Below are 111291 nucleotides of genomic sequence, written 5' to 3'. Positions count from 1 at the left end.
TACAAGGTAGCCTCCCCTTACTTGTCAAATGCGATTATTAATTTTTTAATATACGGGCCTGTTTTAAAGATTTACCCCTTGGCTTAAAGAGCAAAAAAATAAAATAAAAAATACTAGGCATTTTAAATATGCAGCTTCTTGAATACTTGAAGGCCCATTGGGGATATTTTAGTTAATAAATATAGTCTCATGTAGCATGCTAATGTAATAGCAGCATAGTAGTTAACAATTTTATTAAAATAAAATTGGATACTCAAAAAAAATAAAATAAAATAAAATAAATAATAATAATAATAAAAAGCAAATGATAAAGATCTTTTAAAATCGTTTCATTGTTTTTACATACAATTTACAATAATAAACAATAATAAACAAAGTTTATGATAAAAAGTAAAGGAAACGACTTTCAGATATATAAAAAATGTTTTAAAAATATTATTTACGAGCCGACCCGCGGCATATCATACACCGCTATTTAGTTGTTTTATTTTCTACTTTTCAGTAATTCATAATTTGTGAATTCCACAGTACCAATGCTGCCACTGAAAATATTTGCTTTAAAACACTATCAGTAGGTCGTTAAGGACGATACTACCCCCACCCAACCCCCACCCTTCACCCCCCCCCCCCCGACAGCAGCCTCCTCTTAGTTACCTCCCCAAAGTTTAAAATAGTTTCAAACTATATTATCTGCCCCTAATAGCCGTCACTAAACCCGGCTCTATCATTGTAAACATTTAGCGTGAACCAAAGCTCACCAGACCATGTAGGGGTGGGGTGGTAGGGAGCGCGCTTACAGCTTGTTTTCTAGCGTCTCCAAGAGGAGAATTATATATATAGATTCTGGAACAAGAATACAAGATCTTCTTCAACCCATCAATAAAAGACCTTCTTTAATTCACCCAGCTGGTACAAGACCTTCTGCTTTCCCTCGAAAAAAAAAAACAAATGAAAAAGACCTTCAATTATCAAAGCAAAATAAAAAAATACAAATCCAGATCTGCCTAAAATCTTCAAGCAAAAGAAAAAAAAAACAAGAAATCGATTCTACTGCTTTATGATACCATCCTCATACATGGTATAAGACGTATAACTATACTAGACCAAGTTGATATCTAGATTAACTAGACAACTAGACCAACTAGTCAGTTAAACAACTACAACAACCAAACTACTAGAGTCTAGACAATTAGACCAACTAGAAAATTAGACCAACTAGAAAACTAGACCAAATAGAAAATTAGACCAACTAGAAAACTAGACCAACTAGAAAACAAGACCAATTAGACAACTAGATCAATTAAGCAAAGAAGATCAGCTATACTTTGTGGCTAAGTAGACTAATTAGCCCAAGAAAACTACTTGGCCAAAAACCAAGTATACCAACTAAAAACTAGAGAACTAGACCGACAAGAACAACTACACAACTAGACCAACTAGACAAAAGACCAACTTAAAATGTTTGCTTTTGATAATCCCCCACCGGCTCCACACATACACACATACATACACACACATACACACACACAAACAAAATTCCCCATTCAGCTATTAGGCTACGTAAACATACATAATGAATTTATCCCCCCCCCCCCCCCAACATCAACTCCCCGTGTAGTTTGAAGCCCTTTTATCCAATACGCTAACAAGCAGCAAACTGTTACCTACAAATTGCCTACAGCTATTCAGGCAACCACCCTACTCTAAGGTCAAGTACCATTCATTCATCAACTACAACATAGTCAGGACTTCAACTCTTTAGACATATTCCCGTCATTTAACCCCGTATGTAAACACCCCCTCCCCACCCCCACCTATGAACTCAATACGGTGATTAGCTCCAGCCCACCCGTCACCGTATCGATACAGTCAGCTGATCTCTCCTCAAGCGTGACCAATGTTATCAGTCTCAAGACGAGGCATTGATCTGCTACACGCGGCGATTGATTTGCTATTCATAAGGTCTTTAGTCGCTGAGATGAAGAAATATCGAACACTCTGAAGTTAAGTGTGCGCGTATGTACGTGTGTGTATTTGTCTAGGAGCGCCTGTGTGTGTGTGAGATTAACACAGGGGTGGGGGGGATCAATTATCTACACTAGAGAGTAATGCCACTCGTTTGGTTTTGTGTCAAGTCAAACATGACAGAGGGGATTTACATAAGTTTTACAGACCTGGTACAACACAGGAATGTCTCGTTATTGCATGTGCAGATCAACTTGATAACGGATTAAGAAATCAGCTTTATTGGAAGTCTGCTTTATTGGAAGTCTGCTTTAGGTAACGGCGCTGTTCAAGTGGTTAGACAGACATGAGGCAGACATTAAAGCAGATTTTTTTGTCTTGTGAATTAGGTCAGCCAGGTGATTCAAAGGAGGGTTGACGGTCGTTGGGAGAAATGACAGAGGTAAGTCAGTGTGTTGGTGGTTAAATAGTCAGTTTGTTGGTGGTTAAATAGTCAGTGTGTTGGTGGCTAATTAGTCAGTGTGTTGGTGGCTAATTAGTCAGTGTGTTTGTGGTTGATTGGACATTGTCTGTCTGGCTTATGAGTAATTGTTTGTCTGGCCAGCTGGTCATTGTATGTCTAGTTGGTCATTGTCTGGCTAGTTGGTCGTTGCATGTCTGGCTAGTTGGTCATTGTATGGCTAGTTGGTCATTGTATGGCTAGTTGGTCATTGTATGTCTGGCTAGTTGGTCATTGTATGTCTGGCTAGTTGGTCATTGTCTGGCTAGTTGGTTATTGTCTGGCTAGTTGGTCATTGTCTGGCTAGTTGGTCATTGTGTGTCTGGCTAGTTGGTCATTGTCTGGCTAGTTGGTCATTGTCTGGCTAGTTGGTCATTGTATGGCTAGTTGGTCGATGTATGGCTAGTTGGTCATTGTATGGCTAGTTGGTCATTATCTGGCTAGTTGGTCATTGTCTGGCTAGTTGGTCATTGTATGTCTGGCTAGTTGGTCATTGTCTGGCTAGTTGGTCATTGTCTGGCTAGTTGGTCATTGTATGTCTGGCTAGTTGGTCATTGTCTGGCTAGTTGGTCATTGTCTGGCTAGTTGGTCATTGTATGTCTGGCTAGTTGGTCATTGTCTGGCTAGTTGGTCATTGTCTGGCTAGTTGGTCATTGTCTGGCTAGTTGGTCGTTGTCTGGCTAGTTGGTCATTATCTGGTTAGTTGGTCATTGTATGTCTGGCTAGTTGGTCATTATCTGGCTAGTTGGTCATTGTATGTCTAGTTGATCATTGTATGTCTGGCTGGTTGGTCATTGTCTGGCTAGTTGGTCATTGTCTGGCTAGTTGGTCATTGTCTGGCTAGTTGGTCATTGCCTGGCTAGTTGGTCATTGCCTGGCTAGTTGGTAATTGTATGTATGGCTAGTTGGTCATTGTCTGGCTAGTTGGTCATTGTATGTCTGGCTAGTTGGTCATTGTCTGGCTAGTTGGTCATTGTCTGGCTAGTTGGTCATTGTCTGGCTAGTTGGTCAATGTATGTCTGGCTAGTTGGTCATTGTCTGCCTAGTTGGTCATTGTCTGGCTAGTTGGTCATTGTCTGGCTAGTTGGTCAGTGTATGTCTGGCTAGTTGGTCATTGTCTGGCTAGTTGGTCATTGTCTGGCTAGTTGGTCATTGTCTGGCTAGTTGGTGATTGTCTGGATAGTTGGTCATTGCATGTCTGACTAGCTGGCCATCGTATGTCTGGCTAGTTGGTCATTGTCTGGCTAGTTGGTCATCGCATGTCTGACTAGCTGGCCATCGTATGTCTGGCCAGTTGGTCATTGTCTGGCTAGTTGGTCATTGTCTGGATAGTTGGTCATTGTCTGGCTAGTTGGTCATTGTCTGGCTAGTTGGTCATTGTATAACTAGTTGGTCATTGCATGTCTGGCTAGTTGGTCATTGTCTGGCTAGTTGGTCATTGTCTGGCTAGTTGGTCATTGTCTGGCTAGTTGGTCATTGTATAACTAGTTGGTCATTGTATAACTAGTTGGTCACTGCATGTCTGGCTAGTTGGTCATTGTATAACTAGTTGGTCATTGTATAACTAGTTGGTCATTGCATGTCTGGCTAGTTGGTCATTGTCTGGCTAGTTGGTCATTGTGCAGCTAGTTGGTCATTGTGCAGCTTGTTGGTCATTGTGCAGCTAGTTGGTCATTGTGCAGCTAGTTGGTCATTGTCTGACTAGTAGATCTTTGTGTGTCTGGCTAGTTGGTCGTGAAAAAATGAAATACCTTGCTATAAGCAAATAAAACAAATAAAAAAAAACTTTTCTTAATAAAAACAAATGCTGCATTAGAAATGGGTAAAAATTCGCAACAAACCCATAAACAAGCAAGCAAACAAACAAATAAATAAACATGCATTGTAAAGTAAATAAAAGCTTATAAAAGTGGAAATCGTGCAAGGGTAAGATGTTTTTAACGAAATATAAATGAAATATGCTTGAGACAAAACTTCTGAAATAAATCTTTTTGCCCAGGACCAAACTGGCCATGACGTCATCAGCTGGGGTGGTGGGGAATTCGGTCAACACGGCCACCAGGTACAGACTGACGTCAGCTTCCATGATGGGTGTCTACCATTACCTGGGCAAGTCAAGATGGTTGCATGTGGCTCAGGTCATACTGTAGCAGTCACAGGTCAGTTGATGACTTAAGTAGTCACAGGTCAGTTGATGACTTTAGGTGTAGCAGTCACAGGTCAGTTGATGACTTTAGGTGTAGCAGTCACAGGTCAGTTGATGACTTTAGCAGTCACAGGTCAGTTGATGACTTTAGGTGTAGCAGTCACAGGTCAGTTGATGACTTTAGCAGTCACAGGTCAGTTGATGACTTTAGCAGTCACAGGTCAGTTTATGACTTAAGCAGTCACAGGTCAGTTGATGACTTTAGGTGTAGCAGTCACAGGTCAGTTGATGACTTAAGCAGTCACAGGTCAGTTGATGACTTAAGTAGTCACAGGTCAGTTGATGACTTAAGTAGTCACAGGTCAGTTGATGACTTTAGGTGTAGCAGTCACAGGTCAGTTGATGACTTAAGCAGTCACAGGTCAGTTGATGACTTAAGTAGTCACAGGTCAGTTGATGACTTAAGTAGTCACAGGTCAGTTGATGACTTTAGGTGTAGCAGTCACAGGTCAGTTGATGACTTTAGGTGTAGCAGTAAAAAGTCAATTGATGAATAGAGTAATCGGAAAATTTTGACGACGTCATCCTGTTACTCTCTTTAAAATTGTCTTAACTTAAGTGCTGTCCAAAATAACGTTTTTTTTTATTTTCTCCCGATTACAGACCCATTGAATACAATCACCACCCCCCTCCCCCCTTCCCCACCACCACCACCACCTCTCCAACCTACAACAAATATTAACCCTCTTGTCTCCGTTATTATTTTTTATACAAAATATATGCTGTGTCACATTCCTAGACCCTCCCCTCCCCCCACATCCCCGCGGACGTAGCACATGCAGCACATAGTCAAATTTTTCCTAGCTCCCAATTAGTTTATTAATAGACGACACTAAAAGGGTTTTAGATATGTAGGGAAAATCTAAGGGAAACAACTCTGTTCATTTATTTGAATTTCAATTATTACATGTTTCTTTCTCTTGGTATAGTCCTTAAAAAAACCTAATCAAAATAAACTAGACGAAAAAAACAAACAAACAAACAAACAACAACCTTCTTTTGTTTAGTTTTTGTCTAGTCTTTGTCAACACTATTGTGTACTGACGAAGACCTTGAGTCGAAACGTCCATCGTACCTATAAATGTCTTTAATATGTAAACCTTTTTAATTACAAAATTTCCCATCGAAATAACATTTATTTAACAATAAAACATTCTAGCTATCACGTGTAAATCAAATGAACCTAGTCACCTTCTTAATTAATTAATCAAAACATTATCTTAGATTTACTCTTAACCACAGATGTATCTGTTGTATCTGTTGTTGTAGCTGAATGATTCTCACATCGACCCGTGTAGTTACTACCGGACAAATCGTGTGCTTGGTTAATTAGATCGTTTGCAAGTTAAATAATAACATTTTAGCGAATCCAATGAACCACTTGATAGCTTTATTGTTACTGAAAAGTTTTTACATTTCAGTAAATTTCGTAATTATTATTTGGAAGGGAGGGCACCTAGTTTTGTTCTAGTGTTCTTAAATTTCACAGTAGCTTCCCTTTTAACGTCAGTGATGTATTTTTAAATGTAAGGCGATTTTAACAAGAAATCATATATAAAAATAAACTTCACTATAAGTTTATAAACGAACAAAAAAAAAACGATATAAGGAATACAAACATCCTACTGACATTATAACAGAAAACAGTTAAAAGCAGAGTCAATGCTTTAGGTGTCTATTTGTAAAGGTAAAGTGCACAAAAACTCATTGGAAATAAAAAGAAAACCCTCCCTCTGTCAATAGCCATCCACTTTTGACACCCCAAGTTAAGATAAATGCAACAAAACCACATGACATATGTTCACATTAAATGACACAAAACCCATGTTTACGTTATATGACACAAAATCACATGTTTACATTAAATGACACAAAATCACATGTTCACATTAAATGACACAAAACCCATGTTTACATTAAATGACACAAAATCACATGTTTACATTACATGACACAAAACCCATGTTTACATTAAATGACACAAAACCCATGTTTACATTAAATGACACAAAACCCATGTTTACATTAAATGACACAAAATCACATGTTTATATTAAATGACACAAAACCCATGTTTACATTAAATGACACAAAACCCATGTTTACATTAAATGACACAAAATCACATGTTTACATTAAATGACACAAAACCCATGTTTACATTAAATGACACAAAACCCATGTTTACATTAAATGACACAAAACCCATGTTGACATAAATGACACAAAATCACATGTTTACATCAAATGACACAAAACCTATGTTTACATTAAATGACACAAAATCACATGTTTACATTAAATGACACAAAACCCATGTTTACATTAAATGACACAAAACACATGTTTACATTAAATTACACAAAACCCATGTTGATATAAATGACACAAAACCCATATTTACATTAAATGACACAAAACCCATGTTTACATTAAATGACACAAAACCCATGTTTACATTAAATGACACAAAACCCATGTTTACATTAAATGACACATAATCACATGTTTACATTAAATGACACAAAACCCATGTTTACATTTAATCACACAAAACCCATGTTTACATTAAATGACACAAAACCCATGTTTACATTAAATGACACAAAACCCATGTTTACATTAAATGACACAAAACCCATGTTTACATTAAATGACACAAAACCCATGTTTACATTAAATGACACAAAACCCATGTTTACATTAAATGACACAAAATCACATGTTTATATTACATGACACAAACAACAATTTTCTATCCAACACCACGGATAATTTCTAATTTTTAAAGATTTTTTTTTCATTTTGCAAAGTTTCAAAAAGTCATAGCTTTTGGACATCAGAAGGACCCACACTAGAACAAAAATATCCCCCCCCCTAAATTTAACAATAGAGTTTGTCAATACTCTACTGTCAAGTCTTACTTTGTATGTTTTTATAAAATCAAAACAGATGATCATATTTCTCTGTTTACAAAACAAATCGAGGTAATAAGTTAACAGGTGCTTACACAAATGTAATCATCATGTGCTATAAACATGATGTAATCAATACACAGAATGTGCTACGAACATGATGATCTTAGAGATAATAATGTTAGCACCATATGTGCCACAAAGATATAATTATTTTAGCATCTAATGCACTATGAACATGATGTAATTTTAGCACAAAGTGTTCCATCATCCAATAATTTGGGAACCAACTGTGCTATAAGCTAAAGTAATTTTAGCACCAAATGTGCCACAAATACGCACATTGTCAACACGAAATATGCCACAAATACGCACATTGTTAACAACAAATGTGCTATAATTATCCACAAAAAGATTTCCCATTCACAATCCAATACAATAAATTTCCACCGATACTAGTCAGTGTGTGTATCGGAGATAAATGTCTATGTGTATGTGTGTACGTATGTGCTTTAAAAAAAACCCCTCACATTCCATTCATGTTTTCGTCAAATTTTAATCAAACCCCAGTCCGGTCCGTGCAGCACTAATTGCAAGCGTCACAGTCTACCAGAGCACCGTGTGACCCCCCCCCCCCCCCCACCCTCCAGCCCCACCCCCTACCTGTCTGATGCCCGTGTCAGCCCGGCCATTATTTTCGTCCCTCACTTTTTTAAAAATCAGCGACCACGTGATACGTACAGCACTCATGCACGTGCAGAGGTGGAACTGGTTTAACACGTGGGATCAACATGCGGAAATATGAGGGAGGGGGTGGATGGTGGGGGTCACAAGAGGGGGGGGGGGAACTGAGAAGTCTGACAGGTTATGCAATTTTATATGGGTCGTTAGGTTTACTGATATAGTCTTAAAAGATATATAAGCATATAGGCCCCTATATATATATATATATATATATATATATATATATATATATATATATATATATATATATATATATATATGTGTGTGTGTGTGTGTATATATGTATATATGTAAACAAATATGTATATATACATATATATGTATAGATAAACTATATATATATATATATATATATATATATATATATATATATATATATATATATATATATATATATATATATATTGTAGGCCTATATTTATGCGCCTATATAGAGAGATGGGTGTATTAACATCAAGTTTTATTAAGTAATAGAGCGTAGGATATAACCCCTCCCCCCTCCCCCTCCCCACTGCATTTGTTAAAATGAGCGCAGACGACCGTACAATTGCTCGTGCCTACAACCCTGCACCTGTTAGTGGCAGACACCTGGCCAGATGCAGGGGGTGGGGGGGGGGGGGCTGGTAGTCCAGGCAGTGAGGTGAAAGATGGACGGTGCTGGTAACCTTGAACTATGTCACCGTGACCCACGAGAGTGTACATTGCACCATAGCAACAACATACTTCCGGTGGGAGGTTAATGTTAGGGGTGACCTACGACCGATAAACTCTCAAGTTTCTTGCGCGGGGGTGTGTTTGTTTGTTTGTTTATGTGTGCTAGTGGGTTCAAGTGACTTGTTCTAGGTTTGAGTCCGGGGTTTGTATGCATTCAATGCTTGTATTTTTGTGTAAGTATATATGCATTCGTGTATAGTTCTGTGTGCGATTATGTGTATGTTTACAGGACTTTGTATTTGGAAACATATGTGCAAACATGTGTCTGTATTTCTGTGTATGTTTCTGTGTCTCTGTGATTTTACATGTCTTTGACTGCGTTTGTCTGTGTGTGTCTGTGTGTGTCTGTGTGCGTCTGTGTGTGTCTGTGTGTGTCTGTGTGTGTCTGTGTGTGTCTGTGTGTCTGTGTGTGTCTGTGTGTGTCTGTGTGTGTCTGTGTGTGTCTGTGTGTCTGTATGTGTCTGTGTGTCTGTGTGTGTCTGTGTGTGTCTGTGTATGTGTGTCTCTTTATGTATCTGTGTGTATGTATGTGTCTGTGTGTCTGTGTGTGTATGTGTGTCTCTGTATGTATCTGTGTGTCTCTGTATGTATCTGTATGGCTCTGTGTGACGGGTGTCTGTCTCTCAATACTAAAACTTTCTCCAGACTTCTATAAAAACGTGGTCTGCCGAAAAACTCATGACGTAAATCTAATTAACAAGCACGTGCTTATGCTAATTTTGCCGGGTAAGCAATCAGCACAAGAAGAAATGTTTTTAATTAACCCTCAAGTGTCTGGAATTTTTTCCGTGTATCCCACGGCTGATTGGCCATCAATCACAGGGGTGTCGTGGTCCTGGACAAGTTGCAGAACTTATCCGTCTTAGGACAAGTTGCAGAACTTATCTAATTCTCTCAGGACAAGTTGCAGAACTTATCTAATTCTCTCAGGACAAATTGTAGAACTTATCTAATTCTCCCAGGACAAATCGCAGAACTTATCTAATTCTCTCAGGACAAGTTGCAGAACTTATCCAGTTGTCTCAGGACAAGTTGCAGAACTTATCTAGTTGTCTCAGGACAAGTTGCAGAACTTATCCAATAGTTTCAGGACAAATCGCAGAACTTATTTAGTTTTATAAGAACTAATTGCAGAACTTATTTAGTTTTATAAGGACAAATTGCCGAACTTATTCAGTTGTATCAAGACAAACTAATTCAACCGCTCTTCAACTCATCCATAGAACGAGGCGCCCAGGGTGTGTAAAAAAATATCATTTTCACCTCACGCAATTTAGTTTGATATTGATTATCAATTTTAATTTATTATTATAAATTGGCATGTCCAAACGTACTTTAGAGAAATTCTTTGAAACTTTTCACACCATACCCGACTCTCATAATTACGTTAAAAGAATTAGGGTATTCTTACACCGTCACTGAATTATTTTTAGAATGTTTTTTTCCTCGAAAAAAAAAGTTTTGAAAATATTTCGTAGTACAGAACAGAAAAAATTTTTTTTTGGCTAATTAACATATTCGTAGTATGGACCAGGAAATAATTTGGGCTAATTAAAATGCATACCGTAACACCAAGTCGACCTGACCTGTCTTAACGTGGCTGACTTTATTATCGGGTCAAAGGTTCCTTTTTCCTTCAGATTTCATTGTCATCTGTTTTATTACCCCCCCCCCCCTTTCCTCCCACTCAAATACATTTACAAAGTCCCCCCCCTTTTTTTTATCCCCCCCCCCCCCCTTCCTCCCATACATTCACTACGCCCAAGTCAACAATCTTGAAAAATAACTCCCATAAATTTGTTTTGTTACTCCCCCCATACCCCCTTCCCCCCCCCCCCCACCCCAACACGCCATCCACCCATCCCCCCGGTCCCACACATGAGCGGAAGTGTTTTCGTAATGTTTCGCTGGGGAATAAACCTGGCCAGTGCCTCAGTCCCTTGTGGCTACAGACTTGCCGCATTGACTTGATGGGGAACTTGACAATTTGTATCAGTGGGTGGCTACAGACTTGCCGCATTGACTTGATAGGGAACTTGACAATTTGTAGCAGTGGGTGGCTGCAGACTTGCCACATTGACTTGATAGGGAACTTGACAATTTGTATCAGTGGGTGGCTACAGACTTGCCACATTGACTTGATAGGGAACTTGACAATTTGTTGTGCCACATTGACTTGATAGGGAACTTGACAATTTGTAACAGTGGGTATAAAATACTCCATCAGAGTATTTTGAGAGAGAATTATACTATCCCACTGCCCAATTCAAAGTATAACTTTTGAATCCACTGAGAGAATTATGCCATTTAAAAAACAACAACAATCCCTACATTCCTTGAGATAAATAAACACCCCCACTACACAAATCAAAGTATAATTTTTAAATTCATTGGGATAAATATACCACCCGACCACCCAAATCAAAGTATAATTTGTACATTCACTCACTTTTATTCAAGGGACGATACTCCGTAGGTGCATTAACGTCAATGCGCCCTTAAAGATAGCCAGATTTTTCTTCTTATCCTTTCCGTACCCCAGTTGCCAGGGTGCAGTGTGTTGCATAAATGTTAGCACTAGCAGCAGAGAACCATGGGAAAAAGTTTGATGTCCGTCTCTTCTTGAGCACACAATTTGCTCGCGTCATTCATAGCGAGGGTGACGCCACACATCATATAATGGAATGATGATCTCTCTTTTAGCCCTTTCACGTCAGGCCAGATTTTTTAACATCCTCAATTCATTTTCCTTTGGTCCCCGACGTTAATCGAGAAGCTCAAAATTTGGTCAGATTTTTCTACCAGGCAATGAGGGTGGGGGGGGGGGACGAACTGTTCGCCTTCATGTTATTCGTGTATGTAGATTAGCTTCTGCGGCTTGATTGAACTCGGGGGGTAAGGATCCCTCGCAGTGATCCCTGGGATTTTCTAATCCTGAGGGGGTCGGGGGTGGATGACGAGGGGGTCGGGGGTGGATGACGTGTCTGTCAGTATGTCCAATCATGACACGAGGAATATTCCCTCCCATCTACCACGGCACGCGCCTTTAGCCTTGACCTTGATTGGCTAGACCAACAGCACCAGATGTAGATACAAAACTACAACAACAGTTGACGCGGGGAGGTGGTGGTATGACTAGGGACACGTTGTTCATTTCCTCACAAAATATCGTCTTATTGGGGAATGGGGGGCAAAAGAATATCTTTTTCAAATAAAACTAGTGACTAATAAACACTCACACTCTGTCACACACATTCACACACACACACACATACTCACACACACACACTCTCACACTCGCTCACGCACACACACGCATACTCACACACACACTCACACACACACACTCACACATACACGCACACGCACACACACACGCACACTCACACATACTCACACTCACATACATTCGCATTCACACACACACACATACAAAGATATATATGCCTACATATGTGTATTTTCTGATATTCTATAATCTGATTAATCCAGCTGATGAAGCAAATATATTGTCGTTACAGTAACAAATATAGTTGAAAAACAATTAATGGTACTGATTCTTCACGTGAATTATAGTAAACATTTTAACTAACTTGAAATGTTTACAGTAATCTGTCACCACACGCCGGTTATAGCTGTAAAATTGCAGCTACAGCAGCTGTAAGCCATACAGCTATAGTGAGCAGGTCACAGCTAGCTTTCTGATAACAATTCCCTTATACAACTTGAACGAAATGGATAAACTGACAACACCCGCTATAAACAGTACGAACTAGAGTACGAAATATAACTATATCAAAGACGAGTTATAACACTAAGCCTACATAATGTATCTAGTACGAAATATCAAACACGAACTGTATGAACAGTATTGAGCAGGCCTTTTAAATGTACGAAAAATTATAAGAACGACTTTAACAAGTACACACTATAACTAGTATAGAAATTTATAACAAGTACAAAATATAACTAATAAAAACTAAAACGAATTCTATCTAGAACAAAGTACCAAATATTGGAAGTACAAATGCAACATGAACAAATATAACATGGTCAAATATAACATGTACAAATATAACATGAACAAGTATAACATGTAGAAATACAAAATGTACAAAATTAAATATACTATGTACAAATATAACAAGTACAACTATAATAAATACAACAAGTACAAAATATAACAAGTACTAACTATAATTTTTTTTAACTATAACAAGTACCAAACATTACAAGTACAAATGACACTAAGAACACCACTAAAAACGAAAAAAAAAGAACAAAGCCCAACCGAAAAAGAACAAGACCGCATGTGAACACGACTGTTCCCCCTCCCCCACCCCCACACCACCCCCCACCCCCCGGGTTATTAATATTCCCTATTGATTAGTGAGGCAGCCCTTGATGCCATCGAGATTTTGCTCCGATGGCCGCAGCGCTGAGTTCCACTACAGCGAGCCACATTTAATCATCCTCGGCTTGACATTCATCTTGACCGCCTACAGTTATGGCCCTTGGTATCTAGTAGAGTTCTCGTTCCTGTTAGCAGTTGTTTCGTTAATGGCGAACGGTGGTCGCATCAATTGGTGGCGGTGGTCGAGTTAAACTGGTGGCGGTGGTTAAGTTAAACTGGTGGCGGTGGTTAAGTTAAACTGGTGGTGGTTAAGTTAAACTGGTGGCGGTGGTTAAGTTAAACTGGTGGCGGTGTTTAAGTTAAACTGGTGGTGGTTAAGTTAAACTGGTGGCGGTGGTTAAGTTAAACTGGTGGCGGTGTTTAAGTTAAACTGGTGGTGGTTAAGTTAAACTGGTGGCGGTGGTTAAGTTAAACTGGTGGCGGTGGTTAAGTTAAACTGGTGGCGGTGGTTAAGTTAAACTGGTGGCGGTGGTTAAGTTAAACTGGTGGCGGTGGTTAAGTTAAATTGGTGGTGCTGGTTGCATCAATGGTAACTTAACATCGTTTGTAGACGCTATTCATCTCTTTCATAGTTCATACTTGTAACTTGCTTAAACTGCTTGCTAGAATTTGTAACATCTGTAGGTAGCAGTAGCTAGGCTAAGTTGGTATGTGTGGCTACATTAATTAGTAGCAATAGCAATATTTTAGTTCGACGTAATCCAAGCTGCCGCATAGAAAAATGTTTGAAAATTAAAAAAATGACCTTTGGTTTCAAACAAATTTAAGAAAAAAAAAAGAAATCAAATAGGCCTAATTATTTAAAAAAAAATTAAAACGGACAGATAATTGCTAAAGTGAGTGCAAGCCGTATTTCTACTTTTGTTAAGATAAAAAAAATCGGTGTAAACAAATTAAAAAAAAATTAATGTCCAGAATTACATTTTCAGTTAGAGAAACTATTTTATGAGAAAAAATATCTAGATAAGAAGTGAGACAATGCCATTTATTGCTTGAGACTGCACTTCAAACGTTTTTTAGTGTGGTATTTCATAGTTGTATTTCATTGTGGTATTTCATTGTGGTATTTCATTGTGGTAGCGTCATGGCTGGGTCCGTTGTGCTACTATTTGTTTGTGATGGTGCTACAAAAAGGTGCTGATCAATTTTTCCGAATGTTTTATTGTACGGCATAGTTGTTCCCCTTATCAGCTGCTAGTCCCAGCACCCGCGGTATTCAGAGAAAAATGAACATGTCAATTAATTGGATGGTATTCTCATTAACCACGTTAGCATTCGCGATGCCATCTACACGGTTTTTGTGCCGGCCGTGGTTCGCATAACCCACCCTTGCCGGTCTCGACGTTTTATGTATGAACAAATGCCAGTCTTTGCATTTTGACGCAACGGTTAGATCGCCACAAAGATGGCCCGTCGTTGGCAAATGGTTGCAGGAGATGGAGGCCACGATAGCGGGCCAAAGAGCCGGGCCAATTTCAGATAGTGTTCCCCGTACATTAAAGCTTTGTGGGGCTTAATCCCCGGCCCAGAGCAGCCCTTTGCCGCGAGAGGAGACCGTCGTAATTGCTCACAGTCAAGACGAACCGGCACGTTTATTGGTGAGCAAATCAGATCTTGACTGACGTAGGGGATTAACTAGCAAAACAACACCTCTTTTCTTTTCTCGATAATCCCCACACCCCCACCCCGTTTCCTACACTGGACTAGATTTAAAGACGGTTAATTCCTGAGCCGAGATCCGATCCGATAGAGTTCTGTCCCCCTCGTACGGTCATAATTACCGCTTTGGTCTTGGGCCAACGACTTGAGACGGCCATTACCCCCGTCTGGCCGCTCTGGGTTTTGTTATGAGATTAAGCGCTCAATGGCCGCGGCCTTTCGACTTGTAAACTTGTACACACCCACCCGGGGTAGACGCTCACGACGATGGAATTATCTGAGCCGACCCTGTGATTCAGACGGACAGCTTGCTCTAGTGTCTTCCCTCCTTTTCTCCGCTTAATTTCCTTTCTTTTGATTTATTTTACAGTCCAGGTTCGCGAGAAAACTGAAGGTTTTTTTTTTCGCGACGAAGATCGGGATTGGCTAGCGGGGTCAGGCCCTGACATCTGTGTCGTGACGCCAGATACATAATAATTCTTGCGGGGTTACCCGCAGTTAGTTAAGATGTAACCTCGATCTTGACCTCTGACACCGCCATCTTATGAAAAGCTCACTTCCGGTCTTCCATCGTGACCTTATAAAAAAGTTTTTTTCAGAAATTGAATGAAACAAAACAGGCTAAGACAGAACGTCAAAGTCGTGGGCTATTGTATTGCCTGACCTCACCACTAAAGGACTGAATACATTAAAACTCAACAGCCAGACCAGCGCGTGTGACAGGTTCAGCTGGTGAAAGAAAATATCAACGTCATAATTTCCGTGATGACAATTTCTTCGATTCGGACCAGGGAGGGTGATGTGCATCTGAATGGGAGATAACCCCGTCCGTCCCGGGTCTTAACTCTAACGATAACTGGCTTTTGGGAAACCGGATACGGTTTGTTTCGTTACGACGCTTCATTGCACAGAAAATTAACGACTGTGTTTCACAAAGGGCGAGTTCACCGACACTCCCCCCCTCCCCAGCCCCTTTTCTTTAGACTCCTTGTGGTAACTTCCCATATGTTGGACTACTTCGACCTTGGTTTTTGTACGATGTTGTCTTTGTAAATATATTTGATACAAGTTATCTTAAATTTGGAATTAGTATAAGAGATATATTTGTTAGAACATTTTCTCTGTATAATTATGTTAGCTGTCATTGCTAGATCTGATTCTTAACTCCAATTTATATGTAAAAAAAAGTTAAAATGACAAAATATTTGGTGGTCATAACGTTATTTATAAAAGGACCACAGAACGGAAGTCTGTGTAACAAAAAAACATGGCCTCCAGTAAATGGAAGTTATGGTTCCTTGTTACTTACTGCCACATATTTTTTTCTGTCACAACTTACTTAACGAATATTTCACAAAATTACTGACATTTTTATGTCGTCAGCCTACTAACATACAATTTTGTCACAGATTTAACGACGAAATGATATTGTCAGCTTAACACTGACAAATCTTTTTTGTAACATGCTTTCTGACAGTTTGTGTCATAACTAACTGACATGTAGTCACACAAAAATTGAAGATTTCGAATTTTAGCTTATTTATTTGCATCCCTTCTCTACATTTCACATTTGCTTACTTCCCTTCTCTACATCTCACATTTGCTTACTTCCCTTCTCTACATCTCACATTAACTTACTTCCCTTCTCTACATCTCACATTAACTTACTCCCCTTCTCTACATCTCACATTAACTTACTTCCCTTCTCTACATCTCACATTAACTTACTTCCCTTCTCTACATCTCACATTAACCTACTCCCCTTCTCTACATCTCACATTAACTTACTTCCCTTCTCTACATCTCACATTTGCTTACTTCCCTTCTCTACATCTCACATTTGCTTACTTCCCTTCTCTACATCTCACATTTGCTTACTTCCCTTCTCTACATCTCACATTTGCTTACTTCCCTTCTCTAAATCTCACATTTGCTTACTTCCCTTCTCTACATCTCACACTTGCTTACTTCCCTTCTCTACATCTCACATTTGCTTACTTCCCTTCTCTACATCTCACATTTGCTTACTTCCCTTCTCTACATCTCATATTAACTTACTTCCCTTCTCTAAATCTCAAACTTGCTTACTTCCCTTCTCTACATCTCACATTTGCTTACTTCCCTTCTCTACATCTCATATTAACTTACTTCCCTTCTCTAAATCTCACATTTGCTTACTTCCCTTCTCTACATCTCACACTTGCTTACTTCCCTTCTCTACATCTCACATTTGCTTACTTCCCTTCTCTACATCTCACATTTGCTTACTTCCCTTCTCTACATCTCATATTAACTTACTTCCCTTCTCTAAATCTCACACTTGCTTACTTCCCTTCTCTACATCTCACATTTGCTTACTTCCCTTCTCTACATCTCATATTAACTTACTTCCCTTCTCTACATCTCACATTTGCTTACTTCCCTTCTCTACATCTCACATTTGCTTACTTCCCTTCTCTACATCTCATATTAACTTACTTCCCTTCTCTAAATCTCACACTTGCTTACTTCCCTTCTCTACATCTCACATTTGCTTACTTCCCTTCTCTACATCTCACGCTTACTTCCCTTCTCTACATCTCACGCTTACTTCCCTTCTCTACATCTCACGCTTACTTCCCTTCTCTACATCTCACATTAGCTTACTTCCCTTCTCTACATCTCACATTCACTTACTTCCCTTCTCTACATTTCACATTTGCTTACTTCCCTTCTCTACATCTCACATTAACTTACTTCCCTTCTCTACATCTCACATTAGCTTACTTCCCTTCTCTACATCTCACATTTGCTTACTTCCCTTCTCTACATCTCACATTAGCTTACTTCCCTTCTCTACATCTCACATTTGCTTACTTCCCTTCTCTATATCTCACATTAGCTTACTTCCCTTCTCTACATCTCACATTAGCTTACTTCCCTTCTCTACATCTGACATTAGCTTACTTCCCTTCTCTACATCTCACATTAGCTTACTTCCCTTCTCTACATCTCACATTAGCTTACTTCCCTTCTCTACATCTCACATTTGCTTACTTCCCTTCTCTACATCTCACATTAGCTTACTTCCCTTCTCTACATCTCACATTATCTTACTTCCCTTCTCTACATCTGACATTAGCTTACTTCCCTTCTCTACATCTCACATTAGCTTACTTCCCTTCTCTACATCTCACATTAGCTTACTTCCCTTCTCTACATCTCACATTTGCTTACTTCCCTTCTCTACATCTCACATTAGCTTACTTCCCTTCTCTACATCTCACATTAGCTTACTTCCCTTCTCTACATCTCACATTAGCTTACTTCCCTTCTCTACATCTCACACTAGCTTACTTCCCTTCTCTACATCTCACATTAACTTACTCCCCTTGTCTCAAGCCGTGCCCGCCCGTGTGAATGCAGTCGTTAACCATTTTGTTCCACCACAAGTTGACGCCCATACACGTCCCTGTGGTGCCATTAGACGCTGACTCCACACATAAATATCCCCCCCCCTCTCCCAATCGACTCGTCATTTTCACGTCTGAAGATTTTTCCCCTGCTGTCCCCATCTTCCATCCCATCGTTCATCCCATCTTTCATCCCATTAATAAGTTCGACAAGCATCCTTTATTTTGAATAAATTGGACTGTCAATCAGCCCCAGATTTAAAAAAAAATTCTCTGTTTTAATGATAAAAAAAAAACAAAAAACTTGAATATTGACTGAAAATGTAGCTGGAAAATAAAGTAACTGCTGTTGCAAGTTATCTACAAGAGTTTGGTGCACACAAAATAAAAATAAGCAATGACTGTTGGTTAATGTATTTCAAAGGTTAATTTGATACCAAAAAGGGAAATAATCGAGATGAAAGAGTTACAGAAAGGGGATTAGATAGAAAGACATGGTGCTTTTAAAGGGGGGATGGAAGATTGCAACAACATAGATTATTATTATAAATAAACTTGTGGTGTGTATACGTATATTCTAGTCATGCATCATGACTATAATGGTGAGTGACTAGGCCTATATGTTTCTTAATAGGGCTGGTAGGTAGATCACCGACCAGTTCTACGGCTCAATAAAACCTGCATGAGCCATAGAACTGGTTGGTGACCTACTTACCAGCCCTATTGGGTTAATACAAGAACATATTTTTTTCTGTATGGAGCATGATATGGGACCTTAGTTGAATGTTGGACGGCTTACAAGTACACATGTTTTATGTCAGATGGCAAGACAGTGCCTATGTGTGAGACTTATGCCGCATGACATGCCTGCTGCAATGTCTGCCCCACGGCATGCTGTATGCCGCATGACATGCTGTATGCCGCATGATATAAGCAGAGCGAGCTCCAATCAGTTCAGTAACAAATCAAATTTTTTCTCCGTGTGTTGCCCAGACCAGATGAGTAATTTAATCCCTATTCATGTATCCCCCTCCCCCATTCATTAGCCGTGACACTCCAGGGGGCAGAACTCGCCCCTGCACGGGCTAAGACCGGGGCAAGGGGCCCCCACCTTTCCGACATTCACGTTAACACCGGCTAAGACAGGGCAAAGGGGGGCCCCACCTTTCCGTCCCGAGTTCGACCCCAGCCGCGACCTTAGATATTGTAATGAACTGCTTCTTCGTGCTAGCGTCTCCCCCCACCCTGGCGATCTGACGTCCCCACCCCGGCGATCTGACGTCCACACTGGGATAATCAATGGCTCGCTCTATGTCTGGAATTAGCCCCGTCCCCGGGGTCTTGCCCGGCCCATACATCCAGCGTCTGCTGTAGCCACTAGAATACATAATACACAAGGGGAAGAGGAAGGTCAAGGTCAGATGTGGCTAGTTCTCAGTTGAGATGGGAAAAAAGATCTCGGAAATTCGGGTATTCATGAGATAGAGGCTGGGTAATAATGTTACTAGTGCAGCACTTCCGGTTGTTGTCGTGTCGGTTTATGGCAATATCGGTTTATAGGTGTGTGCATGTGGAGTGTGTTGTATGTACACCACTACTTTATAGCGCAGATGGAAATGGTGTGTTGTACACCACTACATTATAATACAGATGGGAATGGTGTTTTGTACACCACTACATTATATTGCAGATGGGAATGGTGTTTTGAACACCACTACCTTATGGTACAGATGGGAATAGTGTCTTATACACCACTACTGTACGTAGACCATTTAGGTAGTCGTAAAGAGCAACACAAGAAGATGTGTTCAATGTTTTCAAAGTTTGTTTTCAAAATACAACAAAGAAGAAACAGACGAACAAACAAACAAACGAACACGATATTTCTGATGCCATTTGTACAAGGTTCAAACATCCAAGTTAAATCTGCTCCAAAAATTCGAACAGAAAATGTTCCAGAGAATCCGTACCGAACAGCACCGAAGACATTTACTATAAGAGCACGATTCACAAAAAACTCACCATGAAAATACCAGATTAACTCTGCTGAGAAAATTCAGTACTACAACGATAGAACTGTACCAGATTTACAAGGTTTAAAGAATTTTAATACTGAAAAAAAAATTTATAACTCTACCAAAGCGCCTTTACATTTATTCGCAAATAGTACAATCAACCACACTAATTTAAAAAAAGTCCTCAACCCACAATAACGAATGAACGGTTCCTAGACCTATGTATTGAAACCTCAACTCATTCATTTCGTTAGTCCACGGTCAAGGCAAAGTGACAATAAAATACCAGTTTTTACAAAATAAAGATGATGGAGGTGGTAATTACCGCAAACGTATTGTACTAGTGGTAATGACCACAAAGGTATAATTAAAACACTTTGTACGGTCGTTACTGTATGACGTATCACTGCCTCGCGTGCCTGCGTGAGTACAGTGTTGACACGTGCGTTAAAGTGAGCAGTCACGGGCTAGGTTAACCCCGTCATTAGTGACCGGATGGGGCAGGCTAATGCCAGACTAGCCGCGCCTGTCATGCCGGCACTGGTCACCACTTGACGCCAACCTGGTCGGTTATTAAACACTTCGGGTTGTCAACAGTCACTAGAAACATTGGGGTTGTCAACATCACCAGAAACATTGGGGTTGTCAACAGTCACCAACAACTGTTGGTCACCAGTAACCGCCAACATTGTCACTATTTCAAATCTCGAAAGGTCACGAGTCTACACTAACCATTGTTGATCACCACTCACCACCAACGGTGTGTCATTGTTGGTCACCAGTCACCGCCAACATTTTCACCATTTCAAATCTCGATAGGTCACTACTCAACAACAACTTTGCAATTGTAGTTTGCCAGTTATCCACCAATCTTGTCACCATTTCAAATTTCACTAGGTCACCACTCACTACCAACCTTGTCATTGTTAACCACTCACCACCAACCTTGTCATTGTTAACCACTCACCACCAACCTTGTCATTGTTAACCACTCACCACCAACCTTGTCATTGTTAACCACTCACCACCAACCATTGTTTGATCACCAGTCACCACCAACCATTGTTTGATCACCAGTCACCACCAACCATTGTTTGATCACCAGTCACCACCAACCATTGTTTGATCACCAGTCACCACCAACCATTGTTTGATCACCAGTCACCACCAACCTTGTGTCACCACCAACCATGTCATTCATTACAAACCTCTCACTCCGGGATTAGCTCGTCTAATCCCCGCCATTATCCTGTTTCCATGGGTTACCAGAACAGCCTCGATCTGGCAGCCGTTCCATCCGGGTATTTATTACATTATACATCGGCAACCAGCGGCAAATCAGAGATTATCTGCCTACAAACCCCGACCCAGCATGGATGCTAGGGTGAGGGACACGGCCCCACGGGGTGTGTGGTTGTATTAGCGGAGTGTGTGTGGTTGTATTAACGGCGTGTGTGTGGTTGTATTAGCGGAGTGTGTGTGGTTGTATTAACGGCGTGTGTGTGGTTGTATTAACAAAGTGTGTGTGGCTGTATTAACGAAGTGTGATCTAAATTAATCCTAACCCTAACGTTTAGTCTCCCTGCCAATATTTTAAAACTTTAATCCCGTCTCAAAAATTGAATCCCATTTTCTTTGTCAACATCTTTGTTTTTGTTTTTTTTCAGTCGACGACGAGATTTTTGTGTGGGGTAGTGGGGCTAGCGCACAGTAAGTTTTGTTTAAATCTTTTAGTTAGTTTAATTAGTTTAAAATTTATATAAACAGGCCTAATTAGTTTAATTAACGAGTGAACGAATTCTAATTACAACAGGTAACAGTCAATGTGGTATAAAATTATACAGGTCAAAAGTATACTGGTCAAAATTATACAGGTCAAAATTATACAGGTCAAAATTATACAGGTCGAAATGGTACAAGTAAAAATGGTACAAGTAAAAATGGTACAAGTAAAAATGGTACAAATAAAAATGGTACAAGTAAAAATGGTACAAGTAAAAATGGTACAAGTAAAAATGGTACAAGTAAAAATGGTACACATAAAAATGGTGCAAGTAAAAATGGTACAAGTAGAAATGGTACAGTTTAATAAAATATAGTAGGAAAATGTCAGGGGTTAGATTCGAACCCACTATTCAAGTAGTGCTCAGTTTAATTTGTTGGGAATCATACAAATAGTTCGGGTCAATCGTTAATAGAAACAACATCAGACGTGTTAAAAAAATGACCACACTCCTTGTCCCATAGAAACATGGCTTCCAAAAATGAGCGAATTATGAAACCTTTGGACACCGGATTTAACATCTCTGCCTGTCAGTAAAACAGATAATCTGGTCCTTCTGCAGTTACCCCACTCTCCGCACTGATCCATTGACCCCCCCCCCGTCCTGATGCACCACCTTCGCCTGATCCATTGACCCCCCCCCCCCCCCCCCCCGATGCACCACCCTCGCCTGATGCAGTGACCCAGAACGTAGAGCTTACACAGAACCTAGCATGAAGACTTGACCTGGGACATAACACGCCCCAGACAAGCCCATGTCGGCTGCTGTAATTACAAGGTTACAGCGTTGGACAATTATCAATTTCCCTGTCAGCTGTTGGAGAGAAACCCCAAGTCATAACCCCCCATAACCCCCCATAACCCCCCATAACCCCCCCCCCCTTGTTTTCTAATAAAACATTTGGGCCCGGGGGTGGCTTCCAGTGAGGCTGTTGTCTTTCATAGCGCCCTCATTTGTTCTCACCCTCCCCCCTTAGCGCCCTCATTTGTTCCCCCCCCCCCAAGTATTGTTTTTAGCGTCAACGGTTCTGGCTTGGCGAGAGTGGGTTTTTGGAAGAGTTAGCCTCGATTGTATTTTTCCCTCCATTTTCCCCCGAAACAAAGGGATTGTCCTCTTCTTGTGGTTTGGTGAGCAGACGATCGATTTACACTTCGACAGGGCAGGACAATTTTCCGGGGTTTAATTTAAACTTGCCCAACTGCCCCCCTCTCTCTCTCCCACCCCTCCCACTAACGCCCTTCAATAGGCCGTTATTATAACATACAAGTAGGGAGATTTACGCAGACAATTTTTCATGAAATTTTTATTCCAAATTTTTTTTTTAACTGGGAAACTGGAAAGATTTCTTTTTGTAAAAAAGAAAGGCTAACATAATATCTTCTTGGTTTAAAAGTGAATTGGTAGTTAAGATATAAAACGTTGTATTAAGTATAACTAAAGCGATTTTAGTCTCATTTTTATTATACAAGTTTCGAATTTTTCCTACAATAAATAATCTTAACACAATCCATTTGTATCTTTACGAGGCGGACAAATGGGCAGACGAGGGCGCCATTTTTAATCTTGGGAAAACCGTTTGATTCTTTCTAGGGCTGTTACTCATTTCCTCACCTTTAACAAGGGCAGCCGTCTCCATACGCCCGTCAAAATCATAGCTTTAAATCCCCGCCATAATTGCCAAATCGAGGCTAGTCATCGTTACCTCCCTTGTCACGCCGCTATGATACCAAAATGTAAGAGGGCCTGTCATTTGCGAGCCGGGGCGAAACCGGCAGTAAAGAAGTTTGGATGGTGGGGTGGGGTGGAGAAATTGCTTCCGAAAAAAAAAATTATGAATCTATAAGAGCGCACGAGAAATGTTTTACGATGACAGAACACACAATCGGAGGGTGAGCGGAATTGTGATGAGATGCGCGCGGGTGTTGGGGAAACGCGAAAATTTGAGAGCGTTCCACTGTCTGTGTAGTCTGGGTTTCTTGGCCGCGTTGTCCACTTGATGCCGGCCCGGCGACCGGCCCGACATATTTATTGGTTAGGTGAAGATTAAACGCTGTTTGTTTCCCCGGTCAAAGCTCGCGACTCTTCGATTGGCTCCCATCAACCCGGGGCCGGGGAGGGCAGGGATTATTGCGTAGGATATTGTTGCCCCAGGACCTCTAGGAGGACCTCCAGGAGGACCTCTCTAAGGTCCTGTGTGCTGATCAGTTTGGAGTTTGTCAGCGGTTCAGCCCCCTTGCCCCGTGTTTGTCTAATCATCCAAGCGGTAGATGGTATATTGATGGCCGTGGCCGAGTATTGATGGCCTTGGCCAACTATGTGAGCAATTCTCTGTTTAACTCAAGTCCAATCGATGAGGGAAGGAACTGGAACCTCTTTTACACGCAGGGGCTGGGAGAAATTGTTGTCACATAGTTGTCATATGGGAGTCATGATATGGCATGGAGTCATAACAGCTGTGGGCGTAGAGTCATGTCAAATATGTGGACATGGGTTCATGTTATATATGTGGGCATAGAGTCATGTCATATATGTGGACATGGAGCCATGACATATTTGTGGCTATGGGGGTAATGTCATATATATGAAGGCATGAAGTCGTGTCATATAAGTGGGCATGGAGTCATGACAATTATGTGAACATGGAGTCATGTTATATATGTGGGCATGGAGTCTTGTCATATATTTTGGTATGGGGGTCATATCATACATGTGGCATGAAGTCATAACATGGTTACGGACATGGAGTCAGGAGTCATGTCATTACATGGCTGTCTTAGCCGGAGAAAGATCCCTCCGGTCAGTGTGTGGACAGCGTCCGGTCACCGGATCATGATGGAGGATTCATTACCGGCATGTAAACAAGCATTAGGCCTTGCCGGACCGCCGCGCCGTCTGGAAGCGATCGATAGCCCAGGAAATATTCATCGCGATCTCTATGGCACTTCTATACAGATAGATGGGAGGGAGGGGGAGGGGGTGACAGATAAAAGCTTCAAGAGAAATGTGTTGGGAGCGAAGGGAGGGAACCGTATAAGGAGTCAAAACGAAATAAATTTCTCTCCCTTGTATTGACGAAGGCTTGAAAAGACGAGGAAGATGTTGCTGGTGTGTTGGACGATGTAGGGGGGGGGGGGGTTGTCAGGCAAGGGCGGTAATCCTAGAGAGAAGGGTCAAACCCAGTGGCGACCTCAATCACAGTAGCGAGGCTGGGTCTGAAAGAGGCTGGGTTAACACAGTAATATGGATGTGTCAGAACCTCGCAACCGGCCCTGTCAGAACTTGAATTAAAAGGCCATGCGCAATCTAAAAACGGCATTCTGGGGTGTCTGACATTGGGGCTTCCAAGTTTAGAGAGGGGGGAAAAAACGTAAATAATCTGCAAGAATAAACACAGAAAAAAATAGAACTAAAATGAAGGCGAAATATTGCCAATTTGAAAGGTGCTTCCCTCTTGCCCATGCATAGTGACTTCCGTTGAATAATTTGCTTATTTTGAAAAGAAAAATAAATCAGAGTTGTCTCCGGAATAAACAGGAAAGGTTACCAAGGAAACCAAATAAACTAGGAAGAATTAAAGTATCCAATAAACATTCCTTTGTGTTCCCTGTTCTAGCTCAATTTTTTATTTTACCTGAATGAATTGTATTCAACAATCGTGTAATGGAATCAAAGAAGACAAACGTTGTAGCATAAAGTCACGTTATTTGTTTGGGAACTATTTGTAAACATTGGTGTAAATGGTGCAAAAAGATGTCTAGAACTACCTTATGGACATTCAATGGTAAAACATGTTAGAAATAGTTAACACAAAAGGCTATTTGAACATGTAGAATCTGGAAATAATTTAGTGCTGAAAAATTAAACGGCACGTCTTTCCCAGTAGTTTGCATGGTCCATCACAGATGCACACATTAAAGTTGACGTGGTTGTTGGGGTGGGCTATGAACGAATTTGTCGTATTTTATTACCGGGATTTGATGATAAGGGGGGTGGGGGTGTGTAGGGGAGGGAGGTATGACTGACGCTTTTAAATAACTATGGCTAGTAAAACAAACTTTCAACGTTTTGGTGAGTTGGTGCTCTGGGATATAAATCACGTGATGGACCTAACGGTCACATCCAAACTAGTACGTCATAGGGGTCCTTAGGGTCATAGGGGTACTTAGGGTTTTAGGGATTTCGTCTTTTGCACTGCAGTTGCTACTTACTTAAGTTTAATAAAAACTTAATTGTAGCTGGGTACTTGAATAATGCTGGTTTGGGCTCTGACTGAGGACGCGTAGAATGTCCATAGTGTCCAGTTGTGAATGTAGACAAGTCGTCACCCACATAAACTTAGACACGTTCCAAATTTTGACAAGCATACAATATTGACACATTGCGACGTTGATAAAATTGAGAACAAGACCCGATTGTTAATTTCAATTTTTTTAAACACCAACACTCACGTAATTATTTTATTTGAGTAATGCACATTGTTAATTAACCTGATTAGCCCGCCTTCATGTGCACTAGTGCTATTAAAACATCTCCCACTTGCCAGACTGGGTACCGGATTATCAACCGACCAGCCGGCACCCACAAGGATAAGCCTGGGTCAGGAGCTGGATACCCAGATCGCCAGTGTGGCGTGTGGTAGTCGCCACACCGTGGTGACCACATCACGTGGGCAGGTCTTCGCCTTTGGGAACAACTTCCACGCTCAGCTGGGCTACGACTTCAAGAACGAGAGGTACAAGGAAAGTCAGGTGAGTGATGACGTCAGGTAAAGTCAGGTGAGTGATGACGTCAGGTACAAGGAAAGTCAGGTGAGTGATGACGTCAGGTAAAGTCAGGTGAGTGATGACGTCAGGTAAAGTCAGGTGAGTGATGACGTCAGGTAAAGTCAGGTGAGTGATGACGTCAGGTAAAGTCAGGTGAGTGATGACGTCAGGTACAAGGAAAGTCAGGTGAGTGATGACGTCAGGTACAAGGAAAGTCAGGTGAGTGATGACGTCAGGTAAAGTCAGGTGAGTGATGACGTCAGGTACAAGGAAAGTCAGGTGAGTGATGACGTCAGGTACAAGGAAAGTCAGGTGAGTTATCTCCCCTAGTTCATGTGATCAATGCTACTAGCAGAGATTTAATTCACGTTTGAGCTACAGAATGTGGGGGTGAGTGTGGGTCGTGTGGGTGATTGGTCAAACGGTGACTTCTAGCATCTATTACCACAGCAGTGATTAAAGAACGACTAGTTACTGCACTTGCTATTATTACCGTCATTTTACGTAACCTTATAAATAGATAAAAAATATTTCAATGACTTCCAGAAAGTTCCATGCCTGCTGCGCTACCTTCTCCACCGACCCGTGGTCCAAGTATCGTGTGGAGATAAACACTCGGTGTTTCTTTTTCAACACGGCGTTGTGGCTACAGTAGGGTAGGTCACTCTCGCATTCAGTTTTAGTTGTGTCCCCTGACTAAACTTTTATAGTAGGTAGTGTCCACTGACTAAATATTTATAGTAGGTAGTGTCCCCTGACTAAATATTTATAGTAGGTAGAGTCCCCTGACTAAACTTTTATAGTAGGTAGTGTCCCCTGACTAAACTTTTATAGTAGGTAGTGTCCCCTGACTAAACTTTTATAGTAGGTAGTGTCCCCTGACTAAACTTTTATAGTAGGTAGTGTCCCTGACTAAATTTCTAAAGTAGTTTGTGTCCCCTGACAAAACTTTTATAATAGGTAGTGTCCCTTGAAAATTTGATTACATTAGTGTCCCCTGATAAGACTTTTATAATAGGTAGTATCCCCTGACAAAACTTATACAGTAGGTGGTGTCCCTGGACTAAACTTTTATAGTAGGTAGTGTCCCCTAACAAGACTTCTACAGTAGGTAGTGTCCCTTGATAATTTAATCACATTAGTTTAAGTACATGTCTATTAGTGTCATCTCCAAACAATCAAATCAACGGTTTCCAAACTTTTTGACATTACCCACCAGAAAATAAAAATCTTGAACCCCTCTCCACCCATCTCACTTCAAACATAGGCTATATTTTCACCGCCAATTTTATACCCATTGTTAAAACAATAACCATTATTTCAAAGGACCGCCGTCATTGAATAATACCGAAACAAAGAACTCAAATAACCACATTTGACAAGGGGGGTAACCGATAATCGTAAAGATCACTTTGGCTGTCTTTAGAGACATACCTCTATATATGATTGATGTATTTACTTATCTAAAGTTACGTAATGTTTTTTATATTGATTGTAGATTTCTCTTAGGCGCTAGTTAGCACCCACTGGGAAGAAGCAGCTGATATAGATACCAGCGCTATTACAAACACACACCAAACCCTAGCACTAATACTTGGTTCAATTCTAAATGTTAACGTTATGTAATGGGTGATACACATTTGGAAGAATATACATGCACACACACACACACACACACACACACACACACACACATAAGCACCTACAGTGAGACTGTCACACTCTGTCACATTCTGTCACACACTGTCACATTCTGTCACACACTGTCACATTATGTTACTCACTGTCAAACATTGTCACTATCACATACTGTCATATTAAGTCACACTCTTACACTGTCACATTATGTCAATCGCTATCACACATTGTCACTGTCACACCACTGTCACTGTCACACCACTGTCACTGTCACACCACTGTCACACACTGTCACTGTCACACCACTGTCACTGTCACACACTGTCACGGTCACACACTGTCACTGTCACACACTGTCACTGTCACACCACTGTCACTGTCGCACACTGTCACTTGTCCCACACTGTCACTTGTCCCACACTGTCACCTGTTGTCACACACTGTCACTTGTCCCACACTGTCACTTGTCCCACACTGTCACTTGTCCCACACTGTCACTTGTCCCACACTGTCACTTGTCCCACACTGTCACTTGTCCCACACTGTCACTTGTCCCACACTGTCACTTGTCCCACACTGTCACTTGTCCCACACTGTCACTTGTCCCACACTGTCACTTGTCCCACACTGTCACTTGTCCCACACTGTCACTTGTCCCACACTGTCACTTGTCCCACACTGTCACTTGTCCCACACTGTCACTTGTCCCACACTGTCACCTGTTGTCACATTCTGTCACTATCCCACTTATTATCTCCCAGCCATAACGCCCACGGCCAACTGGGAGACTACACACGTCACCAGTGTGCTGTTCCTAAAGACGTGGATCTGCCGTGTCGTGTGACGTCAGTGACGAGTGGCAGGAACCATAACTTGGTCATAACTGGTAAGGTTCGATAACTCACAATATTTATTTTCAAAAAAATATTACTACATAAACTTCAATAGTAATACCAACATTGTAACAATAATTTTTTCCTGTACATCGGGTGATTGCCCACGTGTCGAAAGCGCTATTGATTTTTTAAATAGGCTGGTACAAGAAAATAATTGCGGAGATAATTCAGGGAGAGCTGAGTTGTTTGTGCTTGAGTGAGGGCAGAAGTGACTGGGTGGACTCAAGGGTCGAGTTTGACCAGACACTTGTCCAGTTTTTTTTTTGTTTAAAAAATTGACCAGAGAAAGCAAGCGTTGCTACAAGATGGTTTCCAGTGGTTCTCGTGTGGGCTGGACCATGTGCCCCAGTAGTCAATGGTTCAATTGGGTGTCAAGATTTCTCTGTAGTCTTTTGGCTACGTTTTGTCTAGCTTTCTTTCTGGGACTTTGGTCAGAATTTGTGTGAAAACATTTTCTCCCAGATGTTCTAGACTTATATTTTATGACGTTCCAATAACTTCTGACAAACCACTTATTTACTGACCTGTGACAAGCTCGTATTTTCAAACAACCTCATATTTTCCGATATCGCATTTTCCAAAAACCCATTTTGCAACGCAATATTTACCAGAAACTCCTACTTGTTTCCAATCCCATAATTTTTGTACAATTCCATCTTTTAAGCCATTCCTATATTTGCTATGCTAAACCCGTATTTTCCAACAACCCTAAAATTTCATGACAACCCCTATTTTTTAAAACAACCTCATGTTTTCTAACCCCATATTTTAAGCTTTATTGCAAACGGCACTTCCTGAAACTGGTCAATATTTTTTGAGGGCGCTCGCGGGGGTGTCAAGCTAACACGCATAATATATATATATATATATATATATATATATATATATATATATATATATATATATATATATATATATATATATATGTATATATATATATATATATAGTCTCTAACTGCATGTTCTTTATTCTCATTTATCTTTATTTTTGCAAGGGTACGAAAGGGTCACAGTAATCATTTGCCGTAATCCCATAATACTCAAAACTGTTCCAAAAACTCTGAGCTGATCTGATTAGTCTCTTATATAACGGTTTACTTTCCTCTGTAAGATAAATACAACCCTGCAGGAATTAAATATTGTCATGATGATGATGTGATTATTATATTCACATAAAAAAACCACATTAAAAAAAACTCCTCCAATGTTGAAAAAATTAGTCATCAAAGAACTTTAGAACAAAAGGCTATGAATGCACGCATTATCATTTCAATAGCCAAACACTTTCTACATCTCCCATCCATCAGTACGTCACGCCTTTGACAGACGGATGACAGACGACTTGCGGTACCCGGTCGATAAAACAGTTCTCATTTCTCCGCCATGTTGGATTTCACGAGCCACGTGACAATACTGGCCAGCTGACGTCATCAGCGTGACGACAAAACCACAATGGCCAGATTTAATTCACGTGTAATTTGAATCTAAAAATAACTCCTGGTATGAAATATATGAGATATATAACAGTGGTGATGCGATCGAAGCAGGGATTGTACGGTGGGTATGAGTGCTGATGAATGAACAGTTAAAGGATCAAAGAGTAGCGGCCTCAATAAAATTGTAAAGTGTCCCCACCCCCCAACGTACCAAAAACATAAGTGTTCAATGGAGTAGAGTAACGGGGGAGTGGGTTCTACGGAGTGTGGGTGTGAAGGAAGAATGCGGTCTAGGGTCGAGGTCATGCAAGCGTGACTCGTGCAGACAAAAGCACTCAGGAAGAGCTCGCTCACCAGATGCTGCTGTTCTACACGGAGCGTCTTGACGTCACTCTCCTGGCCAGTTTCTAGGCAGAGATTTGAATCGCGAGGGTTGAAATCTAACTCGAGGAACACTTGCTCGTAATCAACCCGGGAAACTGAAATTTATGGAACGGAATTTTCCGGCAACTATCGGCTCTCTTAGACGATCTTTTCAGAACACCAATGATCAAAACAAGCATGTAAACCAGACCTTAAATGCTTTCATGCGTATCAACCAAAGAATAATTCCACACAATTTATGCGGAATTTCAGAAGCCATGTTCAGACGATGTAGACGAAACTAAAGTTTAATTATTTCAAGGCAACTAATGTTTGCAACGATATTACAGTCGGTAAAAATATGGCATACTTCACAGCAATCTAGCCGGAAAGTTAACCGGAAACCAATTTAATGTTATCAAACTGCATTGTATCCGGCAATACGAAGACCACTTGCTGGCAATTGAACCGGCAACCGGACGGCCACTTTCTGCTCACCAGCCGTGACAATCCCCGCCCGTACACCACAGCGCTGATTTCACACGGAGACAAGGCTCATCCACCAGCTCGGGTATTTGTGTTAGGGTTTGGGTTACAGCTGGTCCCCCCCCCCCCCCCCAGTTATTGTCTCATCCCCCTACACCAAAGGACGTAACCGCAAACTAGATCTAATCAACAATACCATCCTCAACACTCCTTCTCCTAGCATGAACCAGCCGGTTCACCGGCATAAACCAGCCGGTTCACCGGTATTGTACATTACTTTTTCCCCTCGCATACCAAACGGAACAGTTCCATTATTTGTACCCGGGCCCGGTCAAAGAGATATTCCCGGGAGTAATCCCCCCAACTTTCAGCCACCGCGGCTTCAAAAGGCGACCATGGAGTAATAAATCGATCTGTTGACCAGCGTCATAAAAAATTCTTTGTCCCCCCACGTGCGGTAACCCGCCATCTCCTATCCCGGGTGGACTTAAAGACCTCTGGGTCACACTCTAGATTTGTTCTCATTCACGCTCATATCGACTGTTTATTTTGCGCACCTTTTTCCCAACACGACATTTCCATCAGTGATCTCCCCTGTCGACCTGGCTTATGTCCCCTTGCACTGTCCATCACCCCATTACGTACACGTCCACGCTCAAAAGCCCATCAAGTCTCGCTATAGGGCGTGTGTCAGTGCAAGCCTATTTATGATATCTTGCCACCTTTGTTCCTCTCACCTGGAGAATCACAACCCCCCATTTCCCCCCTACTCTCTTGATAATGCACTCACTAACAGGTCGACCCCCCGCCCCGATGCATGGAGTTGTACCGGTGCATTCATCATTCGACACCCGTGGACGAGCATTGATTGGCGAGGGCTTATGAAATATCTGTGTACACTAAATATAGAGAATATTCGGGTCCTGTTAGCTCGGGCTGTAGGTCGTTGGATCTTGTAATCAGTACGAATGTATTGATGAGAGGGCATGTGGGGGCCGCTGGGTGTGGGGGCGGTTGTGTGGGAGGGTGGAACATGATTGGTTTTAAAATAAATCTCCCACCGTATTGTCGATTGAATCGTTATTTGTCAATGATGAAATCTGATTTTAAAAAAAAAGAATAAAAAAACTTCAACAATGACTAAAACTTGTAAAACGTGTTTAAAAAATGGCGGAGCTTTGAGATTGTGTGGACACCAATCACCGGATCCTAGGTTTCCGGGATTTCCCGGCCGGTTCAAAAGCCGGACGAAATGTCCGCTCCGGACCGGTTGGTCCACGATTGAATGGAGAATGCGAGGGTGCCGTGTTGAGGCTCGGGCTAATAAAATTATGAACGAGCTGCTAATCTTTGATTTGCGGAACAAAACAACTTTACTGCGTCCAGCACTTAAATATCAGGTCTAGACTCGAGCAGGGGATTAAGGCGTCTTTGTGGGGCATGCGCAGACAGCACCGGGGACTGAACGGCTGACATTTAATTTGATGATTTGACTTCATCGAATTACATCAAGTTAATATTACAACTGGGTGGAATGGTGATGGGGGTGTGGGGGAGGGGGGATTTTTAATTTTTTTTCCTCTATGGTCGTATGACACAATAGATTTTATTGTCGGATGGGGGGGGGGGGTATTGAATCTATTTGATACTGGTGTTTTATAGGCGGCGTTAGAACAAAGATCATCCAAGTAGAGTAGACAGAAAGGGCGTTGGCCTGCAAGGGTTTAAAGTGTGGTGACAGTTTCAAACACAATTTATGGCGTGCGTTTAGTGTGTTAGCATGTAGGTGGGGGTTGTTGTGGGTGTTGTGTGGGGGGTAGTGTGGGGTTATGTAGGGTTTTTGTGCGGGTTGTTGTGAGGGTTGTGTGGTGGTTGTTGTGGGGTTGTGTGATGTTGTGTGGGTTGTGTGATGTTGTGGGGTCGTGTGGGGATTGTTGTGGGGTTGTGTGGGGTTATATGATGTTGTTCTGGGCGTATGTGGGTTTGTTGTGGGATTTTGAGGGGTTGTCTGTTGTTGGCGACGTTGTGGAATATCGTCTTGTAAAACATCATGTTTATCTGGGAAAGGTTATTGAATATCGTCTTGTAAAACATCATTTTGGTCCTCGGATAGTTGGTTCAATGCTACAATATTTTAAACACTTAACACTGGATAAATCATACGATGTTATGATTAGACAAAAATCTGAACTGTCCTTTTTTTGTTATGTTTGTTTTCCGTGTGTTTTCAATCCCCCTACCCGTGGCTTGTAATGAACAGACTGTTGACTAATTAATTCTTGACCTTGATTGAGATTAGACCAGTTGTCATGTGTCTGGGGCGGGAGGGGTAAGGCCCTGTGAAAACATTGACTTGACCTTCCTGTAGACAGCACTTGTTGTCGTAGAGCTTATCTCTGGTCGGCCGGGAGGGGAGGGGGAGGCGCGTTGTTGTAAGGCCAGGGTTAAATAATGGAAAGATAACACTAGAACCGAGGGGGGGGGGGGGAGGGGGTGGGGGGGGGGGGTGATACATAAAGTGCAACATGCGTCTGTCCTGTCTTAGAGTTCCATTATATCTACACTACATGCGTCTGTCCAGTCTTAGAGTTCCATTATATCTACACTACATGCGTCTGTCCTGTCTTAGAGTTCCATTATATCTACACTACATGCGTCTGCCCTGTCTTAGAGTTCCATTATATCTACACTACATGCGTCTGTCCTGTCTTAGAGTTCCATTATATCTACACTACATGCGACTGTCCTGTCTTAGAGTTCCATTATATCTACACTACATTCGTCTGTCCTGTCTTAGAGTTCCATTATATCTACACTACATGCGTCTGTCCTGTCTTAGAGTTCCATTATATCTACACTACATGCGTCTGTCCTGTCTTAGAGTTCCATTATATCTACACTACATGCGTCTGTCCTGTCTTAGAGTTCCATTATATCTACACTACATGCGTCTGTCCTGTCTTAGAGTTCCATTATATCTACACTACATGCGACTGTCCTGTCTTAGAGTTCCATTATATCTACACTACATGCGTCTGTCCTGTCTTAGAGTTCCATTATATCTACACTACATACGTCTGTCTTGTCTTAGAGTTCCATTATATCTACACTACATTCGTCTGTCCTGTCTTAGAGTTCCATTATATCTACACTACATGCGACTGTCCTGTCTTAGAGTTCCATTATATCTACACTACATGCGTCTGTCCTGTCTTAGAGTTCCATTATATCTACACTACATGCGACTGTCCTGTCTTAGAGTTCCATTATATCTACACTACATGCGACTGTCCTGTCTTAGAGTTCCATTATATCTACACTACATGCGTCTGTCTTGTCTTAGAGTTCCATTATATCTACACTACATGCGTCTGTCATGTCTTAGAGTTCCATTATATCTACACTACATGCGTCTGTCTTGTCTTAGAGTTCCATTATATCTACACTACATTCGTCTGTTCTGTCTTAGAGTTCCATTATATCTACACTACATGCGACTGTCCTGTCTTAGAGTTCCATTATATCTACACTACATACACTACATCAGTTTGTCGCTAAATTTTCTCCACCCGCCCTAAAGCTGCAACACATTAACAACATAACGATAGCGTGTGCATGTAACAACATCGAAACAACATGACTTCAACTACCAGTAACAACACCGAACATCATGACTTTAACTATCTGTAACAACATGACTTATTATATTAAAATATTGTATAATATCAAGGTTCTAGGGTCTTATTAAAATTTTTGTATAATATCAAGGTTCTAGGGTCATATTAAAAATATTGTATAATATCAAGAGTCATATTAACAATATTGTATAATATTTAGGATCATATATCAATATTGTAAAATATAAAGGGTCATATTAAAAATATTGTATGATAAAATTGATATTAAGGGTCATTTTACAAATATTGTGTAATATTAAGGATCATATTAAAAATGTTGTATGATACCAAGGGTCATTTTAAAAATATTGTATAATATGAAGGGTCAAGCCAAGCATCTGTTGTGTGGTCGTCTGTTTACTGACCTGAGAACTCTTCTGTTCCAGTTGACATGACGGAAGTGTTCGACATTTTGGGGACGAGGTGTATCTGGGTAATGTTTTGTGTGGGGTCAGTTCCGGTTTGTTGAATGCACTCAGGCAACTAATGAGTGGGAATTACATTGGCGCAGCCTCACAGAAGGACCTAACGTAACATTAACATTCATAGCACGACTTCCGGGGTCCGGAAATCGCTATTGTACATTGTGATGTAACACAACCTAGGTCTTCCGGTGTTGGCACACTTCCGGTCTGTGATGAAATGCGCGTCAAGTGAGGTCACTTCCTGCAGACGGGACTGTCACTTCTGCAGCTTCTACCTCCTGGCGACCCAGTGAAATATCCGACCGTGAATCGGACGACCGGTATTGTTGTCCTTTTGGGCCGGGTTTAAAGACTTAACCTGGGAACAAAAGTTTCTTAACTCTCCCCCGCCTCAACCTCGTTGGTGCACCCCGCCCACGTCTTCTGCTTCTCACACCGACACTAACCGACTACAGACGACAACTGCAAAAGGTGAAAATGTGTGAAAAAAATAGACCGGGGATGGCGTGGGGTGGGGGGCGTCACGGGGTGATGGTTTCTTACAAAAGAGGGTGTATTACACCGCGGGGTGATGCCCCGTCAAATCTTCGTTTCCTCACAAAAGACTGGAAGGGTGCAGATACAATGAGGTCACGGGGTCATCTCGTCCTGATAGTTTCTCATGACGCGCTGGATTCTCCCGTCTACGTGGGCCTCGCCGCATTTCCTGTTTGTCTGTCTGAATGAATTGACCCTTAGATTGGACAAACCGATACAAATCTGTCCTGGCTACACAAATCTAACCCTTGACCAGGTTTTTGAGTATCAACATAACGTCGGTGAGGAAACGACGACTTAAAGCGATGACGTGAGAGAAGATGTGTGAGTGTGTGGGGGAGGATGTGTGCGTGAGGGAGGTTGAGTGTATGAGTGAGAGAGGTTGTATGGATGAATGAGGGATGTTGTGTGAGTGAGAGAGGTTGGGTGTGTGAGTGAGTGAGGGAGGTTGTGTGAGTGAGTGAGTGAGGTTGTGTGGGCGAGGGACGGAGGTTGTGTGGGTTAGTGAGGGAGGTTGTGTGAGTGAGTGAGTGAGGTTGTGTGAGTGAGTGAGTGAGGGAGGTTGTGTGAGTGAGTGAGTGAGGGAGGTTGTGTGAGTGAGTGAGTGAGTGAGGTTGTGTGGGCGAGGGACGGAGGTTGTGTGAGTGAGTGAGTGAGGGAGTTTGTGTGAGTGAGTGAGTGAGGTTGTGTGAGTGAGTGAGGGAGGTTGTGTGAGTGAGTGAGTGAGGGAGGTTGTGTGAGTGAGTGAGGAAGGTTGTGTGGGTTAGTGAGGGAGGTTGTGTGGGTGAGTGAGAGAGGTTGGGTGTGTGAGTGAGTGAGGGATGCTGTGTGAGTGAGTGAGGGAGGTTGTGTGAGTGAGTGAGGAAGGTTGTGTGGGTGAGTGAGGGAGGTTGGGTGTGTGAGTGAGTGAGGGATGTTGTGTTGGTGAGTGAGGGATGCTGTGTGAGTGAGTGAGGGAGGTTGTGTGAGTGAGTGAGGAAGGTTGTGTGGGTGAGTGAGGGAGGTTGTGTGGGTGAGTGAGGGAGGTTGTGTGTGTGAATGATTGATGATGTGTGGGTTAGTGAGTGAGGATGTGTGCGTGACTGAGGGAGGTTGTGTGGGTGAGTGAGACAATAACAGAGTTATCTAGCGCCATCTGACGGCGGGTTATATGACCCACATTCTTGCTCATGCAGATCCAATCAAAAGGGGAGGTAAGCTCCAGACTTAACCTGATCCCGCAAGAGTTATCTCACAAAAGACAACTACACCTATGGTACATTGACAAAAACATCAGTTGTAGCTAACCTTTCGTTCACAAAGAAGGCTGCTTTAAAAATAATTTTATAATTTTATTTTAAAATGTTGCATACATTAGGTAATTTATCCACCAAATAAATGTTGGAATGTTTGAGTAAGTCAATATTTTTTGTCGCTGTTCTCTATTAAGTGTTGCATTTGGTTGTGTATTAAGCTCTAGATTATACATTCAACTTATTAATCTTATCCTAAGATTAGTCTTTTTGTGTGTTCTTGTTTACACACCCTATTACATCGTATGTGGAAAAATGAGAGTGGCACTGATTGTGATTTGTTACTGACACTGCCAACAATACGACACTGCCAACAATGCGACACTGCCAACAATGCGACACTGCCAACAACGCGCCACTGCCAACAATGCGGCACTGCTAACAATACGACACTGCTAACAATACGACACTGCCAACAATACGACACTGCCAACAACGCGCCACTGCCAACAATGCGACACTGCCAACAATACGACACTGCTAACAATACGACACTGCCAACAATACGACACTGCCAACAATGCGGCACTGCTAACAATACGACACTGCTAACAATACGACACTGCCAACAATACGACACTGCCAACAACGCGCCACTGCCAACAATACGACACTGCCAACAATACGACACTGCCAACAATACGACACTGCTAACAATACGACACTACCTACAAGGCCGTCAGACGTGGTATAATGACCCAACAGTCGGTCGCCTACACATAAGACCATATGGTTGGTCTTAGAGTAGAATCTGTGCCACGTGGTTCCCATCTGGATATACTCACCTGTCTTTACAAACATCATTTACCTCTAAGTAGATAAACAAATTAACACAACATAATTAATATTGCTACTTCCGGGTATCTTGTGAAATAAAATAAGATTTATGAACTCACTCATGCATATGTAGATTTATAAAATGTAGACATAGTCAACTAATATTTGCTACACTATCCTTTCATTTTCCGAGGTAACAAACAGGTGAACTCTGCTTTATCTGCTCCATACATCTCCAGGTTCTTTCCTTTTTACTAATATTTTTAGTATGGATTTTCACAGAATGAAACTTTAATTATTACTAAATTAATGTTACATTTTATTAATTAAGTTATTTTAATTACTAATTTGCAGCCGACGAAAACATATTGTTCTAGTTAATAGACACCGTCGTGTCTCAGAAATAATGAGGCTTATCATTAGCATCAAATGAAGCATTAAAGTGTCCAGACTTATCGTGGCCACTAGCCGGTCACGGTTAATCAAAGTCCAGTCTGCCGGCCACATGTTCGAGCCGGAGTGTGGGAACCGGCGCTTGACCATTGTCCAGGAACAGTTTGACCTTTACGACCCCGAGTGACCTATGGCCCAGGGTCGCCTGTTGAGCAATAGACATTTGGTCGTACCTTTCTCCGTCGTCTTCCCACTGTAATAGATTTTCTTCAGGGGGGTTTCCTCCCATCTTTAACCAAACAAGGGTGCAGTCCCCTTGTTCATTCATCTCGAGGGAAAGTACTCAAACATGCTCACAATACTTGATAAACTTTAACCTTTTGTGTACCTCAACTTCCGGTCCGTATAAACCTGGTAGCTGTTTAAAAACTTAAACTCTAGTTAACTCGTGTTTTGCAAAGGTATTAGGATCACACAGGTGTGGAACAAAATTTTTTATTTAAAGACCAAATTTTATTTTGGGTAAAATTAATTTTGTATTGTCGAAAATATACTTGTTACTTTGGACTTAGAAAGCTAAGATTTAGTTATTTAAAATAATTGAATTTCGTTATGTTTATTTGTCTGTTAATGCGATTCTTAAATTTAATTCAATGTGTTTTTACTGGTACTACTTTCCTTGAGTTACTTTGTAGTTGTAACATATTTTGTTACAGAGGGCGGGGACGTGTATGTTTGGGGCTACTCAAAGGGCTGCGGCTACCCCACTCAAGACGTTTTGAGCCCGGAGCTGAAATTTCAAGGTCACAAGGTCGTTCAGCTTGCAGCCGGAAGTCACCATAGCATGGCATTAACGGGTATGGCTTTAAAACCGTCACGTGATTAGTATGTGTTTATAAATTTTTAAATTCTTTTCAACTATTGGAATTGATGTTACAGATATCTCCTTACGATAAAATATTGAAAACTAAAGATTGCAGAGGCTTGTTTATATATATAAAAAAAAAATTAAAAACACACATCGCAATTATTTGGTGGAAATATTCTGTTTGAACTTTGCATATCGAGAACACGTGTTGCCAATATTTTTTTGTATGAAGTAAATAAAATACGATAAAATATTGAAAACTAAATATTGCAGAGGCGTCTTGATATAAAATAAATAAACACCCATCACAATTGTTTTGTGGAGACATTCTGTTTGAAATGCCTATCGAGAACAGGTGTTGCTGATATTTTTTGTATGAAGTAAATAAAAACAAAACGTTGAATCATCCTCACCAAACGACCTCTGACGACAACCAGCTATTGATTCAACGCTGGGATTGACCAACAACCACATGAGCAACCCCATCACAATGGCGGCTGATCTAGGGTGTGAACGCCCCCAGGCCACTTCCGTTACATCACCAGTAAATGGCGGTCAGGAATTGATCGAGGTCGTTACCTGCAAACGGTTTAACAAAGCCCCTACCTGGAAACACTTCCTTTGACTTGCGTCAGGTCATATTCACAGCTAGCGGGAAGCTGTTTTAACCCTGCACCCCAGCTCCCAGAGCCGGGGATAATGTTATTAGATTTCATAAGTGATCCAGTCATTTCCGGGAACAATCTCCTCTTTCTAGGATTACCTCCCTCGTCTGGAGCTCGTTTTTTTTTTCCTCTCCTCCTTCAAAGTCCCCTCCTCTCTTGTTGTGTCAATTACTTCTAAACAATAGCTACTGGTCATGCGCGCCTTCGCGGCAAGGTACTCACGGTTTAAGTGGAACCCGCATTGTTGAAGGACGCAATTCTCGCGCGCCCTGCGGTGAGCGCAAATTACTTCTTGTATTGCCGATGACCTTGCTCGGAACCGGAACTACATCCTGAAGGTCTTTTCAGGTGCGGGGTGAGCGGTCATGCGATGCGGGGTGCTTCATCATCAATAGGCTACAGCACCTCGATAACCCTGGGTGACGTGTGCTCAAGTGACGGAAATCGAGGTGTAAAAAAAATAAATTTAAACAACTGCGCATGCGCGGGAAACGATGCGCATCTTATCAGCGCACAAATAACAGTCGCCCACCAACGCCACTTTAACGTCTGCGCTGCTTGTAACGTAATCTGCTAATCTCGTCTGAAATAAATCTTAATTCTAAACGTGGGAATAGAGAGACGTTGGTTTTAACGTGGTCCCACCTGAGAGGTAGAGAGCATGATAGAGAACTCGGCCTGATCTCCCCTTATGATCGGATCAATGTTCGGGATATCGATTATATCGATTTGGTTATGATTGCGCTTTTAACTGATATTAAAAAAATGAATATCACTGTGCTATGACTGAAAAAAAAAAATTAAGAACTTTTTTATTGAATAAAGTGCTACTAGTCTCTGCGTAATATTTTAAACTTGACATTGAGATGCACCTGTTCCAATACACCCTCCCCCTCCTCCACCCCCACTGCATGTTATTTATGAGCAGTAGTTGAGTTGACACATATCTTACATGCCAAACACTCACCGTGACGTCATACATTGTTTACAGCCCAATCGCTAGACGTACTTAAAAAAAATGGGTCCCGTCAATTATTTCAAGCATTCGGCTTAATCGCGCGATCTGATCAGAGATTACTTAGCCGCCTTAGATCGGGGGGCAGCAGTTGATGTAGGATTTAGTCAGGGCTGCGCGCGCACAATGCGTGGATCACCTGACATGTCTGTTCACTAATATTTTTTTTTACCTGTAGTTGACTACAGGTGTAGTGATCATGTAATCAATAATTTTAATCAGTCTTGGGGTTGAGTGAGGGGGTGTCCGACCCGGACGCTGAGATGAGAAGCGACGCCATTGATTACAATTGGTAGGGGGGTGTTCGACCCGTCACTGAGAAGAGAAGGGACGCCATTAATTAAAATTGGTGAGGGGGGGGGGGGCGTCTTAACCTGGCGCGGAGACAAGAAGAGACGCCATTGATTAAAATAAGTGAGGGGGTGTCCGACCCGGGTGCTGAGAATAGGAGTTACGCCACTGATTAAAATGAATGTACTCGATTTTCAAACAGGAGGTGGTGTGATGTTAATTAATTAATAATTAATTTCTTGTAGACTAAATTTGTTCGGCTCTCAAATCTAAAACAACGAACCTTTTTTAACAGCATGAGTAGACGACTTCTCTCGGCGGCCTTACCTCCCCTTATCGTACCTATCCTACTTAACAGTTTACGGGATTTCAGGGGAGGGGGGGGGGGGGGGGGGGGGGGAGGGAGGGCGTAGACTGGGCGGATCTACCCTCGTTGTTTATGACCCGGGGCGCTCTCACAGCTGATACTTGTTGACCTCCGACCTTCTAACGGTGATAAGGTCAGCAACACTCCTACTTTCCCGCTAAAATAAGAAAAAACACGAACGCCCCGACGGCCCGCTGCAGTTCACCCCCTCCCCCACCCCCTCCCCCACCCCCTGACCCTTTGATTCCCCACCTTATCTCCAAGACCCGCTACTCGGCCAGACCTGTAAATGTTAGCTAATGAGAAAAAACTTAGCGCCCCCCCTCCCCATACTGCACTAGTTAGTTTTTAAATTTGAGTTGGCTCCCTTTGATAAAGTTACCGAGGGGAAAAAAGACGCGGGATAGTTGAAAGACAAGATTTTACAGTAACATTTGGTGATGGGTGGGGGTGGGTAAGGGGGAGGGGTGACTTCAAGAGGTGGGGGAGGGTAATTTCTTCAGCTGGTAATTAATTTTTAGTCAATGATCTGAGAAAAAGATAAAAACAAAGTTTAAACAAAAATGTAAAGGATGAGTTACTTTGTAGATAAAAATAGAATCTCGTGTAAAAGGGTATATGGGTGAACGTGGACATAACGTTAAAATAAACTTGTCTCATTTAGATTTTTTAATGAGTTTGATGTCACCCGCCCTCAACCTTAGGACGGGGTGTGCTGTGTGACCCACCCCGAGCCCCAAGTCATTATGTACCCCCTCCCCCCAAATAACGTGCCTTACCCTCACAATTTATGTGATACACTCCGATCCCTCGACCGATCCCCAACCACTTCCCACCCCAAAAGACATAACCAAGACACCTGACACACAGACCTCCCTACACCCTTCCTCATATATACATACAATGTGACCCACCCCCAGCCCGACCCCTGCATGATGTGATCCAAACCCCCGGACATGATTTAGAAAGAAACGAACTCGCCTGGACCAGCTATTAAAAAAAAAAAGAAAGTTATTTGTTTCAACGTAATCTTGTCAGGGGGAGATAATCACAGGCAATGGAGGATTCAGGGGGAGATAAATTCAGAACTTCAAACATTGCGCCATCTTTAGTGTGGTGTACGTATGATAGTTCCAGTCTAGAAGGTTAAGGCTGTACGTGTGTCCAGTAAGCCCCAGCCTAGAAGGTCAAAGTTTATAGAACCAACAGACATAAAACTCATCCAAATAAATCACAGTCCGGTGTATTCGACCATCCTATGAGCTATAATACAACTGTTAGTATACACCCTCCTGCCACCAACATTATTATGTATTTGATGTATCTGCCATCACCAACGTCATCTTATTGTTTAAGTGCTCCCTTTACTCTCAATACATCTGTTTTGTCCTTTTCCCACCACTATTTTAAAAGTACACCCCCCCCCCCCCCAAAAAAAAGACAACAAAAACAAAACAAAACAACAACATTGCAACTGTCACGAAATCAGTTTTGTTGTTTTTCGAAAAATCACGCTGTAATTCATGCCTTAAAGCGTATAAACTTTAGCGTATCTTCGTCTCCCGACCAGGTAATGATCGTTAGAAGACCGCCCACGCTTTTTCTGTTAACAGTTTTGGACGGTGCTAGAAATCCAGTCAGTAAAATATCCAGCGTCAAGACATCTCTATAGTACTGCGAGTTACTGTCCTTGGTTTGGTGACGCTCCTGTTTCATATTTAAAGCTATCAGCAGCGCCGACGAAGACCAAATGTGCAACACTTAGCTCGCCTTACAATAACAACCTAATTCCTAAAACACAAAACGCCGTTCGTTCGACCGTCCAGGCATCAGAGATAGGATCAAGCGCTCGTCTGTCATCTCATTCCCAGCTCCTCCGTTCTTTTGTCCGGCACGGTGGGTGTCTGATTTTCCAGAGCTACCCTACCCCCGGCCCTCCCCCCCCCCCCCCGTCACCCCAATATGTTTTTCTAGTCGCCGTGGTGTTTCAGGGGTCCGTGGTCATTCTCCTGGTTCAATAGCTCGGTCTCATTTAGACGGTCGCGCCTTTGAGGTCTGGCGTGTTCATTTAGTCGTTCCGCGCCGTGCGCGCGGTGCGTTATCGTGCGCGGCTAAATGCGCAGCTCGGGTTACCAATCACCGGGCAGTGTCCAGTCATTGGCCGGTGTAACCAAGTGGACAGATTGACCACTCCAGGGAGGGCCGATGACATCATTGCTCAACCAAGTAGCAGAAGTCATACACGGGGCTGGGTCGGAGTAGAAGCAATTTACTGCTGGTTACTTTAACATAGCCCAAAGTTGCTTGTAGAAGTTACTCGTAGAAGTGTAGTGCTCTTTCAGTCCTAACAGTCCATTTGTAAAGGTGGAGTAGAGTTCACCTGTTGTTTTTCTTTTTAACCTCGGTATATGAAAGTGTATTCAGCATACTGTTATAAAACAATACAAGTTCGCCTATAAAATTAGTTGAGCACATTTTAAATGTACCAAAAAAGTACAAAAATAATTTTTAAAATCAGAAATATATTTATAACACAATGCCCATTTTTCTCTTTCTATAATTTATCCATTAACTCAACAGGTGTCATTCTTCATTTCTTTATTTCAAACATAAAAAAACAACAAAAAAAAAAAACAAACACTATTTGACCATATGGCCCCGTTACTTTTTTAGCATACACTCTTTAATATTTCTGTTTCTTTATTTCTCCGCCGTATCGCCTTCGGATACCGCATCCATTGATCCACGGGAAATGGATGCGAGGGTCCGGGTCGAGAATGTCCGGACCGCGAGTCCACCGCTAATTGTACTGTCAAAGAAAACCGATGTCCAGGGGTGTTCTTTACGGGCGGGTTCGGTGGATGGGTCACGCTCTGCTGAGCACGGGGTCAAGGAGGAAGGGGGTCGACACGATGGGGGATTACCGTTGGGGGTCAGGAAAACATCCCAGTTCTCGTTTAGCCCTGACTTCAGAAAGTCATGTTTTTTTTTTTTTACACTATTCTAGACTTCAGAAACTCATGTTTTCTTGACACTATTCTAGTCTTCAGAAAGTCATGTTTTTTTTTACACTATTCTAGACTTCAGAAAGTCATGTTTTCTTGACACTATTCTAGTCTTCAGAAAGTCATGTTTTCTTGACACTATTCTAGTCTTCGGCGACTAACCTTTGACCTCGCCACATCCCACTCTTAATCGCAGAATATTTTTTTTGGCTACTCTGAAAAATTATGAGATTTTTTTAAAACCTTAGGTCAGAAATATACGATCAACATTTTTACTTCGAAGATGACAAATTTACAATCAGCAATTTTGACATGTAACATGAGAAATGTGCATTGAAAAAGAAGTAATTAAATGTCCATTTTACTTTTTAAAAATTCGTATTTTAAATAAAACGAACTATTAAAGCAAGTAACTAAGGTTCATTTCGTGATTCTGTAATCAGTGTCTTAATTCGAATAAAAAGTTTTGTCAAAATTTAGTTTGAAGGTTTTAAAAAGCTGGCTTCTTCTTAATTATAAAAAGCATTGTTGTTATGATATACTATACAGTTGTAGAAATGTTATACATTTTTAAGGCTTATGAAAACAATGGGATCGACATTTTGACACTAGAATTTTAATCATCAGCTTTAGAAAATTACAAAGAAAAAAAAATGTTTAGCGGCTGTTGAAGCATATTTTGTTGTAAAAACACTTAAAAAATATAATTCAAAACACTATGAACTTGGTTTGAATTATGAGGCTAGTTAAGAAGAAATATATCAACCACTTGTTCTGGTAGTTACTAGACACTGGACATTTAAAATTTATATCACATTCTTCCTGTCTCTAAGACCAACAATACACTGGGCATATAGAATTTATTTCACATAAGACCAACAAGACACTGGACATATAGAATGTATGTAACATAAGACCAACTAGACACTGGACATGTAGATCTTATCACATCAAACCTCTATCGATGTTTCTAGAAGGTTGTTCCACTGACCCAGAAACTATAGTGACTTTCGCCGGAACAATACCCCAGTACCTGTGCCCCGGGTCAGCCTGACCTTTAGACAGCACCAGGGGCGCGATGTCTGGGATCCCATATCTCTCAAGAACCAGGTGTTGAGGCATGTACCATTTTTACCTCTCAGATCAGCCAATCAAACTCTGATTCTGCTGTCGAAATCCGGTGTGAAAATTTATGCTTATGACGTCATCAACATGAGTGGTGTTTGCTTTGTGAAGTACTTGATCACGTGATCTTTATGGCTTTGTTTGGTTTGGTTGTGAGGGTGTAGGGGGGGGGGGTACACTTTAAGCTGACACTCAGAGCTGTAGATCATAACCTTATGACACAATACATGTATAGGCACACTACATATGGTTATGATATATGGTTATATAGACAGACATAACAGACAGACACAATAGACAGACAGAACAGACGGACACAATAGACAGACAGAACAGACGGACACAATAGACAGACAGAACAGACGGACACAATAGACAGACAGAACAGACGGACACAATAGACAGACAGAACAGACGGACACAATAGACAGACAGAACAGACGGACACAATAGACAGACATAACAGACGGACACAATAGACAGACAGAACAGACGGACACAATAGACAGACAGAACAGACGGACACAATAGACAGACAGAACAGACGGACACAATAGACAGACAGAACAGACGGAACACAGTAAGAAACACACACATACACACTGCACACTATGGTCGAGTTGAATGGTCAATAGAAACAAGCACACATTTAGCAAAGACATAAAAAACCCACAAAAGAAACACCCGCTTACTAGATCTACATTGAATAAACACGTCTTTGCGTCTTTCGTTAGCTGTCCTTATTCAAAGAAAGCGACAAGGTATAAATAGAAACAAGTTAATAAAAAGTCTAGTGACAATTTAAGCGCAATTTCCTTAATTAATTTTTTTGTGACCGAACGAAAGGATTTTTTGAAAACTTTCTTCGGCAATATTGTTCTAAATTATGGCAGGAATCGATTGGTAAATGTTTCAAGTCGCTAAGTGGTCTGGTTGCCGAGATATGGGCAAAAAACTGCATTTTCCCCGAGGTTTTTTGGCTATTCCGGGAAATCCAGGAAGGAATTTTTTGGGCCCACAATCATCCTCGGAACTTGCTTAACATATTTGCTTTTGGAACTAGTCCTCGATATTGCTTCGTTGAGGAGGAGATACGACTTAAAGCTGCGGACACACATCCATCCATCCTTGACGAGTTAATAATCGCAATTCCTGTAAGGAAATTGCGCTAAAAAAATGAGAATAACTTTACTTTAACCTGTTTTAAAAAAACAAGTTAATTAAAAAGTCTAGTGACATTTAAGCGCAATTTCCTTATGTTATCTAAAAATAGTTCTGTCGTAGCGTAAATCAAGAGCAGGGTTAGTAAAACCATTGGTAAAATACATGTTTTATTTACAATAGAGTTACATGACTGAAAACCATTGCGCGCCTAGCTACTGAACGTGATGACGCAGCCATTGAACGTGATGGCGCAGCTATTGAACGTGATGACGCGTGTGGTGTGGTTGGATAAAAATGCCTACTAATTCGGTCCAAATTTTAATTAATTCAAAATTTTTTTTGTGACCGAACGAAAGGATATTTTTGAAAACTTTCTTCGGCAATATTGTTCTAAATTATGGCAGGAATCGATTGGTACATGTTTCAAGTCGCTAAGTGTTCTGGTTGCCGAGATATGGGCAAAAAACTGCATTTTTTCGAGGTTTTTTGGCTTTTCCAGGAAATCCATGAAAGAAACCCGGAATTTTTATGTCCTATGTTCATCCTCGTAACTTGCTTAACATAATTGCTTTTGGAACTAGTCCTCGATATTGCTTCGTTAAGGAGGAGATACGACTTAAAGCTGCGGACACACATACATTCATCCATCCATTCATCCATCCAGAAATGACGGGTTAATAAACGCAATTCTCCAGAATGGAAATTGCGCTAAAAATTCCATTGTCAAATAAAAAAAAAACGACCACAAGTATAACTGTTATTTTTTTTTTTTTAAAAGACTTCAATGGCCGGTCTAGTGACTGAAGAAAAAAAAAACGTTAATCTAGTAGTTTATGAAACTGATGCCTCACTGCAAGTGCTCTTTGTAGCGTTACCATTCCACACCCACAGCAGGCAATGTTACCCTCTGTTCTAGAGACTACTAAGATATCGGTGCCACCCATTCTAGACTCGGCCAGCAGACTTGAACGGTCAAGGTACCTCATGGTTTGCCGTCTGACAATAAAACAATTGTTCTTATTGCTCACACCCCGACATGTGTACACCTGGGGGTCAGGGGTTAGTTCAAAGGTCAATTGTAAGGTCGAGCGGAGTAGGTTCCGTGAGTCTGGGTGATAGGGCAGGGATGGATGCCGACACTTATCGCTACAGTAAGACCGATGTTAAGGCAGATGTTAAGGCCGATGTTAAGACCGATGTTAAGGCCGATGTTAAGACCGATGTTAAGGTCGATGTTAAGGCCGATGTTAAGGCCGATATTAAGGACGATGTTAAGGCCGATGTTAAAGGCCTGTGTTATGGCCGGTGTTAAGGTGGATGTTATGGCCGATGTTAAGGCGGATGTTAAGGCCGATGTTAAGGCCGATGTTAAGTCCGATGTTAAGGCCGATGTTAAGGCCGATGTTATGGCCGATGTTAAGGCCGATGTTATGGCCGATGTTAAGGCCGATGTTATGGCCGGTGTTATGGCCGGTGTTAAGGACGATGTTAAGGACGATGTTAAGGCCGACATGAAGCTTACGGGGAGAGTGGTGTCGGCTGTAAACTTCAGGTAGTTGGTGAAAACTTTAGGGGGGGGGGGGAGTAGGTGAGTTGCTCTAATGCTTCAGGTAATTTGTTATAAAATAGCAAGTAACTTGTCAGACTACATAAGTGATTGCTAGGGTGTCAAGTTATCTTTTTGTAACACATGTACTGTTACATTTCTAGTTACTTGAGTTACGGCGGGGTAAGCCTCGAGATTAAACTTCGGGCGATGTCAGTGTAATTTATGGGGCGGCGTGGTCGAGTGGTAGAACGCATGATTTAGTACTGGAGATTCTAGAGATCAATGCCCAGGCTGGGGTAACTAGGGCGTGGCTGAGCACACTCAGCCATGACGGGTACCTGACTTTAGTCAGGGAACTAAAGGCGATAGTCCTTACTGCTGATCACACAATTACCCCACAAGCTAAGAAAATAGAGACATAGATGAACTCCACTTCACCTGCATTATTATCCGTCCTTTCTGAAACTGCACTTAACTGTAAATATCGTTTATTATATATAAAAAATGTTTATGACGTAATACATTCCGTGTAGTTGCTTTTGAACAAGAAATAAAAAAGAAATATATAAAAATTAGGAAGTGTACGCGTTAACCCTATACTTAATCAGCTAATAACCTATAACCCTTATATCAATTATTTACCGACACATTATTATCATTAATTACTCTATGAAGTCAATCAACCCTCCCCCTCCCCCGCCCGCCTCTCACACCATGCAACCTTATCAGCATCTTGCCATACACCCGTCTTCATCCAAGTCACATACAACACATAACGAATCAACGCACACACAACACATCACCAACCAACCGATATACAACCAACCCATATATAACCAACCCATATAGAACACACCACCAACCAAACTACACACACACACCCACTAGCCACCTAACCATACAACAACACATCAACCATAGCCCAAGTAACACCCTCCCCCCTACCCGACTCCTCAAGCCCCCCCCCCCCCCCCCCCCAAACTTTGATAACCCAGCCTTTGTTTCTACCCAGCATCACCATCTGCACCCACTCACTAATTAGTAAATAAATGAACTATCGTAGGTCGTGGGAACTAATTACACTGCCATTTAGGCTCGCGGTTTTCCCTGCCATGGCAGCTAAAAAACAGACTTCAATGTGAGCACAGGACGCCGGGTCGTAGGTTTTCTTTTCATCTTTCAGATCTGTGCGGGGCTATCCGTTTGGTTAGCCGAATCTGTTTGGGTCTCATGTTTGTGTCAAGTGTGTGTGTGTCAAGTCTAATTGTGTCAAGTTTGTGTGCGTCAAGTCTGTTTGTGTCAAGTCTGTTTGTGTCAAGTTTGTGTCAAGTCTGTTTCTATCAATTCTGTTTGTGTCAAGTCTGTCTCTATCAATTCTGTTTGTGTCAAGTCTGTTTGTGTCAAGTTTGTGTCAGATCTTGGTCAAGTCTGTTTGTGTCAAGTCTGTTTGTGTTAAGTCTGTGTGTGTCAAGTTTGTTTGTGTCAAGTCTCTGTCCAGTCTATGTGTCAAGTCTGTGTGTCAAGTCTGTTAGTGTCAAGTTTGTCTGTGTCAAGTCTATGTGTCAAGTCTGTCAGTGTCAAGACCGTGTCAAGTAAATACCACACCCCTGTTGTTCCACGTCCCGGCCTAACAATTAAAACATCCCCAAGTTTATTTTTAGCACTGACCTTCGACATTTAGCCATTGAGTAAGACAAAGCAAACGTCAAAAAACTCACGGGCAGTGAATAATGACGTCAGACGAGTGACTGGTTTGGGGGTGAGTACAAGGACAAACGGTACCCCCGTCAGGTGCTAATTGGTTCCTGGGATAATTACCGGTGACGTCATAACTGTGTTTTTTAAAACAGTAGTTCTCATTGTGGGTGGAAATCATGACACATTAGTGGTGACACACGAGGTGACACATGGAAGTAGTGACACACGAGGTGATTAACGGAAGTAGTGACACGAAGTGATAAGCCCAAGTGGTGACACACTGGATTCCAAATGGAAGTGGTGACACAACACATGTGGCAATCACCACTGGTTAATTTTTTCCACGACGTATTACGGCAAATATCTCAAACCCCCCACCCCCTAACTCCTAATACAATGAAAAGATAACCCCGGATACTTTAACCTTTCAAAACCAAGTCAAGTAAAAACCTGTAAAGACATAGCAAGAGTCAATTAACATTAGCTTAATCAATATTAGTAACTAACAATCAAATTCTGTGCCCACACCTTTACAAAAGTATTCGCAATAATTGTTTCCTCTTCCCTCCTCACCTAACTACACCACATTCTGTAACATAATTAAAACGATTACTGTCTTATTAATTACTCTTGATGTATCATTAATAATTAAGGTATGCAATTTTAACACGAAGTACCATTAAAAAAATCTATTTATTAATGATTTTGCCTGATGACGAATTTATACCTGAATCTTTCTTAGTGATATATAGGACCTAATTTATTTGCATTATAATTATACATTGTCTGAGGTGTTGAATTGAAGTTGTAAGAACGTACTAAGATTGAGTCATTTTATGATTGTGTGAAGGTCATTCACCCTAGGTTGTACCACACTTGTATAATTAGTCCCCGATGTATCTTGCGTATGGTAGGTCGCGCGAACCTCTGGTGTGTATTGTGGTGCGTCACGAAGGTGTATCCACACACAACCTGTCCCCGGTGTTCTGGGTGAACCACGCCCCTGGAGATACCATCCCTGCCAGCACCGGCACCAGCAGACCTTACAGCATCCCGCGCCGGGAAAGGTTTGCTTTGATGTCATGACCTCCGCGCGATGATTAGCCAAATCACACCAGTAACCAGCATCAGGCCCAGGGGTCATCTCGTAGTCCTGGGTGTGGCCAAATGCCACCGGGCCATCTTTCTGACCCCCCCCCCCCCCACCTCCCTACCGATTCACTACATACATCTGGTGATGTAAGAGTTGAGCTAGGGTTAAAAAAGTGAAAGAAATTCTCTGTAAGATGTGTGGTCTACGTGTGTGGTGAAGCAATGAGTGATGTAATCGTTGTGTGGGGCGGAGTGTGTGGGCTAAGCAGTGAGTGATGTAATCGTTGTGTGGGGCGGAGTGTGTGGGGTAAGCAACGAGTGATGTAATCGCTGTGTGTGGTAGAATGTGGGTTGTTTTGATGCTGTCATGTGGGAGGTGTCCAATAATGTGGCTACACGTACACAGTAAACCGGAAGGTGAACCATTTCGTTGTGTGAATAGCTCAGGCTATTTTTAATCGCTTTCTTAACCTGCTGAGGTTTTTACTTCTTTGTTGAGCACCCATGCACTAGCATGTTTAGACGTACCAAAGACGTCTATATTGATGTGTTGACGTCTGTATAGACGTCTGGTTTATATGATTGTAGAGACGTCTGTAATGACGTAAGGATGTGTGAATGTCATACTTATGTTGATGTTTTGCTAGCTGTGTTTAGAAGTAATTCTACGTACTGGTTCACGCCCGCCCACGCTCAATGACGTCACTTCCCGCTGAAAGGTCAGGGGCTGGTAAATTAGGTAAAACACATCTCCACTATACAACACACTCTCGCTTGTTAACAACACACTAAATCAGGTGCTGCTAAATTAGGTAAAACACATCTCCACTACACAACACACTTTCACTTGTTAACATCACCACATTTTCGTCATACAACACATCGCATTTGTACTCCAATACATCATCCCAACATCTTTGATGCTACCATTAAGGTTGAAATGATTCTATCAATACAAGCAATAAGGTGCCACTGAATTAGGTAAACTAAATAAAGCACCACTTGGTATTTATTTATATACCTAATTCTAGCACAACCTTATGTACACATCTAGCTCAAAACCTAAACTCTAAACCTGTCTAAAGAGGTCGTCCTTTTTGTTTGTGATTTCAAGAGTGAGTCGAAGATAAAAAGACTCACGAAAACTATGACAAGAATATCACGGTTTGTTTTATATCATTTGTGTATACGGTTATAGTTAGACTATTGTTAAACAAAAATATATTTTTTAAAGTAACACATTTATTTATAAATTACTTTTAGTGTCGCCATTTAGCATTGTCTGTTCATTATATGCTTCTATGCTTAATTAAATTAAACTGGCTTTTGAACTTTTTAAAAATAACCAACTTCGATCCCTAACAAAAACTGGCTTTGGGCCCATAACTGTATCATAGCAACAACAACTGCGATCGTACAACACAGGTATTTATTAAAACAAATATTGTACATTGAATCTGAATAACCTTTAACAGCACTTTATAATTTGTTTAGCTTCTAAAACTACACTTTTCTGGTTTGTGTGTATGGGAGGGGGGAATGCTCATTTCATAACGCAGGTGTTAAAGAAATATTTAAATGTTTATATTGTTTGTTTGATTCTTTTAGCTACAATGTTCGACAAACAGTAGATGGTTGATACCGCGAACTTTAAACGGTTTTCTGAAAGGGTAATTTCCTTCTCATTCGTGGGCTGCACTGTATTGATGGCTCTTTGATAAGTGGTCAGTTGGTGTTTAGGAAGATAATGACGACACTCGTCTATGATTAATGCCAGAACAGACACCATCCACCCCTCCCCCGCCCGCCGTACCGGCCCAACAATCCAGCGTCATATCTCACGCCGGTCGCCGGGGATGTCCACTCTCCGGCCCTTTATTACGGCCAGCGGTCAGTCAAAGCCTGGGCGTGTCACCGGTACTGACCAGTGGTCAAGCGAAAGATTCCCACGCTGACCGCTGGGGTTAATGTTCCGGCCAGGGGTGCAGGTGGTGAAAGGCCGAAGCGACTCGGGACCTGAAGTCCAATCAAAGCAAAACACTTGAAGGAGAGAAGCGGCAAAAGTCAACAAGCAAGTTGCGTCCGGAGGTCTAAATCTTTTGGGGTCTTTTGTAGGTCGGCACCGGACCGTGGAGGTCAACCATCGCGACCTTGTCACGTGATTAATCACATGTTCCCCATCTTAGGGAGCTGGTAGTATTTGTACATCATCCAGCGGGACATGATATCTGCATACCATCTACAACAGGGTACAATAGCCAAATGTGTTTAGCCATTCCATCTACAACAGGGTACACTAGCCAAATGTGTTTAGCCATTCCATCTACTACAGGGTACACTAGCCAAATGTGTTTAGCCATTCCATCTACAACAGGGTACAATAGCCAAATGTGTTTAGCCATTCCATCTACAACAGGGTACACTAGCCAAATGTGTTTAGCCATTCCATCTACAACAGGGTACACTAGCCAAATGTGTTTAGCCATTCCATCTACAACAGGGTACAAAAGCCAAATGTGTTTAGCCATTCCATCTACAACAGGGTACACTAGCCAAATGTGTTTAGCCATTCCATCTACAACAGGGTACAATAGCCAAATGTGTTTAGCCATTCCATCTACAACAGGGTACAATAGCCAAATGTGTTTAGCCATTCCATCTACAACAGGGTACAATAGCCAAATGTGTTTAGCCATTCCATCTACAACAGGGTACAATAGCCAAATGTGTTTAGCCATTCCATCTACAACAGGGTACAATAGCCAAATGTGTTTAGCCATTCCATCTACAACAGGGTACAATAGCCAAATGTGTTTAGCCATTCCATCTACAACAGGGTACAATAGCCAAATGTGTTCAACGTTAGAGGGCTGGTACATGACAGAAGCAAATAGTGTTGGGAGAATTAAAGAAGTTTTCATTTATTCGGCGGATTAATGTAATGGTCTTCTCCCATCTAACTTATCATAGTTATGACATTCTATATCCTTAACATCATATTTATAACATCTCTACTTTTAACTTATACTAGTTATGACAAAACTATATCTTTAAGTTATCATGCTTATGACTCTACCTTTCACTTATCAGAGTTACAACACCCCTTGCTTCTAGCTCATGATAGTTGTACACCCTCTAACTTTAACTCATCAGAGTTATGACAACTTCGTTGGCATCCTAACTTTTTCTTTTCACTTTTTACAAATTGTATGTGCCACTGATTGATCAAACATACAAACAATCGTTCTTAATATTTTAAAGAATAATTTAATAAAACATGTTTTATAGAAATCATTCAAATAATTCTAAAATAATTTGATTTAGTAACCTCTATTTTTATTTCAAGAGTTAAAATTCTTCAGTGATTTTTTAATTTATTAAACCTGTCATGTAAAGTTGATTTTAAAAAATGTGAGATTTTTGAAAATTGTGAAACTTGTTCCACTCGGACGAGACATCTGTCTTGGAGAGTTTCATGTATTGTGAAGATGAGTGACGCCTCTTGTCCGTCGCTATGACGACGGCTTCTTAATTCGTACATTAAGATCCGGCGGTTTCCTGTTTCATCTGCTAGGTTTTCAGAGCTGCACACCAAAGTGACCAGTGGTCAGTTTGATGTAAAAAAAATTGAAGTGCCCTGTCCAAAGGTGTGTGACCTACAGGGGAAGTGCAGTGACCCTTAAGGTCGACCTGTGACCTTTCATTCCGAGGCCATGATTACTTTTTTTTCTCGTTTCCGTTTGGGGGAGAGGGGGGGTGAGGTGAAATTTTTTTTTCTCGTGCCAACAACTGGCTATTGCCTCAGCGGTCCACCCTCCGCGCGGTGGGTGTAGGGATGGACAATGGGGGTGGGGGTATGGACGGGGGGTGGGGGAGTATGAGCCGGGGAGGGCGAGAGTGCACGAACTATGGATGAGGTCGATGATTGTCTTAGTGGTCAAAGATCACCTTAAGACGTGAATGCGGCCTGCAGCCCGTGGACGCAAACTTCTGCGCCATTTGTTTACGGCCCAGGTGACGACCCCCAAGGTCAGACCCCTTGATCTGCCATCTTTTGGGTCTCACCTGCTCTTTACATGACCCACCCACCCCCATTACCCCCATTTCTTCTGGTGATTTTAAACTATCTGCCATGATTGTAGAACTTAACCCTTAGGTTAACGTACAGGTTAGCCCATAGGTTAGTGTACAGGTTATATGCTAAGTTTAATGATATCATAGTTAGCCAAGAGGTTAATGTACAGGTTAGATGATAAGTATAATGATATCACAGTTAGCCCATAGGTTAATGAACAGGTTATATGCTAAATTTAATATCATAGTTAACCCATAGGTTAATGTACAGGTTAGATGCTAAGTTTAATGATATCATAGTTAACCCATACGTTTATGTAAAGGTTAGATGCTAAGTTTAATCAAATCATAGCTAACCCATAGGTTACTGTAAAGATTAGATGCTAAGTTTAATGACATCACCGCTAACCCATAGGTTAATCTTAAGGTTATATGCTAAGTAAAATGACATCATAAACATAAAAATGACTATCAACCCGGGCATTTTAATATTACGCTTGAGTGGTTCTTGCTGTGGTAAAAATCAATAGAACATATTTTTGATGTCTGTAACTGACATAATTGAGTCATCTCCATGACATAAATTGTCATATACAAATACATGACACAACAGCCTCAGACAACATTGTCATTTGATTACAAGTGGTCAAGTTGACATACGTATGAAAACAAATACAACTAAATCAATCGCCGATGTTTAAAAAAAAAATCCAACAGCTGTCAATCGTTAAAAATGTTACTTCTGTTTTCCGCTTGAATAAACTGTAGCATGTGCTTGACCTACACATGCACCTCTGCTGACCGGAAGTGACCACTCCATCTGACTGGAGACCTGATGCGCATGCACATTTCCACCCCACTGTCACCCCCCACTCTGTTCACCACGTGACACTCAACAGTTCTGATCTTTTGTTGGCATTGTTCAAATTAAATTATTTATAGACCTTTTCAATTAAATGGACACCGTCGTGAAAGGCTGGAAATTAAAAAAAAAAGTTTTTAAAAATCCTATGAGATATTATTAATATAAAGGTTGTTATAAAAATGTGTTTGTTGTAAATTTATAATAAATGTTGTTATTGAAAAAAATGTGCTTGTTGTAAATGAATAATATTTAATGTTTTTTTTAGCATTTTTTACTATCTAAACAAAAAAATGTAAAAAGTAAAACAAAAACTTTTTTTTTTTTAAACTTTCTCATCGAAAATCTAAATAATCATGGCAAAACCAGTTAATGTGAAATTAAAACGTCTAATCTTAATAAATTATTTCCCGCAATTTTCAAGTATAAATAAATATGGAAATGGGTTTTGAAAAAAATCGATCACGAAGTTTCTGTACAGCCAATTAACTTTTGTCTTAAGAAATACAAATTTTGCCTTGATGAAACAAACTAAAAATGTAGCCTTTTTTTTTTCAAGTATTGTGCATTTGGAAAGTTTATATTGATTCTTAAAATATGAAAGTTCTGAATTTTTTCAGGCTTAAAGTTAAAGGAAAAAATATTTTTACTGTCTCTATGAAGGCAAACTTGACAAAAATACAAACCAAAAACTATTACTATCCATGTGTAGTATAATGATCGTAGGCATCTCATGAAGAGGGGCTGGAAGCTGGCATTATAGTGAAATAGCAATGTAGACAGATTATTATTTCAATGATAAAAGTAGGCATAAGCACCAATATACTCCCAGAAAAGACAGCGCCGCCTACGGCCAGACAGGATCCGAACCCACTATTCCACGAGGCACCTAATCGCCCCACCTATCGTGTATCAGGCTAAAGTGTTAACACTTGGCCCACCTGATCAAACTTGGTGAGGTTTGCTCTGGTCATCACTGGCATCAGGGAAAATAAGTTATACAACATGAATATACAAATATTATAAGGCTTTAATTAGCATTAACAATATATATAATTAAAGTAAAACGAATAAAAATATATTTTCATGTAAAATATTCCTAGTTATTAATCGGTTTACTAAAGGATTTTCTCGTTTTCGAAACATTAGTTGATAGCAGTGAACACACGTTTTCTATTGTTTAGTTGTAGAGTATTACAAAGTGAATACAAATTTTGACAAAACACCTCCATTTAATAATTAAATCACAAAAACAAAATACAAAATACAAATGTGGGTCAAAGCAATTTCAAAATAAATAATCTAACACCTTGGGGTACATTAAAATAAAATGCATTTTGCCTTTTTGTTTGTTAATTGATACATTATTTTAACGAAACTAATTTTCACTTATTTTAACCACAATTATTTTTATGTTATTTTAAGGAAATTAAATTTAACTAAATAGGCCTACAATTGAATTGTTTATTATTTTATTTGAAACTCAATTGTACGTAAGCACTTCTGACGGTGCATTATTTTCATTGAAACTAATTCTAACGAAATGTTTTTCAGTGATGTATGATTTTAATTGTACCTTATTTTAGCGGGATGAATTTTCACGAAATAACTTAATAATCTCAGCCACGGGTGACGTGTATGCCTGGGGGTCGGGCCCTGATGGACAGCTGGGTCTAGGTGTGGATCACGTGACCGTAGCCAAGCCAAGACGTATCAAAGACAATCGCTTACGTCACAGGGTTTCTTTCATTGGCTGCGGGGAATCTTATTCGGCGGCAATTACATGTAGGTATCACCTTTTGTGTACAGGAATTACCTTCTGTGTACAGGCACCGTGTAGGTATCACATTTTGTGTACAGGAATTACCTTCTGTGTACAGGCACAGTGTAGGTATCACCTTTTGTGTACAGGAATTATCTTCTGTGTACAGGCACAGTGTAGGTATCACCTTTTGTGTACAGGAATTATCTTCTGTGTACAGGCACAGTGTAGGTATCACCTTTTGTGTACAGGAATTACCTTCTGTGTACAGGCACCGTGTAGGTATCACCTTTTGTTTACATGTAATACCACCTTTATATATACCATGTAGGCTGTATCACCTTTTGTGTACAGGTATCACCTTCTATGTAGAGATATTACCCCCTGTATACATATTCTTTGTGTGTATCACCTCCTTGTACAGGCACTAACACATATCCAAATGTTGATAAACCAATATTCTCTATTGTAACAACCAGAGTTTCTTCCAGGCATCTCTTCGGGCGGCTCTGCCCCCCCCCCCCGGAGAAAAAAAGTATGGAAGAAACACTGGTAACAACAGTGTATCAACCAGGATTCGAAGCTGTACCAAACTTACCCATGTTATCCCAACGTCCCCTTTATTTGACCCCCTCCCCCCAACTTCTGCATCTCCGTGTACTGTAACGTCCAACCCCCCCAACTTCTGCATCTCCGTGTACTGTAACGTCCAACCCCCCCCCAACTTCTGCATCTCCGTGTACTGTAACGTCCAACCCCCCCAACTTGTGCATCTCCGTGTACTGTAATGTCCAACCCCCCCACAACCCCTACATCTCCGTGTACTGTAATGTCCAACCCCCCCCCCCCACAACCCCTACATCTCCGTGTACTGTAATGTCCAACCCCCCCCCCCACAACCCCTACATCTCCGTGTACTGTAATGTCCAACCCCCCCACAACCCCTACATCTCCGCGTACTGTAATGTCCAACCCCCCCACAACCCCTACATCTCCGTGTACTGTAATGTCCAACCCCACAACCCCTACATCTCCGTGTACTGTAATGTCCAACCCCACAACCCCTACATCTCCGTGTACTGTAATGTCCAACCCCACAACCCCTACATCTCCGTGTACTGTAATGTCCAACCCCACAACCCCTACATCTCCGTGTACTGTAATGTCCAACCCCCCCCCCCCCCCCCCAACTTGTGCATCTCTGTGTACTGTAATGTCCAACCCAACCTCCTCAACATTTTTGACTGCGACGGACTGTAACACAAATAACCCGGCATCAAAATTCCTGATCAACTATCTCAACGGTGCCAGAACCCACCCCTTCCCAACCCCCCCCCCCCAATCTTAAACAGTATTGTTTTCCCCCCGCCGCCTCCCTTTGAAGTTGAGGCAGAGCTCATTAAGAGGCACCCCCAGCTCACCACGACACGAGTGCCTTCCCCAACCTTTTGTAGCGGATCTTTAATCAGCGCAGCCCCCGTCCCCTCCTAGATCACACGAGCTCTGGTTTGATAACAGGACTTTGAACATGTCCTAACCCCTAAGTCAAACGTTTTTTTTTTCCTTGAACCCACCCCCAGTAAGACAAACGTCTTTTTTTCCTCCATCTTACTCGAAGTCCACCTCAAATTATTTACATATATTATGCTAGGACCCCACAAACATTATTTCATCCTTAATTTTTTGTTTTTCTTTTGAGTTTATCTTCAAAGTGATTTTATCACGTGTTCTTTCCCCCTGTTTCGCTTGATCTCCCCCCCTCCCTCCCCTTCCCGCTCGACTCACTGATCCACCCAGGTTTTAAATTTGAGACCAATTTTTTTTCTTGACTTTCTCCACTCACCCCTGCGTGTTAATGAAAGCGTGGTCCCGGCCCATAGTCTCACGCGCCCCGCCGTTCGGGCATAAGTAGACCGGCATTGTTACGCCGTGTGTCTATACAATCCTATTGAATAGATGCTTGCGACAATTAGCCGGCAAATTCCGGCTTTACTGGATGTCTGGGAGGGAGGCGTGGAAGCGAGCTATCCATTTGATGTTGGTAATTTTTATGTAACCCCCTACTTTCGCTTCATTTGTCTTCTATTAAGTCTGGGCAGACACGGAGTCTGTGCCATGTCTGGTCTGGGCTTGGCGTTCCTGGATAGTTTTTGTTCAGGGGAGAAGGTGGGTCTGTTACACGCGAATCTAGAGTCCAAAACGGCAAGTATCCCACGCTGTACTTTTTGTCAAGTTTCCCGGAGTACACACCTATGTCAAGTATCCCTCAGTTAACCGGTCTCGAACCTTGACTGTATTGAGTAAGGAGAGTAGCACTAGCAACTCGACCTCTAAGCGACAATGTTTTAGAAAGCTGGACTGCTTTACAGTTTTGATTTAATAGACCAATAAATTGTGCAATGTTAGCCACCCCCCCGGGGATGGAGTGGTGGTGGTGGGGGGGGGGGGGGGGGGGGCAAGGAAAGGCGAGCCTAAGGTTGTGTTGGCGTGCTTAGATAGCCTTATCCCACCCCCATCCAATAGTTTAGAAAAAATTGGTAGCCGTTTAGGTTGCTTTAAACTTTATTTTTTTTACATTTGACTTTAGTGATACAATCATGAAAATATTACGCAATGGTGTTAATTAACAACTCAATAACATCTTTTCAATATATATATATATATATATATATATATATATATATATATATATATATATATATATATATATATATATATATATATATATATATATATATATATATATATATATATATATATATATATATATATATATATATATATATATATATATATATATATACCCTAAATACTTCGAGCTTTAGCTCACCCCTCCTCCCTCAAAGAAAGATTAAACAACTTGAAACTAAAGCAGCCTTAGACTTAGAGTACCCCCCCATTCCCCCCCCCCCCCCCCCCCCATATTTTATCAGCTAACCTTTGATTTGCTCTCGACCAGGCGAGGGACGGCTACATCTGTGGGGCAGGAACAGCCACGTGATTTCCACCAGCCTTCCCCCGTCCCACAAGTTCTTCCAGCCAATGCCCGTGGGTGAGGAGTCCTCCTACAGGCAGGTCAGCTCCGTCTGTTGCGGCTCCTGGCACGCTGTGGCCTTGACCGGTCCCCCAGGTAAGCTCACCACATCGCCAGGTAATGGCTAGTTGATGACGTAGACTTTTTATAGTCCCGGTAGACGTAATAGTCCCGGTAGGGTAGAGATTTAATAATAGCACCACACGACTCGAGTTTATGTGATAGCCTAACAAAATATACCAAACTAGAGTAAAAGAATAAGGTGTGCCTATCTGAACAAAGAATGAGCATATTTAGTACTTGCTTAAAAGCTGAGCAAAACGGATGATATACAAGCCTGTAATAGCCCAGTAACACCCATAGTAACAGCCCTATCAATAAACAAAGCCCTTAGCATGGCAGTAACGCCCAACAATTTAACAAAGCATGTAACAGCCCCGTTAGTCCAACAATGTAACAAAGCATGTAACAGCCCAGTTTGCCCAACAATGTAACAAAGCATGTAACAGCCCAGTTAGTCCAACAATGTAACAAAGCCTGTAACAGCACAGTTAGTCCAACAATGTAACAAAGCTGTAACAGCCCAGTAACAAACGTATTTGTTACAGCACGTGCCCCATGTAACTCAGCAGACGACAGCTCAGACAGCGAGACATCGGAACCGGAACTGACGTTTGATACGTCACAGCCTGATGTAAGTACCTGCTGTTTGTGGTCCGTGGTCACTTTTTTTCTAATTGACCAGAGTCTGGTTACTTCTTGATAGACACATAGAGCTTTTGATCTAGCCCCATCACTCGCATAATCTACCACACTAACCACATCACATAGTCCAGCACAGTAACTACATCACATAATCCACAACAGTAACACCATCACATAATCCACCACACAAACTACATCACATAATCCACCACAGTAACACCATCACATAATCCACCACAGTAACACCATCACATAATCCACCACAGTAACACCATCACATAATCCACCACAGTAACACCATCACATAATCCACCACACAAACTACATCACATAATCCACCACAGTAACACCATCACATAATCCACCACACAAACTACATCACATAATCCACAACAGTAACACCATCACATAATCCACCACACAAACTACATCACATAATCCACCACAGTAACACCATCACATAATCCACCACAGTAACACCATCACATAATCCACCACACAAACTACATCACATAATCCACCACAGTAACACCATCACATAATCCACCACACAAACTACATCACATAATCCACCACAGTAACACCATCACATAATCCACCACACAAACTACATCACATAATCCACAACAGTAACACCATCACATAATCCACCACACAAACTACATCACATAATCCACCACAGTAACACCATCACATAATCCACCACACAAACTACATCACATAATCCACAACAGTAACACCATCACATAATCCACCACACAAACTACATCACATAATCCACCACAGTAACACCATCACATAATCCACCACACAAACTACATCACATAATCCACCACACAAACTACATCACATATTCCACCACACTAACCCCATCACCTAATCCACCAAACAAACTTCATCACATAATCCACCACACAAACCACATCACATAATCCACCACACAAACCTCATCACATAATCCACCGAACCACATCACATAACCCCACCAAACCTCTATCACATAATCCACCTCACAAACCCACTCACATAACTCCCCCACACTAACCCTCATACCAACGCCTTAATAGATCATTCCTTTTTAAAAATGTGGTCAATTTTACTTTATAAAAGTTGACAGTTTCGCGCGTGAGTGTATGTATGTTTGCGAGTAAGCAACTACGCTTTTAGTTTTTAAGGTAATCTTACCCAGCCATAATTTAGTTAACCGACTACTTTGTTGGAATCGATTCCGTATTTTTAAAGTTTAAAACCAACATGTAAAACCAGAGTGGCAGAAGTTGTTAATTTTGAAAATGTTTTTTATTGATTAACTCCCCTTGATTAATGCTAATGAGATGAAGAATGGGGCAGGTTAGTGTGAAGAGTGCAGTAAAACAGGCCCCCGCGCGGGCACTCTGGGGTCGGGCTTGCCACTCCTAAGCCCCCTCGAGACACCCGGGCCGTAACTCCGTGGACGGGACCACATGCCCATCTGCCCCTCCCGAGAATGCCGTTCTGAAAACGATACCCCGAGACGACCTAAAAAATTCGTTGATTGGCTCAGTGGCGTAATCCAGGGGGGTGCAGGGGGGCGGCGGATAAAAGACCGGGGGTAATGAAACGAGATACTCCGACAAAATTGTGAAGCCATTCAAAAATATAAGACAACAAAACCACGGAACAAATGCCCGGGTTCTCAACGAGACGCTTGACCGAACCTCCCCTTCCCTTTATTAAAATCCTCCCCCCCCCCCAACCCGCGTCGGTTGCTCCTGTTAACTAAAATCAATAAACACGGTTTTTATACCACAGCGGTTAGCACGTCTTCCGATGGCAAATCTAATTGATAAAAATCATCTAACTTTATGAAATTCGGATATTGACCAGAAATGTAATTTAAAAATATCAAGAACACAGACCCCTCCCCCCTCCTCTACCCCCGCACAATTTTTTTAAATCGATTTTTTTGAAAAGCAGAATGGCCAGATGACGGGCGGGGTTTCTATTGAAGTAGAGTTACAAGAGTTACTGCACTTGTTTATAGAGTTGGGTGAAATATGAAGTTGTGTTGGGATGGTGGTGGGGGGGGGGGGGGGACGGTGACATTGGGGAGGGAGCGGCTCCGGGGAGAGAGAAGGATGTAGCACAAATGGAATCGAGGTCTGGGTAGAACGGAAACAAATACATTGATAATAACATGATACTAGTATGTTGTTTTTAAAAAGCCGCCTATACTAGCACTACAGTCTTTTTAACAGGAAAATTTATTTCGTTGTATTGTATTTACTTGTTAATAAATATAGTTATACGAACTCTATATTATAGAAATGACAAAATTATTAGTAAATTAACAGTGAACATCTAAAACGAACATATTTCCTGAAAAATTCAATTGTGTGTGAACCTTATGGCTCCTACTAGATCTAATTATTTTCTGTGTAAATTGTATTTTATTAAATACTATGCATTGTGTCAGAGTGTATTTCCATAAACAATTTTATTCTAAACTAATGTTTTACTTCACATGTCTAATGTTTTGTTGTTATGCCAGGAAGTTGGTGGTAGTTTAGGCCATTGGGAAATATATGAGAAGTAAAATATTTGCCCGAAAATGTGAGTAAAGTAATGAAGGCGTTTAACACACAAATGCGCAAAGTTGCAGTAGTCATTCACTAGTTTGTACTGAAACACACAGGCATCCAGCCCCACAGCAATTTATACAGTCACCCTTCCAGTCATACAGTGACCCTCCCAGTCATACAGTCACCCACCCAGTCATACAGTCACCCTCCCAGTTATACAGTCACCCTCCCAGTCATACAGTCAACCTCCCAGTCATACAGTCATACAGTCACCCTCCCAGTCATACAGTCACCCTCCCAGTCATACAGTCACCCTCCCAGTCATACAGTCACCCTCCCAGTTATACAGTCATACAGTCACCCTCCCAGTCATACAGTCACCCTCCCAGTCATACAGTCACCCTCCCAGTCATACAGTTACCCTCCTAGTCATACAGTCACCCTCCCAGTCATACAGTCACCCTCCCAGTCATCCCAGTCATACAGTCATACAGTCACCCTCCCAGTCATACAGTCACCCTCCCAGTCATACAGTCACCCAGCCAGTCATACAGTCACCCTCCCAGTCATACAGTCACCCTCCCAGTCACACAGTCACCCTCCCAGTCATACAGTCATACAGTCACCCAGTCATCTCGCTCCATTAGTCCTAACCTTCATAGACTTGATCTGATAATAAGAGCTCTCCAATTAAGCTTTTTGTGGTTCCCAAGACATTATTAGATTCTGTAAATTAATTTTTTCCCTTCTCCCCTCGCCAAAGTTGCGGCGAATTTGGCGCTTTATGTCCGGCCTTTGATGTGACTTTTCGCCTTTTGGTCGTGGCATCTGGCCGACTTGTTTAACTAATTGGGTCATGGGACTATTGTTCGGGGAAAACAATTCATTTAGTTGCTGAGACCGTGTTGTGGGCAGGGGAGGGGAGGGGTGGGGGGAGGGGGTGGCTGGTGGATTACTTCTGGTTGATGTGGGCAGGGGGAGGAGTTGTCCTGTGGATTACTTTTGATCAGTGTGGGTAGCCACAAGATATTGATCTATGTGTGTGGCTACTGAATATTTGACCGATCTTTGAAGGAATTCGGATAGCCACAACTAATTGACCTATTTGGATAGACTAATGTGGATAGCCAAAGAAAATAAATTCGACTGCTGTGGGCAGCAGAGCTTCTTTCATGCATCCCCACCCCACAAAGCCCAAGCGTCGACCCCCGGCCCTTCCAACGAACTAAAACAAAAAGTTCTATTATAATAGAAAAATTTACTCTAACTATGTCCGCTCCCCTCCTCACCGCTGTACATTTAAGTCCTATACCCCGTAAGTTTCAAATCCCCCCCCCCAGAGGCGTAGCAACCCTTCCCGGCGCCCGGGGACACACTTACAATTTGCACCCCCCTCAAACTTTCGATTTGCACCCCCCCCCCGTCAAACTTTCAATTTGTTTCTCCAACCTATTTTGGCGTCCCCTAAAGTCGGCGCCCGGGAACGTATGTCCGCCCCCCCCCCCCTCGCTACGCCTCTGCTCCCCCACCCCGAGAAGAAACACTGGTATGTAGGAGCTAGAGTTGATTCTAACTCCGAGTCTACACAATCCAAGTCATCAAGATGTGAGCTATGTGTATAGTAGAGATTTGGGATAGAATAAGTCTGTTTTTGTCTACTTAACTAGTCCTAACTTATACATTTTACAGAACCTCATTTAATGTTAGCGACTGTCTTGTTTTCTTAGTTTAGGATACATTAGGCTTGGTTTTTATTCCTATATTGTACGGGTAAGGGTTAGTGGGTTTGGTTTAGGATGTTTATAAGCTTTAATCCAAAGAGTGAGTTTAGGCTAGTGATGTCTTCTCTCCACAGAACAATCCCAGAGCGGCCCCAGTAGCCTGTGGTCTACAGGAGCGGGGACGAACCCGTCTAACACTGGAAGAGTTCTACTCGTTAGCAGAGGCCGCTGATGAAGGTACGGTAAACATAAATAAACAAAATAAACCTATAAATACTTGATGTACTTGCGCGCAGATTTCCAAACGTTTGGACTTTGTGATAACCGTTTAGGTTAGGGAGGATTTATGTACGCATGCGCAGTATATAAAACATTGCCACTGCGCATGCGTAGTTTGTTCCGGTTAAAATCGGCCATTTCTCTTTATTATTCCTGCTTGATATATTTAATACGAGCCGACCCGCGGCATATCATACGCCGCTATTTAGTTGTTTTATTTTCTACTTTTCAGTCATTCATAATTTTTGAATTCGACAGTACCAATGCTGCCACTGAAAATATTTGCTTTAAAACACTATCAGTAGGTTGTTAAGGACGATACTACCCCCACCCTACCCTAAACCCCCTCCCCCACCCTCCCCGTGAAAGCAGCCTCCTCTTAGTTACCTCCCCTAAGTTTAAAATCGTTTTAAACTAAATTATCTGCCCTAACAGCCGTCACTAAACCCGGCTATACGATTGTAAACATTTAAAGTGAACCACAGCTCACCAGACCATGTAGGGGTGGGGGTAGTAAGGAGCGCACTTACAGCTTGGTGTTTTCTAGCGTTTCCAAGAAGATAATTATATATATAGATTTTGATTCTTAAGGTGTGTCAGATTCCTATGGTGTGTCAGATTCTTATGGTGTGTCAGATTCTTATAGTGTGTCAGATTCTTATAGTGTGTCAGATTCTTATAGTGTGTCAGATTCTTATGGTGTGTCCGATTCTTATGGTGTGTCCGATTCTTATGGTGTTTCAGATGATTGTATGACGCACGAAGAAGATCAACGAGATGTGACGTCTGCCATGACGTCAGACAGTTGTATGGACACTCCCCCCTCTGATAATGGGTCACTACCAGAGCCCAACACAAACATTCCTGACGAAGAACCTAACCCTACCATCTCGCCCAGAGAGGCTGAGGCTGAAACACCTTTAGTTTCAAATAGTAAAACTTCAGCAAATGAAGAATCAACAAACCAACCAATCAAACGAGCCGAATCTGGTCACGTGGCAAACAGAGCAACCAAACAAAAAGAACTGACCAGAACTCAGGCTTTAAGAAACCAACTTTTGAAGACGAGAGTGAACGGGATCGGAACCCGGGCCAACACCATGTTCATCAGCACGTCGACGTCAGAGCGGTTCCTTCTCCCCCGGCAGACGACAACACTAAACAGACCCCACGTGACTCTGGTCGCCTTTGACCAGGTGTCCGTTGGCGTCACATCCCAAGACTCGAAAGATTCTGGCACCACCAGTAGTGGTCATTCAAGTCCGCTGCCCAGTGGTCAGATCTCTAGCGTCAGACCGGAAGTCGTTGTCTCGTGCTCTCCGGCCTCGACTCACTGGAGTCATGACGCGCGTCAGAAGAACTTTTCGAGGGAGACATCCAGCGACAAGTCTAATCGAGAGGCTGCTACCACAGTAGAAGTATCAGAGGTAAGCTTGTTAGTTTAGTCAATTTTATCAAGGGTAAACTTGTTAGTTTAGTCAATTTTATCAAGGGTAAACTTGTTAGTTTAGTCAATTTTATCAAGGGTAAACTTGTTAGTTTAGTCAATTTTATCAAGGGTAAACTTGTTAGTTTAGTCAATTTTATCAAGGGTAAACTTGTTAGTTTAGTCAATTTTATCAAGGGTAAACTTGTTAGTTTAGTCAATTTTATCAAGGGTAAACTTGTTAGTTTAGTCAATTTTATCAAGGGTAAACTTGTTAGTTTAGTCAATTTTATCAAGGGTAAACTTGTTAGTTTAGTCAATTTTATCAAGGGTAAACTTGTTAGTTTAGTCAATTTTATCAAGGGTAAACTTGTTAGTTTAGTCAATTTTATCAAGGGTAAACTTGTTAGTTTAGTCAATTTTATCAAGGGTAAACTTGTTAGTTTAGTCAATTTTATCAAGGGTAAACTTGTTAGTTTAGTCAATTTTATCAAGGGTAAACTTGTTAGTTTAGTCAATTTTATCAAGGGTAAACTTGTTAGTTTAGTCAATTTTATCAAGGGTAAACTTGTTAGTTTAGTCAATTTTATCAAGGGTAAACTTGTTAGTTTAGTCAATTTTATCAAGGGTAAACTTGTTAGTTTAGTCAATTTTATCAAGGGTAAACTTGTTAGTTTAGTCAATTTTATCAAGGGTAAACTTGTTAGTTTAGTCAATTTTATCAAGGGTAAACTTGTTAGTTTAGTCAATTTTATCAAGGGTAAACTTGTTAGTTTAGTCAATTTTATCAAGGGTAAACTTGTTAGTTTAGTCAATTTTATCAAGGGTAAACTTGTTAGTTTAGTCAATTTTATCAAGGGTAAACTTGTTAGTTTAGTCAATTTTATCAAGGGTAAACTTGTTAGTTTAGTCAATTTTATCAAGGGTAAACTTGTTAGTTTAGTCAATTTTATCAAGGGTAAACTTGTTAGTTTAGTCAATTTTATCAAGGGTAAACTTGTTAGTTTAGTCAATTTTATCAAGGGTAAACTTGTTAGTTTAGTCAATTTTATCAAGGGTAAACTTGTTAGTTTAGTCAATTTTATCAAGGGTAAACTTGTTAGTTTAGTCAATTTTATCAAGGGTAAACTTGTTAGTTTAGTCAATTTTATCAAGGGTAAACTTGTTAGTTTAGTCAATTTTATCAAGGGTAAACTTGTTAGTTTAGTCAATTTTATCAAGGGTAAACTTGTTAGTTTAGTCAATTTTATCAAGGGTAAACTTGTTAGTTTAGTCAATTTTATCAAGGGTAAACTTGTTAGTTTAGTCAATTTTATCAAGGGTAAACTTGTTAGTTTAGTCAATTTTATCAAGGGTAAACTTGTTAGTTTAGTCAATTTTATCAAGGGTAAACTTGTTAGTTTAGTCAATTTTATCAAGGGTAAACTTGTTAGTTTAGTCAATTTTATCAAGGGTAAACTTGTTAGTTTAGTCAATTTTATCAAGGGTAAACTTGTTAGTTTAGTCAATTTTATCAAGGGTAAACTTGTTAGTTTAGTCAATTTTATCAAGGGTAAACTTGTTAGTTTAGTCAATTTTATCAAGGGTAAACTTGTTAGTTTAGTCAATTTTATCAAGGGTAAACTTGTTAGTTTAGTCAATTTTATCAAGGGTAAACTTGTTAGTTTAGTCAATTTTATCAAGGGTAAACTTGTTAGTTTAGTCAATTTTATCAAGGGTAAACTTGTTAGTTTAGTCAATTTTATCAAGGGTAAACTTGTTAGTTTAGTCAATTTTATCAAGGGTAAACTTGTTAGTTTAGTCAATTTTATCAAGGGTAAACTTGTTAGTTTAGTCAATTTTATCAAGGGTAAACTTGTTAGTTTAGTCAATTTTATCAAGGGTAAACTTGTTAGTTTAGTCAATTTTATCAAGGGTAAACTTGTTAGTTTAGTCAATTTTATCAAGGGTAAACTTGTTAGTTTAGTCAATTTTATCAAGGGTAAACTTGTTAGTTTAGTCAATTTTATCAAGGGTAAACTTGTTAGTTTAGTCAATTTTATCAAGGGTAAACTTGTTAGTTTAGTCAATTTTATCAAGGGTAAACTTGTTAGTTTAGTCAATTTTATCAAGGGTAAACTTGTTAGTTTAGTCAATTTTATCAAGGGTAAACTTGTTAGTTTAGTCAATTTTATCAAGGGTAAACTTGTTAGTTTAGTCAATTTTATCAAGGGTAAACTTGTTAGTTTAGTCAATTTTATCAAGGGTAAACTTGTTAGTTTAGTCAATTTTATCAAGGGTAAACTTGTTAGTTTAGTCAATTTTATCAAGGGTAAACTTGTTAGTTTAGTCAATTTTATCAAGGGTAAACTTGTTAGTTTAGTCAATTTTATCAAGGGTAAACTTGTTAGTTTAGTCAATTTTATCAAGGGTAAACTTGTTAGTTTAGTCAATTTTATCAAGGGTAAACTTGTTAGTTTAGTCAATTTTATCAAGGGTAAACTTGTTAGTTTAGTCAATTTTATCAAGGGTAAACTTGTTAGTTTAGTCAATTTTATCAAGGGTAAACTTGTTAGTTTAGTCAATTTTATCAAGGGTAAACTTGTTAGTTTAGTCAATTTTATCAAGGGTAAACTTGTTAGTTTAGTCAATTTTATCAAGGGTAAACTTGTTAGTTTAGTCAATTTTATCAAGGGTAAACTTGTTAGTTTAGTCAATTTTATCAAGGGTAAACTTGTTAGTTTAGTCAATTTTATCAAGGGTAAACTTGTTAGTTTAGTCAATTTTATCAAGGGTAAACTTGTTAGTTTAGTCAATTTTATCAAGGGTAAACTTGTTAGTTTAGTCAATTTTATCAAGGGTAAACTTGTTAGTTTAGTCAATTTTATCAAGGGTAAACTTGTTAGTTTAGTCAATTTTATCAAGGGTAAACTTGTTAGTTTAGTCAATTTTATCAAGGGTAAACTTGTTAGTTTAGTCAATTTTATCAAGGGTAAACTTGTTAGTTTAGTCAATTTTATCAAGGGTAAACTTGTTAGTTTAGTCAATTTTATCAAGGGTAAACTTGTTAGTTTAGTCAATTTTATCAAGGGTAAACTTGTTAGTTTAGTCAATTTTATCAAGGGTAAACTTGTTAGTTTAGTCAATTTTATCAAGGGTAAACTTGTTAGTTTAGTCAATTTTAACTGAGGTAAACTTGCTAGTTTAGAAAATTGTAACTAAGTTAAAGTTGTTAGTTTAATCAATTATAACTGAGGTAAGCTTCTTACTTTAGTCAAATAACTGAGGTAAACTTGTTAGTTTAGTCAGCGTCAACTGTGTTAGATATGATGTTGGCAGATACATGTGTGATGTGGGCAGATACATGTTTGATGTGGGCAGATACATGTGTGATGTGGGTAGATACAAGTGTGATGTGGGCAGATACAAGTGTGATGTTGGCAGATATCTGTGATGTAGGCAGATACATATGTAATGTGGGCAGATACACGTAATGTGGTCAGATACATGTGTAATGTGGGACATACATGTGAATTGTGGGCATATACAAGTGTGATCGGGGCAGAAACGTGTGTTATGTGGGCAGATACATGTGTGATGTGGGCAGATACATGTGTGATGTGGGCAGATACATGTGTGATGTGGGCAGATACATGTGTGATGTGGGCAGATACATGTGTGATGTGGACAGAAACTGTGTGTGATGTGGGCAGATAATTTTTAAAAAATAACATAAGCAGTTGTCTTCTATGTAACGTTTGTGTGTCGAGTTGATGTCACCTAGATTATGGACATGTAATCTGGATTTCGGACAAACACACCTGGCCTATACACATATCCTCATTCTCAACATCAGTTTTGGATCAGCCGCGGAGATTGGCCCAACAGCCTCCGTCATCAGCTATGGACTGTATCCAATACACCCACCTCATCTGGTTATTTATTTGTTTACATCCCCCCCCCACCCTCTGCAGCAAATGGTTCCATCTGCACCTCAGTCCACTTCCGCCTCCTGGGTGGTCCGGGTTGAACTCACTTTCCCTGACCCCTGACCTTTGCAGCGTATCGCGGTTAGCTAAGATTCATAAACACGGGCTGCCTACATTTTGCGGGCCGACCAAAACACGACGATGAGCGGCACAAAGGTGCGCTTGTTGCAGGCAGGCCTTGGACGATGATGGCGGGGATTGGTAAACAGTTATGATGGCAACATAAATGTTGTAGATAGGGACAGCTGGGGGACGGGGGGGGGGGGGGGTTGTATGATGGCAACATAAATGTTGTAGATAGGGACGGGGACGGGGGTAGTATGGTAATATAAATGTTGTAGGTTTAGGGTGGGGGTGTTGTAAGATAGCAACATAAATGTTGTAGATAGGAATAGTTGGTTGAGGGGGAAGGGGGTGGAGTGACGCACCTAACGGGGAGGGGACGGAGTCAGATATCATTCTAGCAGCGTCACCTAATTTGTTTATTTTTTAAAAACAGGTCCGATAACTCCGGTAACAATCGCGGCATTTATATTGTTCATACAGAGTTATTTTCATCGACTTGCATACTTTCAGTAACAGTTTATGTTTATATAACGCTGGAGACGGAAGGTCTGAGTAAATAAGGTTCACTTTATTAATTTCTTTTTTTTCTTAATTAGACGCCAAATATAGCTACCTTATTTATAATGGTGCTACTTTTTTATAAATATGCCAAATATAGCTACCTTATTTATAATGTTGCAACTTTTTAAAAGTAAAGATGCTAAATATAGCTCGCTTATTTTTAATGTTTGCTACTTTTTAAAAATATAGAAGCCAAATTTAGCTAGATTATTTATAAATTTCGCTACTATTTTTTGGACACCAAATATAACTATTAATATCACATATTGCTATATACATGTACTAATAAATATTTGGCCGATTCTAGTCGGAATAAGATACGCATGCGATACGCATGCGCAATGGAGAGAAACTACGACTTAGCGGCGATGTTTTCGATGGTACTGCGCATGCGTGTGTTTACAACCGCAGAACCCTAATACCAACCCTAATCCTATCCTTAACCCTATCCCTAATCCTATCCCTAACCCTATCCCTAATCCTACCCCTAACCCTCATTCTAGCCCTAACCCTAGCCATAGGTCACTGCGCATGCGCAGAAATATCTTTTGCCGAAAAATCTTATTCCGAGTAGACACTTCGTAAATATTTTGTGCCAAATATTCTTACCTTGTGATCCCAAACATGCTTTTTTCTTTAATTAAAAATAAAATATTTCCAACATATATAATTGTCGACGGTGCTATGCAGTAGACATGCGATGTAATATCTGTAATTTCCTTATTAGATAAGTGAGATGTAAGATGTATGGTGCGGATGAGCAATTGTGCTTTTTGGGACAACCACCCACCTACATCTGCACGCCTTTGAAACTTTCAGGGGGGGGGGGGGGTGAACGGAGAAGGGGCCCTTAGATTGTTTAAATTTTCGCCGAGGAGGGGATGGCCAACTTGCTTGGTAAAAATATTTTTTTCTATGTTTATTAAAAAATTTTAAAACTATTTCGTCAGGGGTAGGGATAGCTGAAAGAAACCCTGTCCACGAGTTGCGCCTTTGATACGTTTCATCAGTACAGCTAGATACAGCTCTATGTAGAACTATGACAGCCAATCGTGCCGTGATGTCAGTTGTGATGGTAGTTGTGATGGTAGTTATGATGGTAATTCTAATGGTAGTTGTGATGGTAATTGTGATGGTATTTGTGATGGCAGATGGTAGTTCTGATGGTAGCTATGATGGTAGTTCTGATGGTAGTATTATGGCAGTTGTGATGTCTGATGTCAGTTGATGTAAACTGATGCCTGCGGTTTGATGCAGGCCCACCTGCAGTGGCGTGAAGCTGATAACGCGTGATCTCCACGTGATCTCCACGTGATCTCCACATCAAACGGGATCTCGCCTCCCATCAAAGCCACGTGTTGACAATTGATAGCCACGCTGGACACGGGGTTGCGTCCCCTGTCCACTTGCGGAAAACCGCGAAAAGATTGGCCGAGGCCCATTACTGCGGTCTCTAATAGGTTTACCCATCTTAATCTGACGGATCCGTTTTACGCTTTTCCGTTTGAAGGGCCCAGTTGCGGTGTGGGACTGACGAATCTGCTGTAAGATTACACCCCCTTGCTGACCCCCTAGCGTGCAGACGTCAAAATATTTTCTTGTTGTCGGACCGAACTTGCTGAGTTTGTGCTTATTTCGTCCACAGTATTTCGTCAAAGATCATCCGATCTCTAACGCCTCGCTTTGCCTATGTCGTCTGCTTGTTTCCAATGAAAGGCCTCCTCCCGTCATTACCTGTCAACCTAGACGACGGCCACTTCTTTGACTGGTGGCGCTGCCTCACGCAAGTGCTGAGCTTAAGAAGAGCTAAGCATGCGCAGTGCGGCCGTGGTTCCTGGGGCTTAGTTGTAACTGTCTACAAATGGCAAAGGGCGTCCCGTCACCGTACTCACCCAGGCATACAAACGCCTGCACGTGCACACGATTAGCGCATTCATCTGTACAAAGCCGGCATGTCCCGAGACCAAATTCTACTTTACCTGCCCCCTTGACTTTAGATGACCGGTGGGCCGGAAAATTCCGGCTGTGTGTAACTCATAGGATCACAGGTCTGTCGTGCTGCTAACGGCGCGGAGTTATCCCCACCTGATTGGGGTATTATGTTACATCATAACAATTGTCTGCCCCTGTTTCCTGCTTAACTTGTCGAGTTATGTCCCCATGAGCTGAAGCATGTTGATTTTTTAAAAATCCAGCCCACAACAGCAATCTCGCCACACAAAAGCATGCATTTATCCCCCACATACACACGACCGGTCTCACCACACAATAACATGCACATATTACCCCCATCCCCACTCAAACCCAACTCCCCCCCCCCCACTCAAACCCCACAATATTATGCACAATCTGATTTGTGTAGAGCCCAAACCATTTCTAAGCACGCTATCGTCTGCAACAAATGCCGGTTCTGTAGGTTGAGTTAGGTTGGTGAGGGTGTTGGTTTGTGAGGGTGTTGGGTTTGTGAGGGTGTTAGGTTAGTGAGGGTGTTATTTTTGTGGGGGCTTTAAGTTTGTGAGGGCGTTAAGTTTGTGGGGGCTTTAAGTTTGTGGGGGGCTTTAAGTTTGTGAGTGCGTTAGTTTTGTGAGGGCGTTATTTTTGTGAGGGCTTTAAGTTTGTGAGTGCGTTAGTTTTGTGAGGGCGTTATTTTTGTGGGGGCTTTAAGTTTGTGAGTGCGTTAGTTTTGTGAGGGCGTTATTTTTGTGGGGGCTTTAAGTTTGTGAGTGCGTTAGTTTTGTGAGGGCGTTATTTTTGTGGGGGCTTTAAGTTTGTGAGGGCGTTAGGTTTGTGGGGGCTTTAAGTTTGTGAGGGCGTTAGTTTTGTGAGGGCTTTAAGTTTGTGAGTGGGTTTGTGAAGGCGTCGCGTTTTTGAGGGCATTAATTTTGTGCCACTTCATGTTAAGCCAAACCATTTGAACCCTAAATTTCTGGATTTTTTATTACATATGGGCTGACTATGAACACTGTACACACGCTTCAAACACCCTGTCGTTTCAACCATCATTATTCACATCCTCATCGACATTCTCTAGCCAGTGGCACCAATAGCACGTGAGAGAGGAACAAACCCTGGACCAGGAAGTGCTGATAGTCTGCAGCGTGTCAGGGTGACCTCTGTCCATCAGTCCAAGTTACGCCAGGTGTCAGCTAGCAGGTCACGTGGTCTCGATGCCATCACCTGTTCAGGTAAAAAAAATATAAATCACCTTTAGCACTATTTTTATCATTTCTTTCCAATCTTTAAAATAAGCCTTCGAGGATGTAAAATCCGAAGTAAAATAAAAAAAAAGTATGCCATAAAAGTTACTTATGGAACGGCGTGGTCGAACGGTAGAGTACATGGCTGCTAACCCTAAAGTCTCGTAGTCGGACCCCTGACTCTAGTCAGCAGCACGTCGGTGAATCCACCCAGCTCTAGTGGATATCTCACTCACATTTAAGAGATAGGCGGCTGGGGATAGAGCCTACCACAATATAGCTTTACATGTCGAGGTCACTGAAACAGATGAACTCTACTTCCTTTGTTTTACATGCTGGAAGCGTAGAAGGAAGAAATTTACTCATGTAATTAATTAATATTTTTTACAAAATGTTAATTGGAATAAATATACTTTTAATAATAATTCTCAACAAAAAAATATGTAGACCTATCATTAACTAAATAAAAACTGTTTTTTTTTGTTTGTTAGGTAATATTACGCAATTTATTTTGCAGCATAAATTTTAAAGCATTAGTTTGATGACCATTGAATTTTGTGTACGATTTTCAGGCCAACGTTCAGAGTCAGTTCAGGCAGAAGGAAGAAGGCGTGGTCCATCTCAGCCAGACTTTTCGCTGGGCGACCTTCTGGTGACGTCACAGCCCCGTCTCCATGGCGACGACAGGGCGCGCAGTTCAACCAGTAGGAGGGTTGTGTACTCGAGCGGCTCGTCCTGGAGGAGCAGGAACAAAACCTGATGAGACGATGACATTTTGTTAAATACATGCATGCCTGTATTGATGAGAGAATGACATTTTGTTAAATACATGCATGCCTGTATTGATGAGAGAATGACATTTTGTTAAACTCATGCATATCTGTATTGATGAGAGAATGACATTTTGTTAAACTCATGCATATCTGTATTGATGAGAGAATGACATTTTGTTAAACTCATGCATATCTGTATTGATGAGAGAATGACATTTTGTTAAACTCATGCATATCTGTATTGATGAGAGAATGACATTTTGTTAAACTCATGCATATCTGTATTGATGAGAGAATGACATTCTGTTAAAACACATGCATATCTGTATTGATGAGAGAATGACATTTTGTTAAACTCATGCATATCTGTATTGATGAGAGAATGACATTCTGTTAAAACACATGCATGTCTGTATTGATGAGAGAATGACATTTTGTTAAATACATGCATGTCTGTATTGATGAGAGATTGACATTCTGTTAAACGCATGCGTCTACATTGATGAGAGAATGATATTTTGTTAAACAGACGCATGTCTGTCACATGCATGTCTATATTGAATAGACTTGATCTTGTTTGCCCGAAAAACTGTGATCAGATATCTTTTAGCCAGACTGACACGATGGGTTACAGAGGAATCTCTTTCCCGAACCAAAACTTCGCTTCATTAGACTGTTTAAGTCACAGTTACTGGTCGATAAAGCTGATATATGCTACAATAATAACAGTGAGCCTTTTGTTCACATTGGCTGTTTGTAATACATTAAAAATATATCTTGACCAAACATTAACAATGAAATAACATTTAAACAACATAAGAAGGAATTTTATATTTACAAAATATAGATATATCGTGAAATAGAATGAGTGGAGTGAGCAGTGGCGTAGCCAGGATCGTCTCAAAGGGGGGGGGGGGGGTTTCCAATTTTTACTTTTTACCCGGGGACAAACTTTCGATTTGCACCCCCCCCCCCCCTCAAACTTTCGGTTTGCACCCCCCCCTCAAACTTTCGATTTGCACTCCCCTTATATTTTTTATATATACCGAGGGGTCTATGGGGGGGGGGGGGGGTTATGACCCCCCTAACCCCCCTGCCTACGCCACTGGGAGTGAGTAGGTTCTTTGATTTAGTGTTAAATCAGTTATGGGGTGATAAATAATTATTTGTTTTTAGGCCTATATAGGCCAATTTTCTGTTATATATTGTTTTTATTAGATTAAGAAGATATTTTCTAAAATGTGGTGACTGAATAGGCGAAGCTGTCTTTGAAAATTAAAAAAAAATTCTGAACGAGTTAATTAAGACGAAGATTTAGTTTTATGTTAAAAGACTAAAAGTGAGTTAAAAGTGTCTGAATGATCAAATATTTTATAAATCAAAGCTTCTTTAGTAATTTTTCATGTATAGGAAGGATTTAGTTTCAATGAAATAATCTAGATAAGTCAACTAATAATTTTATGGCTTATTTTAGTACTGAGAAGAGCAGGCGCTAATTAGTTGTTTCATTAATTAGTTTTACACTTTTGACTATTTCATGGGTTGGACTTGAATGGAGCAGGTATTTTAGATTCCCGACATTGTATTTGTAATTATGAACTTATGTCTGCTGATAATGGCGAAATGATTATTTTGAAATCATCAGACTCAACTATGCAAACTGTATTTTGAAACTAACATACTGTTATTATAAATACGGAAATTTCAGTAAAATTCAGCAGCACATTTTTGGTACCATATTTCTAGATCAACAGTTAAAAAGGTCGATAAATATTTGTCAGATTCTTAATTAACGATCACTCTTTAAATAATTTCATTAGACTATGAGACAAGAAAATGACTGGAGATTAACATAATGACTTGAGACAATGCAAAATAACTTAAGACAAAACTAAATGATTTAAAGGAAAGTAGATATAACGAAAACACGGTTGATGATTACATGTGTGTGCAAGTAGTGATAAAATAATTACAAATAAATAGACAGCCCCTTTAGACATTTGAAGCCTGTTAATTTGTACGACTCAAGTCCCCTTAATTATGCCCCATAGTATGACTTGTGACACATCAGTAAGGATGTGTGACTTTTGATACATAAATAAGGATGTGTGATTTTTGATACATCAATAAGGAGGTGTTACTTTAGATACATCAATAAGGATGTGTGACTTTTAATACATCAATAAGGATGTATGACTTTAAACATCAAACATGTTGCATCAAAGAAGACACTGTATCATGTCATGTTTAAAGCTTATGAATGTTGATTTTTGAACACTATTTATTCAAAATAATAACGTTTGTTTTTAAACGTATATATATAGTAACAATGTTGTGTATACTAACACATATCAATAACATTCCAATTTTATGAAATAAAAAATGTAATTAATTTTAACTTTCGAATTGTATTGCTAAATCAAAGATTGGGGGAAAAAAATCTTAAATGCGCATCAAAAATGCAGCTATGCGTTGTGAAAATTAATTAAAGTAATTAATGAAAAAGTCGTAGGTAACCAAGCGTCACGGTGGGTGAACGTCGTCTGCTGGTGGATGCTGCACGCTTCAGTGATTCCACACAAAACACGCTTAGCTTTTTACGGTAGGTCTTTGTGTGACGTCACGGGGAAGTTCTCAGTTCCGCTACCAGATGACGTGATTCCCATGTGTGGGGGGCTGCTGTATGGGGTGGGGGTGGGGGGTGTATGAGGGTGGTATAGGCCTATGAGTTGAGTTAGTAAATGTGGGGGGGGGGGGGGAGTATGAGATGGCGTTGTGTATTATGAAAAGGGTGGGTGGAATTCAATGGAATGGCTTATTTCAGTGTACTCAGTGACCTAGTTGTACCTAGATGACAGATGTCAACTGACATGAATGACTCGGCTAAAGTAGGTTTGTTGTAACTGTACAAGTGGCCTAGCATCTGGCAATGGTCTAGAACAGGGGTCGGCAACCTGCGGCTCGCGAGCCGCATGCGGCTCTTTTGGTGTCACGATGCGGCTCTCCAACCCCTTGCACAAATATTAATAATTATATTATTTAATTTTCAAAAATCATAACAAAAATTATACTGTAAGGATACACACGTTTAAACAGGATAAAAACACTCAGCCATGTGACAACAATTGCATGCTTGCCACTGCCCAAGTGCCGACTTTTTCGAATATCGTTAATTGGGGAATGTTAATTTAGAATGCACTTCCCTATCCGTCAGTAATCATTAATTTGACGCGAGTGACGTAGTTATTATTAGCTTCCTACGTTTGAGCCGGGTACTTGTCGGTGAGGTACGAGTTTACCCTGCGTTCAGTGGGGTGGAAGATAAGCCCGGTGAGAACCGAATGACAGAATTGACTGATACACGGTAATCAAACCGATATCCAAATCAGTTTGTCGGAGCTTGTCGTGTTGGTGCCCGCCTGGCTACTGGCAAACACCCCCTGAGCCGTAAAAAAAAAATTTAAAAAATAATCAACAGCTTCTAAAGTGGATTGGGATAGTCCTATATTTTTATTTTTTGATTACTAATTTCATTATTCTGTCAAAACAAAAGTATGTTTTGTGTTTTATTAAGAATAAATATTATTTCATATTTAAAGCTATTTATTTTAAATAACAAATCAAATTTATTTACCTAATCCTAACCAAATAATAAAATATTGAAATAGAAATGTCAGTGGCCCTTTAAAAACTGGAAAATAGTCAAAATTGTAACGTTTGGCTCTTCTGTCTCAAAAGGTTGCCGACCCCTGGTCTAGAAAGCTGGCCAGGCTTAAAAAAAAGTTTGTCTATTCACTAAATATATTGGATATTTTAAAACTATTTGTATCAATGCACCGGACTTTATTTGTTTAAATACTCAACTTATGAAATTAAGAAATTACAAAAAAGTCTAAAAGAAATAAATGAGTTTGGGGGATACAATTTAGAAAAAAACTTACAAAGTAAGTTTGTGGAGACCAACGAGTAGACTGGTTGTGTTGATGAAGGCTTCATCTCTCAACTCTACTTTGTAGGTACTTTTATATTCCAGGCTGGCAATGGCATTACTAAAGCCCATTATAGTGGGCTTGTTTATAATATTAAAACTACATGTATTTAAAAAACCGAAAAAAAAGAAATATAGGCCTGCTCGCCGGTCAGAATATTTTAAACCTTGAGAATAAATTACTGATGCCATCTATTGCAGTGGAGTCTTTTTTTTAAAAATTAGTTTCTCACGCTAGTAGTTCTAAGAGTTCAATAAAAAATATTTAAAAAAATAAAATAAAAACAATACAATAACCTCAGCATATTCAAGTCTGCACGTGGGATTTGTTTTAATTGTAATTTTTTTTAACCCAGTGAGAGTGTGACGAGGGGTGGAAACAAAATAGTCTGGGAGAGGAAGTGGGGAGGGGGGTAATCTTTTTACCATCGCCTCATCAATTGTGACGCCGTCTGTGGGGGGGGGGGGGGGGGGGGGGGGGGGAAGGGGGTAATTAAGTTTTTGGTCCCACCACCAAGCTGTCAACGGAGAGACCACCAAACCACATCGGTTAGCTGCCGGCATCGCACAAAAAAACCGGCACCAGACAAAAACCGGCATCAGATAGAACCGGCAGCCGGCGTAGATATGCTAATGAAGATGGAGCCGGCAGACGACAAATGCTACATTTCTGGATGTGTTGAATTCACCCCCCCCCCCCCTCCCTCCCTTTCCATAAATTGTTTCCTGTATCCAACACCGAGTTTGCACACCGCGAGTTTGCGCACCATTAAAAATTAGCAAGGTGCAAAAGAAACGCCATAAAACGTATTCTGTAAAAGAGGCCATTAGCTGCGGTGAAAACCATGTCCTAACCCCGGGAGACGCCGGGATTGTTCCGTGAAAACCCCGTTATTTGTCTGAACAATCAAAGCCAGACAAACCTCTGGTGAGCACTGTTTCACTGCTCACATTTACCGCATGCGCTTTTCACAATCGCGGATATTTTTTTATCACCAGTTAAAAACCGTTAATTTTTTTTTACCTGTTTAAACCGTCAATTTTTTTTACCTGTGTGACCTGTCCCACGTGACTAAAGCCGCAGCTATGATGTAACTTGTCTCGCGCGAATAGCCAGCTCTCGATGATATACAGTGATCTAATTGCTTTGAGCTTCAAGAGACAATAAAGACGTTTGCGCGCACCATCCGCACCCCAGGAGAGCGCCTAACGTGGGTACAGCACCAATGTGGAGCGGCATATTTAGCACGTGCCGTTAAATAAACAACGCCATTGTTTTAGGGGAACAAAACAGACTAGATACTGGACCAACGATGGAGGATGATGGATGATTCAGACTAATTAATTAAACCTGCATGATATGTTTTTACTGCACTTTTTGGTGGTGATTTGTTTAAAAAAATAACGAGTAATCTAATCTTTTTTACGAGAAATTTATGAAATGGCATTGTGGAGACGAATAATTATTACAACAAATGATGTTTGGTCTGGGGTGTTTGATACAGGCAGGATGGGCTGGGTCGCCGGGCACCTGGAAAAATTTCCGGGGGTCGGTATAATCGGTGCTTTAATAGACAAAATCAAGAAGATATTGGTGGATCGTGTGAGGAGATTTGGTCATTTCCCGATTGGGCTGGCCAGTTCTCACTTTGGTCATTTCGCGCTTTGGCCAACTTACTTATCCTACTGATCTCGACCGCCTAAAACAATGTATTGTTAATTAGTAAATTAGTGAAGTTACACTCCATGAACTCTGAGGCTCAGGCACGGATAAGAATGGGGAATAATAAAATGTAAATCTTGAAAAAAAAGTCCTGTTTGTTTCTCTTATATACTGCATAGATACTAATTCATTGGTCACATATAGATATACATAACCCATGTCGTCAAAATGTTTGTTCATAGCTTAAAGCTATCACTATAACAAATTACAATGAATGAGTCCTAATTAATAAGTACCTTTATAATATCAACTTTTGCGTTCTTGACGTTTATGCATAATTTAAAAAATATACTTCCAATTCATCATTTTTGTTGCTAATGTTAATTGCATTGTGTAAAGTGATCCATGATTTTTCTAGACATCCGCCAACGTAGGCTTGGATGGAAAAGAATGAAAATTGAAGTCAGGATAGTGCCGTTCCCCCCCTACACTATCCTATCAATATTTCACACTATCTTATGAACCTTTCAAAGTATCTTATGAACCTTTCACACTATCCTATCAATCGTTTACACCGTCCTATCAAAGTGTACTAAAACAATCAAACTTATAAAACACATTGACTTCTCCGTAATTAAAAACAACAACAAAACTCGTCTTTTAATTGCAATCAGATTTGTCCCTACCACCCCACCCCCACCCCCTGCATGCACGTGCACACAACGTCAGGTGTAACGACACACCGTCTTCCCCAGCAACCTAAGCATCCGATACCCACCCCCGGGCATGATATTTTTTTTCTGCCCAACAAGCGGGATTGTGACCGCCGGCTAAGTGCAAGATATAATGATTGGTATCCATATCCAGCGGGATAAAATATCCACAAATTAATCACGTTTTTCATCGTGTCTTTGATTTCTGCCGTAATGAGGGTCTGGCTAATGTTTGAGATCTCACTAAACACCACCAACATACATCATCTACAATAAATAACCTTAGCGTCCACGTATAGCAGTTTTTTTAAAGCCTTGACTAATGGGCTTTTCTAAAGATTAATTTTTTAAACTAATTAAACCTAGAAACAAAACTTAATGAGCCATTTGTTTTTACATTTATTTTTCAAATGTAATAAACTGGAAATTTTTCTTATTTTATTTTAAATTGTCTTAAATTTAGATGGTTTAAAAAAAAATAGAATTGGCGGATTCTTCCTTTGTGATTAATCAGAGATTCTTTAAAAAAAAATTCATCAGCCTACCACTGTCCAGATCTTATTAATGAAGATAATTAATTACCAGGCGTTTTAGATTGAAATTATACTGGGGGCTGATAGAGGGAAAATATATCATGTGGTTCAAGTTAAACAAAGCTACAGCTACAGCTAGCCGATTATATTAGCAGACCAGCTAATACTACTGGCTAGCTGTAGCTAAAATTAACGTATGGATGTTAACCAGCTTTGACTTTTTTTTTATTACGGATTTTGGCTAGCGATCGAGTATCGTTGGCTAAACATTTGATATATAAAAATATGATGTCTTATATTGTATAAAAACCTTGAAAATCAGTACCCATGTGCATTATGCAAATAGGTTGAAGGTTGTATTTAAATTGCCACCACTGGTTTTAATTTAAAATAAATTATTCCAGGTAATTTCTGATCCTAGGTGATGACATCACTTCCTATACTGTCTCTAGGGCCCATATGCTACAGTATTTCCATCTATTAGACAGTTGTTTTATGGAGGGTCGTTAGGACTTTGTGTTCCATGTGGCCCAAGCACGCTGACCAACGCACTGACCACTAAAATGGACATTTGTGGACCCGGGCTGTGACCACTGTCTGGGTTGACCCCAGGGTGAGCTGCCTGACCCCCGGGTTTTGTATGTACTGACCCGTGGGTAAAGACTGGCTCAGACGCTGGGTGTGGTGACTATTGCAGGAGCACTCTTATTTCTCTCTTTGTCTCTTATTTCCTAATTTTAAGAAACCACGGAAGAAGGGTGACTGCAGACGGCAGATGCGCGCCTCCTCCAAGGGTTGGGACCGGGTTGGAGAGATCTGAACCCTGATCAAGGAAATAAAAGGTCTCTGATAATGCCCAATTCATAAAAAGATAATCAGGCTTGGCCGCTACTGCCCCCTGCCCCGACCCAACCCTCAGTTCTGCGCTGCCCTCTGACCCGACCCGACCCCGTGCCTGACCCATACAAAACTGGCCGCGCCCGTGAAGGTAACCCGGCTGACCCCGACCCCGACCCTAGGTCCAGTAGAGACTGTGGAGGTGGACTGGGGATGTGCCTAGAGCTAGGCCCGCGCTGTGACACGACGCGTGCTGGGGGGACATCACACTGACCAACAGATCGGCCATTGTTTTATGGGGGTGGCTAGTGCGCAGGTCTGACCGGAAGTCATGCGATGACACGCAGTCGGTCACTTTTATGCATCCACACTATGGATAACATCCAGTGAAATAGAAGGCGTGGGTGGAGAAAGAGAGGAGGGGGGGGGGGGTGGACAATGAAACACGCTTGTGGCTTAAATAAACTTTCATCACTCTATAGGTCACCCAAGTGTTTGGTCATACTTTATGTGACGGGTGACAAGTGTGATATGACCTGTGTTATATTACGCTTTATATGACGTCACACAAGTCTTCTTTCACACTTTAAGTGACGTGACTTATACCTATTGTGTTACGCATAATGTTACGTTTTTCGTCATGTTTGTGTGCCCCAAGTAGTTAACTTTATTTCTCAGAAAACTTTTTGGCTTATTGAAGTTTATGTAAAGAAAATTACACAATTATTAGTGCAAAGGTCACAGCAAAATTTCTTCTAGCTTGCGTGCATAAGAAGCAGTAAGATAGTATGAGGAGGTAAGGGTTTGGGAAATGAAAGAAAGAACTCATTAAAGGTGAACTTTAGTACATGTCTACAATTATACAGTTATTTCTAGAACAAAGATTAAAGCAGATTGAATAGAATGGAGCCATGATCTAATTAACTAATCACCTAATTCCCAGACAAGTCACAAGTAAAAAAAAAACAACCAGCTACCATCGTGTAGTGGTTATCGCCCTTTCCCCCCGACGGCGACCCGCGCTAATTGGCGCATCCATGCTGCACTTCATTAAGAACAACGAGCAAAAAAACCTCAGCGTCCATCAGTAAATAAAGAAACAAAGACGCGCTTACCGCCCCTGCTGCAGGGATCAAGGACGCCGTGGCTTTATCAAGCAGAAAACACGACCGTTGAAGTAGGCATTAAGCGCATTGAAGTGGCCGCGCCATTTTTTCTTTCTATCAACCATTTAACAGATGTGTTTATGATACGCTTCAAGGGTCAAGAGAGAGGGAGGGGGAAAAAAAGAAATAAAAAAATGAAGATTTGTAAAGGTATTCCTTCCACGTGGCCGTGGTGGTCAGATTTTGGACAGATGGCATGTCTTGGGGTTTTGGTTAATTGCAAAAAATACGAGAAGTAATTTAGATGGGTGGGGATTATCCGGGTCTGCAGGGGCGCAGGGAGTTTCGGTTGGTGGACAAAAGAGATGGGGGATGAAGGGCATGTTGGGTGTTGGGGTGCAGGGGGTCGTGTTTCCGCCGGTAGGTGGCGCTATCTAGATCTTATTGTGGTTTAATTGCCCGGCGCGTGGCACATGATAATCCGCTCCGGCAGGGATATCATAAAAAATATTTTTTGTTCAGATTAGTATGGTGCAGCTGATGTATAAAAAATAATTCTATGAAGGTTAAGGGAGATAGGAGTAGAACAAAGGGAATAAATTGAATGTGGAAATAGGCCGACATAAATAGAGAAATATTTGATTCGAGGTTTCGACTTGAGGTCTTCGTCAGCTAGTTGGTGGAGTTTTTCCGTGATTTTGATGTGTTTGACTGGGTCGGAGTTTAAAGTCGAAAAATTGGTCGCCATTTTCTTGGTTTTCGTGGAATGATGAATCGTGGTTATAGTTGATGTTGGCGTACACAGTAATAGTGTGAAGATCTGACTAATTTCCTCTATCACAAGTGAGCTATGGCTAATCCAACTGTTTCAAAATTTGATATAAGTATAGGATTAATTATGATTGATGGTTAGGTATTTACTGTTTGCCATCTTTATTTGGCATTTATGGTTGACATCTACTTTGACGATTACACTTGACATCTACGGCAGCAATTAATGACGGCTGACCTCTGTTGTTGACATTTACTGTTGACATCTGGGTAGATTAAATACGATGTGAGGTAATCGGGTAAGTCAAATACACTGGGAGGTAATTGAGTACGTTAGATACGATGAGAGGTAAGGTAATTGCGGGGCGATAAATATGATTGGGTTAGTAACCTACAGGACACTAGACATAGTATAACGGTCTTCACTTCCCTGTTTTTTGTAGCTCCTATATTTTTAGCTGTTATATACACATATATACATATACAAACAAACACACACACACACATATATATATATATACATATATATATATATATATATATATATATATATATATATATATATATATATATATATATATGTTGACTACGCCTGGAGACTTCTATATACCAACATGCCAGCCTAACTGAACTACTGTATGTATGTATGTCTAGCCCTAATGCCGTCGGGTTCCGGCAACTGACAATCCGCGAACACAGCCCTGGGTTTCGATTTAATTTCACACCTCTTGAAAAGAAATGTCAATAACGATTTATTCATTTCATTCCGCGGGCCTCAATACCCCCAACAACATTTTTGGTTCCTGATCAAGGCTGCGGGCAACAAAACATCAAGTCTTCTTCCCTCCCGCTTGTATAATGCGGCTTTGGCGGTGTCTGCCACGGAAGACCCTCGGCCCAGCATGACTTATTTGCAAGTTGCGACCGCGGGTCGTGTTGCATTGACAAATTTTAATTTTCCCATGCAATAGGGCAGGGCCTTTATACGTCTTGGGCTTTTCTCGTGAGCGGCTTTTTCATGGCGGAATAAAAGAGAAGAAGAAAAGCCCACTTGAAACGGGGCAAGAGTAGAAAGGTTATCTTAAGAAATATTGACGCGCTTTTCATACTTTATAAAAAAAAAAGGAAAAAAAAACGGGAAAAAAATTTGAGCTAGAACGTTTTTCGGAGTGCGGCTTTTACTTGAATAGGTTGAAGGTCTGGCTGGGTTATGGAATACGAGGACAATGAAGTTCGGTATTGCGCATGCATGTGTCGCAAGAGGAAGAGGGGAGGGGGGCGCTTGGTCCATGTTTAGTTTTTCATGTCCGTGGTCGCGCTGGGAAGCAGATACCCCCTACTCAAGTCCGCATCCTTTCACCAAGCCAAATATTCAACGGGAGCAGAAAGGATTAGAAGCACTTGAGTCACGATTATTTGCCGAGATTTGTGGTCTCCGATGCTGTTTACGGGTCCCTTTACGGGTCCCTAGCAAGAGTGGGTTTCTAGCGGTCACCGCCACATTAAGATCCGTGGAGCTTTTAACGACCAGGGTCCGAGGAATTCCAAAATGACCGGGATGGTATTGTGGCGCGTCGCTGCCTGATTGTATCTCACCTGGGGTTTGGTTTGTTTATTGGGCACCTGTAGGGGGTCGGATTGTCCCGTCGGGTGGGTCAGGGAAATTACGACTGGAAGAAAGACGTCACTGCACTTAAGATGGGGGTCGTGAAAGGGTGGCACCTCCCACTTAACTGAGCGCCTTAAATATAATCTGTGAGGGATTTGGGGGCCATTAAATAGAATGGTACTTCATATTCCCGATAAATTACAGGTGGAAATAAATAAATCACAACGCGTGGGGGGCAATTTGCTTTCTGTTTGTTCTGCTCTAGCCTTGACCTATTGAAACCTTGACCCTTTGATCTACTCATCTGTTCAAAGCGTTTAAAAAGTTGAAATTTTGAACGTTAAATTTTTTTTCTTACTAAAATGGATTTCGAATTAAATATTTTATTCGATAGAGTCTGTATTCGATTTTGAAAAAGCTTAACATTATTAATAATTATGTTTTTTTAACAATAATTATTGTTTATGTTAAAATGCAAGAAATTTTTTTTTTTTGGTCCATGTTTAATTAACAAATAATGCAGACACCTATTGTACAACTTATTTGAGTTTAAATTCTGTTTGTGGCAGATTAAAGTTAAGTACTTAATTTTCTTTTACTAGAATCAACTAAATAAAGTTTGGGTTTGCGTTTGTGTTTGATTTAGTTCTGTTCCCAAGTTGGTACATTTAAAAAAGATTTACCGTAGTATATATATATATATATATATATATATATATATATATATATATATATATATATATATATATATATATATATATATATATATATATATATATATATATATATATATATATATATATATATATATATATATATATATATATATATATATATATATATATATATATATATATATATATATAATGCATGTAGTTATACAATGAAAAAACTAGATAAATTGAGCGTCAAGATTGCCATTCCTCGTCCAACATGCACCATGACATACAAGTCTCGTCCAACATGAAGATGGCCAACACTCATCCAGCATGAATAATGACAGCCAACTCGCATCCAACATGAAAGAATATATACAACTCTCATCCAACATGAACGATGACAGCCAACTCGCGTCCAGCATGCACCATGACATACAACTCTCATCCAACATGAACGATGACAGCCAACTCTCATCCAACATGAACGATGACAGTCTGTGACAGATAGGCCTATCCAGGCATCACATATTGGTCGCCGGATCCCATTGCTGGCTGACGAGGATCCGTTCAACACGGGCACTAACTGACAGCCTGATTTCGATTTATTACTAAACGATGCGGTGCCAATTACAGTCGCATGTAGCCTGCGGTCATCCACCCCCGGGCTGGGGTATGGGGAGGGAGGGGGGTTCATCAAGCTTAAGCTAAGTGCGGTAATGATCATTGTGGTATCTTTATCCACCGACAATGGTAGTGGTAAAAATAAAGGGGGGAGGTGACAATCTATGTTTTATTTAAGCATTTTGTGTACATTTCAGTGAATCAGAAAATCAATGTGAGTGGGCGTTGGTGTGTGTGTGGGGGGGGGGGGGGGGCAATGACGGAGTCACTGAGTTACTGACTAGCTGGTTGACCGACCGACCGACCGACCGACCGACCGACTGTCTGAAAACGAGAACATTATTGATTAAAGTCAAATAAACTTTAAGTCAACAAATGAAATAGACACGTTGATAATTAGACACGACCACCGCACACACATTAAATTGACACACGCAGATACTTTGAATAAGCCGGCGTATGCTAATACACTATTCACAAAATCTGCTGGAAAATGTAATTTTCATGCCAAAAAAATCACCCCGACCGTATGAAGACAATACGTTATGTTTACATTAGCATGCAGTAGAAGACTGGGTTCGAATACATGTTGGAAATAAATGAGACGTGTAGGTGACTAGCGAGTGTGGTCCGTTATGTTTGTTAGATCTAGGTGGCGCTCTGAACAAACACTGTCAGCAATGTCACAGGTTTTAATATGTCAGTTATGTCATCTGATCTTTTAGTTATGTTATCAGATAATACATTGGTAGTTATCTGATATATTCTAAATAAAAGCGGCCCCTCCCCGATTTAAAAATCTTCGTGCATTGTTTGTCTATTTAAGCCTAGGGACCGATTTCCACAAAGTCACTGATCACTTTGCTAATTGCAACAGACAATAATAATATTTAATTAAGTAAAGACGTTTAAAAATGACAAAGCACTGACAGCCCATTTCATCTCTGATCCTGGGGACCTTTCCACTTGCCCAGCCCACCCCTGCACTTAAATACACTGTTACATACTCCATGAAGTCTCCTCTCTTTCTCCCCCCCCCCCCCATCGTTTTCCTCCTCTTTTCTATTTTCATTAACTCTTTTTTTTCCCTGTCTTCTCCACTTTTTCATTTTCTCCTTTCTTCTACACTCTCATTATTCTATCTCTCTCTAAATCTTGATTTCCAGTTGTACCAACTGCATTTTCACGTTTGGTTACAAATCACCAGAATGGAAGGGCAAACTCAGTCAAAAGCAAACTAACATCACCTTTATAGACAGTACAACAACACATCACAAACATCACGGTACCCACACAAACATCACCTTTATAGACTGTACCCCCACAAATCACACACAGCACCAGTCGACTATACCCTCACAAAGTCTGCAGTAGACGCCCCAATGGAGAAAGCGAATAACTAATGATGTGAATCGTGGGTTGAATGCCCGCCCCCAGTATACCCACGTCTGGCTTTAACCGCCGTGTTTTAATAAGTTTGGTCTGAAGAGCAGGCGTCAAAGGTTGTATTGGGCAGACGTCATTCGGGGACGACGTTTGCATAATCTGTTCACGCTTGGCTGGAGGTGTTGAGGCAGGTAGAGGTGACTGACTCTAGGATACAGGTGACTGACTCTAGGATACAGGTGACTGACTCTAGGATACAGGTGACTGACTCTAGGATACAGGTGACTGACTCTAGGATACAGGTGACTGACTCTATGATACATGTGACTGACTCTAGGATACAGGTGACTGACTCCATTGTGTTGATACAGGTGACTGACTCCATTGTGTGATACAGGTGACTGACTCCATTGTGCTATACCGGTGACTGACTCCATTGTGTTGATACAGGTGACTGACTCCAGTGTGTGATACAGGTAACTGACTCCAGTGTGTGATACAGGTGACTGACTCCATTGTGTGATACAGGTGACTGACTCCATTGTGTGATACAGGTGACTGACTCCAGTGTTAAGTATACGTGACCTACAGCACCGTGCTAAGTGCCGGTGACCTAACCTGTTGAGTGCTGTCAGGTAACTTACAGGTATCTTACACCACTGTCAGGTAACTTACAGGTATCTTACACCACTGTCAGGTAACTTACAGGTATCTTACACCACTGTCAGGTAACTTACAGGTACCTTACACCACTGTCAGGTAACTTACAGGTATCTTACACCACTGTCAGGTAACTTACAGGTATCTTACACCACTGTCAGGTAACTTACAGGTATCTTACACCACTGTCAGGTAACTTACAGGTTTCTTACACCACTGTCAGGTAACTTACAGGTATCTTACACCACTGTCAGGTAACTTACATGTATCTTACACCACTGCCAGGTAACTTACAGGTATCTTACACCACTGTCAGGTAACTTACAGGTATCTTACACCACGGTCAGGTAACTTACAAGTACCTTACACCACTTTAGTGATACGTTACATTCATTGATTTTGCATGTTTACCTTTCAAAAAGCATTTGCGAATTTCTGTTTTCCAAAATAACCTAAACATAACTTGTATATTACAACCTTGTTTATCTGTATGATTTATTCGCAGCCCACTTCATGATATATGCTACACATAAATGTTACATGCCGGTGATGCTGTAACTGGATCTTACGTGCTTTAAAGTTGGGAGACGTATTCATTAACCGGTTGTCACCCCACCCCACCCCGACCCCCACCCCCTGTATCTAATGACGGTGGGACAGACGACAGGACAGGTTGACAATAGGGGCAGCAGACGGACGAGCCGTGTCCCACACCGTGACACCGTACAACGCTGAGGTTGCCACCTCATTTATCTCACCAACCTCAGGGCTGACGTCATGTTCCCAGGAAAAGTTAACAGGGAGGTAATCGGTTTTTTAAAATTAATTAACCCGCAACACTTACGTTAACTTATAACCCAACCCTTAGACCTACAACCTTTCTGTAGAACTCTAACCGTACCCTTAGACCCACAACCTTACTGTAGAACTCAAACCCAAGACTTAGACCCGTAACCCATAAGAAGTATAACTACACAAAAACCAATTTTTTAAAACTCAACATAAATCTTTGAGTAGAGAGTTTTCCTAATGAAGAGGTATCACTCCGTCTCAATGGTGAGATTCTCATATTTCAAACTACACTTAGTTTTCGATGTATCAAATTGTGAAGTGAAGCACCGATTGAAATACCAAGGTGTCTAGTACACTATGGCAAGAGCATGTAGGTAACACAAGTTTCAGTACATGTCATGGAACGGTGTATAAGGTCGAGTTGACATGTGACAGTCTAGTTTGTCAACTACATTAAAACATTTTAAAATTTAAAAAATAAATAGCTGAATGTTTTTTTAACCGGTGATATTTCCTGAATGTTCTAATGTAGGTTATAGAGAAAAGTTACAAAAAGATTTAAAGAAATTTAAGTAGTGAAATATATGCGCGTGTTATATTCTTGTTTCATATGTTGCATTGTATATTAGGAAATTTTAGAAGGGCAAACGATTTACTACTAGTGTGAAACATCTTTTTTAAACACGACAAACCTATGTTTTTTTTCGCATCCCAGCTAGAGGTGTGCCCCAGCTAGAGGTGTGCCCCAGCTAGAGGTGTGCCCCAGCTAGAGGTGTGCCCCAGCTAGAGGTGTGCCTCAGCTAGAGGTGTGCCACATCCCAGCTAGATGTGTATCCTATCCCAGCTAGAGGTGTGCCCCAGCTAGAGGTGTGCCCCAGCTATTAGCCACATCTGATAGAGGACGTACTGTCAAGTCTACCACTTGCAGCAATGATTCTTGTCATAGAGCTACGCCTGTTGTTCTACCTTCACCTAATGTTTTGTTACCTGCTTGTTATACCACCTAACAGCCGCGCCTCTATCTGCAACTTACCTCATGTATTTTACACCGAACTTATATTACGTAGATTTCTCTATTTCCCACAAAAATCCTACCAACTTAAAATGTATGTCCCCAGAATGTAGCACCAAAATTTTTCTTTAAAATATGATATACAAATAACTATATATTATAATCATTCCGAAATTAGGCTGAACGAAATAATTTGAAGCACTATAAGGATTTGACCCAGTCACAGAAATAATTAAAACATTTTTTTTTAAACAATAAAGGTCATGAAGATCGCACTGAGGTAATCAGGTAACGAATGTTAAGAATACTGCTTTCACGCTTACTTAAGTAACACTGTTAAATTATTGAAAGAGAATGAAGTATATGAAGTTCTTGTCAAACTGTTATTATTAAGTTAAGTACAAGTGTGGGCAAGTTACTAAAATCACGTCCGCTTTAACTTCATGAACTGATTATACTTATTTAAACATTTGTTGACTGTATTTATCGTTTTAAGGAATCTGGTTTAATTGACGTGAATTAATAATTACAGTCACTGACTGATGCGACAATTTGTTTTTGTTAGTGTAGGTAGTTTAATGTGATAAAAACGTAGAAGGTGAGAGTCGGCAGTTTCTTTGACATATGGTGGTAGCGTCGGCCAGTGTTTCTATCAGACTTTTTCCGGGGGGGGGGGGATATAAACAATCTTCAGAGGGGAGGTGCTAGCTCCCCCCCCCCCCGGAAGAGATGCGTGCAAGAAAGTCTGGCGTCGGTACTTTATCGACACACAAATCTACCAGTCTAAAGATTGAGAAGCTCATCTTCCATGCAGGAGTTGTGGTACTAAAAAGTACCAAATACCCCCCCAACCGTGCGCCCCCACCCCCCCAGCTCCTACTTGTACTGTAACAAAAAACAATCCAGCCAATCTTGGGACAGTGTCGTCTTCATCTGGTCTCCTGCAGACGTCAGACTGGACATTGGCCGGCAGGGTAACGGTCAAAATCATCAGGCTGGTCATTCAATATTCATGGCCGATTGACCACTAGCCGATAATGAGTTGCTTTATTTGTGCGTGCAGGACCCTGCGTCCTGACGGTGGGGCGGGGTAAGACAGGGGGCGGGGGGGGGGGTGTAAGGTTAGGGTGGGGCGTTGTAAGGCTGGAGGAGGGTGTAAGGTGGGGGGGGGGGGGAGTGCAGCGGTGTAAGGTTAGGGGTGGGGTGGTGTAAGGCTGGGGGGGGGGTGTACGGTCTTAGACTAGGCTGAGCTGTTGGACTGTGGGGTCGGGGCGAGATCAAGCCTTGCAGTGTTTAGTATCCGAGAACGGGTCAACTGGGACACACAAGTATGTAGGTATCAGCATAAAGAATTGGACGGGGCCACAGGTTAAGCTAAGAGGGTGGTAGATGATGGCTGTGGCTTGTTGATTGTTGGTAGATGATGGTTGTGGTCAGACAAGAGTTAGTGGATAGTGGATGTAGTCAGTTGAGGGTTGGTGGATGGTGTATTGTAGTTTGGTGGCTCAATCCACGTTTAGATTTCATGATGATGGAATGCTGCCGCCATTGTACAGAAAAGTAAATAAAATTAATATCACTATTAAATAATTGCTTTAAAAATAATAATTTTTGGCCCTCAGAATACACTATCTTAAAAATGAATAAAAGCAATGCGGTATTTCCCTTTAAAAAATTATTATTTTCTTTTGGGGAACAACAAAAACCTATCTGAAGGTTAACTCAAAGAGCTTAAACATTTGGACGCGATCAACATTTGTGTTTTATTTCCGTTAATCCCATTAAATCAACCCCCCCCCCCCTCCCCAAGATACAAACGAAGACGGCTCGGGGAATAAGTCTTTAATTAAGCGCTACAATAGCCGTGCACTATCCGCAGGGAGAGGGGGGGGGAACAATCAGCAATTACCCGTGCCCGGGTCTGTTCTGTTTCCCCCTGGCACCCCCTCCCCCCCCCCCCCCCCGTCAGATAACCACACGGGGACTAATTACCCAGGACAGGGGAGCGACCGTCTTACCGGCAGATTTACGAGCCGGCGTGATTAGAGACCGGTCTCCGGTCCGGCTCACGGTCCCGTGGTTTATTTGTCTTACACGTGACGTGGTTGGGACGGGATCTTCAGCCAAGCTTTCAAATCAAGGGTCGCTGTCAGAGGTCAAATGGCGATAAATTTCAAGGCGAGATCTCCGTATCTGATCGTGATTTGGATGTCTTCGTGGCACGGCTGATCTACCTGTTAATTAATTAGCACGTCACGGCTGGTTAATTAGCAGGAGGTGAAAACAAAAACAACTGGTTTTATTTAACCTTAATTTACTTAATAATAATTTTCTCTAAACCTTTTCTCGTTTTTTTTTTTTTTTTTGTATTGCTGGTATTAGCACGATTAAAACATCCATCTATTTCAAACTTTTAAAGTTTTACGAAATCATTGATAATTAAGATACGGAAATTAACTAACAAGCTATTGTCTTCTATGTCACATGATCATGTCATAGGATAATTACTGAGATTGTAGATTTGACCCTGTCTCGGGGAAATGACGCACATATGGACAGGTCAAGGCTGAAACGTGTAGATTTTAAATTAGCAATTTTCTCGAGGGTTTGGTTCACAGAATTAATCAGTGAACACAATTTTCAAAAATTTACAAACCTTTCTTGCTTTTAAGATTAAATCCAAAAAGAATCCCTGGCCGTGCGCTTTAGGCATTATAAGTTGCTCTCTATGTTCCTGTGCGGTTGCGCGGTCGCGCAGTCATTTTGTAAAATAGATAAATCCTTAAATAAGACTTTTAGAACACCGTGCAAACAAAACACACGCTGCAAACTATTTTGTCCCACTTAGAATGAACGTTGGTGGCTGACATTTGTCAAAAACTGAATTGCTGTAAAACTTTTATTCCAGAACTTCTATCAGACCCTATAGCCAGTCAGTGTCGAGGTCTTGAGGTCTTTAGGTCCCTGCCAGAAGAATATCCACTTCATGAATACACTTTCTGTATCCCCTACGTCCAAGTTAGCTGACCATTCATCAAAACACACTATCAGTACGTCTTCAAGATCTAGACACGTGCTTCACGTCGTGTGGATAGAGTGACGCCAACACAACTGTAGACCACCACACACCTACAATATCCAACCATACATTTAACAACATTAGTAGCACGTTATGTTTTGCCCCCCTCGCCCACTACCACACACTAACCCTCCCTCTTTCTAAACTTGTGGCAATGTTACATAATGAATCATGTTGAAGCGTTGATGTTATATAGCGGAAGTGACGTCATTCGTTCACTACTTGTATTTTTCATTATTAACAAAGACTAGTGGCAAAATACCCACCCCCCTCCAAAAACAAACAAACAAACAAACAAAAAAAACAACTGAACTACCCAACAACATAAAACAACATGAATGTCGTTCTTTGATTAAAAGTAATGAACACCTTAATTTAAAATTAAAGTTTTCATTGAAAAAAAATTTCGCGAAAATATTTAGACTTTGTATCAAGGCACGGGTGAGTCAACATAGTCGGACATTAGTGACCGATCGATAAATCAGAACACGAGTCGGGAGGGATGGAAAACCAAACCAGTAATCGAACTTTGATGTCCACTACCCGCTGCTCCAAAACGTCATACAACCTCCAGCTTTTTACTTCAAATTGTTCGCGCATAAAAAAAAGTTCTGAAAAGCTGAATCTGCTCTTTCCCATGGCACCGTGGTACCCTAGCACTGGATGTAGCTCACCTTACTACCCACAGCGGCTCACCTCAGCTGCGTTTGAACTCTGGAACCACACCTCGCCATACACCTACCCTGTTGTCCCACACACCCCAGGGGTAGCCTTTTAAGTGAGTCTGCATGTTACTCACCAATTTAGTGGAAATTACGTCTTTAACTCTCAAGGTTTTTTTTTTGTTGTTTAAATGACTAATGGCTAAAGAAGGATTAATTCATCGCTAATTGGTCTTAAAAAGGGGGCTGTGTTTTTATAAAAAGGAAAAGTTAGGAGAAAATATATGTGTGAACAATACGGTTGTATTATTCGCAGGGTATTAGCAAATAATTCAACAAAGGATCGGCTTCAGTGGGAAGAAAGGTAACTCTCTGCCGGTGGAGGCCGTCGCTATTGTATCAACTGAGGGTTTTGTGGTTTCTGTGGCGAGTTAACTCCCCTTGAATGAAAACAGCACATGCGCAGACATTTTTTGGACGAAGCTTTGCAAGTTTCTACCGGAAGTTGTCGGCGCTAGGCAACAAGGAGACGGAAACGCCCGAATGTTGCGCGAGTGTCGCCGAGCGGTGCGCGCTGGTGAAAGTGTAGCTGAACATCACCGCCGCGCATGCGCCTACAGTCAAACCTGCGCTAAAATCACAAAAAATCACTTCCGGTTGTTTTGTATACACAGGCATGGACGTCGTTTATTTATTTCTCTTGAGGCTCCCCACCCAAATCTGGCACTAATTGCGTGTTTATTGAAATTGACTCCGCTCGGTGTGAAAGCAGTAATTAATTGTGTCGCTTAAGATTCAATTAAAATTAAAGCAGAAACCGCGCTAATTAGGCCATGGTCGAGCCGCTCACAAATTGCATGGCATGCTGGGAGATTGGTGCATTGTGTCCACCACACAATGTCTACAGGGTCTGGCACTTGCGCTGGCATGGAAATGCAATTTTCGGGAAATTTCGGTGGTTCGGTGGCCGGCGGTGCGGCTTTTTTGGACGGCGGTCCAGTGGACGGCGGCCCGTTGTATAGCGGCCCACCAGACAACTTTTAGTTTTGAAACTTTCGGTAACACTGGGTAAGCGAGGGGTTTGAGACTCAATTAAACTACGAGTCTAAAATTTTTTAATTACAATGAGCACTAATGGGTGCTGGGTGGTGCCATGGAACCTGGGGTCTGACCACAGGGGGGGGGGGAAGGGTTCAGTCTGTGGGTATATTTTTCGATATAATTCTATACATGTGTGGGTGAGTGAGAAGAGAATTGAGTGTGGCAAATTGTGAGAGTATAAAGGTGTTATCAAACTACAAGGGCGGCGACATTATAAGGTGGCGTGCAACAGCCACTGATAAATCTTCGTAATTTATCAAGGTGATGCTATCATTTTGATTACGGTTTTTGGCTCATTGTAAAAAAATAATTTCAAAATTTCCATTTAAAAATTTGAATATGAAAAAATACAAAGCCTGTAAGATTTTCAACGAAAGCAGTCTTTTCTTTGGGCTACACAATTTTTTTTTCTTAAATTGCAGTCTAGACCTAGAAAATAGTAAATTGGACATTTTGTCGAGAAGTTCACATACACGTTAAAGACGACATGTTAATGCAACTTGACGCATCAAAGAGCATTTACACCGTTTATTTACTAACATTATCATAATTATTTTTAACAACTTACATTAAATTAAATAGATAAAGACAAGCTAACCGCTTAAATCCTGAAGTTAAAAATCTCTCATCCTTGATCAGGAGTAAAATTGTAATGAATATTTCAGTGTTAAATGGAATGTGCGAAATTAAAGTTGAAACTATTTGATCTTTTTCTCCAAATTTATCTTGAAAGCAAAGTTAAAGTTGACTTATGAGCAGAACTTCGGACATTCGGACGTGGTCAGACTTCACAGAACATGTTCTACGTTCTGCAAACGTCCAGAAGAATAGGTACCCCACCCGAGACACAGCGTGTAGGTTTTCATCAAATACGATATTAATCTGTATTTAATAAACTGACCACTGGATGACCCTAGTGACCAGGGCTGCGGCCATCTAAAGAAAAGCACCGTGGGTTCTTAGCTTAATCTTCAACTTTTTAACCCCACTAGAGACATTTTTTTTTATTGATGAATGCCGCCCAGAAACCAGTGGGGAAGCGGACTTTGGAAATTGGAGCAAGCTCTCCCCTGGTCATGTTCCTTTCTCCCCCCCTTCCCCCGCATGCTGGAGTGTAAACAAACCCCCACTCCTGTCCACTCCATCTAATAATACACGCCGGGACCGCTGCATCGGTCCCTGGTCCCACGGTCTCAACTTGTTACTCGGACACTGGTCACTTCCTACTTTAAACCTCCTTCTTTAACGGGGTGGGGGGGGGGGGCTATTGTCCCCACCCCCCCCGCGTCTTTTCTGTGGTGGTCTACCGTGGACGATTGACCGCGGGTCATCTGCAAGTCATGTCACCCTTTTTTTTCGGTCACCCCGGCTGGACAGTGGTCATCCATTCATGGCCAGATCCCCGTGTGGGAAAGTGTACGATAAGACACAAACTGCATCTCGCCGGATGGCTGATCATCACGAGAAGGGGCGATGGGGTGGGGGAAAAGTGTGGGGATGGGGGAGGGGGGGGGGGAGGGGAGTGCAGCTGCAGAATGCTATCATCGGAAATGTTGAATTCTCAATGGAATATTTTCTTTTCCATTTCCTCTCCCATTCATCTCAAATTAACAATAGGGAAAACTTTAAGGGGCGACCGCTCCACCCCTGTCTCATCCTGTAGCCGTATACCCAGTTAAAGTAATCCCCCTTGTATGTAGTCAACTATATATCACGATTAAGCCATTTTAACTATTATCTCTATAGTGTAATATATACATATAAGTTATATATCATTTGATAGAGTATTTAGATAAATGGTGGCTATATTATGCTGCAATAACTACACGTTTGTCTAGCTAGGAGTAACAAAGTACGTCAATTATGCTGTCTTATTATTCATACAGAATACAAGCAATGTATTTATTGAAAATACATCCAAGTTTTTTACAATCCTGATATAAGATATTAAATATAGATAATATTTATCTACATTAAAATATACCATGTTATAGAAATCACAAACAAATAACTATTTTTTAAAAGCTGGGAGTTTCCAAATTCATAACTATTTGTGTAAGCCAAAGTTTTGTTGATTGTAAATCATTCAAGTTGGTTTTCTCTAACTGACGTATTTATCTACTAGGGGAAGCGACTCTGCGCATTATGTAAATAGCCAGCTACTCTATGTAAATGGCGGCATGGCAAAACATACGGGCGAGTGTATAAATATTTATTTGTTGCTAGTTCACGCTAGATCAGAATTTCAAGTTGAACAACACCAGTGGTGTGAGGTGGTGGTATCCATGGTGGGTTTATCTTTACCGGGGCTGTAATGAGGACATCGGGGTCCCGAGATGCATCATGCACCGGAAGTGGTCCGCGTTACAATGGCGACATGGGACAGATATGATCGATAATGATTGGTTGGATGCACACGATTGTCACAGCGGCGGTTAATGAATCTTTTTGTTCGGGGATGTGAACTCGAATGGTGGAGCTATTCGGAGGATGGTGGACAACAAGGGGTGAAGATATTCGGAGGGTGGTGGACTGCAGTGGTGGAGCTATTCGGAGGGTGGTGGACTGCAGTGGTGGAGCTATTCGGAGGATGGTGGACAACAAAGGGTGAAGATATTCGGAGGGTGGTGGACTGCAGTGGTGGAGCTATTCGGAGGGTGGTGGACTGCAGTGGTGGAGCTATTCGGAGGGTGGTGGACTGCAGTGGTGGAGCTATTCGGAGGATAACTTGAATTGTGGCGCTAGCGGATAGGAGGTGAACTCGAATGGTGGAGCTAGTCGGAGGGTAGTAATCTACTGTGGTGGAGCTATTCGAAGCTTCATTGAATCATTGAGCAAGTCGGAGGATGGTTAACTGCAGTTGTAGAGCTATTCGGAGAATAACTCGTATCACTGAGCTTGTTGGTGGGTGGTGAACTCAAATGGTGGAGCTAGTCGTAGGTGATCCAATGTTAGAGCCAGTCGGACGATAACTCAAATAACGGTGGACTCTATAGGTGAAGCTATTCGGAGGTTTAGAACCTGCGAGTCACATGGTATGTATGTCATTCAATGGAAGTATCAGCACGTCAAAGCTTAAAAAAAAAAAAAAAAAAAAAAAAAAAACCAAGCAAAGCTTCAAGTTGAGAGCATCAGTTCCTGCCACCTACACGGTGTACCTGCAAGACACAGATAATGTGCCTGCAAGACATGTGTCCCCCTGCAAGACACATGTGCGCTTACAAGACACATGCCTGCGCGTGACTTGACAACCTGGCAAACTGCACAAACAGTACCTGCCACATGCAACCAAGCCCACAGTCCAAGTGAGCGATTCTAGAATGGCGCAGAAATCCCCAGGGGAACAGAGAGAGGTAGTGGGATGGGTTTTATGTGTTCCTTGTTTATTGGACCGTGACGAAATGATGGGCTATTGTAATATTTCACAGGCGACACGGTTATTGATAGTCAACTCGTTATCACAGGCACTAAGCATTTTAATTAAAACGCACGTGATTATCGCAAAAAACTATCTGTTTAATTAAAAGCCACCTGTTAAGTGGTTATTAAGGTGTGGAGAGTTGCGACAAAAGGGTGGGATTTGATAGTCATGAAACAGGTACTTCAGTGACTGAAACAGGTACTTCAATGACTGAAACAGGTACTTCAATGACTGAAACAGGTAATTCAATGACTGAAACAGGTACTTCAATGACACGCAATGCGTACATATGACGGTAAGAGAATTGTACTGGGTGACTTGTATTAGCTTGATTATTACATGTGGTACGTTGGTACGTCGTACAACATAAAATATCTATACATGATGAGTCTATATCCCACCCTACATTTTAGTGTACATCCCAGTTTACACCACATTTTACACCCTATTTTACACTCCATTTTACACGCCAATCTACACCCCCAGTCCACAGCCCAACCTACAACCCAAGTTTATACCCCAACCTACACACCTTTTTACACCACAACCTACACCCTGGTCTACATCCCAACCTACACCCCAGTCTAAATCCCAACCTACAACCTAGTTTACACCCCAACCTACAACCCAGTTTACACCCCAACCTACAACCTAGTTTACACCCCAACCTACAACCTAGTTTACACCCCAACCTACAACCCAGTTTACACCCCAACCTACAACCTAGTTTACACCCCAACCTACAACCTAGTTTACACCCCAACCTACAACCCAGTTTACACCCCAACCTACAACCTAGTTTACACCCCAACTTACAACCCAGTCTACACCCCAACCTACAACCCAGTTTACACCCCAACTTACAACCCAGTCTACACCCCAACCTACAACCCAGTCTACACCCCAACCTATACATTAGTTTACACCCCAACTTACAACCCAGTCTACACCCCAACCTACAACCCAGTTTACACCCCAACCTACAACCCAGTTTACACCCCAACCTACAACCCAGTTTACACCCCAACCTACAACCCAGTCTACACCCCGACCTATACATTAGTTTACACCCCAACTTACAACCCAGTCTACACCCCAACCTACAACCCAGTTTACACCCCAACCTACAACCCAGTCTACACCCCAACCTACAACCCAGTCTACACCCCAACCTATACATCAGTTTACACCCCAACCTACAACCCAGTCTACACCCCAACCTACAACCCAGTCTACACCCCAACCTACAACCCAGTCTACACCCCAACCTATACATCAGTTTACACCCCAACCTACAACCCAGTCTACACCCCAACTTACAACCCAGTCTACACCCCAACCTACAACCCAGTCTACACCCCAACCTATACATTAGTTTACACCCCAACCTACAACCCAGTCTACACCCCAACCTATACATCAGTTTACACCCCAACCTACAACCCAGTTTACACCCCAACCTACAACCCAGTCTACACCCCAACCTACAACCCAGTTTACACCCCAACCTATACGCCACAATCTTTACTCAGTTGTTCACTTTTCAGGTAACTACAAAGTGAAAACCTACGCATGTCGTTTGAGGCAAACAGCATATGAATGATGAGGACAAACAGCACATCAATGATGAGGGCATACAACACATCAATGATGAGGGCAAACACAACATCAATGATGAGGGCATACAACACATCAATGATGGGGCTAACAGCACATCAATGATGAGGGCAAACAGCGTATCAATGAAGAGGGCGAATAGAAAATTAATGATGTTAATATGTACATAACAATGATATTTGGTTATGGCCTGTATTTCGGCACATTAAATAGCGATACACACATGTACACACACACATACACAGACACACACAGACACACATGAACTGAGGAGCGCCACTCTGGCGATGCATCAAATGGAGCCCTCGGTACAAGATGTGCTCTAATGACGTAGTCCACACATGTTACGTCGCATAAATGGCACCCAAACTGCATGTAATGATGGGCGGGGTGGGGCAGGCTGGAACTCGAAAATTGCATCAATTGACTACAGTGAGAGGATAATCACAGATAAACTGTTTTCTGGAGATTGGCAGTGACCCTTATCCTGACCCTTATCCTGACCCTTAGCCTGACCCTTAGCCTGACCAGAGAGAACACAGGCACTGGGGTCGTAGGGGTCAAGTGGGGGAGATGGCAGGCAAGGGAAGGTTTAGATAGGTTTGGGTAGGTTTGGGTAGGTTTGGGTAGGTTTGATGTTAAACTGACCCCCTCCTCCAGGGAGCCTATCTTGTAGCCGCCCCCCCCCCCCTCCCAATAGGTATTTGTTGTCAGTTATAAAGTAGATTTGTGTTTGTCACGTGTAAAGTACTCTGTTGATAACATGCCGGAATAAGCACTGTAATATTCTTATAATAACATAGGTATATAAAACGTGCTAAAGGTCTGCTAGTTATGCATGGATATGTGTGGGTAGGATTTGTGGGGAGGGCGTGTGGGGAGGGGGAAAGATGAATGTAATTAATTTCCTAGAATGTCGTTGTTACATGATGTAATAATAGTTTGTCGTTGTTTTCTCTATGCCACTTCCATGGAGCAGCAGGACACGTAAGCGTCAAATCTAGATCCGGCTGTTTGGTTTGGTGCTGGTCATTTACATGGCTAAAGTCAGGGCCAGCTCATCACAGATGACTTAAGAAAAGTCCCGTTCCTTTGACTTTAGAGAGATCTTGCTTGTCACAAATGACTTAAGAAAAGTCCCGGTCCTTTATGTCGACTTGAAAGAGCCACTGCTCATCAAAGATGACTTGATGAAAGTCCTGGTCCGTTAAGTTCACTTGAAAAAGCTCCTGCTCATCAATATGACTTAGGGAAGTCCTGGTCCTTCAAGCTGACTAGGGAGAGGTCCTGCTCAACAAAATTAAAACATTACAGGTGTCCTACCCCCCCCCACCCCACCCCGCCTGACAAATGTCCTACTGGAGGGCGTGGTCAGCTTTTCTATTTAAAATCGACCTTGACTTTCAAAACACTACAGTGTCGCACTGTCAACTGCTTTTTGTGTTCTTTAAATTTATTTTGTTCGATAGTTAATGGGCTAGATCGCTGTACTTCTCACACACATTTTTAAGAGCATTGCCTGTGTCATATGCTTTACTTTATGAGAGTAAAAAAAAAATTAAAAGAAAAAAATTGTTGCTCTGTTTCTGCAGTTTGATAATTTACGTTCCGAAAATAAAGCAGTTTTACGTACATATGTAGAAGGTCCAACCCTACTCCCTTAGCTAAATTAGAATTATAGAGGTCCTCCATAACTGAACCCCCTGTATCTATTTTACGCCAGAATAAAGACACAGAAATCTTTTTTTTTTTTTTTTTTTTTTTTTTTTTTTTTTTTTTTTAAAGACACATAAATCAACACAAGTTTTATACGAATCCTCTAGTCGTTAGCCATCCACGACATACAGATGCAACTCATCATATTAGTATCACTACAACGGTTATGGTAATAACCGAGGTTAATGTTGAACTGATTTAAACATTCGCGGTTGATTTAGCGCTGTTCACAAGCTCAGGGAAAACCCGATTCTTTATTTATCTGCACCAGGACTCCGTTATCTTCGGGAATTCCCACAAGTGTCTTCAATTGTAAAGGTGTGATCCAATGAATACAATGAACATCAGCTTTTTATGGAGGCCCCTATTTCGTCAAATAGGCATGAAGGAAGTGAAATATTTTAAATCCTTAAAAGATGAAGTAAAGTCTACGGGATATTTTTTCAAAGAAATAAGTGGATGTTTTGATTGTCAGGGTTTCAGCTGGTACCCAGGCTCAGTGTTAAAACATGCCAGTGGCTTGGCCAGATAGTTTCCTACACTGTCGAGCAAAAGTCTGGCTATAACGGTCATCCGATGCTAGAAGTTCATATAATGGTCGGCCTATAAAGACAAAAGATGTTAAATCTACCTGGTCTTTTGTCTCGATGTTCCTAGAGATATAATGGACGATGTGGTCCAATGGTAGAGCGTCCAATGGTAATGCTTACCCAAAAGTCTCGAGTTCGGATCCAAGGCGTCCGTAAGTCAAACCTGCAGTGATGGGTACATGACAAACGTTAGGGAAAACAAGAGCGTAGTGTTAAGAAATATCCCTTCATATCCCGAGTTCACTGGCACAAGTGAACTCTACTTTTATAGACATATATATATATATATATATATATATATATATATATATATATATATATATATATATATATATATATATATATATACATATATATATACATATATATATATATATATATATATATATATATATATATATATATATATATATATATATGTATGTATATAAATATATAAAACAAAAAAAAGTAACTTTATGCATGTCAATATTGTCAACATAGTGCATTTTGATACTCTATACCTTATTTGTCTACTCGAAAAGTAGAGTATACGTTTTTTAGTCTGTAGTGTATATCTTTCGTGTATACATGTCGTGTACACCTGTCGTGTATACCTGTAGCGTACATCTGTAATGTATACCTGTAGTGTATACCTGTAGTGTACACCTGTGAAGTATACATGTGAAGTATACCTGTAGTGTATACCTGTAGTGTACACCTGTAGTGTACATCTGTAATGTATACCTGTAGTGGATACCTGTAGTGTATACCTGTGAAGTATAAATGTAGTGTATACCTGTAGTGTATACCTGTAGTGTATACCTGTAGCATGTACCTGTAGTCTATACCTGTAGTGTATACCTGTAGCATGTACCTGTAGTCTATACCTGAAGTGTATACCTGTAGTGTATACCTGCACTGTAAACCTGTTGTGTACACCTGTATAGTGTACACCTATTGTGCTGATGTGACACGCCGTAATCAAACAACCTCTGCAGGTAAAAAGTCACCGTCAACATGTACAATCAAACATGAATTAAACAACGTTTCGGTGGCCAAGTTAGCCATAGGCTAAGTTAACCGTTTAATTTTAGTTTCAACACAGGTGTTTGTGTGTATCACGTGGTACACATTCTTAGTTTTATGGCATTTTTTCTTAATGAAGTTGCCAGACTGCTAATTATTTACTGTACATTTCAGCTTCTTTTAAAACTGGCCAGATTTTTAAAAAGGTTTGTAGCTATAGGGGAAGGCGGTTGAAATATAGGTCAAACAAAGTGGTGGGGGTGGGGGCTGCGTGGTGTCCCGTGACTCCAGGACACTGGTGAGGCGTGTCGGGGTCTGCCTTCTGCTGGCAGCGTGCCCGCTGGGGTCGTGACCCCGTGCAACCTTATGCACACTTGCATAACGAGGTCAGGTCAGGATTCGTGACTTAATCCATGACCAGGTTGTTTCATCTGGAGGTACACGGTTGTAAGCAGGAGACACGGTGGTTAGTGAGGGGTAGGGGGGAGGAGACACGGTGTTTAGTGGGGGAGGGTGAGAGGGGGGGGGGGAGAGACACGGTGTTAAATGAGGGGAGGGGGGAGACACGAGGTTTAGTGAGGGTGAGACAAGGTGTTTGGTGAGGGGGGGGGGGGCACGGTGTTTGGTGGGGGGGGGGGGGGGGGGGTGAGACATGGTGTTCAGTGGGGGCGAGACACGGTGTTAGGGGGGGGGACGAGACATGGTGTTTAGTGGGGGGGGGGTGAGACATGGTGTTTAGTGGGGGGGGGGTGAGACATGGTGTTGGGTGGGGGTGGGGTGAGACACGATGTTTAGTGAGGGGGGGGGGGGTGACACGGAGGTTAATGAGGGGTGAGACATGGTGTTCAGTGGGGGGGGAGACAAGGTGTTCAGTGGGGGTGAGACACGGTGTTAAGAGATGGACAAGACACCAAGACAGGGTGTTTAGTGGGGGACATGACATGGTGTTAAGTGAGGGACAGGTCATAAGATGTTTTTAGATCAAGCAAGTTAATTTATTTGGTTATAAAGTACCGCCGCAGACCTCAGTTTTCCATTTTTTGTCATTTGTCTGTTGGTCAGAGTGTATCTGTTTGCTTGATCTCGGCATTTTAATGAAGTAAGATCACAACATGACTTTATTAATTGACTCGGCTAACCTTTATAAAAGACAGATCAGAAATTTTTCTCCAGCACTTTTGTTAATGGCGTAGGATGACAAATCTGATTGCTAGCAACACTGTATGACATACAAAGTTTTATCACATCCAGTATCGCATCACATACAACATTTTATCTTCTACAACTTTTCCTAGACTATCCTTCAGTGGTTGACCTAATTTCAGTTTTCTGGAAAAGCCAAGCCAATTAATTTCTTAGAATTAGTGGGAGAAGGCGAGACGTGGTTTTAGAATCAGTGCATGTGCTAACTCTAACAAATGGCTTTCTCTGTGGGTTATCACGGTTATACATGGCTTTCTTATGGCTTATCACACTAACAAATGGCTAACTTCTGGCTATTCTCGCTAGCTAACAAATGGCTAACTTCTAGCTATTCCCACTAGCTAACAAAAGGCTAACTTCTGTCTATTCTCGCTAGCTAACAAAAGGCTAACTTCTGGCTATTCTCGCTAGCTAACAAATGGCTAACTTCTAGCTATTCCCACTAGCTAACAAAAGGCTAACTTGTGGCTATTCTCGCTAGCTAACAAAAGGCTAACTTCTAGCTATTCCCACTAGCTAACAAAAGGCTAACTTCTAGCTATTCCCACTAGCTAACAAAAGGCTAACTTCTGGCTATTGCCACTAGCTAACAAAAGGCTAACTTCTAGCTATTCCCACTAGCTAACAAAAGGCTAACTTCTAGCTATTCCCACTAGCTAACAAAAGGCTAACTTCTGGCTATTGCCACTAGCTAACAAAAGGCTAATCTACACATATTCACTGACCACTGTCGCCAACAGCCCAAGATAATGAACGACCAGTTGACCTTTCACCTGATAGTGTGAGACATCTAAAGGACCAAGAGTTGCACAGTGATGACGTCATATTTCTCTCCCTGGGACGCTAGTTTCAAAAGTCATCCACCATTCATGGGAGTCTGCGTGATATTCTCTTGGGAAGGGGGGGGGTCACTTCAGACTTCAGGTGTCTACTTGGGTAATTAGTTGTCAGCAAGAATCCCTTAAATTAATTAAATTGTCCCTTTACCCAAATGGTTTATTTAGTTTACTCAAATTTAGTATATTTTTCTTAATTTTTTCCCTCAATACTAGTCGTTTTTTTTTGGGGGGGGGGGGGGGGGGGGGGGTGACTCAAGCGAACCCTACATGATCTATAATGCAGCCATCTATAAATACACCCAAGACTCCATGCCCACCCCAGTCCCAAGATTCTTATGGTAAGGTTAAATATTTGACTCTTTGATTGATGTACTACTCTAGATCTGCTTTTTGGTAGAAGACTGGACCCCCTCCCCATCCACTCCCTCCCCCACCCCCGTGATGCACCTCACCAGTGCTGCACACTTCCCGCCACATCTGACTCTCGCAGACGATCACCAACAAAGCTAGCAGCAGATAACAGGACACGGTCCGCAGATCGTCCCCAGACTCCAGGAAATGCTAGCACCATCTACCCACCAGCCAACGGGTAACACGTGACCTGCGCATGTCTGTTAGCCACGTGACGTCCCACTGTCCAACACATGCAGCAGACACGTGTCTTATACTGCCGTCTGCTAAGACTGGAACCTACACTTTAATCCCGCGCGTCTCCTTAAGGAACCGGTTAATTAGCTTTGTCGTGTTCTAGAAGATTCCGTCCCGCTGTAGCACATGTCACACACGTGTTGGTAGAACACACACATACACACATAATCAGGTACACACTTGTGTTACATCATGGCGCCCACACGCATGTTATACGGAGAACACATTCAACACACTACACAGCATAAACTAATTTAGACAACACTCAGTTAATTAGAGTTTTTAATTAGATGTTACATTATATTTTAATTAGATATTGCGTAATGTTTTAATTGGATGATCGGTGGGGGTCCGAAAGCTGAGGAAACGGTCGAGTAAAAATGTTTTTAAAAATATCAAGTTTTAAAGCGTGGAAAACTTGATGGAAAAATTGATCTTGTTTTTAAAATAAGAGGTAGAGTGGGTGGTGGATAAAATAATGTGTGTGTGAATGAGGAGAGGGGAGATGCAGGGAGTGGGAGGGTAATGGGGAGGAGGGGAGCGAGAGGGAAGGTGATAGATGAGGGTGAAACGCGAGAGTGTGACAAAAAATGGAGGAAGATGAGTACGACAGAAGATGGCGGCGTGTTGGTGATGTTGTGGATAGACGAGGGACGGAAGGGAGAGACTAGAGATGGATATGGATATCCGGATATTGGATGGGAGGCGTGGATATGGATTTTCGGAGATGGAAGGCAAGAATCTGTAGACTAGACGGACAAACTTTGGATATTGTTTGTGGATTAAAGAGGAAACAGTAAGCTTTCTTTAAATGTGATGTCACTTTACGTAAAGGTACCTAAGTCACAGTGTGTTACTTCTCGTGTGCGTTTAGTTATGTAGATTTCAGTTAACACCAGATTGTGGTGCAGTATTGTGGTGTTGGTGGTTGGGGGAGGGATGTTTGACTTTGTTGTGTAGATTTCAGTTAACACCAGATTGTGGTGCAGTATTGTGTTGGTGGTGGTTGGGTGGGGGGGGGGGGGGTATGTTTGACTTAAGCGGTCTTAATAACTTAAACTGCTTGTGACAATGTGTTAATCATACGCGGAAAAAAAACTAGATGGGTTATGTTTAAGATCAGGTGATTGTTTGGTTCTGAGATTGAATGGAATGATTGCTAGTAGAGAGGACAGCTGTCTCACGTTAAGTTACAGATGTTAGGGACGGCTCCCAGTTTCAAATTTTTGAATTTCATAAAACCTCATCTAACCCTCCCCTTTATCTTCCCTCTATCAAACTAATTCCAGAATATGCCACTGAGAAGCCTAGTAGATACATAGCGACGTCTGTATGGACCTGGATCAAGCCTTGTGGAGAATGGCAGCTATATTGGAATTCTAATGGCAAATAGCAGATATGGGTACATTAATTGCATATTAAAGATATGAGATCTCTAATGACATATAGCAGATATGAGCAGTGGCATAGCGAGGTCGGGTGTCACCCGGTGCGGCACTTAATGGTTTCACCCCCCCCCCCCCCCACAGAGGCGTTGCGACCCTTTCCGGGGACAAACTTTCAAGTTTTCGATTTGCAACCCCCCCCCCCTCAAACTTTCGATTTGCACCCCCCCCCCCGCTCAAACTTTCGATTTGCACCCCCCCCCTCAAGTTATTTATTTGCACCCCCCTCAAACTTTCGATTTGCACCCCCCTCAAGTTTTTCTCTATATATTTTGCTTTTTTTTGCCTTGGTGTCACCCCCCTAAATGGTGTCACCCGGTGCGGTCCGCACCCCCCGCACCCCCCTCGCTACGCCCCTGGATATGAGCACTAATGGCATACAGTAGATATGCTAACTCTAGTGACATATACAAGATATGAGAACTGTAATGGCATATAGAAGATATGAGAACTCTGGTATTTGGAAGATATGGGAACGCCAAATGACATATGGGAACTCCTAATGACATATGGAACATCGTGCAAACAAAAGACGAGTGCTGGGGCAGGATACCGTAAAACATGTCAGCTACTGACTCCGAATCATCGACTCGACACTGACGCGGCACGTCACTGATCTAATGACCCGGTCCTAACGACGTTCTGTCGACCCAGCCCCGGGGTCGATGCCAGACCCACCCTGGCACTGACCAGTCGCTGACCACCACGTCTCATGAATAGAATGATGTCCGCGCGGTGATGTAGGGTTACAAAATACGCACGAGAGACGTCAACTATCCCTGCCCGTCCGTATC

At 41.3% G+C, this 111291-nt stretch overlaps 1 protein-coding gene across 1 annotated transcript; it reads left to right on the top strand.

Moving 5' to 3' along the window:
• The first annotated feature begins 2066 nt into the window (after positions 1-2066).
• On the top strand, positions 2067-76822 carry LOC131946518 (X-linked retinitis pigmentosa GTPase regulator-like). Its single transcript, XM_059307339.1, has 14 exons — positions 2067-2407; positions 4464-4623; positions 22191-22233; positions 26851-27055; positions 27617-27726; positions 29470-29594; positions 39707-39847; positions 58389-58550; positions 61487-61657; positions 62170-62255; positions 66683-66785; positions 67572-68254; positions 75880-76033; positions 76618-76822. The coding sequence occupies exons 1-14, from the start codon at positions 2399-2401 to the stop codon at positions 76803-76805; spliced, it is 2340 nt and encodes a 779-aa protein (XP_059163322.1). The 5' UTR covers positions 2067-2398; the 3' UTR covers positions 76806-76822.
• The last annotated feature ends 34469 nt before the right edge of the window (positions 76823-111291 follow it).

The sequence above is a fragment of the Physella acuta genome, unplaced genomic scaffold, assembly GCF_028476545.2.
Source record: "Physella acuta isolate Inbredline_101_S28 unplaced genomic scaffold, ASM2847654v3 ptg000562l, whole genome shotgun sequence".
In the NCBI taxonomy this organism is placed as follows: Eukaryota; Metazoa; Mollusca; class Gastropoda; family Physidae; genus Physella; species Physella acuta.
This window is presented reverse-complemented; position numbering and strand designations above follow the sequence as displayed.

Coding starts and splice junctions, on each gene's coding strand:
- LOC131946518 (XM_059307339.1), top strand. Junction 4,624..22,190: donor TCATACTGTAGCAGTCACAG/GTCAGTTGATGA, acceptor GTTTTTTTTCAG/TCGACGACGAGATTTTTGTG. Junction 66,786..67,571: donor AGCAGAGGCCGCTGATGAAG/GTACGGTAAACA, acceptor ATGGTGTTTCAG/ATGATTGTATGACGCACGAA.